General features: G+C 37.1%; 1 protein-coding gene and 2 pseudogenes across 4 annotated transcripts; all 3 read right to left on the bottom strand.

Annotated features, from left to right (window-relative positions):
* Positions 1-28,837: 28,837 nt before the first annotated feature.
* Positions 28,838-95,842, bottom strand: LOC141508661 (interferon-induced very large GTPase 1-like). 4 transcript variants are annotated; one of them, XM_074217482.1, is made up of 3 exons: positions 95,458-95,842; positions 94,969-95,035; positions 28,838-36,878 (listed from the first exon to the last, which is right to left on the bottom strand). In XM_074217482.1, exon 3 carries the CDS (start codon positions 36,874-36,876, stop codon positions 29,584-29,586), a length of 7,293 nt encoding a protein of 2,430 aa, XP_074073583.1. In that variant the 5' UTR covers positions 36,877-36,878; positions 94,969-95,035; positions 95,458-95,842; the 3' UTR covers positions 28,838-29,583. The 4 variants fall into 4 exon arrangements, 2 of the variants coding, with proteins under 2 accessions (XP_074073583.1, XP_074073582.1); XM_074217481.1 differs by lacking the exon at positions 95,458-95,842 and adding an exon at positions 95,262-95,433; XR_012474472.1 differs by lacking the exons at positions 28,838-36,878; positions 95,458-95,842 and adding exons at positions 94,521-94,583; positions 94,756-94,862 and having other exon boundaries at positions 94,969-95,253.
* Positions 95,843-114,988: 19,146 nt separating this feature from the next.
* LOC141508038 (interferon-induced very large GTPase 1-like) lies at positions 114,989-124,266 on the bottom strand (annotated as a pseudogene).
* A 304-nt stretch (positions 124,267-124,570) lies between these two features.
* Positions 124,571-125,354, bottom strand: LOC141508030 (transmembrane emp24 domain-containing protein 1 pseudogene; annotated as a pseudogene).
* Between the last annotated feature and the right edge of the window lie 18,825 nt (positions 125,355-144,179).

Below are 144,179 nucleotides of genomic sequence, written 5' to 3'. Positions count from 1 at the left end.
TCTATTTGTTGTTTGAACTACTCATTCTTTAATATTAGGTTTTTTAGTTTTAATTAATGTTTAGCTTATCTTTCCATGACCATTTACTTACATGTAATTTTTATTGCAGCATCCTCTGAAAAGTATGCATTTAACATTTATGCTATTGTACATTTGATTGTGAGGTTTGTATGCCCTAATACATAGTTAATTGTTGTGTAGGCTCCATGTACATCAGAGAAGAAAGCATTTTCCTTTTGAACTCCATTCAGTTTTCTGCAGAGCTCTATCATACCTCAGTAAATTTAAGTGAACTTGGTGGTACAGGTGTAAGTGTGCTCAGTGTCACCTATGAATCTCTCTCTAGAGATAGAAGAACTTTTGTAATTGGTGCACTGGCTCCCAAGTTAAATCCCCAACCTTCCACCCTTAGGCAAGAAACTGACTGAAGCCCAATTTCTCCATGTTTTGGGTAAACATGGATTCTTCATGAGAAACTCCTTTGTTTCCATCCTTGCTCCCTGTGCTGGACTGAGCAGATAGAAATCCTCTGGGAGACCGAACAGTTCTTTTTTTCTCCAAAAGATCCTCCAGGTTGGTGGTAAATCCCCTGCAGGGCAAAGCCACCTCACACCCTTCTTAGGAGCTCCCTGTCAGGAAGAATCTCCATGCTGGAGCATGTTCCCTCCATGAGACTCAGGTGTTTGTGCATGTTTTCTTTGACCTCTATTAGGGGGTTTCTCAGAAATGGACCAGTATTTGGATGGGATCTTCATGGCCTGCCTCAGTTCCTCTTCTTTGTTCCTCACAATCACCTCCTGGCAGCTTTTGTCTGCTGCCTACATTTCCCTGCTTCCTTCAAGGCTGACTGGACCTTCTTTTGTCTCTCACAGTTGTCCAGTGTATCTCGTGCATCTCCTCTGAGCTCAGGTTGATCATCAGCTGAAGAAGTTTCTCCAGTGCCCATTTCTCCCAAATATGTTTTGCCTGGGATTTCAGTGTCAGGAGATTCCTATTTTGCAGTTGCTGTAAAACTTGGATAAATGCACACCCAGGTGCTCCTGTGTCTTAGGCATCCAATAATGGGCATTCAGTTCCAGTTCTCCAAACTTCACTTCCAGGTCTCATTACCTGGATGTGCATGGGTCATCATCATTATGCCCTAATGTAGGCATGGCTCTAGGAGAGTAAAAAATATCAATTAGTCATAACCTTTAAAGAATGGGGTACACAAGGTATGTGTGGAGCAATAGTTGGAAATATATCTATTCTACTCACCTGTCCCAGAGACATCACTGAATGTGCATGATATATATGGGAGCAAAAAGTCCTGCTGATTTGTGTTTGTGGCATTTGGAATCCAGCAAAATGAAAGCAATTGTAGAGAATAGGACTGAGGACAAACATGTAAAATGATTTCAAAAAATCATGTAGTTCAATCCTCTCTCCATCAAGAATAGCAAACACCCCTCATTTTAATGAGGGGAAATTTCTACACAGACCTAAATATAAAACTATATAAACTGCTTTGCCTAAATTTGAAGTCCTTACATGATTTGTACTCAGCCTACTTTCCAATGTAATTTGATATTATAGCTCTTTCTTCCTTGTAAATTCCACCAAAATTATATATAGGCTACTCCTTGTGATTCATTGTACATAAATGGAATGATCTCTTTCCCTATCTCTAACTGTTGACATCCTTTAATTATTTTTTATTTTTCCCCATTTCATGCAAAAACATGTTTCAACATTCACTTCAAAAACCTTGAGTTCCAAAGTCTCTCCCTTCCTCCCACCTCTCTTCCCCCACCTCATTGAGAAAACAAGTTATTTGATTTAGGTTAAAAATTGATTAATCATGAAAAACATTACCACAGTAGTCATGTTATAAAAGTAAGCATGACCCCCTCCCAAAAAAAGAGAACCCTCATGAAAAATAAAGTGAAAAAAGCATGTTTCAATATATATTCAAAAACCATCTTGGTCTTGGGATGGAAAATATTCTTTATCATAAATCCTTCAGTTATTTTGGATCACAGCATTGTGGTGAAAAGGCAGATCTTCCACAGCTGATCATCCTGTGATGTTGCTGTCCCATAATATCTGCTCATGTAAGTTTTTTACTGAGGGTATCCACCATTTCCCATAGCAGAACAGTATTTCATCTCAATACATACCATAATTTGTTTAATCTTTCCAACAGATGGGCAGCCCCTCAGTCTCCAGCTCCCTGCTACTAGAAAAGAACTGCGATAAATATCCCTCTACATATAGGTTCTTTTCTTAACATATTTCAACTCTTCTGAAATATAGACCTAGCAGTAGCACCACTACGCCAAAGGATAGGCATTATTTTATAGCCCTTTGGGCATAGTTTCAAATTGCTCTACAGAATTGTTGAATCGGTTCACAAGTCTCCAATAGTGAATCAATATCTCAGTTTCCCCACATTCCTTCTGACATTTTGTTCTACAGGTCAACCCAATAGGTATAAGGTAGTACCCCAGAATTGTTCCAACCTGCAAGGCAGTGGGGTTAAGTGACTTGCCCATGGTCCCACAGCTTGGTAATAAGTGTCTGAGGTCAGATTTGAACTCAGGTCCTCCTGACTCCAGAGCTGACCCTCTATCCACTGTGCCACCTGGCTGCTCCCAGTTAGACACATTTTTTAAAATGACTTAGATTGCATTGATAACCTCTTCTGAGAACCTCATATCTCTTGATCACTTATCAATTGGGAATGTCTCTTGGTTTTACACATTTGATTGAGTTTTCTATGTTTGAGAAATTTATATTTATCAGAGAAACTTGTTTCAATATTTTCCCACAGTTACTATATAGTTACCTGTATTTTCTTCCATCCTCTTCCCCTCATCCCCATTTATTCTATTCTCTCCTTTCACTCATTAACTCCTCAAAAATGTTTTGCTTATGACTACCCTCCCCACAGTTTTGCTTCCTCTCCTACCCCTCTCCCTTTTTCTCCCATCCCTTTCCTCTCCTACTTCTAGAGAAGACAGATTTCTATACTCAATTGATTGTGTATATTATTCCCTCTCTAAGTCAATTCTGATAACAGTAAGTCTCCCTCCACCTCACTTTTCCCCTTCCAATCCACTGAAAAAAGCCTCTTTTATATGAAATAACTTAAATTTACTATATTAGTCCTTCAAATTCAACTCCCTTCTAACTGCTCTAATAAATGAAAGAGTTCACATGAGTTATAAGTATCTTCCCATGCAGGAATATAAGCAGTTCAACATTATTATGTCCTTTATAATTTGCCTTTCCTATTTACCCTTTTAATGCTTTGCTTGGATCTTTTATTTGAAGATCGTTTTTTTTTGTTCAGCTCAGATCATCAGGAGAGTTTGAATGTCTAACTTCCCCCCTGAAAGAGTTTCTTCAGTTTTCCTGGATAGTTGATTCTTGGTTATAATCCAAGCTCTTTTGCCTTCTGGAATATCATCTTCCAAGTCCTGTGATCCTTTAATGTAGAAGCTGCTAAATCTTGTGCTATCCTGACTATGACTATATGATATTTGAGTTGTTCTTTCTGCCTATTTGTAGTATTTTCTCCTTAACTTGGTAGTTCTGAAATTTGGCTATGATATTCCTGGGAGTTTTTCTTTTGGGATCTCTTTCAGGAGGTTATTGGTAGATTCTTTCAATTTCTATTTTACCTTCTGATTTCAGAATATCAGGGCAGTTTTCCTTAACAATTTCTTGAAAAATCACATCATGGCTTTCAGGTAGTTCAATAAGTTTTAAATTATCTTTTCTGGATCTGCTTTCCAGGTCAGTTGTTTTTCCATTGAGATATTTCATATTTTCTTCTAGTTTTTCATTCTTTCAGTTTTATTTTGTTTCTTGATTTTTCACTACTTCATCAGCTTCCCTTTGTTCCATTCTATATTTTAAGCAATTGTTTTCTTCAGTGAACTTTTGTATGTAGTTTCTATTCTATTTTTTAAAGACTTTCTTCTCCTCATTGGTCTTTGGAACCACTTTTTTAGGATGTTATTTTCTTCAGTATTTTTTGTATCTTCTTTATTAAGCTGTTGACTTGTTTTTCATGATTTTCCCATATCCCTGTTGTTTCTCTTCCCAATTTTTTCTATCTTCTTTATTTAATTTTCAAATTTTTTTAGTTCTTCTATAGCCTGAGACAAATTTATATTTTTCTTGAAGTCTTCAGATGCAGAAATTTTGACTTTGTTACTTTCTTCTGAGTGTATATTTTGATTTGATGTGACCAAAGTAATTGTCTGTGATTAGATTTTTTTCCTTCTGTTTGCTCATTTCCCCAGCCTATAACTTGATTTTAACTCTTTGCTAAGATGGGCTTCTGTTTCCAGGATGGAAGAAACACAATCCCAAGCTTTTGAATGTTTTTGAGGTTTTTTTCTGAGATACTCCAAGAGACCTGCAAGTTTTCAGTTCCTACAAGTATCTTATGAGATACTGTGACTACTCCCCTGGCCTGTGCTCTGGTATGTGGGAGACAACAATCACTCCTTTCTGCCCTGAAACTATGAGCAGAGTCCCAGCTCTGCTAAGGTAGTAAGCTCTGTTGTATTTCTAATCCTTTCCCCAAGACTAGGACCCCAGGCTGCAACCTGAATCTGAGTATGGGGAAAGCAACAGAGTCCTACCTCAGTGATAGCAAAGAGACTTCTATAATCTCCTTCTGTGACCCCCTTGCTGTCTATAGGCTAAGCATGCTGAAAGCAGCTGCCAAGTGGCTTCTGAGTCCTGCACTGGCTTGTGCTCTACTCTCACCCTGGTACAGCAGAGTTTTCTTGATGATCTTCCAAGTTGTCCTTAGCAATCCCTGGGCTAAGAAGTCTGGAAACACTACTGCTGCCATTGGCCCAGGTGCCCTTGGTCTGTTCCTGGATGACTGGGACCAGTTTGATCTGGTACAGTCTGGTTTTGCACTATGGATCCTTTCTAATTCCAGTGCAACAGACCCTTTTTGTGGCTTCCAAGTTGTGCTGGGATGGAACATTATTTCACTCAGTCTTTGTGTGAGTTCTACCACATTAGAATTTGGTTAGGGTCATTATTTAAAGATATTTGGAATGATTTGGGGGTGAATTCTGGTGAGTCCCTGCCTTTACTCTGTCATCTTGGCTCTGCCCCACTGTTGACATCCTTAGTTACTATGAACCCAAAGAAACCTTCCTAATATTTGTATTTGAAAGCTTTTTTAAATTTTTTAAAATTTCTTACTTTTTAAAATTTCTTACTTTTTACTAGACTTCTTTTCTCCAACACACCATGCCTCAAAATATTTGTGGCATTATCAATTAAATATAAGTTTATTTAATTGAGAGAGACTATATAGTTCTAATTTTTTTCTTCTCAGTGCTGACCATAGGGACTTATATATGTTGATATATATTCATATATGTATATATGCATATAAATATGCATATACATGTATATATTTATATCAGTTGCTTAATAAGTTTTTAGAATTAAATTTAATTTACTCTGAAGTCTATCTCATTGCTACCCACCCTTAGCCTATTTATAGAAAAGTATGTCTTCAAATCCAGTGCTCCACACTCTTCTTGCCTCTAATTTCTGTTCAATCAGCAATTTTCTTATACCACTGCCAGACGTCCAATCTCATATACTTCCTGTTATGCTTGTTTCTTAAAGTTAATCAGATTAGATGGTCTTAGTACCTCAAAATTAGCTCTAATAGCTTTCCAGATTAATTCCTCACCTCATCCCAATTCAGTGTACACCCCTCCATTCAACCTTGTCCACTGAAATCTAAACATCATTACTCATAAATTCCTTCCAATCCTTATTTAATCAAAACTCATTTCTCCTAAAAATATACCTCTTTTAGGGGCAGCTAGGTGATGCAGTGGATAAAGCATCAGCCCTGGAGTCAGAAGTACCTGGGTTCAAATCCGTTCTCAGACACTTACTAATTACCTAGCTGTGTGGCCTTGGGCAAGCCACTTAACCCCATTGCCTTGCAAAAAAAACAAACAAACAAACAACATAAAACAAAAAAACAGAAGATATACCTCTTTGGCATTATTAATAACTGACTGGCCAGAAACACAGGGTCTGCTGGGAGGAACTCAGATCCATGCAAGGAAATGGAAAGAATATGGGAGCAATGGGTCTTCTATGAGGGGAAGTTTGCTTGCAATAAAATATGGTTCTTGGGGCAGCTAGGTGGCATAGTGGATAAAGCACCAGTCTTGGAGTCAGGAGTACCTGGGTTCAAATCCAGTCTCAGACATTTAATAATTACCTAGCTGTTTGTCCTTGGGCAAGCCACTTAACCCCATTTGCCTTGCAAAAACCTAAAAAAAACAAAAAAACAAAAAATAAATAAAATATGGTTCTTGATGGTACATTGCAGCTGGCAAGCCAAGCAAGATATATACATGGAGGGATAAGGAGCATGTTAATGGGAAGAAATGAAGAAGAAATAATATCATTAGAAGGGAGGATTTGGGGGCAGGTAGGTGGTGCAGTGGATAGAGCACCAGCCCTGGAGTCAGGAGGACCTGAGTTCAAATCCGACCTCAGACACTTAATAATTAAAAAAAGAAAACAAAAATCAACAAAAAAGGGAGGATTTTACTTTGGCAGCTTTGAACTCTGAATCCATTTTTACAGCATGAATAAAAGGTTTGTCAATTACAGTAGAGTAGATTTTCTGATCATTCCCAGTAGCAAAAAGAGGTGTAATCAGGATCCTAACTAGAAAATCAATTTAATTTTCTCCCCTGGAGGGAGGAGCTTAAAATTAGGGACTGAAACTGAGGTCATCCTGTGTAGTGGAATAGTGATTGTTTTGTTTATGGTTCTTGTCTTTCATTATTGAAGAATCATTATCAAAAATGACATCATTATGTTAGAGGAAAGCTACAGTATGTCCAACTATGGTTGACCAGACCAATTTAAGCTTGAATTGCTCTACCACAGATCAGGCACAAATAGTCTCCATGAGCACCTTTTGTGGGTACTGTAAACTTAAGCATCCACCTTTCCTTGGTTGGTGGGGTGGAATGTCCAGCTCCCAAGGACTCCAGCACACCTTTATCTCTACGGGTGGCTTTCCAGCTCCTGAGATTGTCAAGGTGGCAGTTTACTTGGAAATGATTTGTGCCATGGCTGTTAGAATAGCCTGTGTACCACAAACACCTGAGCAGGCAGCCTTACAGGGAATTGAACAGATGATGAAAGAAATGTTGAGTACTACTGGCTGCCTGCCTATAACATAGGCATTAATAATACATAAGTCATGTATAAAATGATACATGGGTGTGGGTTTTTTTAAACAGAAGGGATAGGAGGGTTACCAGAAGATTTATAGGGAACAATAATACCTTGACTCCTCTGTGAAATGTTTTCCCAGGTTTCTCTGAAACTATCCCCTTCATCACTTCTTACAACATAATATACATTCATAACATTCATAAACTTGTTCAGGAATTCCTCAAATGATGAGTAATGCCTCAATTTCTAATCTTTGCCATATCAAAAAAATAGCTGTTACTGACATTTTCTATGTATGTTTCCTTTTCCTCTTAGATTTCTTTGAGAAGTAGATTTAGGAGACTTATGGCCAAGATGGCAGAGAGAAGATAAGGCCCTGTACTAAGGTCTCCTGATAGTTCCTCATTTATAATATGAAAGAAACCTCTTAACAGAAACCCAATCTACAAAACCCAGAAAGAGAAGCTAGGAGAAGAACACATACCTCAAGGTCTGTCTTTGGGGATCGTGGGTGAGCCAAGAGCAGAGACTCTGCTGGGAGGGCAGGACAGGGTGAGAGCCTGACAGTAGGACTAGCCTGAAATCAGCAGCAGAGAGTTTGACTGTGGGAGCCATGGTCTGAGAGCCAACTGGGGAGCAGAGGCATTGGCTGTGGGACTGACTGTCTGGGGCTTACCAGGCAAGGTTGGAGTATGAGATCCAGCCTCTAGCACCTCCTAATGCTGGCCCACTTGGAGTTACTAAACCCAGTAAGTAAAGTCTCTAGGGATCCCATCACCATACCTCTGTGAACCAGCCCCTCTCCCAACACAAAATCTTAGGAAAATGGAGAAAGGCTAGTGTAAAGGGGGGTTCATAGAAAAATTTCTAGAAGGAAAAGACCTTAACTCAAGGAGACCTAGAACCTCCGAGGAGAATATGGTTTGGTCTCCAGCACAGAAATTCTTCCTTCAAGAAATCAGGAAGGAGTTTAAAAATCAAATGGAAAATTTAGGGAAAAAAAAACAAGAGAAGAGTAACACATTGCAACAAGAAAACAAATCCTTGGAAAATACAATTGGACAAACACAAAAAGAAAATAGTTCTCTCAAAACCTCAATTGGTCAAATGGAAAACACTTTCAAAAATAGAATTGACTAATTGGAAAAGAAGTTGCAAAAGGTAAATGAAGAAAATTCTAAAAAAAATAGAATGGAGTCTGTTGAAACCAATGACTTCATAAGACAACAAGAATCTGTTAAACAAAACCAAAAATTCCAAAAAATCAAAGAAAATGTAAAATACTTCATCAGCAAAACCACTAACCTCAAGAATAGATCAAGAAGAGATAACCTAAGAATTATTGGTCTTCCTGAAAACATTGCAGAGAAAAAAAAAAACCTGGACTTTAATATTACAGAATTTAGTGATGGAAAACTGCCCTGATATCAGGGAACCATAGGGAAAAATGGTTTTTGAAAGAATACATCAATCCCCTCCAGAAAGGGATCCCAAAAATGAAAATGCCAAAGAATATTGTGGCCAAATTCCAGAAAGCAGCCAGAAAGAAACAATTCAGATAGCAATGAGCCACAGTAAGGATTACACAGAACCTGGCTGCATCAACATTAAGGGATTGAAGGGCCTGGAAATGTGATATTCTGAAAAAGCAAGGGAGCTTGGAATGCAGCCAAGAATTCACTATCTGGCAAAACTGAACCTTCTCTCCAGGGGAAAAGATGGACATTTAATGAAATAGGAGACTCCCAACATTTCCTGATGAAAAGAGCAGAACTTAATAGAAAATTTGGTCTTCAAACAGGAGACTCAAGAGACACATGAAAAGGGTTTTTTTTTAAAAGGGAGGTTAAAAAAGAAAATCTGCTATCCAATAAGATGAAACTGGCTATATCCCTACCTGGGAAAAAGACTTTAATAACTCTTGAGAATTGTATCTATATATATTATAGAGAATATATTTAGCCTGGAAGTAATGGACACTCATGACTTTTCTGTGACTCAGGTAGAATGATTTAAAAACAATACCTCCTTAAAAAGGGGGGCAATAAAGAGATGGGAGGATGAAGGGGACTGAATGGAGTAAATCTCATCACATTAAGAGGTGCAAAGGACCTATTGTAATAGAAGGGAGGAAGGGAAAAGGTGAAAACCATTTGGTTTAAAGTTAACATATATAAACTCTTAAGTTAAGAAGCTTAACTTACCTTTCAAGTATTAAGAGGCGGAAAGGGGAGGGGTAGGAAAGGGGGGACCAACAGAAGGTAAGTAAGGAAGAATGGGCAAAGGTAAAGGGATGGGGAGTTGGATATAGGAGGGCAAACACATTGAAGGTGTTGGTATTCAGAAAAATAATAATGGGAAACATGCATAAAGGGAAAAGGGGAGGAATACAAAAGAGGGAAAATACCATGGAAGGCAATAAAGAGTTAATAACTATTTGAATATGAATGGGATGAACTCTCCTTTAAAATGTAAGCAAATAGAAGAGTGGATTAAAACCAGAATTCTACAATATGCTGCTTCCAAGAAACTCATTTGAAGCAGAGAGGTACATAAAGAGTAAAGGTAAAAGGTTGGAGTAAAATATATTTTGCTTCAACTGAAGTGAAAAAAGCAGGGGTAGCAATCCTTATCTCAGACAAAGCAATTGCAAAAATAGATATATCATCCTAAAAGGTAACATAGACAATAAAGTAATTTCAATATTAAATATGTATGCACCAAATGGTATATCATCAAATTCTTAGAGGAGAAGTTGAAGGAGTTACAGGAAGACATAGACGGCAAAACTCTACTAGTGGGAAACCTCAACTTCCTGCTCTCAGATTTAGATAAATCTAACCATAAAGTAAAGAAGAAGGAAGTTAAGGAGATAAATAGATTGTTAGAAAACCTAGACATGATAGACTTATGAAGGAAATTGAATATGGATAGAAAGGAATATGCTTTCTTTTCTGCAGTACATGGCACTTACACAAAAATTGACCATGTACTAGGGCATAAAAATATAGTAATCAACTGCAGAAAGGCAGAAACAGTGAATATATCTTTCTCAGATTATAATGTAATAAAAATTATATGCAATATTGGGCCAGGGAGATATAGACCCAAAACTAATTGGAAACTTGTACAGTTCCTGTTAGACTACCTGCTCAGGAAGTGTCGGGTTCCTACTGACTAGCTTGTCCTTATCCAGCCAAAGGAGACAAGGATGACAAGTTCTCCAAGTTCTCCTAGAACTCCATTTATTAAACCAAATATGAGTACTTAAATATCCCCCCGGTCCCTGGTCCACTCCCACTCCCATGGCACTCTACAATCAACCAGTAAATAATGCTCTGGTGCTAGAGGAAACCAGGTGATGAAATTTACAGTACTCCCACACAACATTCCCTTACACAGGAACTAAATAACCTCATTTTAAAGAATGAGTGGATCAAACAATAAATTATAAAAAAGAATTAATTATTTCATCCTAGATAACAGCAATGATGAAACAACATAACAAAGCCTCTGGGATACACTCAAGGGCAAATTTATATATCATCTATATAAAGATATAAAAGCATTAATATTTGTAAATGTTTACATGAATAAATCAGTGAAAGAAGAAATCAATGAACTAAATATTCAACTAAAAAAATTAGAGAAAGAACAAATTAAAAACCCCCAATTAAATATCAAATTAGAAATTCTAAAAATTAAAAGAGAAATTAATAAAAATCAAAAGCAAGAAAACTATTGAACTAATAAATAAAACCAAGAGCTGGTTTGTGAAAAATGATTTAAAAAAGAAGAAAACCAAATTGCTAGTGTCATAAATGAAAAGGGTGAACTCAACACCAATGAGAAGGAATTTAAAGTAATAATTCAGAATTATTTTGCCCAAGTCTATGGCAATAAATTTGACAATCTATGTGAAATGGTGAATATTTACAAAAATATAAGTTGCCTAGATTAAATGAAGAGGAAATTAAAAACCTAAATAACCCTATCAGAAAAAAAATTCAACAAGCAATTATTGAACTCCCTAAGAAAAAATCTCCAGGGCCAGATGGATTCACAAGTGAATTCTATCAAACATGTAAGGAGCAATTGGTTCCAATTCTATATAAACTCTTTGGAAAGATGCTGAAGATAGAACTCTGCCTAACTCTTTCCATGACAGCAATATGGTGCTGGTATCTAAAACTAGGAAGAGTTAAAACAGAGAAAGAAAATTATAGACCTATCTCCCTGATGAATATAGATACAAAAATCTTAAATAAAATCTTAGCAAAATGATTACAACAAGTTATCACTAGGATAATACATTATGATCAAGTAGGATTTATCCCAGCAATGCAGGGTTGGTTCAATATTAGAAAAATTTTAGTATAATTAAGTATACCATTAACAAACCTATCAGAAAAGCTTTTGACAAAATATAGCATTTATTCCTACTAAAAACACTAGAGATCATAGGAATAAATGCATTGTCCTTAGACTATTGAGCAATATCTATCTGAAACCATCAACAAGCATTATACGCAATGTAGATAGGCTAGAGGCATTCCCAATAAGATCAGGGGTGAAACAAGGATACCCATTATCACCACTACTATTCAATACTGTATTAGAAATGCTAGCTTCAGCAATAAGAGAAGAAAAAGAAATTGAAGGAATTAGAATTGGGAAGGAAGAGACAGAACTCTCACTCTACATAAGACATGATGGTATATCTAGAGAATCCCAAAAGATCATCTAAAAAATTACTAGAAATAATTAGCAACTTTAACAAAGTAGCAGGATATAAAATAAACCCTCATAAATCCTCAACATTTATATATATATATATATATATATATATATATATATATATATATATATATATGTATGACTAGCAAGATACAGCAGAAAGAGCTAGAAAGAGAAATCCCATTCAAAGTAACCTGGGAGTCTACCTGCCAAGGCAGACTCAGAAACTTTTTGAAAACAATTACAAAAAACTTTTCACACAAATAACTGGGCAAACATCAACTGCTCAGGGATGAGCTAATATAATAGAAATAACAATTCTACCAAAACTAAACTACTTGTTTAGTGCTCTACCAATCAAAATTCCAAAAAATCAATGAGTTAGAAAAAATTGTAAGTAAATTCATATGGAGAAATAAAAAAGTTGAGAATTTCCAGGAATTCATTGAAAAAAAGTACAAAATGGAGGCTTAGCCTTAACAGATCTAAAATTATATTATAAAGCATCAGCCATCAAAACTGTATGGTATTGGCTAAGAACTAGAGTGATGGATCAGTGGAATAGACTAGGTGCAATAGTAGGAAATGATTATAGTAACCTGCTGTTTGATAAACCCAGAGTCCAGCTATTGGAATAGAAACTCTATCCAATAAAAACTGTTGGGAAAATTGGAAGTTAATATTGCAGAAACATGGATTAGACCAACATCTCACACCCTATACCAAGATAAGATCAAAATGGATACAGTATTTAGATATAAAAGACAATATTATAAGAAAACCAGGAGATCACAGATTAATTTATCACTAAAATCTATGGAAAGGAAAGCAGTTTATGACCAAGGAAGAGCTGGAGAACATCATTAAAAACAAACAAGATAATTTATATTATGTTAAATTTAAAAGCTTTCCATAGACAAAACCAGTGTAACCAAGATCAAAAGAAATGTAGTCAATTGGAAAACAATTTTTACAACTAGTATTTCTAACAAAGGACTTATTTCTAAAGTACACAGAGAACTGAGTCAAATTTTCAAGAAAACAATTCTCCAATTAATAAGTGGTCAAAGGATATGCAAATGCAATTTATAGATGAGGAAATCAAAAGGATCTATAGTCATGGGAAAAATTGCTCTAAATCACTTCTCATTAGAGAAATGCAAATTAAAACATCTCTGAGGTACCACCTCACACCTCTCAGACTGGCCAATATGACCATAAAGAACAATGATCAATGTTGGAAGGGATGTGGGAAATCTGGGACACTAATGAGTTGTTGGTGGAACTGTGAACTCATCCAATCTTTCTGAAGAGCAATTCAAAATTACACCTAAAGGGCAACAAAAATGTGCATACCCTTTGATCTAGCAATACCACTACTGGGTCTATACCCTGAAGAGATTATGAATAAGGGTGAAATCATCACCTATACAAAAATATTCATAGCAGCCCTGTTTATGGTGGCAAAGAATTGGAAATTAAATGAATGACTTTCAATTGGGGAATGGCTTAACAAACTGTAGTATATGTATGTGAAGGAACACTATTTTTCTATTAGAAACCAGGAGGGACAAGAATTCAGGGAGGCCTGGAAAGATCTGCATGAACTGATGCTAAGTGAGATAAGGAGAACAAGAAAAACATAATATTCCTTAATAGCAACATGGAGGTGATGATCAACCTTGATGGACTTGGTCATTCCATCAGTACAATATTTTAGGCTACCTGCAATGGAGAATACCATCTGTGTCCAGAGAAAGAATGTGGAGTTTGCAGAAAGACCAAAGACCTTCAATTTAGGGGAAAAAACATTTATCTTATTATGTAATTTTGTTCTCTTATATTTTATTTTTCTTCCTTAAGGATATGATTTCTTTCTCATCACATTCAACTTAGATCAATGTATAGCATGGAAACAATGTAAAGACTAACAGACTGCATTCTGTAGGGAGTGGGGGGGAGGGAAGCAAGAATAGGGGAAAATTTGTAAAACTTGAAATAAGTAAAATCTTCCTTTATAAAAAAAATGTAAATATCCATGAGGTAAAGCTGGTAGTCTCATGGGTAGTTGAGATGATGTGAGTGGAGTTGGCCACTACTTGCTGCCTGCATAAAGCATAAGCTTTTAATAAGTCTTACCTAAAATGATCCAGAAGTCATAAGTTTTTAACAGAAAGGACAGGAGGGTTACAGAAGATTTACAGAAACAGCACCACCTTGATCCCTCTGAGTCAATAATAAATGAAATACCTTCAGTCCCTTGACAGAGGATATTGAGGAATGGGGGGGGGGGCAGGGGTCTCCTTTATCCTTCACATTGACAGGGCTGCCAGAAATGAACAAGTTTCTATCTGAAGATGAAGTCACATGGTTGGGATGCAACACTGCCCTCCCATAAGCCTGGGGCTTACTCTTAGGAACATGCAGACAGATTCTGTGGACAGAAGAGCCCCATAAGAATATTACTTAAAGGAACTCAAAGGGAGAGGACACGTGGTTAGGACCCATGGTGAGAACTGCCTTGATGACCTTCGAGCCTCTGGTGAGGCAGGATCTGCAGTGTCTTCTGGGACTCCTGGGCACTACAGTAGATCTGGGGGAGGGTGCTCCATAACCATCTTCAGGGTCTATCACTTTAGTTTTCATGTCAGCTCCTTTCCAGTTGAAAGAAACTGTTTTACTCACATTTCTCCAGGCTGAGCATATAGTGCTGGGGAGAAAGGGAAGAGAAACTTCCCAGATATAAACACCAGCATTCTTGAATCCACGAACTGTACTCGGAATCACCCCACTCATCTGAGAGTTCTCAGACAAGGGCACTGACCTTCTTTAAATCGCATCTGCACCCTGACATTACCTGAACTACCTTTCCCAGAATGCACCGAGATATGAAGACTCCTGATGATTATTTCAACAAAGGCCCCAAGAGGGAACCTTGGGACCAAAGTGTATAGAGCATCGAGCCTGGAGTCAGGAAGACTCATCTTCCACTTCAAATCTGGTCTCAAATGTACTAACTTTGTTATCATGGGTAAGTTACTTAACCCTATTTCCCCCAGTTTCCTCATCTGTAAAATGAGCTTCATTTATCTTAAAGGAATAGTTAGAGAAAATAGAAAAATCTAAACCATGTCAACAAGGCTGTTAGAGAAAAATGTATATATGAGGGGGTAGGGAGGTTTAGGGGAAATGCAGTCTGGTCACAAGAACCCATTTTGACACAATGAATTCTAGGAAATATGTGGACTTTATCTCAAAAGTATTTTTGAATTTGAAGTGGAGTGGGGGATATTCACTGGAGGAAACTAAAGCAAATAAAGTTGAAGTGACTTACTCAGATCCTCCTGACTTTGTGACCTTGGGCAAATCACTTAACCCCATTGCCTCAAAAACAAACCCAACAGAATGGTAGGATCAGTCCACATTCCTTTAATAATGCCTTGGTGTCTCAACTTTCCCACATCCTCTCCAAGATTTAGAATTATTTTTTTTCACCAAAAAGTGTACTTGTCAATTATTTTCTCCTTGGGGATTGAATATACCACCTGTAATTCTATTTAACCAAAAGAATGAGACTATTTCAAATCCTTGCAACCTCCAAAAAAAGCTATTGATAATTTATACATTTGTTTCCTTTTTCTTTTTCTTGGATCTCTTTGAGAAACAAACAGTAGAAATCTTGCTGAGTCAATGAGTTGACACATTTTAATAACTTTTTGGGTTCAGTTCCAAAATGCTTTCTTTTGTAGCTGAAATTCACATTTACACCAGCATTGTATTAATGTAATTATTTTCCAAACCTGTCAAGCATTTATTATTTTTTTTTTAAATTTCCTATCTGATAAGTATGAGGTAGTGTGAGGGGGAAAAGTGCTGACTTTTCAGAAACATAGTGCTAAATAAGTCTAAGTCATAGGCCTCAGTTTCTATTTCTCAAGAATCAGGTGAGTGTGGGAACCCGGATCTCCAGCTAGAAAAATCATGTCACCCTAACCTTATAAGATGTAAACAAAGACTAACTTTACTGGGAATGCTCAGGTACAGTCTCCTTCTCTTCGGACCATCAAGTTTGACCAATTGTTGTAAGGGTTGGCAGAAAAGAGGAGGGGGAATGGGTTGTGGTTTTTGTGGATTTTTAACCCTGCTTCAGCTTCTGGAATTTGGCTTTTCCTGCTCTCTCTTTCTCACATAGAGAGTTAGGAACTACCCTACTTCTTGCAAGAACCAAATTAAATTTTAACTCTTTGCTGCTACTTTGAGAGGACTCTGAGTAGCCATTTTGGGTTAGGGTTTAAATTCCCCACACAGTAGTATCTGAGTAGTTTTAATTTGCATTTCTCTAATATTTATAGCATTTTATATGACAACTGAGAAATTGACTTTCTTTCTCTGAAAAATGTCTATTCTTGCAAATGTAAATATATTCACTCTATAGTATGTGAAGGGTTAAAGTTAAGAATGTTGGCCATGAAGTTCTCTTGAGAAAACATGAGACCCAGATGTTTGCACAAGGTCAGAATGCTCTGATAACAGCAAATATTTGAGTGTGCTCTGTACTCAGGAAGGAGCTCTGGTCCTTCTTTACTTAACTATTATCTTACTCCTTTGAACTCCATAGAAAAGAGAACATCTATTGTGAAAGAGGAACCCTGGGAATGATCTTTGAGTTATACTGTTTTGCATACCTAAAAGAGGCCAATAAAGTTCAAAGAGTGGTCTCACATGTATAAAAAAGGACTGCTTGCAAATGCAGAGATGTAGTGGCCTGTTAATAAAACTTGTTACTCATCTCTCCTGGTTTGGACTCTCATTATTGAACACGCTGGTTATGTCTGGAGGTGGCCTGAAGACCTCAGAGAGAAGGTAGGACCCGGCTGCAAGGACTTTTCAAGTGGCGACCAAACAGGGACAGGAATAGGGCAGGATAGGAACTGGGACCCTGTCGAAACAGAAAGACAGGAAGTAGTGAGAGTACCCCAAAAAAGGTCAGGAAGATGACAAATTCATTACCCATAATTAAACCAGAAGAACAGGAAGTTTGGGTTCAACAATTATATAAAACTGTAAAAAACAACAAGAAGTAACTATAAACCTTCCAGATTTAAAGAGTTTAAAGAGAAAGAATTCAGACTGCTTCACCATGTCTTCGAGATATTGAATTAACCCCTGAAAAAATGGAAAATAGTAGGAGAGCAGATGACTAGCTATGAACAAGAATGCCCTGATTATCTTAAAGAACTAGATTTCTTGATATTTAGTATAGTACAAAATGCTTTTGGGGCAATGAAGCAACCTAAAAGACATTTCTCTATAGAAAGCCAAACAGACAATAAAATTGTATAAAATAAAAAGGAAATAGAAAAAGAAATAAAGTTATACAAGAGGATAAAATTTGGCCTCCTCCTCCCCCATCAGATCCTTCTAATTCATTATATCCAGATCTTACTAGTTTAAGAGAGAATATCCCAGAAGTACCTATACCCACTCAAAAACTAAAATCAGAAAATGAAACAAAAACTTGGTCAAAGGGCTATCTGAACTAGAGAAGGCTATAACTCTAGCTATGGAACAAGGAGAAGATACTATAGGATGGGCTATATGTCCTGTCATTGAATCTCCAGATCCAAATAATCAGGGCAGGGTGATTAGAGAACATACTCCTATTCCATGGAAATGTATAAAAGATCTTAAAGCAGCCATGGCTCAATATGGGCCTACAGCTCCATTTGTGCTGGCACAATTAGAACAGTTAGCACAAACATGTATCTTATGTCTCAATGATTGGAAGTTAATTGCCCATGCCTGTTTGACTGCAGGACAGGCTGTTGTCTGGAGGGCTGAATTCGTGGAAAATGCAAAACAAGAAGCAGTTAGACATGGACAAGGATGGGGGGAGCTGCTCAAGCATTTGCAGCATTATCAGGAACTGGGTAGTATGAAATAACAGAGGCACAATTACAGTATGGCCCTGCTGAATATGTGTTGATATCTGATTGTGCAAAATGTGCATGGAGTAAATTGATAACTGAACAAGGGGAAAGAAAAACCATGGCACAGGTAAAGCAAGGACCTAGTGAACCTTTTCCAGACTTTGTAGCTTGTATGCAAGAAGCAGTGGCTATGCATGGGTGCTGTGGAAGGGGCAGATAAACTTTCAAAGATGATAAGAGAAAAATGCGAATTATGACTGAAAAAAAAATCTATGATAGGACTTCCCATTAATGCAGGACTAGAAGAAATGTTACAAAGACGTGAAAGGGTTGGATCTGATATAGAGCAGAATTATTAGCAGGAGCTATGTCGGCACAAAAAAAAACAGAAGAAAAAAAGGTGTTACGAGTATGGAGGAATGGGACATATTAAAAAGGAATGGCTAATAGCCCCACCTTGTGTCATGCATTAGTTAAGTCAGGGGATAAATGGCCTGAAGCATATATTTGTCATTATATGGATGATATATTGGTAGCTCACCCTGTTCAAGATATTTTACAACAGATAAGTGTTTGTATTGTACAGGAATCAAAAAATTTAGGATTAAATATAGCTGAGGATAAAGTTCAAACTCATACTCCTTACTCTTATTTAGGATATACTATTTCAGATTCTCAGATTACACAAAAAACTTTAGCTATAGATTATGAAAAGGTTAAAACGTTAAATGATTTTCAGAAATTAATAGGATGTATTCAGTGGATTAGAGCAAGAACACCTATACCATCCTCATTAATGAGACATTTGTATGATATACTAAAAGGAGAAGGAAAATCTGATATTACATTAACTAAATATTCTGATGGGGTGTTCAATTTAACCTGTACAAATTGTTTAGTAAGGACCTGCATAGGCCCTAAATTTGCTGTAGGTAGAAAAGTTTTCATAGTAACATGACCGCATTATGCATTTACTATTGTAAAAACAAAAAACTGGTATAGAACACGTAGTGATCATATTTTTGAGAAAATTAATGAGAAATATTATCCCTGATATTCTAGTAACTGTAAATAAATAGATTAAAATCATCAGAGAATAAAATAGAAATTGAAGGAATCTAGTGATTACTTCCTGAAAGATATCCCAAAATTAAATTCCCAGAAATATTGTAGCCAAATCCTATAACTCCAGATCAAGAGGAAAATGCTGCAAGAAGGCAAAAAGAAATTATTACAATGTCATGGAGTCACAGTCAGAATGGTTGGTTCTTGTCCATCATTATTGAAGACCACCAAAATGACATAACTATGGTTGAGACAAATAACAGTATTGACTCTGACTGATCAGCCCAGTGTGAGCTCAGAATGCTCTACCACAAGTTGGATGCAAATAATCCATGTGAATACCTGCAGTAGGTACTCAAAACTTATGTTTGTCATATTTCCTTTGAGTTGCTTCAATTCCACCTTCCTCATAGAATGCAGCACCCTCACTGATGAGGATACACCATGTCTCCCATGCTGTTTTGCATTCCTAAAAGAGGCCAATGAAGTTCAAGGAGTGGTCTCACATTCATAAAAAAGGACTGTCTGCTTGCAAATGCAGAGATGTAATGGCCTGTTAATAAAACTTGTTATTCAACTCTCCTAGTTTGGACTCTCATTACTGAACATGCTAGCTGTGTCCAGAGGCGCCCAGAAGACCTCAGAGAGAAGGTAGGATCTGGCTGCCCAAAAGGAAAAGTCAAAGGACTTTTTCAATACTATACAAATGATACTTTTTAAAGAGAAATTTGCTGTAAAGATTTTCCCCCTAATTTTATGCTTCTCATTTAGTTCCAGCTAAATGAGCATTACTTGTGCACAAACTTTTAAAATCCTATATAATTAAAATCATCTATTTTACTTTTAATGAACATTGCTATCCTTTGTCTGATTCTAAATTTTCCACCTAGTCAAAAACCTATAAAGAGTTTTTTTCCAGAGTCTTCTAAACTGTCCATGATGTCACTCACTATGCTTAAATCATGTCACCATTTGGAACTTTTCTTAGTTTATGGTCTAAGTATATGATCTATACTTATCTATGCCATACTATGCCAAACTACTTTTCAATTTTCCAAAAGTTTTTGATCAGTATTGAGCATTTTCCCCAATAGCTGGGATCTTTGAGTTGATAAAAAAATGAGATTACACTCTGTTCATTTGTTTCTCTAAATTGAGCATGTAATCTATTCCTCTGATCAACCACCTTATTTCTTATCCTCTAATAATGTTTGTCTTTTATTTCCAAAGAAGACCACAATATCAAAGAGGTGACGCCATGACAAGCACATGAATTGGATTTGAGTGAGAGGCTGCTGTGTTAAGTCACCTACCTCACTTTTTCCTCCAGAACCTCCAGTAGTCAGATATGAATCAGGATGACTGGAAACAGCCATGGATGCAAGGCAATCAAGGTTGAGTCACTTGTCCAAGGTCACACAGCTAGTAAGTGGCAAGCATCTCATTCAAACTCCTATTCTCCTGAATCCAAGGCCAGTGCTCTGTTCACTGCACCACCTACCTGCCCATCCTATACCAGACAGTTTTGATAACTATGAATTTCTATTATAGTTTTAGATCTGACACTCAAGTTGTTCCCACTTTTAAAAATTGATTCCCTTTAGTATTCCTGATCTTTGATTTCTCCAGATGAATCTCTTTTTTCCATCTCTATGAAGTAATCACTTGGTAACTTGATTGTATGACAGCTCCAAGTTTTATTTATAATAGGTTTTACTTTATTTTGGCTTTCAATGTTGTTCATCTGACCATTTTCAAATGCAATGTTACATTTCCACTTTAGGGCACTGATGGAAGAGCAGCTACATCTCCTCCTTAAGGTTTGAGTTTTTTCTAAAAATGCAGTTTACAAGTCCTCATTATGGTGTAACACTCCTCATTCCTACTGTTTGCATCCAGTATTAAGCATACCACTTACTTTTTTTAGAAAGATTTTGAGTTTTATAATTTTCCCCCCTTCTTGCTTCCCTCCCCCACCCCCCACAGAAGGCATTCTGTTAGTCTTTACATTGTTTCCATGGTATACATTGATCTAAGTTGAATGTGATGAGAGAGAAATCATATCATTAAGGAAGAAAAATAAAGTATAAGGGATAGCAAAATTACATAATAAGATAATGGGATTTTTTTTTCTAAATTGAAGGTAATAGTCTTTAGTCGTTGTTCAAAATCCACAATGCTTTCTCTGGATACAGATGGTATTCTCTATTGCAGACAGCCCCAAATTGTCCCTGGTTGTTGCACTGAAGGGATGAGCAAGTCCATCAAGATTGATCATCACCTCCATGTTGCTATTAGGGTATATTATGTTTTTCTTGTACTCCTTATCTCACTTAGCATCAGCTCATGCAGATCCTTCCAGGCCTCCCTGAATTCCCATCCTTCCTGGTTTCTAATAGAACAATCGTGTTCCATGACATACATATACCACAGTTTGTTAAGCCATTCCCCAAATGAAGGATATTCATTTAATTTCCAATTCTTTATGACCACAAAGAGGGCTGCTATGAATATTTTTCATACCAGTTACTTTTAATCCACATTCACTAACTTTTACTGAGGGACTTTACAAATATTGAAAGAAAAAAATGCCAATATTCAGCCACAACAGTTGAAGACACTCTACACTATACTACCTTGATACATGGTAAGAGTGGGTTAATATTAGACTCAGTTTATTCGTAACATTCAAGTTTATACCTCTAAAGAAAGAAATGAAAAATTCTGAATGTAAATTGAAGCACAATGTTTTTACTTTCTTGGTGTTTTTTTTGCTTTTTTTTCAACATGGAATGGAATATAGAAATGTGTTTTGCATTAAAAAAACAACAAAGCAGAGCTGAAATGACTGAATGAAAATTAGATTTCACCTGAACTCTCCATTGACCCTCTCCAATAACTTTAAATAATGACTCTAAACAAATTCTAGAGCGCCAGAACTCAAGATGGAGTGAAATAATTTTCCAGCCCAAGACAACTTAGAAAGTCAGCAGGAAAGGCCAGTTGGAGTAGGGCTAATAGAGAAACAGTCCAGCAAGGGTACACCAGCACATATCAGGCACCAGCAAATCAAGAGCAAATCTCAGGATGATTAAATTACTGGCAGCAGTAGCAATTTCCAGACCTCTCAACCCACAGACAGATATCAAACAGTAAGTCAGAAGGAGTTTTACATGGGTCCCTCTATAGACACCATGGTCAGGATTCTATTATTTTGCCTATACTTAGATCTGGGTCCCAGCCCTAGCTCTTTGTCCCAGGGCAGGAAGGAGCAATAGCATAGCAGAACTTGTGATCACAGAAGAACAGGAACCCTAGTCAAAGAGAAAATATTACAAGCAGCCATAAGAACAGAATTCAAATACTTTGGAGCTGCAGTCAGGATTACACAGGACTTTGCAGCAACTACATTAAGGGCTTGTAGGCTTGGAATATAATATTCTGAAAGGCAAAAGAGTTTGGAATATAACTGAAAATCAACTACCCCGCAAAACTGAATGTCCTCTTCCAGGGAAAAAGATGGACTTTCGGTGAACCAGGGGAATTTCAAATGTTCCTGTTGAAATGACCAGAGCTGAACAGAAAGTTTGACTTTCAAGTACAGGATCTTGGTGAAGCACAGAGAGTGGAGAAGGGGCTTAATGATGATGAACCTGGTGTATTCCTGCATAGAAAAATGATATTGATAATACTCATATGAACCTTCTCATTTAATAGAGCAGGTAGAAGGAGCTTTTATACATAAAGCTGAATTTGAAGATATAATATATTGTAAAAATGGAGTCAATTGCTAAACGGGAAATGCACTGGGAGTAAAAGAAAGGAGAGGTGGAATAGGCTAAGATATTTCATTTTTTTTCAAGAAAAGCAGAATTTGCTAAATTAGAAAGGGAAGCATAAAATCTCACTAAAGAAAATAATTCCTTCTAAGTTAGAATTGGGCATGTAGATGTTAATGACATGAGACATCAAGAAATAAACAAAAATTGAAAGGCATAATCAATTCTTGAAGTTCTTAAAATTCAGGGTATCCTGGTATCACTTCTGACACCCTTGTAAGTGCTGACCCTGTGTGAACTCTCCATAAAATAGACTTTTTGGCAAGCATGCATTTGGCATTCTAACAATGTGCCCAGCCCATTGTAATTGCTCTCTCTGCAGAAATGCTGGAGTGTTAGACAGTTTAGTTAGAGAAAGGATCTCAGTCTCTGGTATCTTCTACTGCTAGATTATCTTCAGAATCTTCTTAAGACAATTTAAAAGGAAGCAATTCATTTTCCAGGCATGATTCTGTTAGACTGTTCAGGTTTCACAGGCATAAAGCAATGAGATCAGTCCAACAACCTTCAATTTAGTAGTCAGTCTGATGCCTCTTCTCTCCCATACGTTCCTTAAGAGCCTTCCAAACACTTAACCAGCTTTGGCAATGTGTGTGTGTGTGTCAATGTCATTGTCAATATGTATCTCCCTGGAAAGACACTGCCAAGATAAGTAAATCTGTCTACAATACTCAGATTTTATTCATTTGCTGTAATCAATGATTCCACATATGGATGATGTAGGGCTGGCTGATGGAGCACTTGCGTTTTCTTGGTGTTGTTAGACCAAAATTAGCAAAAGCAGCAGAGAATCTATCCATACTTTTTCATTTCAGCTTCAGAGGCTGCATTGAGTGCACAATCATCTGCGATCATGCACCAAACACTCCCTCTACTTTGGTCTTGGCTTGTAGCTTTTCCAAGTTGACCCTGAGGCCATGTTCATCCTTATTGAAGGCATTTGAAAACATGACTGAAAACATCATGCTAAAAAGAACAGCAGCAAGGATACATCCTTATTTCACTCCATTGGTGACTGGGAAATCTCAAGAGCATTGTCCACTATCCAGAACCCAGGTAAGCATGCTGTCATGAAACTGACAAATTTTTCCATCTCTATAAACCCTCATGAATGACAGCATTAAAGTCCTTGGTCAGATCTACAAATATTGTATACAGACCTCTATTATGTTCCTGACATTTTTCATGTGGTTATTGGGCAGCAAACACCATATTGACTGTTCCTCAAATCTTTCTGAAGTCACACTGATTCTCAGGGAGATGACCCATCTTCCAGGTGAAGGATCAGCTTATTGAGAAGGACTCTGGCAAGAATTTTAACATCAGTGACTATAAGAAATATGCCTGTGATTGTCACAAGACAATCTATTCCCTTTATCTTTATAGAGATGGATGGTGAAAGCATCCTTGAATTCTTGGGTGATAACCTCTTCATGCCATATAATCTGGAAAATTTTAGTCAGTTTTTGGATGAGCAATATATATCTGAGCTAGAATAGAATCAGCAGCGAGTGCTTTGTCACTTGAAATGAGCCTAATGGCATTCAAAACTTCTTCAGTTGGAATTTCAGCTACTGACTGACTTCAACTTGAGGTAAGTGGTCAGTGGCTTCTGCATTGATTGCTGATGATATATTAAGAACACTATGTGGAAGTATTCAGCCCAACTCTCTAGCATCATGTCCCTATTGTTAATTAATGTGGATCCTTCTGCATTCAGTAGTTGAGATGTACCATAGGTTTTTGGTCTATAAATAGCCTTCAAGGCATCATAAAGGCATTTTGGTACTGTTTGCATAACACTGAATAGCACCTGCCTTCTTACTGAGCTGAGAGTCCTGCATCTCTGGCGAATTGGATAGAGCACTGACCCTGGAGTCAGGCAGACCCGAGATCAAATCCAACTTCTGACACTTAATACTTAAATTAGCCATATGACCTTGGACAAGTCCCTTAAACCCATTGCCTTGCAGAAACAAAAACAAAAAAAAAACATGATTTAATAGCTTCTTCATTAAAGGTTTGAGGGACTTTGAATATGATATCCTGGAGGGTGAAAAGAGCTGTAATTACAACCAAGACTCTCCTACCCAGCAAAACTACATATAATCCTTCAGGAAGAAAATGTATACTCAATGAAATAGAGTATTTTCAAGCATAGAGCTGAATAGAAAATTTGGCTTCCAAATTCAAAACTCAAGAAAAGTATAAAAATGTATACAGGAAAAAGAATTCATAAGTGATTTTATATGGTTAGGCTGTTTATATCCTGCCTAGGAAAATGATACTTATACCTCCTAAAAACTTTCTCATTACTATGGCAGTTAGAAGGAGTATTATGGAAAGCAGGGTTGTGAGTTGAATGCAATGGTAAAATTATCTAAAAATATATATAATTATAAAAAAAGAAGGCACTGGGTAAAGACTAAAGGGAGAAGTGGAATGGGATAGATACCTACTTTGAAATTTATACTTAGTGAGCTACCAGTGAACCCTTGAGAAATTAAATATTTTGCCCAAGGTTACAAGGTCAGCATATAGCAGAGTAGCAGAGGCAGGATCTTGTCCTCAGTTTTCCTGACTGTAAAGTCAGATCTCTTTCTCATGAAATGATTTTTACTATTAAAATCTAAGGAAGAAAACTTATTTCCATCTTTTCACATCCTTTAGTTTTACACACACACACACACACACACACACACACACACACACACACACACCCTTTAATTAGCTAGAGATCTGCCATTTAGATTTCCTGCTTCTTTCCCTTTTTCTCCTTTTATAAGTTTTGCTCATTTCTTGTAGCATCTTTTCTCAGCAAAAAATTCATTTTAATATTCTTTATGCCTGTTTAAATTAATCACAAATTGCATTTTTCCCAAATACTGTTTTGGTACTGGCTTTAAAATGTTGTGTACCCAAATCATATACTCACTATCATAAATACAAGGAACAACTACCTCGAAGCATATTGTTTTCAGTGCATCACTTCTCATTCAGTCACCTTGGGGTTCTCCCTTACCTGATAGAAGTTTTCTATTATAAATTGTTTACACATTTGTCTAGGCATCCAGAGTTTCTCTCCCTCCAGAAAAAAATGTGAAAAGTGGCAGTTTTCTGAGCCAAGATTGCTCCAGAGCTGTGAGGATAAATAAGGTGAGTTTGCTTACTTTTTGTTCCACGGTTTAACTGCTCAGTCAGTAAGTACAGGGCCTCAATAGCAAGTCAGTCAACTAGTATTTATTAAATCCCTATTATGTTCAAAACATAGATGCTAAAGCAGAAGAAGCAGCAGAAGCAGAATAGTACCAGGTCTGGAATGCAATCTTTTTAACATCTACACATCCAAGAATTGGTCTGCAAAAGCTGGATCTGGCAATGTAACAAACTGGAAAGATGATTCAGAGCTGTCACAACTCAAGTAGTGACTACAGCTAGGAAGTGGGAACAGATATTCTCCAATATGTAGATTTGTTGTTTTTCTCTCATTTTTATTTTGTGATGTTGTCTTTTGTTAAGAATTGAGGACTACAATCACTTTCCATACCAGCCTTTACCTGAAAATTAATCACCTCTATATTTATATTATCTTCTACACATAATAATCATCTTTCCTTAATTCTGAAAGAGGAACAATGACATCAAAGGTGAGGTCTTGACTTGAACACGAATTGAATTTAAGTGAGACAGAATTGAACAGCCTTACTTTCCCTTCAGAGTCAAAGAAGTCTAGTAGTAAGACAAAAATCAGGATGAATAGCAATGGTGAAAGATGCAATGGGTGATCTTGGTATCTTTGATTTCTGATCATGTTCTAAGCACCCAAGAGAATCTGGCTTATTCACCTTGATCACTCTAACAAATTGTTTTCATTTTTACCCATTTTGCTGAAGTATTCACATGCTCAGGGCAGACATACCCTTAACTCACCAATGAGTTGGAGATCTATAGCTTACCCTGAATCAGATTTAGCCTATCTTTTGAGAGTTTTACCAAGGTGTAGATACTGCACATGTTACAGCTTCTTATAGGCATAGGTGACAGTGGAGTGACCTTTTGGATACCAAAGGTGAATGAGCAGCTTTGAAAAGGACTCATCGGGGTGGCTAGGTGGTACAGTGGATAGAGCACCAGCCTTGGAATCAGGAGTACCTGGGTTCAAATCCGACCTCAGACACTTAGTAATTACCTAGCTGTATGGCCTTGGGCAAGCCACTTAACCCCATTGCCTTGAAAAATCTTAAAAAAAAAAGGACTCATCAATCCCTCACACCAAACATGCTAATCCTCCCTCTTCTGCCTCCCTTCTACCCTCATCATAACAAAGCAAGAAAAACAAAATATGTTTGCAACATCTATAGTCAAACAAAATAAATAACTTGCACTGGCTATTTCAAAAATAAAAATCTCTATCTCTCATCTCATGATTTTTGTCCTTCTTCCTTGAAGATGACCATGACATCAGAGAGGTGAAGCCATGACAAGCATATGAACTGGATTTGAGAGAGTTCTGTGCTAAGTCATCACCTCACTTTCTCCTTTGCCATCTGTATTCAGTAGCCAAATATGAATCAAGACAACTGGAGATGACCCCGGATGCAAGTATAGTTATAGTCAAGTGTCTGAGGCCTGATTCAAACTCCTGTCCTCCTGATGCCAAGACCAGTGTTCTATCCACTGTATCACCTAAATGCCATCTGAGTACATCACTGAATATTGTGAAATTGAATACTGATACCCTACTTTATTTATATTAATTAAGAAGTAGATTTAGTCACTGTATCAATACTTATAGATTAGATTTGGAATTGATATAGGTCTCAGTGATGAATGACATTGATCTGGAGACTTGTTACCATTTGAGAGTTCTCTCCCAGTCTACTTTCATGTATGAAAAGAGTTTATAGAAAATTTTTTATAGATGAGAAAGATCAGAATGGGAAACATAATAAATGAGAACATTAATTCCAAATTAAGGAATATGATTTTGATTCTCATATTAATTCTCTATTTTGGGACTTGCCATTGTCATTGGGGAAGCCTATTTCTTGTAACTTATTTTTTGTAACTTCTGTTTCTTAAAAATAATAGGAAATTTTCATGAGAATGAGGAACTTTGACTGGTGAGCAGTACCCAGGATGTTGTCTATCCTCAGGTGACTTTTATTTGATCACTGAATCACTATGACTATAATTTGCAGCAAGGCTCTTAATAGAAAAAAGAAACTTAACTGGACAATGAAGTAAGAATTTTGGTTATCAGGGGATCTAGTGGGAGCCAATGGTCTATAAAACTACATAAAATCTCATATATTTCTTGATCCACTGTGATTTATCATAGTAAAGTAATGTGATAAAAAATGACTGATCAATATTTAATATTTCACAATAATCCATTATTATATTCATGTATCATAATTAGTTTACCCATTACCCCATTGACATACTCTTTGTTTCTAGTTCCTTGATTCCATAAAAAAAGCTGGTATGATTTTTGTGTGTAAAAAAACAAACCTTCTATTTTTTTTCAAAGCAATGGGATTAAGTGACTTGCCCAAGGTCACACAGCTAGGTCATTATTAAGTGTCTGAGGCTGGATTTGAACTCGGTTCCTCTGACTACAGGGCCAGTGCTCTATCCATTGTACCACCTAATTGCCCCTTTTCTTTATTCTTTATGACTTCTCCAGGACTTAAGGCTCTCAATAGAATCACTGGATCAAAGGGTATGAACATTTTAGCCACTTCATTTGCATAACTTAAAATGGTTTTTCTGAATGGTTGTTTGTATATACAGTCACATCAACAAAGCTTTAGTGCAATGTGTCAAACTCAAGTAGAAAGGGAGACCAATAAACAATAAATATTGATCTGTATAAATGAATATTGACTTAGAGAACCACTTATTAACATTACCTCATTTTCATTTATTTTGTTAAATGTTTTCCAATTGTATCTTAATCTTTACTGATCTGCCTTTCCACAATCCCACCCACCAAAAATAAAATTTTTCTTATTCCTATTTTTTTGTCATCCTTCTAGCTAGCTAGCTGGATATTAATAAAATCATTTTGTTTTGATTCTTATTTCTCAAAGTAGTTGTTTTGAAGATTTTTTTATTATGTTAAGAGTTTACAATTTTTCTTTTGAACATTTTTGATATCCTTTCATCACAACCATTAGCACAAAATGGCCCTTTTTGTTTATATTTTTGTTAATTATCTATGCATTATATTCTTTTCAGAGATATTTGATGAAATTATTTTCCCATTTGACCCCTCTTATATTAGGCTAATTTTTCTTGTGTAAAATGTTTTTAATGTCATATAATCTGTTTTTAATATCTTTTTTAATATCTTTTCCAGTTCTTTTCTAATTTTCAAATAAAATATAACTTTTTATCATTGAGTTATATATCCATTTTTTACTTTCACTCATATTTCATCTTAAGTGGTACTTTAAACCTACTTTCTACGAAATTCATTTTGAGATTTTCCGAAACTTCTTGAAAATGAGAGTTCTTCCATAAAAAATTTATATTTCTGATTATTGAAAACTGTGAGATTAAGATCATGTTCTGTTTCTCTGTTGTTTAGTCTATCCCACTAAACCACATTTTATTTTTTAAACCAATGACAGCTTTAATGATTACTACATTATAATATATATCTGATACTGCTATGCCTTGAACATTCATGCTCTGAAAAATCATTTCTGAGAGAACAAATTATCAAAAGGCTCTACAGTCAGACTCCTTGGTATCACTGAGAAATATTATTTCTTTAGGTCATTCAGTACATCTTTCTTGGTGATTCTGAACCATGCATCAGGAATCTGACCTCTGCCCTTGAATCTGATATTGTAATGAGTTTCTATTTCCGACCTGAAGTGACAAACAAACCATTTCCAGTATGGCTGGGCAGATGTGTCTGGAGTGATGTTCCACGTGGCATATTCACCACCTGCGTGACGATAAGTCTTATATGGGATATGCCTATCATCATCAAGACGAAAATTAATATCACTTGCCACATAGCTAGTACAGAAATCAATTGCAAACTCATCAGTCTCGTGCCACTTGTGGCCACTGACAGCCTGAGAACGATGAAAAGGGACATTGTGGTCTTCACAATGATTTATGACTGTATTTGTACAAATTGCTTTGCAAAAAGGACATTGATTCCAGCAGCCACTGAGCTGATCAAAGAGCATGGCATTAATCTCAGGTACGATTTTCTCTATAAATGTACTATCACAAGCCTCTCCTTGGATTCTAGTATCCAGGTGTTCATTCATGGCTTCCTTGAGAAATTCAATGTCAGTTATCTCTTGGTGTTCAATGCTTCTTAAATCTCCTCTTGGAAGGGTCAAATGATACCCAAGGTGATTACACAATGTATCTAGCCACACAGACACAGAATTATGTTGGTCCTTAGCCACCAGGCTGGCTTCATGAATAGCAGAAAGGATGACTCTCTTAAAAAATTCCAAACTATTAATTAAAAATTTTGCTAATTTCTCATTTCCTTTATTTCTACAGTATGTTTTGATCTCTTTCTCAATATAATTGTTAAAAAACTGTTTTGGTGAGTGAATGTATTCCCAATAATTATCAAAGTTTTCTTCTGTAGCCAGAGAGATAAGAATGTGTTTCTCCAAATTGGATCGGTTTCCATTGAAGGCAGGGCAGTTAGCCCTGATCTCTCCAGCCAGATCAAGGGATATCTTTTTCAAGATGGCTATACGTAAGGAAGCAGTGAGCTTATTCCACAGGAAGTCAGCAAATGCTGTGATTGAAGTTGCACCTTGGCAGGAAATCCTAAAACTTGTAAAGAAATCCTCTCTCTTGTTTTCTAGATATGTGACAGGATCATGTGCTCTCTTGAATGCCATGTGCATTTCCTTAAAATTAGCTGCTGCTTTACGGCATAAATATAAGGACAAATCTATTTTATATTCATTTGTAAATGGGTGCCGTGCCTCACTGGAAGCAGAATCAATTTTCTTGTCTATCAATCGCAGTATTTCATGGAAGTAACTTATATCATAATCTGATCCCATTCTCAACTTCGATTCAATAGTTTCAGTGACCAATGAGATAATGTTTTGGGTGGTTTGCATTATGATCTTCTTATCACACTCTGCTATGGAGGGTGTGTAAACATTGAATTTCTTCTTCATTGTAACATGTTTCTTACAATCAATGGAAAATCCTTTACTTTTGGGATAAGCTCCAAGTTTGCTTGCTACATTATGCTCCTGTTTAAAATGTTCCAAAAAGATATCCTCCAAATCTGAATCAATGTTAGGGTCTTCAGCAGGAGGGGAATTTGAGGACACTTCATAGACCCACTTTGTCCAAAGTTGAAAGAATGTCTCTCTGAGCTCCTCCTCACTTAATTCATTACCCTTTAATGACAGAGCCACATCTCTGCTTCTTAACAACAGTTCTTTTTCATATTCTGATTTCTTTTTATGCAGTTTATCTTGACCTTTCCGGAAACTAAGTAAATCATTGGACTTTCTAATGCTTTCTGAAACAAGTGCCTCTCTAAGATTTTTCAGTTTGTTCTCAAAGTTTCCCTTCCACTGGATCAGGATTTCATTCTCTTGATCTTCCTCAAAATATCTTTGAAGCTCTTGCCTGATGGCTTCATATTTTTCTGCAATTTTAGCTTCAGTAGAACTTCTTTGGAGATCCTGAATTTCTCCATTTTGAATCTGGTTGGTCAGTTGGTTCTGCAAACCCAACATCAGACTTCGAAGGTTCCAGGTCCAGTTATTATACATTGTCTCAAGTTTGATCATAGCCATAACTTCCCTGGTATTCCTAAAGCTAAAGATGAAGTTTTCATTCACCAAGGCTTTCCACAGATCATGGATGCGAACTTTCACCTCAGACATCTTCAGAATGCTGCCTTTGGATTCTTTTTTGGCAGTCAAGAGAATTCTTCTTTTTAGTTCCTGGATGTCATGGCTATAAGTGGGATTGGGAGGAGCCATTGGAGGATCCCCTTCCCATAGATGAGCAAAGTAATAGACATGGGTACTTACATCAAACTGAATGACATCAGAGAAGCGACTAATATCCGAGTACTGTTCCTGTTTTGCAGCTGTGGCTGCCATTTCATCCAGTCTCTGCTGCAGTTGCCTTCTTCCTTCCATGTTTTGAACTTTGGCAGTGATTTCCCCCACATTCTGATGCACAAAAAGGCAACTTGGGGAAATGTTCACTTGTTTCATTCTCAGAAAGGCCTGCACAGCAATTTGCAAGATATCTTGTATTTCTGAAGGATTCTCTCCAAATATATTGATCAAGGTCAAGTTTCCAAGTCCAATAACAAAAGTTGCCAGCTCATTGTCCCAATTCTGTAATTTACTGGTGAGTTCTAATGCCCGGAGTCCTTCTGTATCAACCACAAGGACATAAGCAAAGCCCAGCTCTTCCCAGAGTGTCTCCTCCACCTTCAGCAACTGCATGTAAGCTCCTCTAGTGCATCGCCCTGCACTGACATTAAACTGCAGGCCAAACATAGCATTCAGCAGAGTTGATTTCCCTGTGCTTTGGAGGCCAAGAACAGAGAGAACAAAGAGCTTTTTGTCTCCAATTTTTACAATTAATCTGTCAAAAATAGCTGCCACCCACTTCAGGGGTACATAGCAAGCATCCCCATCCATCAGCTCAATGGGATACCCAGAAACCATTAGGTGAGCAGCAATTTGAGGAAGGGAAAAGAACACAGTGTCCACTTGAGACAAAGATTCTTCCAAAGCTTCATAGATCTGACCAAATTCTCTGAGGAGATGTTCAATACCCAATGAGGAATTTCTTATCTCCTTGGAGATCGCTTCTAATTCCATTTGGTGGATGTTGAAGGAGGCACTCTTTGAACCCTTTTGGTTTTCTGCCAGCAATAATGACCATAACTGGTTGTACCTCTTCTGGAGTTTTTCCAAATGATCTCTGGTTAAGTTGTTCATAAATGTACTCAGCCATTGGAGGAAGTACAGTTCAGTGCTGTTGTCTTTCTCTGAGTGAAACTGGAGGATTTCAAGCACAGATCGCATCAATTTGTTGAGAGGAAATGCCCTATTTAGCTGTGTTTGTCTTATTATTTGCTTCTCTTTCTCAATCTCACTCTTGTGCTGTTCAAGGCTGCGGTTCCCCTTCTCTTGCAGGTGATAAAGCTCCTTATCTTTCTTACACCATTTGTGCCAAAGTTCCCCTTGAAGAGGTAGTAAATTCTCCTTCATTTCAGACAATTTCATCTCTTTCATTAAGGCCATCAAAGCCTGTGCCTTTTCCTTAGCCTCCTGACACTCCTTCCTGTCCACATCTACAAGAAAGCCATGCTGACGAGCAACATTGGCACAGTCTTCCAGACTGAGAAAGGGACCTGAAGACTTCAACAAGCGTTTGATGACACTTGTGAGTTCATCCATTAATTCAGCCTCATTTCTATTCCTAATTCCAATCCTCACTTTCTGGCCAGAATCATTGCCCATAGTTTTGTCTTTGTCATCAAGTAAATAAACCAAAGGTTTTGCTGACTTCCACAGGTCCTGGATCATTTTGGTGGTCCTTTCACTTTTATCAGAAGCAGATACAAGAATCACTGTGACTGAAGCAATTTCTTGAAGAAATCTGAGCTGTTTCTCATAATCTTTGGCATCTCCGTGGAGATTAATGAAGGCAATACACCTTTCAAATCTATCCTCATCTCTCCCCCCAGGACAGAACCATGAGATTTCTACCATACCTCCCATTAAGAGGCAGGATTTGTTGCTGCCCCGGCAGTGACGGTGGAAAAAAGCATCATGTTTGTGCTTACTTAGAAGTGAGTTCAAGATTTGGGATTTGGAAGAAGAAGCAGAATTCACAACTCTTATAAAAGACACAATGGGAATGGGTACCTGGCACATGAGTTGGTTATTAAAATTAATGACTGTGTCTTCTCCTTCTGATTTCTCTACTTGTCTCCAGCTTCTCTTGATTTTGCTGAGAGACCAGAGGGGAAATTCTATTTGAGAAGAACAGGGATTTGGCACCACAAGGGGGAGAGCAAATTGACAAATGGAAAGTTTGTTTGAAATGTACTGTCTCATGAAATCATCTGCACAGTGAAATATCATCATCTGGGTGTCCATTGGATGAATGTGGGGCTGGCCTGTGGACAAGAGGAAAGAGAGTGAATTATTATCATCAAACAAATCAGTATAAAAGTCCGGAGTGTCATCCTCAAGACTTGTCGGAGTCATTGTCCCACTTGTCATTGTGTTTCCATCATCTTTACAGACCAAGTATCTCAGTCGGTAATCCAGCATCAATAGTTTCTGTAGGAAATAAAATGGCAACTGTTTCTCTGAGACTGGCTGACTGTCATGCACAGAGGCCTTGTAAATCAGATGGAAATCTGCCTGGCCCATCTTCCTTGGATAGTAATGCTGCAGACCAAGTCTCCTGGCTAAAGCCAGAACTTTGGAATTATTTATCACTTCAAGCTGTTTGTTGGTACTTGGTTCTGGTTCACATGGCTTTTTCTTTCTCAGAGAGAAATTTTCCAGTTCTTCTTTTACCTGGTCCATCTGTACACAGTTCACTGTAGCTTCATAATCTCCAATGATGAGAAAATTGAGGTCTTTTTCCAGAGTTTCCCAGTCATGATCAGGACTGGATTTTGAGAGAACATGAAGCACTTCTTTGGACCATGACTGCCCCATGTGAGATTGCATGAAATCCAAACGTTGTTTCTTTTCTTCTGCAGACACAGCAGTAGGTGCAAGAGTTACTGTGAGCCCTGTGAACAATAAGAATGCTTGAGCACTGTAGTCACATTCTTTTGTAAGGCACAGGTATTTTTTATGGGCTTCTTTCATTTCATGCAATAGGAAATTTAATTCTTCACATCCTAAGAGACAGTGGAAGGTTTGGTTTTCTTCTTTGTATCCTACAGCAGCTGCAATGGAAAGTAGCAAAAGGTGTGTGCCTAGCTTCTCTTTCTGATTCAGGACCTTTAAAAAGGAACTGAGAGATGAACTGATTTTATAAGTTACCTTTCTTTGAGCTTCTTCTATCATTTCTAAACACTCTGATTTGTGGTCTATTTCTATAAGCTCACCTTTTGCCTTTTCTAAGAGTTCAATGAAATCAGCAAACTCTGTGATACGGATATCTTGTTGCACCTTTGCTGAGTGGAAAATCCACTGCATAATTGAGTGACTCTGTGGGAAGTCTTTTACTTGATAAACATGAGGATACAGAAGGCTACGTAACTGGGCTTTAATGAATTTGGTTTCATGAACTGGTAGGTGCTTGCAAAAACTGACAGTATCCAACAAGAATTGCTGCAGAGCAGGATCTTTGAGACAGATATTAATCCAGGTGTTATTGTTCCTAGTTTTCTCACTGAGATTTTGCATGAAGTCCATCAGTTTCATCAATTTCTCTTCAGGCTCAGTGATTTCCCAGGATTTCACTTCTTCTATTAAAGACCTGGAATCCTCCACTGCACTCAGTATCTCCTCTCCATCCTCAGTCCTTGCACATCGGCCAGTCAGGTCTGTGTACATGTCTATGAGGCAATGAGTCACTTGAAGAGGATTCTGGAAATCTTGTCGATGATTAGACAGAATTATGTCCCAGACAGGCACTAGCTGATAACCTCGGTCAATGATAGACCAGGTCTGGTTACTGGACACAAGACCAGCTTTCCACTGTGGAAGAGAAACCACCTCTGGTGGTCCTCCTGTTTGGTACACAGACATTTTGAATCTTGCTTGCAAATTAGTGGAACTTCTAGTGTGAGAACTCTTTTGATACTGAGAGTGTAATGCATTTCCCATGCCTGGAGCTGTCACCCCAAAATCACTGTAACTACCTCCAATGTACGCATCGAGGGCCTCTGAGGCTTGTTGCTTCACTTCATGTATCTCCTCTGATCTGAAGCCCTCAGCTACAGCTTTCCACCAGAATATTCCTCCCAAGTGCAGTGGACCCTGGTTCACATGAGAGCCAAACCTTTGGAAAAATGCTTCACATCTGTACTTCATTAGTTGATGTGTTTCTTCATCATTGGAGTGACTCAGAATATCCTCCAGATGCTTTAACTCTTGCAAAGCTGACCTGGAAAGATGAAGCTGATCCCGTGCAAAGTAGCAGGAGGCCAGTGGGATATAGCTGAACTTGGTGGTACAACAATAAGTGTGCTCAGAGTGTGAGTTATGGAACTCTCTAGTGTCAGAAGATTTGGTATAACTGGTGCTGGCCTCTCCATTAAAATCCCAGCCTCCACCTTTAGCCAAGAAGCTAACACTGAAACCCAATTTCTCCATGCTTTGAATAAACACAGACTCCTCCTGAGAAGACAAAAACTCCTTTGTTTCCATCCTTGTTCCCTGTGCTGGGCTGAGCAGATAGAAGTCCTCTGGGAGACTGAGCAGTTCTTCTCTCTTCTCCAAAAGATCCTCAAGGTGGTTGGTTTGGTAAATCCCCTGCAAGGCGAGACCACCTGACACCCTTCTGAGGAGCTCCCTGTCAGGAAGAGTCTTCCTATAGGAAAGTGTGACCTTTATGAGACTGAGGTGACTTTTCATGTTTTCTATGACTTCTGTTAAGGGTTTCTCAGACACTGGCCAGTACTTGGGTGGGATCTCCATGGCTTGCCTCAGCTCCTCTTCTTTACTCCTCACAATCTCCTCCAAGCGGCTTTTGCCTGCTGCTTGCATCTCTCTCAGTTCCATCAAGGCTGATTGGGCCCTCTCTTGTCTCTCCTTCACTCTCACCCACTGTTTATCTTGCATCTCCTCTGAGCTCACGCTATTTGACAGCTGAAGGAGTTTCTCTAATGCCCTTTTCTCCCAAGAATATTTTGCCTGGGATTGCAGTGTCAGGATTTCCTTCTTTTGTAGGTGTTGTAAAGCTTGGGAAGAGGTCACACCCAGGTGTCCCTGCAGCTTAGACATCCAATATGGAACATCCAGTCCCAATTCTCTCAATTTCTCTTCCAGGTCTCTGGTTCCTGAGTCTTCATGGTGTAATTCATTACCATTATCCTCTGGTGTAAACATGGCTACAAGAGAGTACAAAATATCACTTAGTCAAAACCTGCTTTTACTTTGGGAACAATGAGGCATATGGCAATGTGGTGAGGGTATAAAATATAGAAGGCTCCACAGAAATATAGTCTCCCGCTCCAGAAGAATCACTGATTGTGCATGACATATGTGGAAGCCTGCTTATTTGAGTTTGTGGCATTTGGAGTCTGGCAAGACCACAAGCTATGTGGAGGATAAAGCTAAGGACAAGAATGTGAAATTCTTTCTATAAATCAAATGGCTCAATTCTCTCTCTCCCCATCAAGAATAGCAAACACCCCTCATTTCTGTGAAGGAAAAAAATCTCTGCTTCTAATTCTGATAGCCTTCTGTGTCTGCTCCTTACAATAAGTTCATCTTCATCTGATTTGGAAAATTGATATTCAGACAAAGTATTAAAAAAAATAAACTCCTTAGCCTGGATTTTAGACTTTACATGATCTGCACCCAGCATATCTTTCTAAAGTTATTTGACACTAGTACACTTTCGTTATTCTAGTTTCACTAAAATTTGTATACAGACTATTCCCTGATCTCATGTAATTCAAGGGACATAAATGAAATGATCTCCCTCTTTATTTCTGACTTTTTAAATCCTTTCTTCAGAGTGTTGTTTTAATTAATATCTCCTCAATGATGTCTTCCTCATAATCCCATTTAAAGTGTTTTTTACCTCTTTAAGATTTCTTACAATACTCGTAATAGACTCCTGTTTTCCTCCAACATACCAATATCTCATATTATTTGTTGAATTATTCACAATTAAAAATAAGCTTGTGAGACTACATAATATTTAATCAATACTTGTAGAATTTAATTTAATTTACTTTAAAGTCTACCTCATTGCTACCCACTTAGAACTACTTTTAGAAAAAGAGTCTTCTCATCCAGTGTTCCAAGCTCTTCTGATTTCTAATTTCTGTTCAGCAGAATAGCAAAATAGCATTCTCTTGTACTTTCTATAATACTGGTTCCTTAAAGTTAATCAAACTATAATATTCCTAATGCCTCATTATGAACTGTAATCCCTATTCAGATAAGATTACCTTTTGCCAGATTCATCCCAATTTGGTGTCCGCCTCTCCAAAGTCCTTCTCTTTTGCTCCTAATATCATTACTGATAAACTCCCTCCCAATCCTTGTTTTAACCAAAATTCTTTCTTACTAATCACTAGTGATTTATTTGGCAAGGCTAATTCCCACACACATCTCTTTGGCAAGTTATAATACCTTATTGGCCAGAAATACAGTGTCTTCTCGGAAAAGCTTAATTTCCATGTTTGCAAGAAATTGGAAAGAATGTGAGAGAATTAGATCTCAGATGAAGGGAAGCTTGCTAGCAATAGAATGTGGTTCTGGATGGTTAGACAGAAAAGAAAAGCCCAACAAGATAAATACATGGAGGGGTAGGGATCAAGTTAATGGAAATAAGTTATGAAGGAGGGATAGCATTATAAGGTAGATTTTATTTTAGCATCATTGAACTCTGAACCAATTTTTAAAGGATGAAGAGATTTATCAGCTATGGAAGAGTAGATTTTCTGATCATTACCAATAGACAAAAGAGTTGTATTCAGGACCCCACCTCTTAGGTAGAAGATCTGAAAATTAAAATCTGAAACTCTATATCTAAGATGATCCTGTTAATTGGTGGGAAAGGAAGAAATTTAAGTGATTGATTTGTGGCTTCTATTCTTTCCTGGAAGGCCAATTGACCTGGTAATCAAAGATCTGGTGTCTTGACCTTCATTTGTTATGGGGTGATTGGATTACATATACACCCACATCACCATGGACAGGTCTGCATGAAGGTCCCAAGTGGGATGTTTAAATCAATAATAATAATAATTATTATTATTATTATTATTAAAGAAGGCAAAAACAATAGGAAATAAAAAGGTTGAGTTTTTTGCTTGTTTTGAGAGAAGGGAAGAGGTAAAAAAGGAAGTGTTAAAAAGAAAGAAAAATAAAGGGAGATATGGTTGATAGATTGGATAGTATCAGGAGGTTAGACTAAAAGGGGCATATAACTCATATGAGAGTAAATGTTATAAAGAAGGGCAGAAAACAAAGTGAAGATGACAAGTGATTTTCATGCCTTTTCTTCAATACATCCAGTAACCATTGAGAGAAACATTTTAGATAACTCATTCCATTTTCAAACATCCACAATGGTTAGGAAGTTATTTCCTACAATGTGCTTTTCACTAATATTAGCACAGTGGAGTTAGGTAGTGCAGTAGATCAGGAAAACTTCTCTTCCTGAATTTATATATAACTTCATATATGTACTAGCTGGGTGATTCTGGGCAAGTCACTCAACCTTCTTTGCCTCATCTGTAAAAGGAAATGAAGAAGGGAATGGGAAACTACTGTAGTATCTTACCAGAAAAAAAAACAGAGTCATTAAGAGTCGGATGTAACTGAAAATGACTGAACAAAATATTTGCACTTTGATCTTTCTTCTTCACTCAGAGAGGAATAGTGAGAGAAAACTCCACAGAATCAATACTGCATAACACAAGAAAGAAGAGAATATGAAAAAGATGATCAATAATGTTATGTATGACAGAAGTTAGAGAGTGTAAAGATTAAGAAGAGATCTTTTAAATATATGAATTATGTGATCATTAAAGTAATTTCTACAGAGCGGAACCTGAACAGTTAGTAAAATGGTAATGAAATGAAGACAGCAAGTAAAGAGATGCTGCTGCTTATAAAAGCTGTAAAGAGAAAGGTAGAAGAATACACCAGTAGTTAAAGGAGGAATAAGGACCACTAAAAGTTGGCTCTAGAGAGATGGAGCCAAGATAAAGAAGTAGAGAGAGCTCCAGCTGAAGTTTCCCAACATTCATTTGCAAACAATTTTAAGATAGTGCATTAAATCAAATTCTGCAGTGATACAGCTGACAAAAGTTTGGGGTAAAATATTTTTCTAGTTCAAAATAACTTAAGAGATTAAATGGAAATGTCTGTAATACAGTTGGAGATTAGCACAAATCACAGTATGGAGTGTTAGACAACCTGTCAGAAAGAGATTATAAGGGATTCATAAACAGACCCTAGGATGTACTTGGTTGTCCTTGACAATTCCATTGATCATTATTCAGTTCCAGGTGACAGTATCAGGATATAGAGAAGTCCATGCAGTCATAACTGCAGAGGTCTTCCAGAGCACAGAGAGAGCAAAGGCACTAATTACCTAATATAGTTCAAGGACTAAGAAAGAACAGGGCAGCTAGGTGCTGCAGCAGAAAGTTCAATGGTCCTAAAGTCAGGAGAATCTGAGTTCAAATCCAGCCTCAAATATTTGAATCTTACTAGCTATGTGATCTTCGGGAAGGCAATTAACCCTGATTGCCTCATAAAAAAGGAGTACTAGCCAATGACAAGAAGGGAAGGATCTTCTCTGTATAAGGACCAAAACACAGACCTGAGACCAGGAATCACACTTCTCCCTAGGTCAAACATCTTGATTGTACTAAAAACTTAAAAGACCCCCAGAATTATCTGTGAATACAAGCCTGAACCTTGGAATGCTGACCACAACCTCCCACCAGGGATGATGAGAACTCAACCCCAATACAAACTTAAAAGTTTAGAAATAATGTGAAAAAATAAGCAATCAACAAACCTTTTGAACCTATTGAACAAAGTCACAAAGGTGACAGGGATGTTAAAGATACAAACTCAAAAGAAGACAATGACATGAAAAACATCTACAAGAAAAGCCTCAAAGGAAAAATACAGATCATAAGTCCAGCAACAATTCCTAGAAGAAATAGATATAAAGAGAAAAAGCAATACAAGAAAATTATAAAAAGCAAAATAACAGATTGGTAAAAAAAAAGCACAAAAATCTGAAAAAAAGTACCCTTAAAAAATTAAATTGCCCAGATGAAAGAAGTGGAATAAAAGTTCAATGAAGAAAAGAATTCCTTAAAAACTATAATTGGAAAGTGGAATCTAAATATTCTATGAGACTTCAAGAAACAAAAAACCAAAGTCCAAAGAATGTTTTAAAAAAAGAAAAAAACAATGTCATCAGACAAATTACCAACCTAGAAAAGATTGAGATGAGATAATTTAAGCATTACTGGGCTTTCCAAATACATTATCAAATAAAGAGTATAGACAACATATTTCAAGAAATTATAAAGGAAATCTACCAAAATACTCAAGAAAAAGAAGGTAAAATGAAATTGAAAGAATCCACTGATGACCACCTGAAAGAAATTCCAAAGCAAAAGATCCAAGTAATATTAAAACCAAATTTCAGAGCTCTCTGGCCAAGGGGAAAAAATACTTCAGGCATCCAGAAAGAAACCATTCAAGCATTGTGGAACCACAGTGCTTCACAAAAGATTTAGTAGTTACCAAAATAAAGGATCAGAAAATTTGAAATATGATATTCCAGAAGGCAAAGGAGCTGGAAATATAACCAAGAATATCCTATCCAACAAAATTGACCATAATCCTTCAATGGGGGAAAAATCAATATTAAATGACACAGAGTGACACAGAGGAATCTAAAGCATTCTAGATTAAAAGACCCAAATTAAAATGGAATATGTGATTTACAAACAAAAGACTCAAGAGAAACATTAAAAAGTAAACATGAGTGATGCAAAGTCAAGATGGCAGCATGAGGGCAGGAATTCCCAGAAACTCTTTCCCCCAAAGCTCCAAAGGTCTATAGTTCTAACCAAACTTTAGAGGGGGAAGAACCCACAGAAAGACTGAGTGAAACTATTTCCCAGTCCAAGACAACTTGGAAGATTCTCAGGAAAAGTCTACTCCACTGGGACCAGTGTTGGAAAAAGCCACAGCACAGCCAGACTGCAGTCACACTGCATCGGAGGAAACTAGCTCTAACCTTCCAGGAACAACCCACAGATGCTGCCTGGGTCCCAGGGGGCTCCTGGTTCTGTGATAGTTGGAGTGGTTCCCAGACCTCTTGGCCCAGGAATTGCAGGGGATTGTTTGGAGAACTGGCAGGAGAACTGCCACACTGGAGTGAGCACAGAGTCCAGACCAGGACTAGCCTCAAGGTAGCCCAGAACCTATGAAGCCACCCAACAACTGCTTCCAGATTGCTCAGCCAAGAACAGAAAGGGATGGGGAGAAACTGCAGAGGTCTCCTTGCTATCCCTGGAGCAGAATTCTGCTGCTTTGCACATACTCAGATCCAGGTCAAAGCCTGGGCCTCCATACTACTGCAGAAGAGAAGGGACCCTTCTCACAGCATCAGGGCAGAGAGGAGTAATTGTGGTCATCCAAAGACTAGAACACAGGCCAGGAGAGCAGTCAGACCCTCCATAAGACCTTGAAGGAATTAAGGTGGAAGGGTTGGTGTACCAAAAGCCCCCAACAGCTGAGGAAATGAGTTAACAAGAGGAAAAGAAGAATATGATCATATAAAATTACTTTGGTCCCATGGAGGATCAAAATATACACTCGGGGGCAGTTGGGTGACACAGTGGATAGAGCACTGGCCTTGGAGTCAGGAGGACCTGAGTTCAAATCTGACCTCAGACACATAATAATTACCTAGATGTGTGGACTTGGGCAAGTCACTTAACCCTATTGCCTTGCCAAAAAACCAAACAAATAAAAAAGAAAATATATACTCAGAAGATGAAGTCAAGCTTCTGTATTAAAAGCCTCCAAGAGAAATAGAAATTGGCCTCAGGATATGGAAGAGCTTTAAAAAGACTTTGAAAAGCAAGTAAGGGAAATAAAGGGAAAATGAGGAAGAGAAATGAGAGTACTGCAGGAAAATCAGGAAAATCAAGTTAGCAGCTTGATGAAGAAGATACAAAAAATACTCAGGAAAATAACATGTTAAAAACCAGTTTAGGTCAAATGGAAAAAGTAATTCAAAAGGCAAATTAGAAGAATAACTTAAAAAGCATAATTGGCTAGTTGGAGAAGGAGATGAAAAAAGTTCTCTGAATAAAATAACCCCTTCAAATGTAGAATGGAGCTAAAGGAAGCTAATGACTTTGCAAGAAATCAAGAAAAAGAAAACAAAACCAAAAGAATCAAAAACTAGAAGAAAATATGAAATATCTAATTGGAAAAACAACTGATCTGGAAAACAGATCCAGAAGAGATAATTTAAAAATTATTAGGTTACCTGAAAGTCATGACCAGGAAAGAGCCTAGACTTAATTTTTTTCAAAAAATAATCCAGCAAAATTGCCCTGAGATCCTAGAAGCAGAGGATATAATAGAAACTGAAGGCCTCAATCAATTACCTCCTAAAAGAGATACCTCCCCTGCCCCAAATATTCCCAGGAATACTGTAGCCAAAATTCCAAAACTCCCAAGTCAAAAAGAAAATATTACAAGCAGTCAGAAATGAACAATTCAAATATTATGGAGCTACAGTCAGGATTACACAGGATTTGGCATGTCTATTGATCCCTTAATATGATATCCCAGAAGGCACAAGAGCTTGGATTACAATGAGAATCAACTACCTAGCAAAACTGAACATCTTCTTTCAGGGGAAAATATGAAAATTCAATAAAATAACAGACTTTCAAACTTTTCTATTGAAATGACCAGAGCTGAACAGAAAGTTTGATCTCCAAGTACAGGACTCAGGTGAAGCACAGAGAAGGTGAACGGGAAGTACTAATTATGAAGGATTCAATGATGTTGAATTGCATGTACTCATGCATGGGAAGAAGATAACTCATATGAACCTTCTCAGTTATAGGAACAATTAGAAGGAACATATATAGACAAGTCACAGGAGGGAGCTGAATATAATGATATAAAAAGTATACAGGTGGAATCAATGAGTGATAAGTGAAAGTACTTGTAAAAAATGAAAGCAGAGGTAGAATGGGCTAAGATATTTCACATAAAAGAGTTAAGAAATAGTTTTTGCTATGGAGTGGAAGGGGGAAGGTGAGGGGGAATGAGTGAGCCTTCATTCTCATCAGAAATAACTCAGAGAGGAAACAGCATACAAACTCAATTGGGTATAGAAATTATCTTACCCTAGAGGAAAAATGAGAGGAAAGGGATGGAAGAGGGGGTAATGAGGGGAGTGGGAGGGGGGAAATGGGGATGAGTGGAAGGAGGAGTAGATAATAGAAGAGAGGGAAGATTGTGGGAGAGGGTAGTCAGATACAACACACTTCTGAAGAGGGATAGGGTGAAAGGAAAGCGAGAATAGAATAAATGGGAGTGGAGAAGAATAGAATGGAGGGTAATAAAGTTAACAATAGCAACAAAGGGAAAAAATAATTAAGAACCTTCTCTGATGGACATGATAAAGAATGCAGCCTATCTCAGAGATGAAGCCTATGGTATCTGAACACAGACTAAGGTAAACTTTTCTTTTCTCTCACTTTATTTTGCTTGAGGTTTCTCTATCTTTTGGGGGAGGAGGGGGGTTTACATTTACTTTCACAACAAGATTATTGTAATAATGTGAAATATTTATAATCATTATTTTTTAAAAAGTAAACATGAGTAGAAATAATAAGGAACTTAAAGCTAAAATGTCTACATTCCCAAATGAGGTGACTTTAGAATTTTATCATTACTGGGGCAACTAGAAGAAATCTACACAGACAGAGAACATGCGTATGAATTAATTATGTTGGGATGATCTCAAGAAAAGAATGGAATGGTGAGAACCAAGGTTACACTGGAAGAAAAACAAGAACAAAGAAGAATGATGAGACTTTTTCATGTTAAAGAGACATAATGGACTTCTGGCTAAGATGGCAGAGAGAAGATAGGCACTGTGCTACAGTCTCCTTATCTTCTCTCATATGTTACATGAAACAAACCTCTTAACAGAAATTTAATAAACAAAACACAGAAAAAGAAGCTAGGAGAAGAACAACTACCTCAAGGTCTGACTTTTGGGATTGTAGGTGGGCCGGGGCAGACAGTAGAGAACCTATGAGGGCAGTGTGAGAGCCAGACTAACCTAGGATCAGCCAGAGGCAGTGACTGTGGGAGCCACAGTCCAAGAGCCAACTGGGACACAGAGGGGCTGTGGGACTGACCACCTGGAGCACTCTGACAGGGCTGGATGGTAAGTTCCAGTGTGGAGAGCTGTGGGGTATGGCTGGATATTAATCCACTGGGCTCCTCTGGTCGGGAGGACCTCAGACTCCACACATTCATTTCAGCTGAACCCTCTTCCCTTGGAAAAGGACTTGAAAAGGTAAATGAAGGAAATTCTTCTCTTAAAAAAAAGAATGGAGTCTGTGAAAATTAATGACTTCATGGGACTACAAGAATCTGTTAAACAAAACTGAAAAACAAAAAAAAATAGAATAAAATGTAAAATAACTCATTGGCAAAACAACTGACCTAGAGAATAGAACTAGGAGAGACAACTTAAGAATCATTGGGCTCCCTGAAAATATGTAAGAGAAAAAAAAGCCTGGACTTAATATTACAGGATTTAGTGATGGAAAATTGCCCTGAAATTATGGAACCAGAGAGCAAAATAGTTGTTGAAAGAATACATCAATCTCCTCCAGAACAGAATCCCAAAATGAAAACACCAAAGAATATTGTGGCCAAATTCCAGAACTATCAGATAAAAGAGAAAATCCTGCAAGCAGCCAGAAAGAAACAATTTAGATACCAAGGAGCCACAATGAGGATTACACAGAACCTGGCTGCATCAACATTAAGGGATTGAAGGGCTTGGAATGCAATATTCTGAAAAGGGAGCTTGGAATGCAGCCAAGAATTCACTATCTGGCAAAACTGAACCTTCTCTTCCAAGAGAAAAGATGGACATTTAATGAAATAGGAAACTTCCAACTTTTCCTGATGAAAAGAGCAGAGCTTAATAGAAAATCTGAACTTCAAACAGGAGACTGAAGTGACACCTGAAAAGGTAAAAAGAAAGGGTAAAGAAAAAAAGAATTGCTATACAAAAAAGAGATGAAACTGACTATATCCCTACCTGGAGAAAGATTCTAATAACTCTCAAGAATTGTAACTCTATTAGAGAGAATATACTTAGCCAGAAATGATGGACACTCATAAATTTTCTGTGACTCAGATAGAATGATTTAAAAACAATAACTCCTTAAAAAGGGGCACAATAAAGAGGATGGAGGATATTTAATGGGGTAAATCACATTGTAACAGAGGGGAATAAGGGAGGAGATGAGAACTGTCTGAATCTTATTCTCATTAGATTTGGCTTAAAATTAACAAACATACATTCAGTTAAGAAACTTATCCTACTTTCAAGTATTAAAAGGGGGAAAGGGGAAGGAGTAGGAAAAAGGGGGGGAACTAATAGAAGGAAGTGAAGGAAGAAGGGGCAAAGGGAAAGGGGAAAGAGGGGAGAGGATTGGATATAAGGGGGAAAACACACTGAAGGTAGTGATATTCAGAAACAAAATACTAGGGAATACAGATAAAGAGAAAAAAATGGGGAAAATACAAACAGAGGAAGATAGCATGGAAATCAATAAACAGTTGGTAATTATAACTTTGAATGTGAATGGGATGAACTCTCCCTTAAAACATAAGCGAATAGCAGAGTGCATTAAAAACCAGAATCCTACAATATGCTACTTACAAGAAATTCTTTTGAAGCAGACAGATACATACAGATTAAAGGTAAAAGGTTGGAGCAAAATATATTTTTTCTTCAGCTGAAATGAAAAAAGCAGGGGTAGCAAACTTTATCTCAGACAAAACAGCTGCAAAAATTGATCTCATTAAAAGAGATAAGGAAGGAAAATATATCCTCCTAAAAGGTACCATAGACAATACAGTAATTTCATTACTAAATATGTATGCACCAAATGGTGTAGCACCCAAATTCTTAGAGGAGAAGTTGAAGAAGCTACAGGAAGACATAGTCAGCAAAACTCTACTGGTGGGAGAACTCAACCTCCTGCTCTCAGATTTAGATAAATCTAACCATAAAATAAATAAGAAGGAAGTTAAGGAGATAAATAGATTGTTAGAAAACCTAGACATGATAGAACTGTGGAGGAAATTGAATGGAGATAGAAAGGAATATACTTTCTTTTCTGCAGTACAAAAATTGACCATGTACTAGGGCATAAAAATATAATAATCAACTGCAGAAAGGCAGAAATAGTGAATACATCTTTCTCAGATGACAATGTAATAAAAATCACATGCAATATTGGGACAGGGAGATATAGACCCAAAACTAATTGGAAACTAAATAATCTCAGTTTAAAGAATGATTGAGTCAAACAAAAAATTATAGAAAGATTTAATTATTTAATCATAGATCATGACAATACTGAAACAACATACCAAAACTTATGGGATACAGCCAAGGCAGCTGTCAGTGGATATATTATATCTTTAAATGCTTACATGAATAAATTAGAGAAAGAGAAAATCAATGAATTAAACATGCAACTAAAAAAATTAGAGAAATAACAAAGCGAAAACCCCCAATTAAGTATCAAATTAGAAATTCTAAAAATTAAAGGAGAAATTAATAAAATCTAAAACAAGAAAACTATTGAATGAATAAAGAAAACCAAGAGTTGGTTTTCTGAAAAGACCAATAAAATTGATAAACCTCTGGTTAATTTGATTAAAAAAAAGGAAGAAAACCAAATTGATAGTATCATAAAAGAATTATTTTGCCCAACTCTATGTCAATAAATTTGACAATCTAAATGAAATGGATGAATATCTACAAAAACTAAGTTGCCCAAGTTAAATGAAGAGGGAATTAAATACATAAATAACCCTGACTCAGAAAAAGAAATTCAACAAGCCATTATTGAGCTCCCTAAGAAAAAATCTCCAAGGCCAGATGGATTCACAAGTGAATTCTATCAGACATTTAAGGAATAATTGGTTCTAATTATATATAAACTCTTTGGAAAAATAGGTGAAGATGAAACTCTGCCTAACTCTTTTTATGATACCAATATGATGCTAATACCTAAACCAGGAAGAGTTAAAACAGGGAAGGAAAATTATAGACCTATCTCCCTGATGAACATACATGCAAAAATCTTAAATAAAATCTTAGCAAAACGATTACAACAAGTTATCCCTAATATAATACATTATAACCAAGTAGCATTTATCCCAGGAATGCAGAGTTGGTTCAATATTAGGAAAACTGTTAGTATAATTAATTATATCAATAACAAATTTATCAGAAATCATATGATCATATCAATAGATGCTGAAAAAAACTTTTGACAAAATACAGCACCCATTCCTACTAAAAACACTACAGAGCATAGGAATAAATGGTTTGTTCCTTAGAATATTGAGCAGTATCTATCTGAAACCATCAACAAGCATTTTTATACAATTGGGATAGGCTAGAGGCATTCCCAATAAGATCAGGGGTGAAACAAGGATGCCCATTATCACCACTACTATTCAATATTGTATTAGAAATGCTAGCTTCTGGAGTGGCTGGGTAGCACAGTAAATAGAACACCGGCCCTGGAGTCAGGAGTAGCTGAGTTCAAATCCAGCCTCAGACACTTAGTAATTACCTAGCTGTTGGCCTTAGGCAAGCCACTTAACCCCATTTTCCTTGCAAAAAAGAGAAAGAAATGCAGCTACACCTGGAAGGATTTGCATGAATTGATGCTGAGCAAGATGAGCAAAACTAGAAAAATATTGTATATCCTAACAGCAACATGGGGGTGATGATCAACCCTGATGGACTTGCTCATCCCTTCAATGCAACAACCAGGGACAATTTCGGGCTATCTGCAAAGGAGAATACCATCTGTATCCAGAGAAAGAATTGTGGACTTTGAACAAAGACCAAAGAATATTACCATCAAATTAGAAAAAACACGTTATATTAATATATAATATTACTATCTCATACTTTATTTTTCTTCCTTAATGATATGATTTTTCTGTCATCACATTCAACTGAGATCAATGGATAACATGGAAACAATGTAAAGACTAACAGAATGTCTTCTGTTGGGGGAAGGGAGCAAGAATGGGGGAAAATTTATAAAATTCAAAATAAATAAAATCTTTCTTAAAAAAAGAAATGCTAGCTTCAGCAATGAGAGAAGAAAAAGAAATTGAAGGAATTAGAATTGGGAAGGAAGAGACAAAACTCTAACTCTTTGTAGATGACATGATGGTATACCTAGAGAATCCCAAAAAAATCATCTAAAAAAACTACTAGAAACAATTAGCAACTTTAACAAAGTCACAGAATATAAAATAAATCCTCATAAATCCTCAACTTTTCTATATATGACTAGCAAGATACAGCCGAAAGAGATAGAAAGAGAAATCCCATTCAAAGTAACTTCAGACAATCTAAAATCCTTGGGAGTCTACCTGCCAAGGCAGACTCAGAAACTTTTTGAAAATAATTACAAAACACTTCTTTTTTTTTGTTTGCTTGTTTTTAGGGTTTTGCAAGGCAAATGGGGTTAAGTAGCTTGCCCAAGGCCATACACCTAGGTAATTATTAAGTATCTGAGGTCAGATTTGAACTCAGATATTCCTCACTCCCAGGCCGGTGCTCTACCCACTGCACCACCTAGCCACCCCTTACAAAACACTTCTCACACAAATAAAATCAGACTTAAAATAACTGGGCAAATATCATCTGTTCATGGATAGGCCAAGGTAATATAATAAAAATGACAATTCTACCAAAACTAAACTATCTGTGTTTAGTGTCCTACCAATCAAAATTCCAAAAAAATTTCTTTAATGAGTTGGAAAAATTGTAACTAAATTCATATGGAGAAAAAAAAAGTTGAGAATATCCAGGGATTCAATGAAAAAACATGCAAAAGAAGGTGGCTTAGCCTTACCAGATCTAAAATTATATTTTGAAGCATCAGTCATCAAAACTGTCTGGTACTGGTTAAGAAATAGAATGGTGGATCAATGGAATAGACTTGGTCCAATAGCAAGAAACAATTATAATAATCTGCTGTTTGATAAACCCAAAGAGTCCAGCTATTGGGATAAATACTCTCTCTCTTCAATAAAAATTGTTGGGAAAATTGGAAGTTAGAATGGAAGAAACTTAGGTTAGACCAACACCTCACACCCTATACCAAGATAAAATCAAAATGGATAAAGGATTTAGACATAAAAGGTAATATTATAAGCAAACTAGGAGATCAAGGAATAGTTTGCCTGTCAGATCTATGGAAAGGGAAGCAGTTTTATGACCAAAGAAGAGATAGAGAACATCATTAAAAACAAACTAGAGGGGTGGCTAGGTGGCACAGTGGATAAAGCACAGGCCCTGGAGTCAGGAGTACCTGGGTTCAAATCTGGCCTCAAACACTTAATAATTACCTAGCTGTGTGGCCTTGGGCAAGCCACTTAACCCCATTTGCCTTGCAAAAACCAAAAAAAACCCCAAACTAGATAATTCTGAATACATTAAATTAAAAAGCTTTGCAAAGACAAAAACCACTGTAAACAAGATCAAAAGAAATGTAATAAATTGGGGAACAATTTTTACAACTAGTATTTCTGAAAAAAATACACATTTCTAAAATATACTGAGAACTGAGGCAAATTTTCTAAAAAAAAGGATATGGAAATGCAATTTACAGATGAGGAAGCAATCCATAATCATATGAAAAATTGCTCTAAGTCATTACTTATTAGAGAAATACAAATTAAAGCATTTCTGAGGTACCGTCTCACACCTCTCAGAGTGGCCAATATGATCAGAAAGGACAATGATCAATGTTGTAAGGGATGTGGGAAATCTGAGACACTAATACATTGTTGATAGAGCTGTGAACTCATCCAACTTTTCTGGGGAGCAATTTGGAATTACGTCCAAAGGGCAACAAAAATGTGCATACCCTTTGATCCAGCAATATCACTACTGGGTCTATACCCTGAAGAGATTATGAAAAAGAGTAAAAACATTACTTGTACAAAAATAATCATAGCAGCCCTGTTTGTGGTGACAAAGAATTGGAAATTAAGTGAATGTCCTTCATTTGGGGAATGGCTTAACAAACTGTGGTATATGTATGTGATGGAACACTATTGTTCTATTAGAAACCAGGAGGAATGGGAATTCAGTGAAGCCTGGAAGGATTTGCATGAACTGATGCTAAGTGAGATAAGGAGAACAAGAAAAAAACACTGTACACCTTTAACAGCAACATGGGGGTGATGATCAACCTTGATGGACTTGCCCATTCCATCACTGCAACAATCAGGGACAATTTTGGGCTATCTGTAATGGAGAATACCATATGTACCCACATAAAGAATTGTGAAGTTTGAAGAAAGACCAAAGACTATTACATTCAATTTGGAAAAAAAGCCATAATCATATTATGTAATTTTGCTATCTCTTATACTTTATTTTTTTCCTTAAGGATATGATTTTTCTCTCATCACATTCAACCTAGATTAATGTGTACCATGGAAACAATGTAAAGACTAATAGACTGCCTTCTGTGGGGGGTGGGGGGAGGGAAGCCAGAATAGGGGGAAAATTGTAAAACTCAAATAAAAAAATCTTTCTTCATAAAAAAGTAACCTCAGGCAATATAAAATCCTTGGGAGTCTTCCTGCCAAGGCAGACTCAGAAACTTTTTGAAAACAATTACAAAACACTTCTCACACAAATAAAATCAGATTTAAATAACTGGGCAAATATCAACTGCTCATGAATAGGCCAAGCTAATATAATAAAAATGACAATTCTACCTAAATTAAACTACTTATTTAGTGCCCTACCAATCAAAATTCCAAAAAATTACCTTAATGAGTTAGAAAAAATTATAACTAAATTCACATGGAGAAATAAGATGTCGAGAATTTCCATAGATTTAATGAAAATAAGTGCAAAAGAAAGTGGCTCAACCCTACCAGATTTAAAATTATATTATAAAGAATCAGCCATCAAAATTGTTTGGTATTGCCTAAGAAATAGAGATGTGGATCAGTGGAATAGACTAGGTGAAATAGCATGAAATGAGTCCAGTTTGGGGGATAAAAACAAATTATGGAGAATACCATCTGTATCCAGAGAAAGAATTGTGGAGTTTAAATAAAGATCAAAGATGATTGCATTTAATTTTTTAAAAAGTTGTTATCTTATTATGTAATTTTGCTATCTCATATACTTTATTTTTTCTTAAGGATATGATTTCTCCTTCATCACATTCAGCTTAGATCAATGTATACCATTGAAACAATGTAAAAACTAACAGACTACCTTCTGTGGGGTATGAGGGGAGAGAAGTGAGATTAGGGGGAAAATTATAAAATTCAAAATAAAGTAAAAAAATAAAGAAACATAAGGATGAGTACTTACAGTTGAGAGAAAAATAGGGGCAAGCAGGCAATGTTTGAACTTCACTCTCATCTGAACTTGTTCAAAAAGAGAATATGTATAGATATACATATACACACATACTTAGTTACAAATGTACGCATATAGAAATCTGTACAGAAATCTATATGACTGAACAGGGAAGTAAGAGAGAATGGGTCTAAGGTTTACGATAAGGTAGAGGAGGATCAAATTAAGGGAAGTAGTGGGAGGTTTGAAAGAGGAGGTTCAAAATAAATGTGTTTGTGTATTTGTGTGTGTGTGTGTGTGTGTGTGTGTGTGTGTGTGAGAGAGAGAGAGAGAGAGAGAGAGAGAGAGAGAGAGAGAGAGAGGATACCTAAATTCTTAAAGGAAAAGTTAAATTAGTTATAATGATGATGATTATTGTCTCTCATAACCAAGGAAGACCATGACATCAAGTGAATGATCACATGACTTGCACAATATGTTGATTAAAGTGAGGGAAATATTGTACAAATACATCCTTCTTACTGTATCTCCAGAACTATCTTACCTAATGGCCAATTCTACTAAGAAATAGGACGTCTGGTGATGGTTTGAATATAATGGGAGACCTCAGTCTTTGGGATATAGATCTTGTCATTGAGGCATCATAGCATTGCAGTAATACTGCTACAGTGTGGTAATTTTATTCTGACAAATTTGTAACAATATGGTAAAGCTACCCTGTCACTAGATAGTCTAATTACCTCCAGTGATTTTAAGGGGATTATCTTTTGACAGTAGATATAACTAACCAACAAAGTTGGGAAAATACGGTAAAACTAACAAAATAGAAAGTAAAACTTATACTAGTGAGGGGCCTTAATTTAATCCTCTCAAAACTAAATAAATCTAACCATAAAATGAAGAAAGAAATCAAGGAGATTAATAGAATCTGAAGATAACTAAATGGGGTCAAAAAGGATTACATCTTTTTCTTAGCTGGACATATTAGGGAAAGAAAACCTCAAAAACAAATACAGAAAAGCAGAAGTAAGAAATGCATTCTTTTGGGATCATAATACAATGCAAGTTACATTCAATAAAGCACCTTGAAAGAATACATTAAAAATTCAATCATTCATGATAATTCTAATTTACCTCCAGACTCAGAATGAACTCATTCATTTATTCTAATAGAAATAATAAAGTCATTAAAGATGAAAACAATCAGACAAAACAGCAAAATTTGTGAGATGCAATCAAGAATACATATATACATATATATAAAGATTCATATATAAATATACACATATATATGCACATAAACTCAATGCTTATAAATGATAAAAAAGAAAAGAAAAAATCCATAGTTGGGCATTCAATTAAAAAACTAGAGAGAATGAAATAAAAATCCACAATTAAACAACCAAAAAATTAGAAAGATGAATAAAAATTAAAGTAAAAAATACCATTGAACTAATGAATATAACCAGAAGATGATATTATTAAGAAAATTGAGAAATTTTTGGTTAATTTGAATTTTTTAAAAAGAGGGGAAAAAGTTATCAGTATCAAAAAGGAAAAAGGAAAATGCCACAAGGGAGATTAAATTACAACAATAATTTTTAACTGTTTTGTATAGTTGTGTGCCAATAACACTAGCAATCTAAATGAAATAAGTTATTAGTTAGAAAAATATAAATTGCCCAGATTAACAGAATAGTATACTTAAATAACCCCATATAAGAAAAAGGCATAGAATAAACTAGAAATGGGTTCCATAAGAAATCTTGAGGGGGCAGCTAGGTGGCATAGTGAATAAAGTACCGGCCTTGGAGTCAGGAGTACCTGGGTTCAAATCCGGTCTCAGACACTTAAAAATTACCTAGCTGTGTGGCCTTGGACAAGCCACTTAACTCCATTTGCCTTGCAAAAAAAATAAGAAATCTTGAGCAGGAAAATTTCAGAAAAACCTGGACTTAGAAGAACTGATGTTGAATGAAATGAGTCGAACCAGGAAAACATTGTACATAGCAAAAGCAATATTGTGTGATCAGTTATGATAGACTTAGCTCTTCTCAACTAAAAGACTTGTGATAGAAAATGTCATCAACATCCAGAGAAGGAACTATAAAATCTCAAAGAAGACCAAAGCATACTATTTTTACTTTTTAAAATTTGTAGTATTTTTTTTTTCTTTCTTGCATTTTCCCCTTTGTTCCAATTCTTCTCTTACAACATGACTAATATGGAAAAATGTTTTAACATTCTTATACATGGATAACCTTTATCAGATAGTAATCTACTGATGATGATAATAATAATAATAATAATAATAATAATAATAATAATAATAATAATAATCTACTCATTGTCAAGTCGAGAGAAGAGGGAAGGGAGGGAGAGAGAAAAATGTTGAACCCAAAATGTTAAAAGAATTAAATATTGAAAATAATCTTTACATATAAATGAAAAAACTAAAAGAAAAAACTTTTTAAAGAATATGAGCCATTCATTCTTTAGCTGATAAATGATCAAGGGAGATGAACAAACACTTTTTCAGAAAAATAAATCAAAAGTATCAATATTCATATTAAATGCTGTACATCATTAATAATTAAAGAAATTAAAACTAAAGCAACTCTGAGGTACTACCTACCTCACACCTATAAGAGGGTCTTAAGATGACAGAAAAGGAAAATGACTAAAGCTGGAAGTGATGCAAAAAAAAATTGGCACAATATTGCATTGTTGTTGGAACTGTTGGTCTAAACATAATGAAGAACAATTTGGAACTAGGTCCAAAGGGTTATAAAACTGGGTATATCCTTTGAACTAGTAATAACAGGACTTAGTATCAATTGCCAAAAAGATCAAAGAAGGATTATATGAACAAAAATATTTAGAGCAGCCCCTCAAAAAGGGCTGATATCAAAGAACTGGAAATTGAGAGAATGTTCATCTACTGGTACATAACTAAACAAGTTGTGGTATATGATTATGAAGGATTACTACTTTGCTATAAAAATGACAAATAGGAAAAAAGCTTGGGAAGACTTATATGATTTGATGCAGAAGAAAGTGAGAAAACCCCTAGAATTTTGTACACAGTGACAACACCATTTTGGTGGTCAACTTGTGAAAGAGCAACCATGATCCATGACAACTCTAAAAAAAGGTAATAAGGAATGCAGTCCACCTCCAGATTCAAGCATATTGGTTTTTCACTTTATTTTTCTTATTGTAGGATACACCATTTGTCCTGGGTTGAAATATGAATTTTTCTTAATCAGAATGGTCCAGAATGGTCCAGCTTGCCCAGAATAAGGCCCATATTTATTCATGTAATAGTGGTTGTATAATTAAGACCAAACATATAGTTCATATTTGGGCCTGGAAGAAGTTACCATTATACAAGTTGTTTATATTTGATGATACTTAAATAAGTCTCAGATTTGATATGATGACAGCTTTGTTCTGGACCTGTAATAACTCTCCAAGTTAGGGGAAAGATCAGGCAGACAGGAGCTTGCAGGATAAGTGGACAGTGGCCAATAGTAGACATGGAGCAGACTGGACAATGGGAAGAAGTGGATTAGGAACACGGGAAACTGATAAGCAAACTTGGGTCATGCAAATAGATTTGACCCATATGATAAAAGGTATAAATTTCTCTAAGCCTCCTCAAAATTCCTTTGGTCTCTCTGAATAAAAAACCTGCAGAGCAATGTATATGGGATTTGTTTGAAACATTCAGCTCTCCTTGATTAGAGAAGGACTTACATTTGGTGATAGGATTGGTATTTGACTTACACTGGCAAAGTTGTAGAATTTTTGACAGGATTGGATTTGCTATACAATAAGATTTGCTTTACATTTGCTTTTTCCCTGTTTTTGAAATATGCCTGATATTGATATGCTTTGACATGATTTATTTATTTAATGAGTATGACATTGCTTGCTTTCTCAATGGGTAAAGGAGGGGGCAGAGGAAGGGAGAGAATTTAGAATTCAATATAAAACAACGTGTTAAAAAACCAAAAAATTTATTACATGATAGAGGAAATATGGGCTTATTTATAATCAGAGAAGAAAGGACCTAAAAAGAAGAAAAAAGTAAAGGTACATGACAGAAAGTTGATTGTTGCAGCAAGGTTCCAGAGGGGAAAAAAGAGGAATTGGGATCAAAGGAACAGATGAAGAGCTTTGTCTTGAATTGGCTCTGAATACAGAAGAAAGAAGTAGAGGGACTAGTTATTGGACCAGTTCTGGATCTGCTTAACTGTTTTATTTTACATAAAACATCTCACCATCTTGACTGAAAGGAGATTATGATAGCTTTATAAAATAATTTGATAAGGATTTCCTAGGCAGAGCCAAGATGGTGGAGAGAAACTAAGAAACTCTGGGAGTTTTTCCTAGTTTCCCTCTGAAACAACTTTAAATGAAGCCTCTAAACAGTCCCTAAAGTAACAGAACCCATAAAAAGACAGAGTGAACAGTTCATGAACTAAAGGGATTTCAGAAAAAGTCTATCTCACAAGTGTAAAAAGGGAGTGAAACTGGGAAGCTAGCCATAGCACAGTTCAGTAACAAAGGAACCTAGGGTTTATCTCAGCAGGCCAGTAGTATAGTAATCCAGCAGTGAGGGCTCCAGTCCCAGTGCAGAAGGCATACTATGATCTTCAGAATCCTTGTGCAATAGGCAGGACTGAATCAGACTACCCTAATGCAGGGAGCAAACTGCAAGCATCTGGGAACCCAGTGCAGAAAACCAGAGAAAAGGTCCCTTTCCCCTGGCACAAAATGCTTGGGGCTGTACTCCATTTGCCCCAGAAGCAGAGCTCAACTTTTAAAATGAGCAAAACCCAAAACGAGTCCTGATTATAGAATACTACTATGGTAACAGGGAAGATCAAAAACACTATCTCAGAAAAGCAATGATAAAATGCTTACATGTGAAGCCTCAGAGAAGATAATGATCTCATATCCAAAAAAGTCCTCTTGGAGGTGCTCAAAAATGATTTTAAAAAATCAAATAAGAGAGGTAGAAGAAAAATTAGGAAAATAGAGTTATGAAGGAGAATTGTGAAAAAATGGAAAATTAGACTGAATAAAACAAAACCTTTAGAAGTAGATTTGGTCAAATAGAAAAAAAATAACTCCTTTAAAAGTAGAACTGGCCAAATGGAAATGGAGATACAAAAACTAACTAAAGAAAAGAAATCCCTACAAATTAGAATTGGGCAAGAAGAAAGAAATGACTTTGAGACATCAAGAATCCATCAAACAAAACCAAAAGACTAGAATAGAAGAAAATGTATAACACCTCTTATGGAAGGTAATAATAACACCTTATGGAAGGTAATAAAGTGTTAGGAAGTATAACTGTGAATGTGAATAAGATGAAGCAGATAGAGTTGATTAAAAACCAGAAATCTACAATATATTGTTTAAAAGAAACACATTTGAAGCACAGAGATACAGAGTAAAGGTAAAAGGCTGGAACAGAATATATTATGGTTCAACTGAAGTGAAAATTAGGGTTAGCAATCCTTATTCTCAAAGTAAGAGCAAACATAGATCTCATCAAAAGGGATAAGGAAACCACATCTTCCTAAAAGGTAACTTAGATAATTGAGTAATTTCAGTATTAACATGAATACACCAAGTTGTATAGCATACAAATACTTAGGGAAGAAGATAAATGAGTTACAGGAAGACATAGAAAGTAAAACTGCCCCGTGGGGGAGGGGGAAATCTCAATCTCCCTCTCTCAGAATTAGATAAATCTAATCATAAAATAAACAAGAAGTTAAGGAGGGGAATAGAATGTTAGAAAAGTTAAGATATGCTAGATACCTCAAGAGAAAACTGAATAGGGTTAGAAAGGAATATATCTTATGTAGGCACAGTACATGGTACCTACATAAAAATTGACCATGTATTAACCATGAATTTAGGGGCAACATTTCTCACAATCAAATATAGAAAGGCAGAAATATTAAATGTACTGTTTTCAAATGATGCAATAAAAATCATGCGTGATAAAGGGTCATGGAAAGATAGACTAAAATTAACTGAAATCTAAATAACATAATTTTAAAGAAAGAGAGGATCAAACAACAAATCATAGAAATGATAAATAATTTCAACTAAGACAATGACAACAAGGGAGCAACATACCAAAATTTGTTGGATATAACAAAAGCAGTTATTAGGGGAAATTTTATATCTCTAAAAGGTTACATGAACAAAGTAAAGAAAGAAGAGGCCAATGAATTGGGCATGCAACCAAAAAATGAGAAAAAAACAAATTAAAAATCACCAATTAAATACTAAATTAGGGGTGGCTAGGTAGCACTGTGGCTAGAGCACTGGCCCTGGAGTCAGGAGTACCTAAGTTCAAATCCAGCCTCAGACACTTAATAATTATCTAGCTGTGTGGCCTTGGGCAAAGCCACTTAACCCCATTTGCCTTGCAAAAAGCCTAAAAAAATACTAAATTAGAAATTCTGAAATTAAAAGGAGAAATTAATAAAATCATAAGTAAGAAAATTATTGAACTAATAAATAAAACTAAGAGTTGGTTTTATAAGAAAAAATTAAAATAGACAAAACTTGGTTACTCTGACAAAAATTCAAGAAGGAAATCAAATTACCTGTTTGAAAAATGAAAAAGGTGAATTTCACACCAATGAGTAGGGGATTAAAGTAATATTTTGGAGCTATTTTGCTCAAATTATGCCAATCAATTTGATAATCTAAGTTAAATGGATGAATATTTACAAAAATTTAATTGCCCAAATTAAAAAATGAGGAAATTAAATACCAAAATAACCCATTTCAGAAAAAAAATGAGCAAGCCATCAATAAACTCCCCAATAGAAAATCTCTGTTGCTAGATAGATTCACAGGTGAATGCTACCAAACATTTAAACAATTAATTCCAATTCTATATAATATAATTGAAAAAAATAGGTGAAGGAGCTCTGCCAAATTTCTTCCATGACACCAATATGGTCCTGAAATCTAAACCAGGAAGGGTCAAAACAAAGAAAATTATAAACCAATTTCCCTAATGAGTATTGAAGCAAAAATTTTAAATAAAAAATTAGCAAAGAGATTACAGCAACTTATATCTAGGATAAGATACTGTGATCAGGTAGGATTTATCCCAGGAATGTAGGGTTGATTCAGTATTAGGAAAACTATCAGTATAACTGACCATATCAATAACAAAACTAACAAAAACCACATGATTATTCAATAATTGCTGGAAAAGCTTTTGACAAAATACTGTATCCATTCCTATTAAAAATACTAGAGAGCATAGGAATAAATAAGTTTTCCCTAAAATGATAAGCAGTATTCTATCAATAAATATTATATGTAATGAGGATAAGCTAGAAGCATTCCCAATAAGATGAGGGGTGAAACAAGGAGGCCCATTATCACTATTCTTCAATATTAGAAATGTTAACTTTAGCAATAGGAGAAGAAAAACAAACTGAAGGAATTAGAATAGTTAATGAAGAAACAAAACTCTTACTCTTTGCAGATGAAAGGATGCTATACTTAGGGAATCCTAGCAAATCAACTTGAAAAACAACTTAAAAACAATCAACAACTAACTTTAAGTATCAAGATATAAAATAAACCCATAGAAACCATCAGCATTTCTATATATTATCAACAAGACAGAGCAGCAAGAGATATAAAGAGAAATTCCATTTAAAGTAACCATAGACAGCATAAAATACTTGGGAATCTACCTGCCAAGACAAACTCAGATAAAAACAATTACAAAACACTTCACTCAAATAAAATCAGATCTAAATAAATAGGCAACTGTTCATTGTTCATGAGTAGGGTGAAAATTACAAGTCTACCTAAATTAAATTACTTATTCAGTGCCATACCAAACAAACTACCAAAAATTATTTTATGAACTAGATAAAATCATAATGAAATTCATATGGAGGAACAAAAAAGTCAAGAATATCAAGGAAATTAATGAAAAAATGCAAAGGAAGGTGGCCTAACTGTACCAGATCTAAAATTCTATTATAAAATCAGTCATCAAAACTATTTGGTACAGCCAGGAAATAGAGTGGTGGATCAGTAGAATATTTTAGGTACAAAAGAAAGAGTAGTAAATGACTATAGTAATCTACGGTTTGATAAACCCAAAGACTCCATCCAGACTCTGGGATCTCATATCAACATTAGGTTGAAAGGGGTACAGGATTTAGACATAAAAGGTGATACCATAAGGCAATTAGAAGAACAAGGAATAATTTATCAATCACATCTATGGAAAGGGAAGCAGTTTGTAACTAAAGAAGATACAGGAAAACATTACAAAATACAAAAATGAATAATTTTAATTTCATTAAATTAAAAAAATTTGCACAAATAAAACCAATGCAAACAAGATTAAAAGGAATTCAGTGAGTTGGGAAACAATTCTTACAGCTAGTGTTTCTGATAAAGAATTCATTTTTAAAATTTATAGAGAACTGAGTCAAATTTACAAGAATACTACTCATTCCCCAATTAATAAATGGTCAAAGGATATGAAGAGGCAGTTCTTAGTTGAAGAAATTAAAGCTATCTCTAGTCACATGAAAAAATGTCCTAAATCACTATTGATTAGAGAAATGTTAATTAAAACAACTCTAAAGTACTACCTCATACCCAATTACTTTGGCCAATATGACAAAATAAAAAGGAAAATGATCTATGCTGGAGAGGATGTAGGAAAACTGGGACATGAATACATTGTTGGTAAAGTTATGAACGAATCCAACATTTCTGGAGAGCAATATGAAACTATTCTCAAAGGGTAATAAAACTGTGTATAACCTTTGTTCAGAAATACCACTACTAACTCTATATTCTGAAGAGATTACAAAAACAATAAAAAACTTAAACATACAAAAATATTTATAGCAGCTTCTTTATGGTGACAAAGAAATGGAAATTAAGGGAATTTCCATCAACTTGGGAATACCTCTCATGTTTTTCCCTTTATTTTATTTTTCTTTTACAACATGATTAACATGGATATATATTTAATATGATGTACATGCATAACCTATACTAGGTTTCTTTTTGTCTGGGGGGGAGGGAAGGTAGGGAGAGAAAAATGTGAAACTCAAAATCTTATAAAAAATTATTGCTGAAAACTTTTTGCATGCAATTGAAAAGATTAAAAAAGAACTTGAAAAAGAAAAAAAATTATCCTATCCTACAAGAATGTAGACAGGGAAAGGGATTGGAAAAGGGAAGGAAAGGCTTATAGAAGGGAAGGTAGACATAGAAGGGAAAAGGAGAAATAAAAAGGGGAGACTGATAGGAAGAAGTACAGATTGAGGGAGCTGGTGATCAAAAACAAAATCCTAGTAAGGAGAAATAGTTGAAAGAAGAGGAAAAGGTACAAATGGGGGAAAATAGGATGTAGAAAAATAGGGAGTTAGTGATTGTTAATTGAGAATGTGAATGGGATAAACAGTCTCATAAAATGGAAATGGAAAGGAGAGTGATTTAAAAATCAGAATCCTACAATATGTTGCTTACAGGAAACACAGAGTAAAGGTAAAAGGCTGGAGAAGAATATAGTATGCTTCAGTTGAATTTTAAAAAGTACGGTTAGTAATCTTTATCTCAGATAAGTAAAAGAAAACTTCATCTTGCTAAAAAGATACCAAAGAAATTAAGTAATATCATCACTAACGTATAAACATATATATATAAAGTGGTACTAAAACTTTTTACAAGTCAAGTGAGTTATTGGGATAAATAGACAATAAGACTGTATTTGTAGAGGATCTCAATCTCCTCTCAGAATTAAATAAATTTAGCCACAAAATGAATAAGAAAAAATTGAAGGGGGTGAACAACACTAAGTTGAATGGAGATACACTTCAGTTCTGAGGTACATGGCACCTACACAAAAAATTGGCTATGAATCTGAGGTAGAAAGCCCCTCACAATCAAATGCAGAAATAAAGAAATATTAAAAGCATCTTTCTCATATCATGATTCAGTAAAAATTACATGGGCCAAGGAAAGAGAGACTAAAAATTAATTTTAAACTAATAACCTAATCCTAAAGTATGAGTGAGTCAAATAACAAAAACAAACAATCAGTAATTAAATTCAAGACAATGACAATAATGAGACAACATACAAAAACATATAGGATGTGGTCAAAGCAGTTCTTGAGGAAGTTTTATATTTCTACATGCAAACATGAATAAATTAGAAAAAGAGGAGATCAATGAATTGGGCATGAAACAAATAAAGCTAGAAAAAGAATTTTTAAAAATCCCAATTAAATACCAAATTGGGAAAAGATTAATACAATTTAAAGTAAGAAAACAATTGAATTAGTAAATAAAATTAAAAGTTGGTTTTATGAACTAACTAAAAAAAAAGATAAACCTTTGGTTAATCTGACTATAAAAAGAAAGAAGAAAACCAAATTACCAACATCAAAAATGAAAAAGGAGAACTCGCCACCAATGAGGAGAAAATTAAGGCAATTTTTCTGAGTTATTTTGCTCAACTATATGCCATTACACAGGACAGTAAGTGAAATGGAAAAATATTTTCAAAAATACAATAAATTAGCACAAGATGAAATAAAATGCTTAATCTCAGTTCATAAAAAGAAATTGAAAAAACCCATCGATGAACTCCTAAGAAAAAATTTCCAGGACCAGATGAATTCACAAGTAAATTCTACCAAACATTTAAAGAACAAATAATTTCAAAGTAAAAAACTGACTAAAAGATGATCAAAAGCAATAAACAATAAGTTAACCACACAAAACTAGTACAGGGGTAGGGAAGAACAAGACCCAAACTCAGAAAACACAAATGTGAAAAACTATAAGCAAAACCATAAAGAAATATGCTAATTAGAAAAAGGCCAATGAGAATTCCTCATAGAACTAAAGCTAGAAAATACTAGTAGAGGAATAATTTGAAAAGAAGGTATAATGTAATTAGAATAATGTAAGAAAATTATGAAAAAAGAGAATTAACAGTTTGGCAAAAGAGGCACAAAAAAATACTGAAGAAAACAATACCTTAAAAAATAGGATTGGTCTAAAGATAAAAGAAGCACAAAAATTCAGGGAATTGTTCCTTTAAAAATTCCTTTAAAAGTGAAAATAGACCAAATGCAAAAGAAGGTACCAAAATTCACTTAAGAAAAGAAATCCTTAAACATATAATTGGAAACATATAAATGGAAAAAGAGATACAAAAGATCACTGAAGAAAATAATTCCTAAAACAAATTAGAATTAGTCAAGGAAAAGCTAATGACTCTATGAGACATCAAAAAACAAAAACAAAGAAAACAAATGAAAAGGTAGAACACTTGAAATACATATCTCATTTTAAAAACAATTGATCTGGAAAATTGATTGAGGAGATATAATTTAAGAAGTATTAGATTAGAAGATGACAGAATAAAGGCAGGGACTCACCAAAGCTTCCCCTCAAAATATTTTCAAATACCACTAAATAATGGTTCTGAACAAATTCTAGAATGGCAAAAACCTCAAAAAGACAGAGTAAAGCAATTTTACAGCCAAAGACAAATTAGAAGGTTGGCAGGAAAGGTCTGTAGCATCAGCACCAGCTGGTCTGTGACTCCAGGTCTTGGAAGAGAGTAAAATCACAATAGCAATAGTTCTGAACTCCTCAGCCCAAAGATGTTAATGGGGTCAGAAGGGGAATCTGCTAGTACTGAGCCAGGATTCTGTTTTTTGACCATACTCAGATCTTGGTCATAGTCATGGGTGGCAGTACCCAGTCTAGAAAAACATACCACAGCTAGTTGTTGCAGTAGAGCAAAATCCCTTGTCACAGTTCCAAGGAAGAAAAGAGTAGTTGTAGACATTCACAGACCAGAGCACAGGACAGGAAAATGGTAAACACTTCTCCTTAGATCAGACCATTTGGAAGAACTGAAAACTTCAGGTCCCTAGAAGGAACTCTAAATAGCTGCAAAAATCCCTAAAATTTGGGATAGTGTGCCCTCCATCCTAGAAGCAGAGCACTATTTTAACAAAGAATTAAAATCAAGTGTGCAAACAGAAAAACAAAAGCAAAAAAACCTGACTATAGAAAGCTACTGTAGGAATAAATTAGATCAAGACACAATCAGAAAAAAATAACAGTCAAAGCTCATATATCAAAGCCTCCAAAAAATATATGAATTGGTCTAAGGCCATGGAAGAACTCAAAAAGGATTTTGAAAAGGATTTTCATTGGGAAGAGAAATGAGAAATAAAAGTAATCATGAAAAATGAAATCAGCAGCTTGGTAAAGGAAACAAACAAATACTGAAGAAAATAAGCCCTTACAAATCAGATTTTCAAAATGGTAAAAGAGTTTTTAAAAAAACCAATAAGGAAAAAATTCCTTTAAATGATAGAATTGGGGGCAGAGCCAAGATGGCTACAGGAGAAGATCCTCTCTTAGGTGCTCTCTCTCTGATATTTCCAAACTTATAAAATAAGGACTCTAACTAAATTTTCGAGAGACAGAACCCACAGAGGGATCCAGTGAGGCAGTTCTCCAACCCAAGGTAACCTGGAAAATAGTGGAAAGGCTCCATTCCATGGGGTTAGAGGGGCAGCTGCATGAAGTGAAGGAATTTGAGTCTCCCGGAGGCAGCACCAGGGGGTGCTGGGAGCCACGGCTCACAGCAGGGGGGGGCAGTTTCCTGACCTAGACCCCAAGGAGCACTGGGTACAACTTGGAAGATCAGCTGGGTACCTCTGCTGGAGAAAGCATGTGAAGCCAGCCCTCAGGGCACTCAGCAAACAGTGTGGCCACAGCAGCCCAGATCCAGGAAACGGAAGCAGGTAAGCAGGAGGCCCCAGGCTTGAGGGCTCAGCCTAGGTAGGGGAGAGGAGAGAGACTGCCAAGGTCTGTCCCCTATACCTGGAAAAGGACTCTGGGCCTCTGACCACAATCAGATCCTGATCACAGTCTAGGCCCCCAATAGAACAGCAGCCCCCTCCACCTCAGCCCCGTGGCAGAAGGGTGTGCTTCTGGTCATTCACAGACCAGGAGGGAAGACAGAGCTTCAAACACTGAGATCATTTGGGGGGGGGGGGTCCCAATAATACTCAAAAGATCAGGAAGCACCCCAAAACCAGGCAGGCTGGAGAAATGAGTAAGCAGAGAAAAAAGAGGAGAACCATTAAGAAAGACTTTGTCTATGGATCCCAAGAAGGATCATAATACTCAATATGAAGATGAGGAAGTACAAGCCCCTGCATCTAAAGACTCCAAGAAAAACAAAAATTGGGCTCAGGCTATGACAAAGCTCAAAAAAGATTTTGAAAATAAAGTGAGAGAGATAGAAGAAAAATTGGGAAAAGAAATGAGAGAGATGCAGGAAAAAACATGAAAAAGAAGTCAGCAGCTTATTCAAGGAGATCCCAAAAAATGCTAAAGAAAATAACATGTTAAAAACTAGCATAGGTCAAATGGATAAAACAGTTCAAAAAGTTATTGAGGAGAAGAATGCTTTAAAAAGCAGAAATAGTCAGATGGAAAAAGAGATAAGAAAGCTCTCTGAGGAAAACAGATGTAGAATGGAACTGAGGGAAGCTGCTGATTTTATAAGAAATCAAGACATAATACTTCAAAACCAAAAGAATGAAAAATTAGAAGAAAATGTGAAACATCTCATTGAAAAAACAACTGATCTGGAAACAGATTCAGGAAAGATAGTTTAAAAATTATTGGAATACCTGAAAGTCATGATCAGGAAAAAAAGCCTTGGCAACATTTTCAATGAATTCCTACAGGAAAATTGCCCAGATATCCTAGAAGCAGAGGGAAAAATAGAAATTGAGAGAATCCACCAATCTCCCTGAGAAAGAGATCCAAAACAAACAACCTCCAGGAATATTATAGCCAAGTTCGAGAATTTCCAAGTCAAAGAGAAAATGTTACAAGCAGCCAGAAGGACACAATTCAAATATCATGGAGCTGCAGTCAGGATCACACAGGACTTAGTAGCAACTACATTAAAAGCTTGTAGGGCTTGGAATATAACATTCTGGAAGGCAAAAAAGCTCAGAATGGAACCAAAAATCAACTACCCAGCAAAACTAAATGTTCTCTTCCAAGGAAAAAGATGGACTTTCAATGAACCAGGAGAATTTCAAATGTTCCTTTTGAAATGGCCAGAGTTTAACAGAAAGTTTTACCTTCAAATAAAGAACTCAGGTGAAACATAGAGAGTGGAGGAGAAAGGTAAAATATGAAGGCCTTAATGACGATGAACTACATGTATTCCTGAATAGAAAAATGATACTGATAATACTCATATGAACCTTCTCATTTAATAGAGCAGGTAGAAGGAGCTCTTATAGATGAAGCACAGGAGAGAGGTGAACTTGAAAATATAATATATTGTAAAAATGGAGTCAATGGCTAAAAGGGAAATGTAATAGGAGTAAGAGGGATAGAATAGGCTAAGACATTCCATATAATAAGATTTTTTATTACAATGAGCTATTGCAATGATATGGAAGGGGAGGAAGGCAAGGGGGAATGAGAGAACCTTTGCTCTCATCAGAGGTGGCTAGGAGAGGAAACAGCACATATACTCAATGGGGTATAGAATTCTAGAGTAAGAAGGAGATAACAGGGACAAGAGGAAGGGTGGGATGTCAGTGATGGAGGAGAGTGTAGACTGTGGGGGAGAGTGGTCAGATATAACGCATTTTATTTTTTACTTCTTGCAAGGGGCTGGAATTGGATGACCTGTCCCGGATCATTGGGCCAGGTGGATTCTGGGCCTAAAGGGTATTATGTGGGCTCAGGACCTCTGCACCACTCAGCCACCCTACAACACATTTAAGAAGAGGGACAGAGTGAATGAAGAGAGAAAATATAGTGTATGGTAGTGGGTAAGTACGAATGGAGGGAGTTGCATTAAGCAATGGCAACAGTGGAAAAATATGGAAGTAGCTTTTGTGATGGACTTATCATAAAGAATGTGATCCACCTGTTACAGAGCTGGTGGTTTTAGAACATAGACTGAAGTACATTTAGTAGTAGTAGTAGTAGTAGTAGTAGTAGTAGTAGTAGTAGTAGTAGTAGTAGTATTTGGGGGTTGCAGTGCAAACTGGACTGAGTGGCTTGCCTGGAGCCACAAACTTTGCAGGGCAATGAGGTTGGGGTAGTTTGCCCAGGGTCGCATAGCTGGGTGATTGTTGGGTGTCTGGGGCCAAATTTGGACTCAGGTGCTCCGTCTACTGTGCCACCTGGCTGCACTTTATTATTATTATTATTATTATTATTATTATTATTATTATTATTATTATTATTATTTTTATTATTTCCTCTTTACTTTATTGCTCATGTGGGTCTATATTTTGGGGGGGAGGGGGTATTATGTTTACTCTTAAACAAGAATATTTTAGTAATGTATAAAAAACATCATTTGTACAAAAATAAAAAAAATTTTTAAAAAGACAGAATTGGTCGAATGGAAAAGGAGGTACAAAAGCTAAATTAAAAAATTACTCTTTAAAAATCAGAATTGAACAATGACTTTATGAGAAATCAAGAATAAAAAAAAAACACCAAAAGAATGGGAGAAAAATAAAAGACAATGAGAAATATCTCATTGGTAAAACAATTAACCTGGAAAGTAGAACCATGAGAAATAATTTAAAAAGTATTAGACTTAAAAGCCATGACCAAAAATGATCTTGATATCACCTTTCAAGAAATTATTAAGGAAAACTGTCCCAATATTATAGAACCAGAGGGTAAAATAAGAATCAAAACATCCACTGAACAGTAGCTCATAGAGATCTCAAAATGAAAACTCCCAGGAATACTGTAGACAAATTCCAGAGCTATAGATCAAGGAGAAAATATTGCAAGCAATCAGAAAGAAATAATTCAATTATATGTAGCCATCTCAGGATAACAAAAGATTTAGGAGCTTCTACATTAAAGGATATAAGATTTGGAATATGATATTCCAGAGAGTAAAAAAATTGGAATTATAATCTAGAATCAACTATTCAGCAAAACTGAATTTATTCTTTCAAAGGAAAAGATGGACATTCAATGAAAAGGGGGACTTGCAGACTTTTCTGATGAAAAGACCAGAGCTGAAGAGAAAATTCGATCTTCAAATATAAGAATGTGAAACATAAAAAAGGAAAAAGGAAATCATAAAAGTCAATTTTGTTGAACTGTTTATATTCCTACATGAGAATATGAATAACAAATTGATAACTCATATGATCTTTCTCATCAGTGCAGTAAGAAGAACACATAGGCAGAGGCCACAAGTGTGAGTTGAATATGAAAGGATGATAGCTAAAAAATAAAAAAAAATTAATGAATGCTAAAGGATACTGGGAAAAAGGGGAAAGGGAGAGTAAGAACGGTAGTAAATTATCTCACATAAAATAGGCAAGAAAAAACTTTTGCATTGGGAAGTAAGGGGGAGGTGAGAGGGATTGAGTTAATTTGAGTTTCATCACAAGTGGTTCATAAAGGAAATAATATACTTAATTAGGTATAGAAATCTATCTTATTCTACGGAAAGTAGGAGGGGAAGGGGATTAGAGACGGGGCAGATTGAAGGAGGGGTTAATTTTGAAGTAAAATACTTTTGATGAGGGACAATGTGAAAAGAAAGAAATAGAATAAATGAGGTGGGGAATGGTATGGAAGGAAATATATTTCAGAAGTGTGAGTAAAAGAAAATTTTGAAGGAAATTTCTCAGATAAAGGCCTCATTTCTCAAACATAGAGAACTGAGTCAAATTTATAAAAATAAGAGCCATTCTCCAATTGATAAATAATCAAAAGATATGAATAATTTTCAGTTAAGGATATCAATGCTATCTATAGCCATGTTAAAAAATGTTCTAATTCATTCTAGATTAGAGAAATATAAATTAAAACAATTTCTGAGATACTAACATAATTAATTAGATTGGCTATTGGGGCAGGAAAAAAAATGACAAATGTTGGAGGGGATTTAGGGGAAATAATCCATGAATGTATTGTTGGTGGAGTTGCAGGCTGATTCAACCATTCTGTAGAGCAATTTGGAACTAAGGCCAAAAGGCTAAAAAAAAAAACCATACCTGCCTTCTGACATAGCAATACCACTACTATATTCCAAAAAAGATGAAAAAGAAGATGGACAAAAAAAAAAGGAACACATAAAAGAATATTTATAGTAGCTCTTTTCTGGTGGCAAGGAACTGGAAATTGAGGGGATGCCCATCAGTTGGGAATGGCTGGACAAATTGTTTTATGTGATTATGATGAAATGTTATTCTTCTATTAGAAATGGTGAGCAGGATGTTCTCAGAAAAACATGGAAAGGCTTATATGAGCTGATGCAAAGTGAAATATGCTGTGTACAACGTTATAGCAATATTGAGAATGACCAGTTTTGAATGACTTAGCTGTGACCCAGGGCAACTCTGAAGGACTTATGGTATAGAATGCTATAAATTCCCAGAAAAGAATTGATGGTGTCTGAATGCAGACTAAAGCATACTGTTTTATCTTATTTTTCTTGAGGTTTCTTTTTTGAGGGGGTCTATATTTTCTTTCATAACATGACTATTATGGAAATGTTTTGCATGATTACACATTCATAACCTATATCAAATTGCTTGTTATCTCAATGTGGGGGGAAGGGAGAGAATCTGGAATTCAAGTTTTAAAAACAAATGTTAAAAATTATTTTTTCATGTAACTGGGGAAAAGCAAAATACTAAATAAATAATTTTTTTTAAAAAAAGAATTATTGGACTACCTGAAAGCCATGATCAAAAAAAAACCCTAGATATCATAATACAATTTTTTTTTAAAAAAACTATCAATATTAGATTCAGAAGGTAAAATACAAATTGAAAGAATACACAGAAGAACATTTGAAAGAGTTCCTAAAATGAAAACTCCCAGGAATATTATTAGCCTAATTCCAGAACTTCTAGGCCAAGGAGAAAATATTGCAAGCAACTAGAAAAAAATTCAAATATTGTGAAGCCACAGTCAAGATCACAAAAGATTTAGCAACTACTAGAGTCAAGGACCAAACCTTAGAATAGGATATGCCAGAATGCAAAGGAATTAGGATTACAATAAAAAATAATATACTCAACCAAAAAATGAGTTTAGCCTTTCAGCAGGAAAAAAATTATTCAAATAGCAGACTTTAAAGGATTCCTGATGAAAAGTCCAGAAATGAATTAAAAATTTATTATTCAAACAGAAGACTCAAGAGAAACAAAAAAAATAGGTAAATATGGAAAAGTAAACATAAAGGGTTGAAAAAAGTTAAACAGTTTATATTCTTTTATGGGACAAAGATGCTTGTAACTTGAAAGAACTTAATCATTTTTCAGGTAGTTTGAAGGAGTTACATAAATAGAGAATATGAATATCAGGATCTCCTAATAGAGATATTAGGATCTCCCACAATTTCCCATGAATGAAAAAAATTAAGGGGGGGGAGAAAGAGGAAATCACTGGGAGAAGTGGAAAGGTAAAATGGGGAAATTTTTCTCACAATTAAGAGGTGTGTGAAAAAAAGCTTTTACTGTAGAGGGGGAAATTAGGGGCAATTGCAGGTAATTCTTGAATCTCCCTCTTATTATAATTGGTTCAGACATGGACCAATATATGTAAACAATCAGTTGGATATAGAAATCTTTCTTATCCAAGAAGGAAATAGGAGGGGAAGGGGATAAAAAATCATGGGAGAAAGGAAGTAATATAAGGGATGGCAAAATACAGAAGCAAATAAATATAGTAAACCTTGTTTTTGACAAGTATAAAGACAAGATTTTGTGATAAGAATTCATTGGCAAAATTTGTTGGGAAAACTGGATAATACTACAGCAGAAATTAGAGATAAACCAATATCTTACACCATTTACCAATAAAGTAAAAATGGATCCATGACCTGAATATAGCAAGAGATATATTACAAGAAAAATTGAAGAACATATTACTCATCAGACATATATAGGCAACTAATGTAAAAATAAAGGAGAGATAATAGTGAAGTATAAAATGGATAATGTAAGTTACATTGAATTAAAAAGGAATTTGTACAAATAGAACAAATGTAGCTAAGATCAGAAGAAAAGTAGGAAATCAAGTTTGGGGAAATTTAAAACCCTACATGAATTGAGGCAAAGTGAAGTAAGCAGAACTAGGAGAATAATGATAATGTAAGAATTATCAACTATCTTATCAATGGTCCTCCACAATTCCAAAGAAATCATGTTGTAAAATATTATTTCTCTCCAGTGGAGAATTGATGGATTCATGTGCAGATAGAAATATATCTTTTACTTTGTTTCAAAATACAGCTAATGAGAAGATGCATTTTGTATAACTATATTTACATTACTGAGTATATTTGAAGCATCTCTTACTTTCTCAAAGAGAGAGGGATAAGCAAAGGGAAAGAGTACTTGAAACCAAAAATAAAAATACATTTTTAAACCAATGTGCGGAAAAGATGACAGAAATTTGCTGATTCTTCCAAATTCTCCTACAAATAATTTAAAATAACACCTCAAAGTGAACTTCAGAATAGTATAAATCATTAAAACTCAAGGGAAAGTAGTATCTAACCTAAGACAATTTAGGAATACTGGCCTCCCACTGTAGTGGTCTGGCCTGACTGTAGTACAGATATCTCTGGACAGATGATGATGATGATGATGATGATGATGATGATGATGATGATGATGATGATGATGATGATGTTTGTCCTTCATTCCTTTTTAAAGCACTTTTATTTTTTTTAACATTACTACAATCATCATACTGTAAAAGTAAACATAATCTCCCCACACACAAAGAGATACCTCAAGAAAAATAAACCTCAAGAAACCTCAAAAAAATATGTCTGATGAGAGGAAAAAAAGTGGTCTTCAGTCTGTATTCAGATACTATCAGCTCTGTCTTTGGGATGGATCGCATTCTTTATCATAAGTCCATCAGAGAAATTGCTTCAACATTTCCCACACAGTTGCTTTAACTAGCTGTATTTCCCTCCATGCTATTTATCCCCACCCCCATTTATTCTATTCTCTCTCCTCTTTCTCCCTGTTCCTTCTCAAAAGTGACAACCCTCTCCCACAATCTTCCCTCTTTTCTATCACCAACACTTCCCCTACTGTCCCCATCCTCTTTCTGCCTTTCTTTTCCTTTCCTATTTTCCTTTAGGGTAAGATAGATTTCTATACCTAATTGTTATTTCCTCTCTGAGGCACTTCCAGTGAGAGTGAAAGTTCATTCATTCCCCTCATCTTCTCCCCTTCCATTCCCTTGCAAAAGCTTTTTCTTGCCTCTTTTATATGAAATAATTTGCCCATTAACTCCATATTTATAAAATATTCTACTTTCAAATTCAACTCCCTCCTGTGCCTTGTCTATACCATCTTTCCCCTGAAAAATATGTTCAGTTTTGCTGGGTAATTAATTCTTGGTTGTAATCCAAGCTCTTTTTTTCTTCCAAAATATCATATTTCAAGTCCTATGAGCCCTTTATGTAGAAGCCGCTAAATCTTGTCTTATCCTCACTACAGTCAGAATATTTGAATTATATTTTTCTGTTTGTAATATTTTCTCCTTGACTTGGAATTTGTCTATAATATTTCTGGGATGTTTTGCTTTTGGGATCTCTTTCAGGAGATTGGTGGATTCCCTCAATTTCTATTTTACTTTCTGCTTCTAGGATATCAGGGCAATTTTTCTAGAGAATTTCTTGAAAAAGGAAGTCTAGAGTCTTTTCCTGATCATAACTTTCAGGAAGCCCAATAATTTTTAAATTATCTTTTCTGGATCTGTTTTCCAGATCAGTTGTTTTTAGTGAGATATTTCACATTTTCTTCTAGTTTTTCATTCTTGTGGATTTGTTTTGTTTCTTGATTTCTCACAAATCAAGTTCCATTATACATTAGAAGGAATTATTTTATCCAGAGGTCTTTTGTATCTCCTTTTCCATCTTGCCAGTTTCACTTTTAAAAGCAGTCTTCTTCACATTGACCTTTTGGACTGCTTTTTCCATTTGACACTAACTGGTTTTTAAGATGTTATTTTCTTGAGTATTTTTTTTTTTTTGCTATCTCCTTCACCAAGCTGCTGACTTGGTTTTCATTATTTTCCTGCATCGCTCTCATTTCTCTTCCCCATTTTTCCTCTACCTCCCTTATTTGCTTTTCAAATTTTTTTTTTGAGCTTTTCCAAAATCTGAGATCAATTCATCTTTTTCTTGCAGGCTTTGGATACAGAAGTTTTGACTTTTTTATATTGAGTGTTTATGTTGATTCTCCATGGGAGATCTATGATCAGATTATTTTCTTCTGGTGTTTGTTCATTTTCCCAGGCTATGACTTGATTTTAATTATTTGTTAAGGTGGGATTCTGTTTCTGGTTGGAGAAGACACTATCCCAAGCTTTTGGGGGATTTTGCAGCTGTTTCCTGGGATACCCGCCCCAGGGAACCTCAGTTCCTTCAAGGTCTCTTTAAAGTCTCTGACTATTCTCCTGGCCTGTGAATGACCTCAAGCACTCTCCTCTACCCTAGTGGTTTCCTGCTTTGCTATGGCAGCAAAACTTTCCCCTGAGACTGAGGCCCAGACTGCAACCTGGATCTGAGTATGGACAAAGCAACAGAGTCCTGTCTCAGAGTTAACAGAGAAACCTCTGCAGTCTCCCCAATACCCTTCTATCCATAGGCTGAGAGTTCAGGAAGCAGTTGCTGGATGGCTCCCAGGTCTGCTCCTGGTCCCTGGTTGGGGGGAGGGGAGGGGGGAACCTGGGTCTGCACTAGACTGGGCTCCATGCTCACTTTGGTGAGGCAGTTTTCCCACTGACCCAAGTTTTCCTTGGCAATTCCTGGACTGAAAGATCAGGAAACTACTCCCCTTACCACAATCCAGGTGCCCCCAGGGACCCAGGTGCCCCGTGGGCTGTTCATGGATAGCTGGAGCTATTTTGTTCCAGTGCAGCCCAGGCTGCCCTGAGGCCCTTTATTACCCCAGTGTAATATACCTTTTCTGTGGATCTTCCAAGTTTTCTTAGACTGGAAAATTGTTTCACTCAGTCTTTCTGTGGGTTCCACCATTCTAGAATTTGGTTAGAATTTTTTAGAGGTATTTGGAGTGGTCTGGGAGAGAGTTGCCAGTATTTCCTGTCTTTACTCCACCATCTTGGCTCCAAGCCCTGTCCTTAATTTTTTTTTTAGGATTTTGAAAGGCAAATGGGGTTAAGTGGCTTGCCCAAGGCCACACAGCTAGGTAATTATTAAGTGTCTGAGGTCGGATTTGAACTCAGGTACTCCTGACTCCAGGGCCAGTGCTTTATCCACTTTGCCACCTAGCCGCCCCAACCCTGTCCTTAATTCTTGAAGAAAACCATGATATCAGGGAAGTGATGCCATGACAAGCACATGAATTGGATTTGAGTGAGGGGTGCTATGTTAAATCACCAGCCTCAGTTTCTCCTCCAGAGCCAGGACAACTAGAGATAGTCCTGGATTTGAGGCAATCAGGGTTAAGTGACTTGCCCAAGGTAAGATAACTATTAAGTGGCAAGTGTCTGATGCTGGATTTGAACTCCCATCCTCCCGACTCCAAGGCCAGTGCTCTATCCACAGCACCATCTAACTGCCCATTCTATAAAGATACCACCAAATCAAAAAACAATAAGCCCTAAGAACAACTGTATAAGAGGTAACCTCAACTTCAAGAATTTTCACACCACCAACAGTGTCGGGGTCACAGAAAGACTACAGGGTCCTCCACTAACTGGTGCTGGACCCTAGAACTATGTACACTGACAAGATGGAATAGCAGGCTATGGCTGTGGAGAAATACACACTGGTCAATACAATTGCAATGGACTGGAGGCCTTGATGGCTCTAGACCTTCACAGGAGAGTAGAGCCTCTGGCTCTGGTTCCAGGGCAAAGGGGTGAGGTGAAAGTTGCAGTTACTGGAGGGACCACAGGAAGTAAGAATATTTGTGGTGACAGCATTTTGGGGGTCCCTGGTTGCAGCTCAGAAGCTGAGATGAGTGTATGAGGTATTTATAGACCAAAGCATGACCTGGAAGAGCAGTGACAATACCTGGCCTTGGATTACAAAACCCTGGAGAACCAAGAAAACAAAGACCCCAGATAGAACTTGGAAAACCATAGTATAAAAAATCTGAGGCCTGAAACAAAGTCCCCCATATCCCAGGACCAGAACTTGACTGTAATATAAAGTTAATACGCAAGAAATAGGCTACTAAAAAATGGGTAAGCAAGGAGAAAGAACTGAACCATAGATAGCTATTATGGTAATTAATAGAGAGGATCAGAAGATAGTGAAGTCAAAATAGTGAAGTGTATTTCTAAAACTTCACAGAAAAATGTAAAGTTGTCATAAGAACAAAAAGAGTTCTTGAAAGAGCTTTACAATTAGTTTAAAAAATCAGAGACATTGAGGAAAATTGGGAGAATGGAAAGAATAATGCAAGAAAATCAAGAAAAAGACCTCATTGGAAAAGGAGATCAAAAAACTTAAAAATAACTTTTTTAAAATTAAAATTGAGCAAGGGGAGGTTAAAGATGTTTTAAGTTAATGACACCAAGAAATAATAAAAAAAATTTTAAAAAGAGAAATAAAACACATAATGTCTCATCACAAAAACAACTAATCTGGAAGATAGATTGAGAAGAGACAATATGAGAATTGGTGATTCCCTGAAAGTTATGATGAAAAGGAATTTAGAGATGATACTTCAAGAAGTTATTAAGGAAAATTGTCCTGACATTTCAGAACTACAGGGCAAAATAGAAATTAGGAAATAAAACAGAGAAAATACTATTAAAAATAATAATTTTAATACTGTGAATCTAAATCAGAATCCTACAAGATTTAGCAGTTTCTATTTTAAAAAATCAAAGGGCACTGAACATGATATTCTGAAGAGCAAAGGAACTGGGTTTTCAATGGAGAATAACTTACCCAACAAAGTGAATATAATAATCATGCTTTGGTAAAATGAATATTTAATGTCTTTTTTAAGAAAGCTGATCTAAAAAGAAAGTTTGAACTATAGGAAGCAAGAGAAATATGAAAGGGTAAAAATTAAAGTCTAATTATAGGAGATTTAGTAATGTCAATCTGTTTACTGCTTATATGGAAAAAAGTCATTTGTAGCTCTTAATAATGTTATTGTTACCAGAATAGTTTGAAAGAGCCTAACAAGATTGAGTTGATTAGATGGGATGATCCTAAAAAATAAATTTGGGCAGGAAGAGGAAAAATGGAGCAATTATCTCCTTTAAATAAGGCATGAATGGAAAAAACTGTTACAATGAACAGTGATGATAAACGGTAGAACCTTATTCTCATCAGAACTTTGCTAGAAAGGGAATAACATATACATCTATAAGGGTATAAAATTCTTCTTAAGTTAAAGAAAAATAGGAAGGCAAGGGAATAGAATAAGAGAGAAAATTTTAGAAGGGTATGCAGATGAAGAAATAGGAAGGCAAAGGAAAGGATGAGAGAGGGTCTCTTAAAAGGAATACAGATGAGGAAAGCAGTGATCAGAAGTTAGGAAACTACATCTGCTAAAGATCCCACAGACAATGAAGCAATATCAAGGTTAATATATATGCATCAAGGAATATGGCATCCAAATTCTTTTTTTTAGAGTTTTTTTGGGGGAAGAGCAAGGCAATGGGGTTGAGTGACTTGCCCAAGGTCATACAGCTAGGTAAGCTAGGTAATTATTAAGTGTCTGAGGCTGCATTTGAACTCAGGTGCTCCTGACTACAGGGCTTGTGCTCTATCAACTGCACCACCTAGCTACCACTAGCATTCAAATTCTTAAAGGAGAAAAGTGAGTTAAAGGAAGAAATAGACAGCAAAACTATACTAACAGGACACCGCAGTAGTCTCCTCTTGTAACTCAATAAATTCAACCTAAAAATAAACAAGAAAGAAACTAAGGAGGTAAACAGAATATTAGAATAGTTAGATATGACAGACCTTTGGAGAAAACTCAATGTTAATAGAAAGGAATATACCTTTTACTCAGTAACACATGGCAACTACAGAAAAATTGACAATGTATTAGGGCATAAAAACCTCAAAATCAAATGTAAAAAGAAGAAATATTGAATATATTCTTTTTTGGATCATTATGTAACAAAAATTACATTCAAAAAGGAACAGTGGAAAAATTACTTAAAATAAACTGGGGGGCAGCCAGGTGGCACAGTGTAGCTAGAGCACCAGCCTGGGAGTCAGGAGGATCTGTGTTCAGATCCACTCAGACATTTAATAATTGCTTAATTGTGTGACCTTGGGCAAGTCACTTAATCCCATTGCCTTAAATAAATGAATAAAATAAAAAATAAATGAATGGATTGGAAATTAAATAACTAATCCTCAAGAAAAATAGGTCAAAGAACATTCTCTCCTTGATCTGGAAGTTCTGGAATTTGACTATGATATTAATAGTTTTCATTTTGGAGGTCTCTTTTAGGAGGTGATTGATGCATTCATTCAATTTCTATTTTATCTTTTAGTTCTAGAATGTCAGGGAAATTTTCCTTGATAATTTCTTGAAAATGATTTATAGGCTCTTTTTTAAATCATGATGTTTAGGTATTTCAATAATTTTTAAAATTATCTCTTTTTATCTATTTTCCATGTCAATTGTTTTTCCAGTAAACTATTTCACATTGTCTCCTCTTTTTTATTATTTTGGTTTTATTTTATTGCTGATTTCTTATGAAGTTATTAATTTTCATTTGCTCAATCCTCATTTTTAAGGCATTATTTTTTTCCCTGAGATTTTGTACCTCCTTTTGTATGGAAAATGCTGCTTTTTAAAGAATTTTTTTTCCCTTCAGCAAATTTTGTGCCTCTTTTGTCATTTGGCCAATTCTGCTTTTCCAGGCATTTATATCCTCATTGACTTTTTGCACCTCTTTTATCATTCGGCCTGGTCTGGTTTGTACGATGTCTCATTATCAGCAGCAAGGGTGATGATCAACCATGATGCACTTCTTCATTCCATCAGTGATTGCAGGGACAATTTTAAGGGACAGTGATAGAGATTACCATCCTTATCTAAAAAAGTAACTGTGGAGTTTAAATGAAGATCAAAGCTTATTATCTTCAGTTTTTAAATTGTCTTTTGCATTATGTAAATTTTTTATCTCATTAATGTTTTCTTTCTTCTGAAAATGATTTTTCTCCCGGCAGCTAGGTGGCGCAACAGATTGAGCACTGGCCCTGGAGTCAGAGGACCTGAATTCAAATCTACACTCAGACACTTAATAATCACCTGTATGGTCTTGGGCAAGCCACTTAACTCCATTGCCTTACAAAAACATAATAAGAAAGAAAGAAAGAAAGAAAGAAAGAAAGAAAGAAAGAAAGAAAGAAAGAAAGAAAGAAAGAAAGAAAGAAAGAAAGAAAGGAAGGAAGGAAGGAAGGAAGGAAGGAAGGAAGGAAGGAAGGAAGGAAGGAAGGAAGGAAGGAAGGAAGGAAGGAAGGAAGAAAGAAAGAAAGAAAGAAAGAAAGAAAGAAAGAAAGAAAGAAAGAAAGAAAGAAAGAAAGGATTCTTCTCTCAACATGCTCAATTTTGATCCATGTTTATAATGGTTGCAAATATAAAGCCAACAACAAATTGCCTTCTATTGGGGAGAAAGGGGAGGGGAAAAGAATTGTAAACTTGAAAGAAAAGATTGATAGGGGCGGCTGGGTGGCATAGTGGATAAAACACCAGCCCTGGAGTCAGGAGTACCTGGGTTCAAATCCGGTCTCAGACATTTAATAATTACCCAGCTGTGTGGCCTTGGGCAAGCCACTTAACCCCATTTGCCTTGCAAAAAAAAAAAAAAAAACCCTAAAAAAAAAGATTGATAGAAACTACCATTGTATGTAATTGTAAAAAATATAAAATATTTACATAATTTTAAAAAAAGAATTTTTTGTGTCTCCTTTACCAAACTGCTGGCTGTTTTTTCATGACTTTGTTTGGTATCACATTTCTCTTTAAATTTTTCCTTCTACCTCCCTTAATTTTCAAAATCTTTTTTGAGCTCTTTAATAGTCTGAGACCAATTCATATTTTTCTTTGAGACTTTGTATGTTTGAACTTTGACTTTGTCTTTTCTTTGAGTGTGTGTTTTGATCTTCTTTGTCACCTTAGTAACTTTCTATGGTCAGAATTTTTTCTGTTTCTTGCTCATTTTCCATTACTTTGACTTTTTTTTTTTGCAAGGCAGATGGGGTTAAGTGGCTTGCCCAAGGCCACACAGCTGGGTAATTATTAAGTGTCTGAGACCAGATTTGAACCCAGGTACTCCTGACTCCAGGACTGGTGCTTTATCCACTGCACCACCTAGCTGCCCCCATTACATTGACTTTTAACTCTATGTTAAGAAGAAACTCTGCTTCCAGGGTGGAGGGCATATTGTACCAACTGTCAAAAGTATTGTGCAGCTGTTTTCAAAGATATTTCTAGGAACTAAGTTTTCTGTTCTTTCAAAGTAGTAGATTCTAAGGGGATGTGAGTTTCCTGCTCTCCTGGCTTGCATTCTGGTCTGTGAGTGACAAAAAAGCACTCTCTTTTGCACTGAAGCTGTGACAAAGGACCCCCTTCCATCTGGGACAAACTCTAGTAATGTTAGTGTTTTACCTTGCCTTACCATTGCCACCTAGGACTATGACTGAAAACTGAGTTTGGCCAAACTATCAGAATCCTGCCCCCAATGTCAGCTAAGAGACCCCTATATCTCCTTCTAATCAATTGATCAGTTACTACCTAAAAATAGCTGTTGTCACTACTGATTCAGTATCCACCAAGGGATGTTCCTGGTTTTCTGGGGGGCCTGATCTGTGCTGGTGTGACCTGCACTGGACTGTGCAACAGACCCTTCCTGCTGACCTTCTAAGTTGTCTGGTTGGAAAATTATTTCATCCCAACTTTTGTGGGTTCTGTCACCCTTGGAATTGTTTTATGGAATTATTTTAAGTTGTTTAGAGGAACTGGGGAGGGGAGCTCAATTGAGTTGTTGCCTTTTTTCTGCCAAGTTGCCTCTGCCCCCTAAGGTTATCCACATATTTCCTTAATCAATTGATATTGAAAGCACAACTACTATTGTGGGACTTGTTTTTTTTTAACCAAATGTGAGTTCTCATTCTTGAAAAGGCTGGAAAACAAACAAAATAGAAGAAAGGGAGATAATGGGGATATGTTATGATCTGTCCTCTTCCCTCCTGAAATAAGCTCTACATGCAAGACAACAAATATAAGTCCTGATTGGGAGATACGAATTACATGCCTAAATTAGGCAAACATCAAAAACGTAGAGATTTTATTACTCTTTTCTTTTCAGATTCCTTCTCTTTCCTAGAAGGGACAGAAGAAAACATGGCATCAGAGAAACTAAATGAATCTATTCTGACAAGCCCAACCAATCAAAGAAGGACCTAAGATAACTTTCCTGGATAAAGGTGAACAAAATAAAGCCCCAAAGAGTCATCTAAGTGTTTCTCCCATAGAAAGATTTTAAAGGAGTTGGTTCCAGTGTGGGGAGAGAGGAAGATAGAAGGCAGAATGCACTGATATTCTACCTGGGGATCAACTAGGTGCCCCAGTGCCCTCCAGAAGAATATGCCTGACTGAAAGTCTTGAAACTTCTGCTCTCCCTCATTCTCTGATTAGTCTTGATTACTGTAGAAATACTAGGCAAGGGGCAGCTAGGTGGCATAGTGGATAAAGCACCAGCCTTGGAGTCAGGAGTACCTGGGTTCAAATCCTGTCTCAGGCACTTAATAATTACCTAGCTGTGTGGCCTTGGGCAAGCCACTTAACCCCATTTGCCTTGCAAAAAAAAAAAAAACCAAAAAAAAAGAAAAGAAATACTAGGCAGAAAGCAAATAGTTAACTTGTACTTGTTTCTCTGCTGACTTTTCACCTATTACAAATGCTATGTTGTTTTCCCAACATCACTAGGAAAATGCTACTTTGTACCTCTCTGTACCAACTTTGTCCCATATATATGTGACATAGATTGTCTCGTCAGAAATCTTCCCCATATTCATGTATTCTATATCCTATGAAGATTTCCCCATGCCTTACATCAGAGTTGTCATGCCCTGGATATGAACCAGAACCATCTGGGCCCCTGAGGCACACAAGAATGTTGAGATAACAATGTTATCCAAATAATGAGCAAAACTATCCTTGATAATTTCTGATGTGATTCCCTAAACCACACGTAAACAAAAGGCAGACTTTCCCAAGTCCTTTCCAATTCCTCACAGCTCACCACTACCTTCCCACCTTCTTGCCCTATCTTCACTACCATGCTAGTTCTTTCCTAGAATTCAGCTTGATTGGAGAAGTTTCATTTTTGCTCTAATGTAAATAAATTTACAGTCTTCCCTAACTCTGGATAACTGAGGCTGTGAATTCTTCACTCTGCTCAAGCTGAAAATAAACTCCAACAATGTGACTCCCTAAAAACTCTTGACTCTCTCTCTGCCTTTAATTACCTTCTCATCTTCCTCTTTGTTTTCTTTCTGTCTGCGCTAATCAGTTCGTTCTCTCTCTCTCTCTCCTCTCTCTCTCTCTCTCTCTCTGTCTCTGTCTCTCTCTCTCTCTCTCTCTCTCTCTCTCTCTCTCTCTCTCTCTCTCCCTCCCTCCCTCTGTTCTCCATTCCTCCTCTACCAACCCTATTTTTGTCTCAATCTCTAACTGTCTATATATCTGTCATATCAGATCAGGGCCAATATGTCTCTCCCCTTGATTCTATCTTTTCCTCACTTTCACCCTCAAGCATAGACTTTGTTATTGTGTCTGTCTCCCCAGTATATAAAAGGTACTTCATAAATGCTTACTGATTGATAAAACTGTGTTTCCTTTTGTCTCTTTCCCCTTCTCTCTCTCTCTCTCTCTCTCTCTCTCTCTCTCTCTCTCTCTCTCTCTCTCTTCCTCTGAATTCTGGCTCTACTATTTTCTTCTCTAAGACTTAGGTTCCCCATTTTCATACTAAATAGACTGGCTTTGATGGTCTCTAAAGTCCTCCTAATAATCTATTTCTCCTGGGGCTCTCTTAGCCTGTAGTCCTTCACTCCCCAACAACCTTGTTCTCCAGGCCACATGGTATCAGCTCTCCCTCTCAGATACATGGTTTTTCAAAGCCCCTCTATCTTCACAGATGCTGCTGTAGCTAAGCCTTCCTGAAGGTTTATTTACCTGGGGGCTGATAACCCCACAACACCTGGGAGAGCCTTGGGTGAGGTAAAGTAGTCTGAAAGACAGAAAGTGAAACGATTGTCAAACAACAGAAGTGAATATTAAGAGGACTGATCACTTTTTAAAATATCCCACAGGGTGCAGCCAAGATGGCAGCATGAGAACATCCTTTCCTAGGAGATCTCTCAAAAATATTCCCTAACTAACCACAGAAAGATACAATGAGGCAATTCTCCAGCCCAAAGTAGACTCGAAAATCATGGGAAAACTCTTTTCCATGGGGGGGGGGGGGGGGGGAAGGGGGTGGCAGCACAACCAGGATCATCACATTGGAGTGAAGGAGCTCCAGTCTTCCCTCCAGCCTTCCTGGAACAGCCCACTGAGTACCTAAGCACCTGGATCCTGGGGAGCCCAGCAGAAGAAGCAGTTTTCTGACCTGGCAACACAGGGAACAGCAAGCACAGTGTGGAAGATCATCAGGGAAACCTCTGCCAGAGTGAGTGGAAGCTAGTGTGGCCCTCATTGTAGCCCAGATCCCAGGAAACTGAAGCAGGCGCACAGAGCTGTCCAGCAGCTGCAACCAGAGTGCTCAGCCCACAGAAGGTAAGGGGGTTGGGTTTCTCCTTTGGCCCTGGGACAGGATTCTTGTGCTTTGTCCATATCCAGACCCTGGTTGCAGTCTGGGAGTCCTCTTTTGCTATCCACAGACCAGAGCACAGGCAGAAGAGCAGTCAGAGCCTCACATACTGAAGTCCTTGCAGGGGTGTCCCAATAAGACTAAAAATCTCAGGAAGCACCCCAAACTAGGCAGAGGATGGGGAAATGAGCAAAAAAGGGAAAAAAAGAAACCTGACCATAGACAATTTCTTTGGTCCCATGGAGGACCAAAACATACAATCAAAAGACAAGAAAGTTCCAGCTTCTGCATCTAAATCCTCCAAGAAATATAGAAGTTGGTCTCAGGCTATTTCAGAGCTCAAAAAAGATTTTGAAAATCAAGTGAGCAGAACCAGAAGAACATTGTACACCCTAACAGCAATATGGAGGTGATGATCAACCTTAATGAACTTGTTCATTCCATCAGTGCAAGAAACAGTCACAATTTGGGGGTATCTGTTATGGAGAATACCATCTGTATCCAGGGAAAGAATTGTAGAGTTTGAACAAAGACCAAAAGCTATCACCTTTAATTTAAAGAAAACAAATGTTATCTTATTATTCAATTTTGCTATCTCTTAAACTTTATTCCTTAAGGATAAAATTTCTCTCACATCATGTTCAACTTAGATCAATGTATATGATGAAAACAATGTAAAGACTAACAGACTGCCTTCTGTGGGAGTGAGGGAAGGAAGCAAGATTAGGGGGGAAATTGTAAAAATTCAAAATAAATAAAGAAAAAAAGAAAACATGGGAGGTAGAGGAAAAAATGGAAAGAGAAATGAGGGAATGCAGGAAAAACATGAAAACCAAGTCAACAGCTTAGTCAAGGAGATCCAAAAAATGCTTTAGAATACAACATAATAAAACTAGTTTAGGTCAAATGGAAAAAACAGTTCAAAAAGTAAACGAGGAGAAAAATACCTTAAATAGCAGAATTGGCCAGATGAAAAAAGGAGATAAGAAAGCTCTCTGAAGAAAACAAATCCTTCAAATGTAGAATGGAGCTAAAGGAAGCTGATGACTTTGTGAGGAATCAAGACACAATAAAACAATATCAAAAGAATGAAAAACTAGAAGAAAACTTGAAATATCTTACTGAAAAAACAATGGACCTGGAAAACAAATTGAGAAGAGGCAATCTAAAATTGGGCTACCTGAAAGTCATGATCAGGGAAAGAGCCTTGACTTCATTTTTAAAGAATTTCTACAGGAAAATTGTACTGATATCCTAGAAGCAGAGGGCAAAATAGAAATTGAGAGAATCCACCAATCTCCTACTGAAAGAGATCCAAAAATAAATAAATAACTCCCAGGAATATTATAGCCAAGTTCCAGAAGTCAAAGAGAACATACTACAAGTAGTCAGAACAAAACAATTCAAATATTATGGTGCTGTATTCAGGATCACAGAGGACTTAGCAACATCTATATTAAGGACTTATAGAGTTTGGAATATGATATTCTGGAAGGCAAAAGAGCTTGGAATGCAACCAAGAATCAACTACTCAGCAAAACCAAACATCCTCTTCCAGGGGAAAAGATGGATTTTCAATGAAACCGGGTAATTTCAAAGTTTCTTGTTGAAGCAGCCAGAACTGAACAGAAATTTTGGTCTTCAAGTATAGGACTCAAGTGAAGCATAGAGAGGGTGGACAAGCAGGGTACATTATGAGTGATTTAATGACAATGAACTGTGTGTATTTCTGGATGGAAAGATGATACAGATAATACTTATATGAACCTTCTCATTTATTAGAGCAATTAGAAGGAGCTTTTATAGTTGAGGCACAGGATAGAATTGAATTTGAAGGTATAATTTTTTTAAATAGAGTCAGTGGGTGAAAAGGGAATGGGAAAAGAGAGGTAGAATAGACTAAGATATTTCATACAAAAGAGTCTAGAAATAGCTTTTTCAATGGTATGGAAGGGGGAAGGTGAGGGGGGGGGAATGAGGCAGCTTCATTCTCACTGGAAATGGCTCAGAAAGGAAACAATATGCATACTTAATAGAGCATAGAAATCTAAAAGAAAAAGGAAAAGAGATGAGGGGAAGGGAGAGGGAGGTAGAGGATAGAGGAGAGGGTGCATGGGAGAGGATAGTCAGATATAAAATATTTTCTTTTGCACTTTTTGCAAAGTGATGGGATTGGATGGCCTGTCCAGAATCTTGGGGATGGATGGGTGCTGGATTTCTGGGGTGGGATGCAGGCCTCTCAGCCCCAGGGTTGGTGCTCTGTCCACTGTGCCACTCAGCTTTACCCACAGCACACTTTTGACAAGGGACAGAGTGAAAAGAGAGAGAAGGGGTGACTAGGTGGCACAGTGGATAGAGCGCTGGCCCTGGAATCAGGAGTACCTGAGTTCAAATCCGGCCTCAGACACTTAATAATTACCTAGCTGTGTGGCCTTGGGCAAGCTACTTAGCCCCATTTGCCTTGCAAAAACTAAAAATAAATAAATAAATACAAAAATACAAAAAGAGAGAAAATATAATAACTTGTAGTGGGAATAAATGGATGGAGGGAGTTACAATCAGCAATATCAACTGTAGAAGTAACTTCTCTGATGAATTTATGATAAATAATGTGATCCACCATGAGACAGAGCTGATGGTATTGAAACACATACTGAAGCACATTTTTTTTCACTTTGTTCTCATGAGATTTTTTATTTTTGTGGGGAGAAAAGGGGATTATATTTGCTCTTACAATAAGACTATCTTAGAAATATATCAATAAATAAATAAGTAAAAAAATAGAAAGATTAACAGTTTCCCTTGAAAAATAAAATAAAATAAAATATTCCATTGTACTGAGGGTCACTAGGTGTGCCAACATCCTGAAAGGTAAAGATTAATTTTGCTTCGGGAAGGTCTTTAGCATAACTGATAAGATACTTCTTTTAATGGAATTTCTGATACTGAGCTCCCCTAGAATTTCCTTACCCTCTACAAGCATAAATAAAGGACAAACCAGAAATAGCTTTTCAACTCTCACCTTCTTTTAGTCAAATGGTATTTAAAAAACCCAGTTCCAAGATTTCATGTTGGGTTTTGGTTCTCTAGCCAAACACATAATCCCTAAAAGTCTGTATAATCAGCAAGTTTAGAGAAATATTAGTAAATATGTATTTAATCTAATTCTGTTCTGTGGTTTCTTAAATCCAAACTCTGAAAGTTAATATATATATATATATATATTTAATATAGTTATCATTTTTAAGGTCAAACTGAGAGACATCTTCAAGAGAAATTTTTAAGAAAGGAAAAATGAGGAAAGTGGGACTTGTCCTATCACCACATTCTCCCTGTCTTGTGTCTCTGTCTTCTATCACACCCTTCACCCTGAATTCCAATGGGTATCCCCACCCTATTGTATTTTCTTTTATGTGGTATCCTAGCACATTAGAATGTAAACTTCATGAAGGTAGGGACTATCTGGGTATGTATTTATAATTACTTCAATTTCTAAACTACTCTCCTAGCCTGTGCTCTAGTCTGAGGATGACCACAAGCACTCCTTTCTGCCCTGTTCTACTATGACAAAAAAGCTCCTTCCTAGGACTGGAGGCCCCAGACTGCAACTTGGATCTGAGTATGGGCAAAGCAAAGGAGTCCTGCCTCAAGGTTAGCAAAGAGACCTCTGCAATCTCCCCTGACCCCCTTACCACGTGAGGGCATAACAATGTCAAAGCAGCAGCTGCCAAGTGGCTCACTGCCAGGTGACTCCCAGCCGGATGGCTCCCCAAACCTGCTCATGGTTCCCAGGGCCAGGTCTACATTGAGACCTTCACTGGTCTGGGCTCCCCTCTCACTCTGGTGTGGCAGAGGTTTCCTGTTGAGCTTCCTAACTGTCCTTGGAAATCCCTGGGCTGAGAGGTTTAAAAAGCACCACTGCTTCCATGGACTCAGGTGCCCCCAAGCCTCAGGTGCCCCAAGGTCTGTTCCTGGATAGCTAGGGCTAGTTCGCTCTGCTGCAACTGGGTTGTGATTTTTTTTCTAACCCCTGTGTAACAGATCTTTCCTTCAGATCTTCCAAGTTGTCTTGGCATTGAAAATTGTTTCATTCAGTCTTTTTTGAGGTTCTGCCACTGTAGAATTTGATTAGTCATTATTTAAAGGCATTTGGAGGGGTTTGGGGGAAGAGCTTTCAGGAATTCCTGTCTCCCTTCTACCATCTTGTCTCTGCTCAATTTGTATTTCTTCCCTTGAGTTGATATCCTTTGATTACTATAATATCCTTCAGATTTGGGATCCATTCTTTTCCATTCCAATCTATCCTCTCACAACAACCAAGATGACTTCCTCAATATCTTGGTCAAGCCATGTCACTCTCTACTCAAAAAATTCTGGTCTCTTTATGCTGAACTTAGGATCAAATGGAGTCCTTTCTGATATTTAAAGTTCTTTACAATATAATTCTTTCATATTAGTTTTAGAAGAAATATTTTTAGGGTTTTTTGGCAAAGCAATGGGGTTAAGTGGCTGGTGCTCTATCCACTGTGCTACCTAGCTGCCCCAGAAGAAATAGTTTTAAAAATATTTTTTTTTCCTGAAGCCTTTTCCTCATTTCTAGAAAAGTAGGGGATCGGTGACGTACAAAAAAAAAAGGCCTTTCTTTAGAAAAGGGCAATTAAATCATTTAATTAATTAAATTTAATTAAAGTCAATAAATAAAATTAAAATAAATTAATTAAGTAAAGGACAATTTCCGGGGCGGCTAGATGGCATAATGGATAAAGCACCTGCCTTGGAGTCAGGAGTACCTGGGTTCAAATCCAGTCTCAGACACAATAATTTCCTAGCTGTGTGCCCTTGGGCAAGCCACTTAACCCCATTTGCCTTGCAAAACCCTAAAGAAAAAAAGGACAATTTCCTTGTTTTATCCCCTAAAGTGATCGGATTAGAATTCACCATAATGGTGTCCTCTGCCACTCAACTGGAAGCACTCTCACTGCCTCCTACTGAATTTAGATTCTAGATATATATCTTCTGAACTGACTCCACTGATTTCTCAAGATTATTAGAAGAATGAGTTAGACATATCTTCAACTATTCATAATCCAGAACTGTTTTGCTATACATCTTGATTATTTTTATCATATTCCTATACACCTAAAATTTAAGGCAAAGTCATCTTGGAAAACTGTACCTAACTATATCCACTTCTCCCTACTCATAAAACAGCCACTCTTAATAAAGGCCTTTTTACCTCTCACCAAGAATATTGCAATAGACTCTTAAAAATTATTTCCAATGAACAAGCACTTCTTTTAATGTCTTACTACCTTTCTTCCTCCCACTAAAAGAAATTTTAAAAATTCTTGTAATAACTATATATCTTCAAATAAAATATATTTTCACATGACCCCAAATTATATAGCACAGTTATTATACCAAAAGTTCTTCTCCCAGTTCTGTTTACTTCTCTGAATCAGAGATCATGCAGTTCTTCAGAAATCTTCACAAATTCCTATGAAATCATTCCCTTAAGTAGTCTTAAAACAACACAACAGCTGCTAGGTAAGTTGCACAATAGAGCACCTGAGTTCAAATCTCTCCTCAGATACTCAACACTATGTGATTTATATGTATTATATATTACATAATATATATATACTATATAAATTATATTTTATTTATTATTAAATATTTTATTTATATATAAAATATTTGCCCTTTTCATTCTTCTTCCTAGGGTATAGGCCTAATAGTAGCATTGCTGGGTCAAAGAATATACACCATTATTTAGTTCCTTTAGGAGAATAGCTTCAAATTGTTTTCCAGAATGACTATAACAATTTATAGGTCACTAACAATGAATTAATGTGTTTCCCCCAAAATTCCAGCAGCATTTGTCTTTTCTCCTTTTTTGCCAACTATGTCAATCATGAAGTGAAAAAATAGAATTATTTTAATTTATATTTCTCTATTATGGCTTTTTTTGTTAGTTTTTGCAAGGTAATGGAGTTACCCTATTTCCCCATGTATGACACACCCTTTTTCAAAAAATTTGGGGTCTAAAATCTGGAAATGTCTTATACAGTGGCTGTAGATTTTTTTACTTGCATTTCCCACTTTTTGTGTTTGTTGTCTTTCTGTTTCACCTTTGTTGCTGATATATTGGGTTATGTTCTGTCTCACATTCTGCCCAGAAATGACTCAAAAAAGATTTTCATATAGTGCTGAATTCAAGTTCAAAATGATCCAGTTTGCAAAAGTAAATGGAAATTGTGTTGCTGAATGTAAGTTTGGTCCTCTTCTAACTGAGAAAACAATCCAGGACTGGTTACAGCAACAAGAAACCCTATTGAAAATGTCAAGGCAGAAGAAGGCCATGAGAGGCAAGTCAGCAAAATGGTCTAATTTAGAGAGGGAATTGAAGAGGTGAATTGAAGAGTAAAGGGCAAGTGGAATTCCCGTGTCCACAAAGATGATTCATTCAGCAAGAGACAAGAAGACTTGCTGGTGAAAAAAAAAGTGACTGATTTCAAAGGAGGACCCAATTGATGCTTCAGGTTCACAAAATGGAATGGACTAAGCATGCATCCACACACCAGATTTGCCCAGGGAGTGCTTGTGGTCAACCACAAACCAGAGCACAGGCAGGAGAGCAGTCAGAGCTTCTTCTAAGACAATTATTTGTCAACAAACACAGATGAGGACAACTTAATGGATGGGACTTTTGACAATGATGAAGAATTGTATGAATTTTATGATGAATAAAACCTGAGTTCAATAACTTTATGTAATACATTTTTATTCAAATCTCAGGCCCCCAAATTAAGGTGTGTCTTATACATGGGGAAATATAGTAAGTGACTTGCCCAGGGTCACACAATTAATTATTAAGTGTCTGATGCTGGATTTGAACTCAGGTCCTCCTGACTCCAGGGCCAGTGCTCTATCCATTGTGGCAATTAGTTGCCCCTCTATTAGTGTTAAGAAACATTTTTCTCACAATTGTTAGCTTGGAAGTCTTTCAAAGAGTGTTAACTGTTCATATCTTTTGATTATGGACAATAATGACCTTGCAATTGTCCCCCTTCCCTCCTCCTATCTATTTTCCCCACTTAAGGCAGTTAAGCGGAACAAGAGATAGGGTGTTGGGCCTGGAGTCAGGAATACATTGGTTCAAATCTGACCTCAGACAATTGCTGTGTGACCTTAAGCAAATTACTTAACCTTTTTTGCCTCAGTTACCTCATCTACAAAATTATTTGGAAGAGAAAACAACAAATCATTTCAGTATCTTTGCCAAGAAAACACAAAATGAGGTCACAAAGACTAAAACACAATAGAACAAGAAGAAGAAAATTTAAATGACAGGACTTTATAAACCTTTATAAAAGATACTTCACAGAAGTGCTGACCAATCTTTGCTGAATTCTCATTAGCCTCGCAGAATCAGACCATTTGAGAGGAAGGCCAAGTCTCTCAGACACAGTGAAAAGTGCTTGTTCATATCTGTGTTGTTGGACGCTTGATTATCCTGTGTGTTGAATGTGTAAATACAAATACTCTCTTAATCATCTACTGATCTGGGATGAAGTAAATTTCAACAGGCACTAGGATACTGGTTTTTCTCCTCAAGAGATATCCAACAGCAAAGGAGATTATGTCTAACCCAACGAACCTGGATGAAATACAAGCTTTCTTAACCCTTTTCTTAGAGATGGGCAATGGGATGTGTACAAGTAAACCTATGAAGAGAAGAAAGCTTAATTGCTCCTAGTCCATATGGGAAAATTCAGGAACACTCTCAACTGGGTAAAAGTGATAAATTTGGTATTTTTTAAAGTTTTAAAGTTGACTTTAGGTTAATATTCTATGATCTGTGTTTAGAAGTATAGTGGTCTAAAGTGGTGGATGACTTAGATTAAAGTCAATATATCCACCTTAAGGTAATGATAAAGAGCTCACAAAGAATTCCCCCAAAGTGCTTGACCTCTTACTCTGGTCATTTTGGAATGCTTGATGAAAACTGATTAATGGGATGCTCCTGTCTGAATGATGGATATCAAAAAAAGTAGATCTTTAAGGATGGGAATCAAATTTCAAGATGTATCAAAATGACTATATTCCCTTTTATAGGTAGTGAAACTTGAATTGGGCTACTGTTGATCAGTGAGATTTAAGAAAACATTATGAGATCAGTCTTGAGCACTAAATTTGTGAAAAGTCAGGGTCCTGAGTAATACAAAATGGAAAAGGTGGTAGAAGTGTACTGACAGCTACCATGGCAATTCAAGTCTTGGCATAATATTCTCTCCAGGAATTATTGATCTTAAATGAAGTATAGTCACTCTTTAGGGGGTGAAGGCTACTTATGTAGGGCAATTTCAATTTAGTGACCTTCTTCTTGGGGCCTCTAGATACACTGAGCTAAAGCTAGAATAGAAAAGTTCCCTACCAAGATGAGGCAAACCTGACCTTCATTGGCACCATTCTTGTGACAGGGACAAATTTCCAGGGGTCGAGGTGTCCTTAATGTATGTGAAAACATATCCAATGATCTTGAAGTCCAGTAACTTTAAGGAGATACAAAGCCTACCTTACCTCATCATGTCATTTACTAATTGTAGTAACCTTTTTCCAATCCCCCTGAAAGTAATGGCCTGGGAAGGAAAGGGAAGAAGCAGAATAACAGAAAGATAATAAAGGAAAACACTAATAAAGAATACTAAGGGCATGGTTCACATGGGAGTGTTGTATTTAGGCATCCTTCTTTCCCCAATACTGATTGCATTCAGGGTATTTGAAAGTACTTGGAAAGTACTGTTAGTCCCCTGGAAATTCTTGATGGAGACCTTATCTCCAGAAAGCCCAAAGGACCCCTCTGTCCTGCAACTTACATGTCATCAAGTTCCTTTGTAGTCTCTCCTCCTAGTAGTGAAGAATATAGCAGGGAGCAAGATCTCAGCCTTATATGAGAGAAACAAAATTCATTTGGACCTCCACTCTATTCAAATAAATATTAGTCAGTTTCATATGATTCCAGAGGGGCTAGATCCAAGAACCAAGAACTGCACATTGTAAGACCACTTGCATAATCATAGGAAATTTGCTAAAGTCCACCACCCTCTTTTTCCTTGTCTCGGTGACAAAGTCCAGTGTGGCAAAGGTGACTCAACTACGTGGAAAATCCTCCAATTTATGTTTATATCTGGACATTCTCTCTTGTCCAGTATGAACAAGAGACCATCTTATGAGTGCTTAGACAGTATGTATAGCTTGTACCACACCTCCTAGGAAGAAGTCCATCAATCTTATGATCACTTAGTCAGCAGATCTTTATTTCTTGACCAAACATGTGATCCTGGTTGCACGGTTTGCTTATCCTAGCTTATTCTAGCCGCTGCCTCATATATATCAACCAATGAAATTATTCTGTCTTTCAGAAAGCCATTCATGAATGTCTAGATACCAACCCTTTTAACAGATAAGTAGGGTCTTAGAAGAGGAGGGAATCTCAGGTCATGAGTTAGATCTGAAGTCCACTTCATTAGATCAAATGTGGACCTTTAAATAAAGTGTCACTGGTTAAGAGCTCTGACTCAGTCTCTATTAATATAGGTGGGATAATTGTAATCATTACATAATAGGAGAGTAGTCAAAGCATTTGGAAAGAAAAGAGGTACCATGGTCTGTAACAAAGTTAAAACAAATCAAAAGAAAGTACATCAGGCCATTTTAAGTTTATTTAAGTAAATAACTTACCAATCAGGGTCTTAACTTCTCTATTCATAAGTTAAACCAGACCTGAATTCTAGGAGTGGTAAGAATTATGAAACCCAGAACTCGTTCTGAGACAAGAATAAATTTTGGAAAGGATTGTATCAATGAAATGAATCCCTATGTCTGAATCAATGTTAGTAGTAGGGGCAAAGCAGGAGAATTTTAGAAACCCACAGCAAAGGCCTCACAGCAAAGACCTCAACCTAATGAAGGGAGCTGATAAAAGATAATGCAGCAGATCCTATAACAGCCAAATTTAGACCAATCTGCAAGTGCTCAGGAGGAATATAATCTAGAGGATGACTATTGAAAGTGATGGCAGAAAATGCATGTTGGTTAAATGCCTATCAAGGCAAGAAGCATGAATACATATAGTAATAAGGATAATGCCAAGGGCAACCCACACTCTTCTAACCATTTCAACAATCCCTTGTGAACTAAAAAGTCCCCCCTCCCCATGATAAATGTAGGAGGAAGGAGGGGTTTGCCTTTTGCAGTTACCCAGACCTGAGATATCTACTTGTTTTGAGAATTTATTTTGCAATCTGAATCAAGTAAGATAGAGAAAGACCCTGCAGTGTCTTCGAGGATTCTTGTAGGGGAGAGAGAGAGAGAGAGAGAGAGAGACAGAGACAGAGACAGAGACAGAGACAGAGACAGAGACAGAGACAGAGACAGAGACAGACAGAGAGAGAGAGAGAGAGAGAGAGAGAGAGAGAGAGGAAACATGTGTGGTGTCTGTCTTTAAGGACAGCAATTTTTTTCAACAACAGTGGCTAAACTGTTACCCTTCAAAACAAAAGTGTGGACAGCACAGTGGAAAATAACTATAACACAAGGAAGTCCTAGGAAAGATAGGAGTTCACCAATGTATATATAATGGAAATAACTTAATCAGAAGAAATTAGAAAATTCCTCTGTAGCCATAACATCCCAAAAGTATGACAAATTCCAAAGTTATAACAGGAATAGGCAGAGATTCTTGATTATATTCTGTCCCTCAGCAAGATGGCAAGTTTGTGTAAGTACCATGAATTCAGCAACTAGAGTGCTGAGACTGAATGGCAAAGAGACTGGGCAAACAGCATCATAGCCAAAAACCTCAGCAGTGTTTGTGTACCAGGGGCCTTCCCTCATAAAAGAGGAACCAGTAGTATAGAAAATGTGGCCAGGATTTTGTAAGGAGAAGGGAGTGTCAAAGAGGTTACTGTGGGGCTGTTTAGTCATGTCTAAGAAGAGGTGCAATCATGGAGGTAGTTATGTCTGGGAATAGGGTTAATAAGTTAAAAATGGAACAATGTTTGACAGTAACCTAGTCTTTATGTTGCAGGGAATCTCATATCTGGTAAATCTCTGATCAGAAAAAGCTTGATTCTGATGGCATAGCAAAAGAGCTTTGACCTTATGAGGACACCGAAATATCAGAGGGGTTCCCAAAATTAGATCACTAGCAGAGCAGTGACAGCCACACGCCTAGGCAGAGGGGTGTCCCCATAGCAGTAGTGTCAAGCGGGGGCAGGGGAGCAAAGAGAGGATCTAAATATTTAGGTAACATAAGAAATCTCCCCTTTATTTCATGACTAAAAGGAGAAAAAGGTTTATTGTAATTCAGGCATCCTTTTGCTGGAGCTGACAACAGGGCTTTCTAAGATGTTCTGGCTCAAGCAGCAAGGGCTCAGAAACAGAATCTGTGGAAGAAACTAGACACAATAGTCTCACCAAAATATAGCATTCATTGTCAGCAACAGCTGACTACTCCCCAAATAGCAGACAATCATCTTTTCTAGTTGCTGAAAAGCTGATACATGCTTTGGGGAAACAAAGAGTGCCAGCAGACAGAACCAAACTGAAATAATTCACCTGGGGCAGGTACAACTGCATCCCTGCTTTGTAAATTCTGTGACTCTTTAGAGGAAGCTAAAGATGATGATGGCTATCTTCCCAGCAGACTCCAAGACTGGGTACCACTAGTAAAATTAACAGTGGACTGAGTCAAAGAGGAGTATTTAAAAATGAAGGGAGCCAAGCCCTTGGGGTAAGATTTGAGACTACAGAGTCGGGGTTTCTACGTACCCTTGAGGCAGATGAATCCTAGTCAATTGTGTGTTCTTCCTGGTGAAGTCAAACAGGTACTGAGGATCTGGTGAAGGGGAATGATTAAGAAAAGAAAATGACAACTAAATAAAGATCTATGAAAGTAAAGCAGGCAGCTTCATAGGGAATTAAGGAGATGATGGAAGTGGAGCTGGGTGCTACAGGCTGTGTGGGGTATACTAGAAGCCTTAATAAGCCTTGTATGCAGTGATCAATAGGTGTGAACTGAAAGGGCGGGAAGGTTACCTGAGGATTTACAAGAATAACAATACCTTGATTCATCAGAAAGTCAATAATCAGTGAAATCCCTTCAGCCCTTTGACAGAGGGCATTGTGGCTGAAATGATGGCTATCTGATGACGTCACATGGTCAGACACGTTGGGATGCAACACTGCCCTCCCATGGACTCTCACGCGCATGCCCATAGCCTTCGCGGACAGAAGGGCCCAAGATTATTACATACATACGGGACTCAAAGAGAGGGAACACGTGGTGAGGACACGTGGTGAGGGCCGCTGTGTAGAGGACTCCTCCATGCCGGACCGCAGGGTCTTCTGGGATTCTTGGGCACCGCCCTAGATAGATGGGACGGAGTCTGGGGGGACCAGGGATGGGGCGGAGGAGGAGCTATCCCCCCGAGACCCACTTTAGGGCCCATCTCTTTACTTGCCAGTTGAGAGAAATTATCACTTTGCACGTTCACGGTTCCCTGGCCCCAGCAGGGGGTGGCGGCCAGAAGTGGGGAGACAAACCTCCCTGATGTAAGCCTTAGCGCCGATTCAGGACGTGCGCAGTGACACCTCCACGCATCCCAGAGTTCTCACACAAGGGAACAGACGCTCTTGAAATCGCGCCTGCGCATCGACAGCACCGGAACTACACTTCCCAGAATGCACCGAGACAGGAAGCCTCCTGAGGACAATGGGACCAAGGCCTACGAGGGGAAACTGAGGACCAAAGTGTACGGTGCATCGGGTCCGGAGTGCCTGGATGTGACCCTGGTGGGACTTTTTCTCAGTTTTTATCACACCGCTTTCAACTTTTCCCAACAGTTTTTTGTTCACTGATGAGTATTCCTCTCAAGAGCTGAGATCTTTGGCTTTATCACAAGCTAGGCCACACTAGGCTCATTTGTTTCTGATTATTGCTTACGTAATCTATGCCATTGATCAGGCACTTTTTTTCTTATCCTGTTTAATGATTATAACTTTTTAGAGTGGTTTGAGATCTGGTGCTCGCTTTTAAAAATTAATTCCCCTCATAATCCAGACCTTTTACTCCTCCAGATGAATTATTTTTTTCTAGCTCTATGCAGAAATTCCCCTGGTAGCTTGATTGATAGGATATTTCCTAATGTTATTTATTAATCCAACTGGTTTTATTTTTTTTTCCTTTCAATGTTGTTCATTGGGCCTTACTTTCCCAAATATCAGTTACATTTACACCTGAGGGCCCTGAAAGGAAACAGATAACATCTTCTCTCTAGGGAGTGGGATATTGTCCCATAATGCTGCTCTCAAGGTCTCCTTGTGGTTCTCTCCCCTCAACGCCTAACATCCTGTGCTAAGGATGCCAGTTTTTTTTTAAAAAAATATATCAATTATTTTCCATTTACATGCAAAGATTTTTTCAACATTCATCCTTTTACAAACTTTGGAGTTTCATATTTTTGATTTCCACATTCCCTTTCCTTCCCCCGAATGGAATATTTCTGCTTAAGAGTTAATATTCCAGCCCCTCTCTCCCACCATGACAGAGGTGTGCCATTTTGTTAAGATATCTTACTAAAAACCATTTTAATCACTCTGGACTAAGTATTCTTGAGCCATTTATAACAATTTTGGGGCTCATCTCAAGATACTAATGTAAATCTCTCTTCCTGGTATTTTTCAGGAAGAACACAAGAAAATCATGCATGCAAATGGTCTGATTTCAAGTCCACTTTCTTGGTGTTCATTGCTGGGGAAATATCTCAGAGATTCGTGGGAAGATTGGCCCAGGTTTGGAACGAAGAGTTATTAAAATGTTCTGGAAGGGGGCAGCTAGGTGGCGTAGTGGATAAAGCACCGGCCTTGGAGTCAGGAGTACCTGGGTTCAAATCCGGTCGCAGACACTTAATAATTACCTGGCTGTGTGGCCTTGGGCAAGCCACTTAACCCCATTTGCCTTGCAAAAAAAAAAAAAAAAAACCAAAAAAATGTTCTGGAAGTAGAAACGTGGTAAAGGGGTGATTTCCACAGCAGCATAGATGGCCAGAACCACCCTGGACTGCCTGCGAAGTCCTCCATGTGGGAGAGCTATCCCAAAGGAGAGGCCAGAGGATGTGAGGGTACCCCAAGGAGGGAGATTTGGGTTCCCGCTCCAGCAATTTCCCCCAAATCTTTTTTCTTTTTTTAATTTTTATTTTTGTACAAATGATGTTTTTATATATTACTAAAATATTCTTTTAAAGAATAAACATAATACACCCTACCCCCCCAAAATATAAACCCTCATGAGCAATAAAGTAAAGAGAAAAAAATAAAAATGAAAATAATGATAATAATAATAATAATAATAGGGGCAGCCAGGTGGTGCAGTGGACAGAGCACTGAACCTGGAGCCAGGAGTACCTGAGCGCAAATCCAGCATCAGACACCCAGCAATCACCCAGTTGTGTGACCCTGGGCAAGCCACCCCAACCCCATTGCCCCACAAAAACCAAAAAAAAGTAAAATAAAATAAAATTATAGTAATAATAGTAGGGGCAGCCAGCACCAGCCCTGGAGCCCGGAGTACCCAGGTCAAAATCCAGCCTCAGACACCCAGCAATCACCCAGCTGTGGGGCCAAGGGCAAGCCACCCAACCACATTTGCCCTGCAAATCACTTTCTTTATGATAACTGCATCACAAAAGCTACTTCCACATTTTTCCACCATTGCCATTACTGATTGCAATTCCCTCCATTCGTACTTCCCCACTACCATATACTATATTTTCTCTCTCCTTTCATTCTGTTCCTCTTCTTAAATGTGCTGTAGGGTGGCTGAGTGATAAGCAGACAGATCACCAGCCCTGAGGCCAAGAGGCCCCAATCCCACATACCAACCCTTAGGCCCAGCAACAACCTTGCCCTGTGGTCCCAGACAGGCCATCCAATCCCAGCCCCTTGTAAGAAGTAAAAAAAAATGCGTTATATCTGACCACTCTCACCCCCACAGTCCACCCTTTCCTCTATCACTCACATCCCCTCCTTCCCCCTGTCCCCCTTCTCTTCTTCTTACTCTAGATGTCTATACCCCATTGAATATGTGTGTGTGTGTGTGTGTGTGTATGCTATTTCCTCTCCTAGTCACCTATGATGAGAGCAAAGGTTCCCTCATTCCCCCTTGCCTTCCCCCCTTCCATATCATTGCAATAGCTCATTGTAATAAAAAAAAAGATCTTATTATTTGAAATATCTTAGTCTATTCCACCTCTCCTTTATCTTACTCCCATTACATTTCCCTTTTAGCCATTTACTCCATTTTTACAATATATCTTCAAATTCAGCTCTCTCCTGTGCTTCATCTATAAGAGCTCCTTCTACCTGCTCCATTAAATGAGAAGTTTCTCATGAGTATTGTCAGTATCATTTTTCTCTGCAGGAATACATGTAGCTCATCATCATTAAGTCCCTCATATTTTACCCTTCTCCTCCACCCTCTATGCTTCACCTGAGTCCTGTATTTGACGATCAAACTTTCTGTTCAGCTATGGCCATTTCAACAAAAACATTTGAAATTTCCCTGGTTCATTGAAAGTCCATCTTTTTCCCTGGAAGAGGACGTTCAGTTTTGCTGGGTATTTGATTCTCTGTTGCATTCTGAGCTATTTTGCTTTCCAGAATATTATATTCCAAGCCCTACAAGCCTTTAATGTAGTTGCTGCTAAGTCCTGTGTGACCCTGACTGCAGCTCCATGATATTTGAACTGTGTCCCTCTGGCTGCTTGTAATATTTTCTCTTTGACTTAAGAGTTCTGGAACTTGGCTATAATATTCCTGGGGGCTGTTTTTTTTATCTCTTTCTTAGGGAGATAGGTGGATTCTCTCAATTTCTATTTTTCCCTCTGCTTCTAGGATATCTGAACAATTTTCCTGTAGGAATTCTTTGAAAATGAGGTGAAAACTCTTTTATTGATCATGACTTTCAAGTAGCCAATAATTTTTAAATTATCTTTCCTGAATCTGTTTTCCAGATCAATTGTTTTTTCATGAGATGTTTCACATTTTCTTCTAATTTTTCATACTTCTGGTTTTGAAGTATTGTATCTTGATTTCTCGTAAAGTCAGCAGTTTCCCTCAGATCCATTCTACATCTGAAGGATTTGTTTTCCTCGGAGAACTTTCTTATTTCTTTTTCCATCTGGCCAATTCTGCTTTTATTTTCAATTTTTGCAAGGCAATGGTGTTAAGTGGCTTGCCAAAGGCCACACAGCTAGGTAATTATTAAGTGTCTGAGGCTGGATTTGAACTCAGGTACTCCTGACTCCAGGGCCTGTGCTCTATCCACTGCGCCAACTAGCTTCCCCCCAATTCTGCTTTTTAAAGCATTCTTCTATTCAATAACTTTTTGAACTGTTTTGTCCATTTAACCTATGCTGGTTTTTAACATGTTACTTTCTTCAGCATTTTTTTGGATCTCCTGACTAAGCTGCTGACTTCTTTTTCATATTTTTCCTGCATCTCTCTCATTTCTTTTCCCATTTTTTCTTCTATCTCCCTCACTTGATTTTTCAAAATCTTTTTTGAGCTCTGTTAGCCTGAGCCCAATTTCCTTTAGATGCAGGAGCTTGAACTTCCACATCTCCAGATTGAGTATTTTGATCCTTCTTGGGATCATAGGCAATGTATTTCTCAATGATGTTCCTCTCTTTCTCTATTTACTCATTTCCCCAGGCTTTACCTGGTTTTGGGGTGCTTCCTGAGCTTTTGAGTATTATTGGAACACCCCCCCACCCACAAGGATTTCAGTGTGTGAAGCTCTGTCTTCCCTCCTGGTCTGTGAATGACCACAAGCACACCCCTCTGCCACAGGGCTGAGGTGGGGTGGGAAGGGCCTACTGTTATATGGGGTTCTAGACTATGATCAAGATCTTAATGTGGTCAGAGCCCCAGAGTCCTGTTCCACGTACACAGGACAGACCTCGGAATTCTCCCTCCACTCCCCTGCCTAGGCTGAATACTCAAAGCTTAGTTGCCTGGGGGCTCCTACTTACCAGCTCTGCCTGCCTGGAGCCACACTGTTTGCTGAGTGCCCTTAGGGCTGGGCTTCACAGGCTGGCTCTGGCAGAAGCCCCGCACTGATCTTCCAAGTTGTGTCCTCCCTGGGGTGTAGGTTAGGTATTGCTTGCTGCTGTGAGCCAGAAGCCCCCCACTGATCTTCCAAGTTGTGTCCTCCCTGGGGTGTAGGTTAGGTATTGCTTGCTGCTGTGAGCCACAGTTCCCCAGCTCCCTCAGGCTACCTCCAGGAGGCTGAAGTTTCTGGCGACCTCCCCTCTAACTCCATGGAGCGAAGCGTTTCTGTTATTTTCCAGGTTACCTTGGGCTGGAGAATTGCCTCACTGGATCCCTCTGTGGGTTCTGTCTCTCGAAAATTTAGAGTCCTTATTTTATAAGTTTTGAGAGAGAGAGCAGGTAAGAGAGGTTCTTTTCCTGTAGCCATTTTGGCTCCACCCCCAATTTCCCCCAAATCTTAAATGGGGAAGGTTGCCTCCTGCTTTGGGGGGCAAGGGAGCCATGTGGCTCCCAGCTGGAAACCAAGGAAGCCAGCCGATTGGATCCAGTTACGGGGGTTAAGTGGCTTGCCCAAGGCCACACAGCTAGGTAATTATTAAGTGTCTGAGACCGGGTTTGAACCCAGGTACTCCTGACTCCAGGGCCGGTGCTTTATCCACTACGCCACCTAGCTACCCCGCCGGGGATTCTTAAAGAGAAAAAGCTGTGATTTGGGGAGAGTTTAGAAGAGTTTAAAAGAAGAAAGAACCTTTAAGGGAAATATTGAGAAGTTATAGGAGGGAAGATTTTTTTTTATCCTTATGGGTGTCTGGGAAAGATTCCATGCTTTCTCTATGGGTTGGGGGAAGGGGGTGGTGAGTTGGACATGTGGTGGTCTCAATCCCATCCACCTTCTTGTTAAGACTTGAACCCTAGACCTAAGAACCCCACTGCCTGTGGAGGGAGAGGGGATAGACAGGAGAGCTCAAGTGCTTAAGCCTTAAAGGGAAAGAGCCCCTCCACAGGTGGGATATGCAATTGGGAAAGAAGAAAAAAAATAGATAGATAGATAGATAGATAGATAGATAGATAGATAGATAGATAGATATAAAAGATCCATGGGTTAAGAGGCTCGTTTATTGAAGGGAAATTGTGTTTAATGAATATCTGCTGGCCATGTGGCCTGAGTGATGACTCTCATTGTTTTTAAAGTTTCTGAGCTAGAGTTTTGGAAAGCACGCTGAGGGTTTTAAAAGAGGGATATTAGTGTTGTAACATTCTGACAAAACTTGTACAGAATGGGAGGAATTAATTAACCTAGACTGTTAAATTAGTTTGAGATTAAACTATTTTGACACTATTGTAACTTTTGCAAGGAGTTAAATGGTTTGGAATTTTAAAACTTTACTGCAACACTTTTGGGTTAAAGAAAAGTGGTATTGTGTTAATAAGAAGAGAAATACCTAGGTTATACAGGGATGTTTATTGATTTCTTTTGGGAAAAGCTCTAATTGGTTTTAATGTTAAACCTAATAATGCTAACAATTGTATTTTTATTTTGGATAGAGCTTTTGGAATGTGAGTGCTGGATTCTCTGTATAAGGTACTCTAAAGGTTTTTTTTTAATCAAACTAAACTGTTGGGAGGTTTAGTTGTAATTACAATAGTTTTAAATGTATCATATGTATGAAATTGGATTCTAAGAATCTGAGTAAAGAGACAAAAGTGTAAAGATGATGGGATATTCATTTTGCTCTTGTTCTCAGGGAAATGAGATTTTTAAATAAGAATCTTAATGTTTAATGTATATTAAGAATGTATATTTAATTTTAAAGAAGTCAAGAATGTGGACTTCTCTCTTGGTAACTGCAGACAGGTGATGGGAGGGGGCTCTGAACAAATTGCAATCGTGGGTCCTATTGTGAGGTAACATTGATGAATAAGATGTTTTTATCAGTTATGTGATTTCTTTTGTAGCTACAAAGACATTATATTTGCAATATTTAGTTATCTATTGTGGATATGTTATTGAAAATACTGTATTGTTAAAGCCTGGGATTAATGTGATTGCTTTGAAGAGCAATATGAAAAATATGAAAAGGTATGACCCTTTCTGGGATAGGTCTGTGGGTTTGTGAATAATGTATTAATGGAAGGATTGCTTTGGACCATCTAGTAATTTGTGTGTTGCTCTTATTGCTGTTCTGCTATAATGAAATCAATAATGCATGTTGGAAATTTAAAGCTACCTAAGATGCTTTAATGGTTTTAAAGAATTTTAATGGTTTTCAAGAATTCTGAAAAGTAATTTGTATGTTAGGGGGCAGCTAGGTGGTGCAGAGGATAGAGCACTAGGCCCCAGAGTCAGGAGACCTGAGTTCAAATCAGGCCTCAGGTATTTAGTGATTGCTTAGCTGTGTGACCTTAGACAAGTCACTTAACCCCAATTGCCTTGCCAAAAATAACCATTGTATTTTGAGGATGGCTAGTAGGTAAATAAGCTTGTGTATAGAAGTTTCTAGCTATGTATGTGAATTGGGGATATTTTGAATATATATATATATAATATATATATATATATATATGTATGTATGTATATATGTATATTCCAAAGCAGTGGTTGTTTGCTTTGAAGTAAAAGCACTATGTAATATGAGAATGATAAACACAAGATAATTTGAGATTTTTCTGTGCAATCTCCTGGACAAAGGAGGCATTTATTTGTTGTAAAATACAACAGGCTAGAAGGAAGTTTTTCTAGCCAAAGAGAATCTGATATACCATCTCTATATAGAGATAGAATAGATATGATTCCAGACAAAGGGATGTCTCTAGTAAGAGGTAGGAGACAGGCCTTCAGGGCCAGTCCCAGTCCTAGTTAGAATACTAGGTTTTAGACAAAGACCCCAGAAGGATAATCCAAGCTTTAGGTAAGGGTTTCATTAATTGGGACTCCCTTAAGATTATCATTGGAATTTAGTGAATTGTATTCACTGGAAGTTCTAACTAGGTGAAGTTCTAACTAGGTAAAAAAAACTATTTTAGATCATGGGACTTTTTAAAATCAATTTACCCTTTTAAAATCAGATACCAGGAGTTTTAGTAAAAGGAAATGCTACTGGGTAAATGTCATGTTTTTGGAGCCAAGGAAGCCAATGGGCCAAAGATGTCAGGTGACAGGGATGGGCAGTCAGAGGGGTGGCTTCTCAATATGACTGAGGTTGACATTTGGATAATGATATTTGGATAATGTCTCACCTGGAAGAATAAATCTGGCCTAAGACATTTGAATTACCCATGTGACCTGCCTGGATACTGACATTCAAAACTTATATCTATAAAGAAATTTTCCTTTAATGTCCTTGATCTTTATAGTTAGTTACTAAGCAAACCAGAAAAAGAAATTTTAGGTGAGTTAGATCTAATAGCCAGAGATGGGTTAGGTGTCTGACTCTGATACTTGCTATCAGCTACACGCTAAGATAGGAATTAAGTTTCCTTAGTTTTTGTGTTAGAGGGGATATTTAGGTAGGAAGAATGGGAAATTCTTAGAATAATTACAGTTTCAATTTATAGTTTAAGGAAAGGAGTGTGAGTTAGCTAAATACACAAGGAAAAGAAAAATATGGGAATATTTGGGGAAAAAATTCACTTTGGTTAATAAGGATGTTTGAGTCATTGTTGTAATGAGAACAAAGGTTAAAGTTGTTTTATTTTTAAACCAGATGCTGGGTACTCAGAACAAAGATGACCATTGAATGTATGTTACAAGCTTGGGTCAATGTGATAATTCTCATTGGCAGTTTGCTCATGTAGTAAAATACTAATGGAAGTTTGTATTAAAAGTGAAGTATGTGTGTCAATTGGCAATGAGGCAAAATGTAAATTTTAATAAGCTCCAGAATCTCATTGTTTTGTGATAGAAACATGTATTTTAATCTGAATAAGATATTAAGCAGGTTCTCTACCAGAAGACAAGGCCTCTACTAGTCACCAGAGCTGGAGAGGACGTTTTGGAACAGATTCAGAAGATGCTGAAGGACATTGGATGCCTCCAAGGGAGAAGAGAAGAGAAGGACAAGAGAGGAGAGACACTGAACCAGTTCATCTCCACCATTTCTCACCTATGTGTACATTGTTTATCTGTAACTTCCCCTTGACTCTGTAAGTGTGACACCCCTACTTATGCCCTTCTTCTTATGGAAAGGAGGAAGGGAGGCAGGGTGAAAATGTTCTCCATTGAGAGAAAAAGAGAGAGCTTATTGGGTGGCATTATTATATCTAAATGAGTCTGTATATTCTATCTAGGGAGTGAGTCCTATCTCTGATTTAGACAGCAGGGTATTAATAAAGGTGAGAGGAGAATCTAGATGACAGAAGTCAATGCCCAGTCTTTTGGTGTGGCTAACTACTGGACTTGAAGTAGTTCACAGCAATTTGAAAATTGGCCTTGGGTGGCAGTACCCCTGGGTCTGGCCTAGATCCTTCTCAGTCCCTGTTCAGAGGTACACTGTGGTACAAGATTCTGATCCAGAGGAGAGAAACACCAGTGGCATATGACTGAGTCAGTACAGGGTGACTATTGTTTATAACTAACTTGTCAGGATATTTTCCTGGGTAGTAGCAAATGTCTGGACACGTCCAGAAACAGACTACATATATTCAGGACTGTACAACTTGATAGGTGGCCTCAGACTCATGTGAGATTAATGATGGTACCTGGATCCCTTGTAAAGATGGGCAAACTGGGACATTTGTTCAAGGAAACAGTGATTATGAGTTAGTATGGACTTGCAAGGAAAGTGCTGAAATGGCCATTTGAAAGAAAAATAATTTAAGGAACATCACTAAGTATATTAACTATTCTTGGGTTGGTCCAATGGCACAAAATTAGGAATCTATTTTGATCAATTTTGGAGCCAGGAAGATGTTTCTAAAGACAGGTAGAAGGAGGTACAGCAACTTTGGAAATGTACTATTATCATGACAATGATTATATGGCCTATTTAAGAGGGCCCCTTGGAAGTAAAGAGGAACAGTATTAGCCCATTTGTTGGAAACTATATTCCTGGAAGACCAAGCAGCACTAGAGGGACATTATTGGATTTGTAGGACTACTGCCTACACCCAGTTGCCAAAGAGTTGGTCAGGGAGTTGGGGCTATGTAACCCCAGTTTATATCCTGAAAAGACTAATAAGACTCCAAGCTGTAGTGGAAAAATTACCAATTACACAACTGATCAAGCCTTGCTAACAAAAGACATAGATTGGTATTAGACTACCCTTTGGCTGGAGAAGGAGTCTGTGGTAAACTGAACTTATCAAATTGTTGTCTAAAGATAGATGCCAATGGGAAGGTGGTAAAGGAGATAACCAGGGATATCAGAAAGTTGGCACTGTGCCAGTCCAAACCTGGACAAGCCCCTTTAGTACCTCTTTGGATGAATGAGTTTAATGGTTCATGGTGGAAACAGTTACTGGTTAACTTACTATTGGCCCAAAATGGGATAATCCTATTATCCATGTGTGTCTCCCATGTATGATCCAGTTAATTACTCAAACAATACAAAATTCTATCAGCAAATTAGGAGTGGTATATGGTTCTAATAATGAAGAAGTAAAAATATTGATAGAAAAAGTCAGTAGTGCTGTTGAAGATGAGGATTATGAATTAATTTGAGGGAAACACTGCTGGTGAAGTGTGAAGACCAAGGTGTTATTAAAAAGAAAAGGGGAAGAATAAAGGGCATTGTTGGTCTTTACAGGGTGTGGAGGGGGGCCCTTTGAAATTTATTACAAAGGGGGAATGGCCCCAGTCAATCACAAAACTGGGAGAGTTCTCCTAATCCCATTCCAAAAATGAGAAACTAGATTAGAAGAAACTAGTCCTTAACTGGTCAAGAATAACCTAGTCTTGACCTTCTCCTTTGCACATGCTCAAAGAGATCTATCTGTTATTGCTCAGAGCAAGGTGGGGAAATATATAAGAAAATATATAAGAACCAATGTATCAATTAGATTTGTGACCCCAGCCTATGGTTGGCATGTAGGGCAGGAACAAAGTTTTCTTTCAAAGTGCATAAAAGAGCTTGTATGTTGGGATTTCCTCACCCCCTCTCTCCTACCATGAGAGAGGTGTGCCATTTTGTTAAGATATCTTAATAAAAACCATTTTAATCACTGGGGAAAAAAGATTTAATATTCCTAGTAAAGTCCTCTCAGGGTTAAAAATCATTAAAATAAAGACAGACTTACTCTTAGACTAGTCTTAGAAGAAAGAGGGAGAGACCTTGCATTCCAAGCCAGACACCCTCCCAATTTTGTTGGGGGGGGGGGGGGAACTAGACTATTTCCAGAGAGACCTTGCATTTTTAGTTAGTCACCTATTTGATTATAAAACTCTCTTAACTAGGAGAACAGTAAACTGTTCCCATGAGAAAAACCCAGCTTTCCAGTGAAGCTCATAAGACTCCTTTTCTTTGATAATAAGTAGACTGTTCCTAGACCTTGCGTTCCAAGACAAGTTACATTACTTCAATAAGATAGTTATAATCCTGAAGGTTATTCTCACCATCTAGATGATGAGGTACTATTTTATGAAAACCTTTCATTCTTTTCTTTGTTTCTGGGGTAGATTTTCACAGGTAGAATGTAACTCTGAAGACTAACGAATAAGTCAACAGAGAGGAATGATAGGAAGGAGGAGGGGATCACATTAGGCCATATAATCTTGCTTGACTGTCAATTTGGAGCAGCTCCTTGATCTTCACTACATTTGTGAGACTTGGGTGTGCCCTTTTCTGAAGAAAAGTCAAAATAAACTTTATTTTTTGCTCAGAGAAGTCTATATTTTAAGTGTATTTTTATCCCACACACCCCTCTCCTCGTTTGATATAGTTTATACATGTACAATTGTGTTCAGTATATTTCCATATTAGGCATGTGAAAAAAGAATGAAGGGGAGAAAAAAAAACATGAGAAAGAAAAAAACAGTATTAAAAAAGTGAACATAGTGCACTTTACCATGCATTCAGAATCCATGGTTTCTTCTGTGGATGTGGACAGCAATTTCCTTAATAGATTTCTTAGAATTGTTATTGATCATTGAACTGCTGAGAGAAGTTGCTTCCATCATAGTTGATCATCTCACAATGTTGCTGTTAATGTGTCCAATATTCTCCTGGTTCTGTTCACTTTACTCAGCATCAGTTCAGGCAAGTCTTTCCAAACTCTTCTGAAGTCAAGCTTCTCAAGATTTCTTAGTGAACAAAAGCTCAGATACATTATAGCTTATTCAACCATTCTTCAATTGATGGGCATTATAAGGAGAATTTCATAAAATTTCATGAATCTCTTAGATATCCTTGGCCTTAAAATGTCTTTCTCTTTCCTTATCCTTTTTAATTAGATCTAGTTTTGCTTTTATTTTGTCTGAGATCAGTATTACTACCCCATTGGGTTTTTTTTTCACTTCAGCTGAAATGTAATATATTCTACTCCAGTCTTTTACCTTTACCCTATGTGTATCTCTCTGCTTCAGATGTGTTTCCTATAAACAACATATTGTAAGATTCTGGATTTTTAATGTTGGATTTTTCTGGATTTTTAATACACTGTTATCCACTTCTGTTTTATGGGAGAGTTTATCCCATTCATATTCATAGTTAAGATTACTAATTCTATACTTCTCTTCATCCTGTCTTCCCATTCTTTATACTTTTTTCTCCTTTCCCCTTACTACTCCTCATGAATGTTTTTGCTTCTAATTCTCAATCTGCTCTCCTTTCTAACACCCCTCCTCCTTTTTCTTCTCTCTTTCCCCCTTTACTTTACTTGTTTTTAACTTTTATTTTTACTTTATCTTTAGTTTTATATTCCCTTTCCCTTTTATCAAGCTAACCTTCCCCTTTTTCCTCTCCCCTGCCACTTCCCTCTAGGGTAGGATAAATTTCTTATCTCAAATGGGAATAAAATTATTCCTTCTTTGAATCACATCTTTTGATAGTAATATTCACTTATTGCTCACATCTTCCCTTCTTTCCCTTTACTGTAACAAATCCTTTGTGTCTCATCCTGTGATGCTATTTATCCTCCGATGACTTCTTCCTGTATAACGTTTTTTTAATGTCTTAATTGGTTTAAACCCATCTTGTATCCACACCTTCTTGTCAAAATATGCTCTTTTTTCTGTACTAATAGGAATACAATTTTCAAGGGTTGATTGATTTTTAAGCTTCATCAAATCATAATCACTTCATACCAACACCCTGTGTCCAAGTACCCTCCCCTCAACTATTCCATTAGAAATATAATTCTCAAGACCCATAAGCATCATCAATATACCCTCTTGCCAAGTACCCTTCCTTCTTTAACTGTCCCAACAGGAATATAACCCTAAAGAGTTAAAAGTTTGATCACATCACAGTCAATTTCTATTCACATCCGCTGTCTTTCAACTATCTTAAGAGAAATACAATTCTGAAGAGTTAAAAGTATTGTCTTCCCATGTAGGGATGTAGATAATTTAGTCTTATTGACTAACATTTTTTCCCTTTCCATATGCCTTTTTACACATCTCATGAATCTTGTATTTGAAGATCAAATTTTCTGTTTGGTTCTAGTCTTTTTATCAACTAGGTTTGAAAGTCCTCTGTTTCATTAAAAATCCATCTTTTTTCCAGAAAGAATATGATGAATTTTTCAGGGCAGGTGATTCTTGGTTGTAATCCAAGTTTCTTTACCCTCTAGAATATCATATTCCAGGCCTTCTGATCCAATAGTGTTGAAGCTGATAAATCCTAAATTATCCTTACTGTGGCAGTAATTCTTACTGGTATTTAAATTGTTTCTTTTTGGACATTTGAAGTATTTTCTCCTTTAGTTGAGAATTTTTAAATTTGGACACAATATTCCTTGGAGTTTTTATTTTGGGATCTCTTTCTGGAAGTGATTGATGGGATTCTTTCAAGGACTATTTTTCTTCTTGTTATAGTTATTAGGGAAGTTTTCCATGATAATTTCCTCCAAGATAACGTCCAGGCTCCTTTTTTTTGATCATGGTTTTCAGGAAGAGTGGCAATTCATGAATAATCTTTCCTGAATCTATTTTCCAGGTCAATCATTTCTCCTAAGAGGTACCTGTACATTTTATTCTATTTTTTCACCTTCTAATTTTGTTTAATGAAGTCTTGGTGTCTCATAGTCATTATTTTCCATTTATTCAATTCTAGTTTTAGGGCTTTATTTTCTTCAGTTAGCTTTTGCGTTTCTTTTTTCTGGTTGATTAATTTTCCTTTTAGATGTTTCTTTATCCAACCGGTTAATTTTACTTTTTCATTAGTTATTTCCTTTTTGAATTGATCAATTTTAGTTTTAATAAGTTATATCCCTTCTCCAATTGGCAGTTTTTACTTTTAAAGAAGTTGGATTTCCTTTTTCTATTTAGTCAATTTTACTTTTAAAGTTACTTTTCTTCAATCAATTTTTCATAATTCTTCATGATTCTTATTTCTTTCCCCTATTTTTTCCTCTCTTCTTTGGTTTTTAAAATCCTTTTTGAGCTCTTTCATTATGGTTAGTGCTTTTGTTTTTGTTTTTTGTTTTTGCTCATTTTGATAACTGAACTCTGCTCCTGGGGAAAAGGGGCCATAGTCTCAATCTTTTGCCATAGTCTCAATCTTTTTGTGCTGGAGTAGGTGGTCTTGTTCCAGTTTACCACTTTCCTCTGGTGTTTCAAGTGCTATAGGCATATTGTTTGAGGATAGCCAAACTCAGTGTGGCCTGTTGCACCAGAATTCTTGGGGCTTGAACTTTGCCTTCCAAACTAAGGTTGGGACCTTCACTGCACCTCTGCCTTGCTGAGCCTGGACCTATCAACTTTCTGACCTATGCTGGGCTGTACTACTGTCATGCCTTCATGAGATTGACCTTTTCTGAAGTTCCTCCAAAATATCTTGAGTTGAGAACTTTTCACTGGTTTTTTTTGTGGGTTCTGTCACTTTAGGATCTTTTTAGAGGCTTCATTGAAAGTTGTTTTAGGAAAAGCTCTGGGAATTTTCTAGCTTTGCCACTACCTCACAATAGTGTTGTAAAAAGTTGCAACTATTTGATAAAATAAAAATCTGACATTTGAGCCAGGAAGACCCAAGATTTAATCTTGCTTCTGCTATATACTGGAAATATGACCTTGGATAAACCACTCAATCTCTCATTCCTCCCTAGCAACTCCCTAAAAATAAATTGTAAAGCAGTTCCCAATCATCATTGACAGGGGGTGGGGGGGTTACCTATACCAATAAAGTCTTATGTCTCCTTTTGTAAAAATGGAAATATCTGTAAAAGATTAAAATATATTTCACTGTCTTTGGGCACCAAAAAGAGTAATAAGGGGGCAGCTAGGTGGTGCAGTGGATAGAGCTCCAAACTATGGAGTCAGGGGGACCTGAATTCAAATGTGGCCTCAGACACTTAATAATTACTTATTGTATGATCTTGGGCAAGTCACTTAATCTCATCCCCTTGCAAAAAAAAAAACCTTAAATTTATTAACTAGGACAGTAGATTAAGTGGTGCGAATTCTCCCATTAAATGAAAAAATAAAATGAATTAATTATAAGAAACAAAACCCAGCAATATGTTGCTTATCAGAAATGCCACGTAAAAAAAAAAGTGCTGATTTAAAATTAAAGGGCTAGTATAAAAATGCCATGTAATTACAAAAAAGCAGGAGGGGCCATAAAAATAGTAAAATTCAATTTAGAAAAAAATTGAAAGAGACAGCCCAGGGCTCTATATAAAAGTGAAAGTAAAAAATGAATGAAAGTAACAATACTCAATTTATACTCACCAAACATTTCAGCAGTTAGAATCATAAAAGATTGCCTATTATGTGAAAAGAATAAAAAAAATCAAAATGATGGTTTATTTTAACAGTATTCTATAAGCATGATAAATTAAAGAAAAAATTTATAAAGGAATAAAAAAATACATCTTCTACTTGCTTCTAGAAATGGCTGGTGATCAGTGATGGAAGTGCCTTGCTTTCCACTTTGAAACATGCACATACTAATAGTTGGCTCTAATCTCTCACACTTTGAAAAGGACAGAGATCACTGATTGATTGTGTCAGCAGATCTGGGGTATACTCCAAAAGTACTTGTCACCCTTGATCTGGCTCTTTATCCATTTTTCCCTACTTGGCTGCATGATATTGAGAGAGACAAAACTGTATGAGTAGAACTCTCAGTCCCCCCACCAAATCTCTGATCAATATTTGTCCTATGAATATAGGACTTGGTGCTTTGTCTCTTTGCATTTGTCCTTTCCTATTTTAGGTGGAGATTGGAAATGGCTTTGACTTTGTGACTGAAAAAGGTCAGGCACATTAAACATCAAGTCAGGAAGTTGGATTCCATACCAGAAGATAAAGGGGTGATACGAGGTCCTAAGCGACTTAACTGACCTTGACCAGCAGGAGCAGAGTACTGTATCTTATCCCTTAGTCATACCACATCTGGTAACTTGCTACTATGATTAATATGTAAAAGTCTAGTTAAGTCTTATCCCTTTCTCCCCACATTCCAAGGTGTTTTAGGTGGTATGTGTCCCCAGTTTGGGGGCTAGGTGGAGAGGGGAGAAGAGGAATGTTTGTACTTATGTTTGTTGTTGTTTTTTTTCTATTATCTATAAAGTGAATATCCCTTTGTAAAAGTAATTCTACACTAACTGGAGCACATTAATATGAGGACTTGAGACAACAGATTACAAAAACTCATCTCTGAGCTGGCCATCCAGTAAAATCATGAAAGGTAAATATAATTCATCTAATTCTGGGACAGTAAGTCCAAAATATCATAATTTTATTTTTCATAGCCATTAGTTTTGGGGGTTTATTCCTACAATTTGTTGTCATTCCCTAATTAATGTGCATTTTCTTTTTTGAAGTTCTGTGCTACTACAAAAAATTATTATAATTTGATAATATGTAGAATGCAGTATAATTTTTTGTCCTTGCTTATTTTGTGGTATATGCCTGGCAATAAGATCTCTAGAACAAAAGATATGGTGGAAAATGTTAGATTATTTCTCTCATCATAATTTCAAATTGTTTTCCCAGAATGACTAGAACATTTCAAAACTTTTCCCGCACTATAGTAGTTTTCCTCTTTCCTACAGCACATCTAGCATTGATTTTTCCCATCTTCTATAAACTTTTTCATAAACTTTGTTATAAATTTTGATTTGAGCTTAAATGTAAGGGTTGTTCTGATTAACATTTTAATTATTTTAAGTATAGAATTTTTGTATATTTTTTCAAAATCACCTAGATTTCTATCTTGTACATTACCTGATCCCCCCCCCTCAGAGAATCATCTCTTATAACACAATCACAATTATTTAAAGGAAAAAGCAGAGGAACATTTCAAAATAACCAATGAATACATTGAAAATATCTCAAACCATATATATACCTGTGAACCCCTGCCCACCTCTCCTCAGGATGAGGTAGAGGTATATCATACATACCTTTACTTTGTAGACTTACTATTTTTCAGTATTCATTTGATTGTTTTATGGGCTTTTTCCCATTTACATCATCATAATATAAATCTGTATATAGGTATAAAAGTTTTCAGCATTCAACTGCCCATTAAATCAAGTCTGTATTCATCATGATTATAATTTTATAGCACCTTAATACCATGATTCAATCTGTGAATAAAGGAAACCAAGACAAAAAAAAATTTCAAGCACAATCAGTTCATTAGCCATAGAAAACAATTTGTCAATACAATGGGTCTAAAAACCCCTCAATTGGTACAAATTTACTGAAATGAGTTTACTAGATCTTTTATCATAGAAAGATCAGAATAGAAAACATAATAAATGAGAAATATTAATTCCAAAATGAGGGTCATGATATTGATTCTCATAGAAGCTTACATTTTCTGATTGGATGGAGTATTTTGGCACTTTACATTGTCATCATAGAAACCTATCTTTGATAATAGGGAATTTTTATGAGAAGGGCGGGGAACTTTGACAGATGAGTATTATTCAGGCTGTTTTACATCCTCATGTAATTTATATTTGATTATGGAGTTAATATGATTATAATCTACAGCAAGGCTCTTAAAAGAAATAAACTTAATAGACAAATGCTTTTAATAGAAGTGACAATTTTGATTTACGAAGGACTCAGTAGCTTTCAACCTACACAGAACCTCAAATAACTTCTTTATCTACCATTATTTCTAAAACTAAATTATATGTATAAAGAATGTGATTAAAAATAAATGATTGGGGTGGCTAGGTGGCGCAGTGGATAGAGCACTGGCCCTGGAGTCAGGAGGACCTGAGTTCAAATTTGGCCTCAGACACTTAATAATTAACCTAGCTGTGTAGCCTTGGGCAAGCCACTTAACCCCATTGCCTTGCAAAAAAAAAAAAAAACTAAACAACAAAAAACGAATGATTGATCAATAATAATTAATATTTCACAATAATTCATCATTATATCTATGCATCGTAATTTGTTTACTATTGATTAACTTTTTGTTTCCAGTTCCTTGCTTCCATTAAAAAGTGACATTCCAACTTTTTTTTTAGGTAAGAAATCTTTCTACTTTCTGATTTTCTCTTGGTTTATGCCTCTCAATATAGTCACTGGATCAAGGGTATGCCCATTTTAGTCACTTCATTTGAATATTCTAAAATTGCTTTCCAGAATGATTGTGTGCATATGTAGTCCCACCACCAATACTTTAGTACAATATGCCACACTCAAATACAAAGGAAGACCAGTAAACCATAAATATCAGTCTGTGTAGATGCATATTGACTTATAAAACCATGTTAACATTATCTGTGTTTTGATGTATTTTCATTTACTTTGTAAAACATTTCCCAATTACAATTTAATCCCAGTATCAGACCCCCCTCCAATAAAATGTGATTATTTTTTATCTTCTGTCATCTTTGCCAGGTGGCTGGATATGATATAAGACATCTGGATTAGTTGGATTGTGATTTCTCTTAGTAGTGATTTCAAGAATTTTGTCTTATAGTTGCTGAGTTTACAAGTTTTCTTTTGAATACTGTCCATTTTTAAACTTTCCACACTTAACCATTAGAAAATGGCCCTGTTTCAGTTATGTATTTAATTCTACATGTATTTCATTTTTGTTGGAGATATTTGGTGGCAATTTTCCCCCCATTTGACCCTTCCTCTTCTTATTTTAGTTAGGCTAATTTTTCTTACATAAAATATTTTCAATTTTATAAAATCTGTTTTTCAACATTCCATTTCATTCCTGTGTTTAAAAATTGTACTTCTCATGGATAAGAAAGGTAACTTTTCTAATGTTATATTACTGTAACCATTTATCATTAAGGTTACATATCCATTTTTACTTTCACTCATATTTGGTACTCTAAAACTAATTTTTATGAATCTCCTTTTGATATTTTTCCAAAAATTCTTCAAAACAGGAATTCTTCCATAAATATTTTATACTCCTGCTTATTGAAAATTGTGAGATTAAAGCCAAGTGTTTCTGGTTCTCCATTATCTTGTCTATTCACTAAGTCTAATTTTAATTTTTTTGTAATCAGTGACATAGAATTTTGATGATTACTATAATTATATTAAAAATAAGTCTGGTAGCCCTCTACCTCCAACATTCCTATTTTGAAAATCACCTCTGAGAGAATATGTTTTCAAATGCTCTACATTCAGGCATCTTAATGTCACTGAGAATTATTATTTATTCAGGTCATTCAATACATCTTGATTGTTGATACTGAACCATGCATCAGGTATCTGACCTCTGCCCTCAGATCTGATATTGTAATGAGCTTCTATTTCTGACCTGAAGTGACACACAAACCATTTCCAGTATGACTGGGCAGATGTGTCTGGAGAGATGTTCCATGTGGCATATTCATCACCCTCCTGTCGAAAATTCTTAAATGGGATAAACCTTTCGAAATCAAGAACAAAGTAAGTGTCACTTGCCACAGAGCTGGTAAAGAAATCAATTGCAAATTCATCAGTCTTGTGCCACCTAAAGCCTCTGATAAGCTTAGAACTATGAAAAGGAACACTGTGATCCTCTTGGTGATCTATGACTGTATTTGTACAAATTGTTTTGCAAAAGGGACATTGATTCCAGCACCCACTAAGCTTATCAGACAGCATGGCATGAATCTTAGGTACAACTTCCCCTATAATTGTAAGTTCACAGGCTTCTCCTACCTTTTGGATTCTGGTTTCCAAGTTTTCATTCATGGCTTCCTTGAGGAATTCAGTGTCAGTTATCTCCTGGTGTTCAATGCTTTGACCCTCTTGGGAGGGTCAAATGACACACAAGGTGATTACACAATGTGTCTAGCCACACAGATGCAGAATTGTTTTGTTCCTTAGCCACCAGACTTGACTTCTGAATAGCAGAGAGGATAACATTCTTAAAAAATTCTAAACTGTTATATAAAAATTTCTTCAATTTCTCATTTCCTGTACTTAGACAGTAAGCTTGGATTTCTTTCTCAATATAATTCTTAAAAAATTGTTCTGGTCTATAAATGTATTCCCAATAATTGAAAAGTCTTCCTTAACCAGAGAGATGAGAACATGTTTCTCTAGGATAGATCAGTTTCCATTGAAAGCAGGACAGTTAGCCCTAATCTCCCCAGCAAGATCAAGGCCTATCTTTGTCCAGATAGCTATTGGTAGGGAATCAGTGAGCTTACACCACAGGAAGTCAGCAAATGCTGTGACAGAGGTTGCACCTTGGCAAGAAATCTTAAAACTCGTGAAAAAATCCTCTCTTGTTTTCTAGATATGTGGCAGGATCCTGTGCTCTCTTGAATGCTGTGTGAATGTACTTAAAATTATCTGCTGCTCTATAGCATAAATATAAGGACAAATCCATTTTATATTCATTTGTAAATGTGTACCTTGCCTCTTCAAATGCGGACTCGGTGGTGGTCTCTATCAATTGAAGTATTTCATGGTAATAATTCATATTATAATCCATTCCCATTTTCAACTTAGATTTAATAGTTTTGGAGACCAACAAGATAAAGTTTTGAGAAGTTACCTTTATGGTGGTCCTGTTACTCTCTGCTATGGAGGGTCTGTAAATATGTAATTTCTTCTTCATTGTAACATGTTTGTCATAATCAATGATAAATTCTTTACATCTGGAATAATTCCAAAGTTTGTCTGCTATATTACACTCCTGTTTAAAATGTTCCAGAAAGACATTCTCCAAGTCCACATCAATATTGGGTTCTTCAGCAGGACGGAAATTTGAAGGTACTTCATAGACCCACTTTGTCCAAATTTGACTGAATTTCTCTCTCAACTCCACCTCACTTATTTCTCTACCCATTGACAGAGCCATATTTTTGCTTATTAGCAACAGTTTTGTTCATATTCAAATTTCTTGATCTCCAGTTTATGTTGCCTTTTTCTAGTACTTAGGAAATCATTGGACTTTCTAATGCTTTCTGAAACAAGTGTCTCTTTAAGATCTCTTAATTTGTTCTCAAACTTGCCCTTCCACTGGGTCAGAATTTCATTCTCTTGATCTTCCTCAAAATATCTTTGGAGTTCTTGCTTGATGCCTTCATATTTTTCTACAACCTTAGCCTCAATAGAACTTCTTTGGAGATCCTGAATTTCCCCATTCTGAATCTGATTGGTCAGTTGGTTCTGCAAACTCAACACATGACTTCTTAGATTCCAAGTCCAGTTGCTATATATTGTATCAAGCTTGATCACAGCCATAACTTCCCTGGTATTCCTAAAGCTGAAGATAAAGTTTTCATTTACCAAGGCTTTCCACAAATCATTAATCCAGACTTTCAGTTCAGACATCCTCAGGATGCTGCCTTTGGATTCTTTTTTGGAAGTTAAGAGAATTCTTCTTTTTAGTTCCTGGATATTGTGGCTATAACTGGGATTGGGAGGGGCCATTGGGGGATTCCCCTTCCCATAGATAAACAAAGTAATGTACATGAGTGTTTACATCGAACCGAATGACATCATTGAAGCAACTAATATTTGAGTACTGTTCCTGACCTGCAGCTGTGACTGCCATTTCATCCAATCTCTGCTGCAATCTTCTTCTTCCATGTTTTGATCTTTGGCAGTGATTTCCCCCACATTCTGATGCACAAAGAGCTTAGGGAAATGTTCACTTGTTTCACTCTCAGAAAGGACTGCACAGCAATTTGCAAAATATCTTGCATTTCTGAAAGATTCTCTCCAAATATATTGATTAAGGTCAGATTTGCAAGTCCAATAACAAAAGTTCCCAGCTCATTATCTCAATTCTGTGATTTGTTGGTAAGTTCTGGAGCCCAGAGTCCTTCCATGTCAACCAAAAGGACAAAGGCAAACCCCAACTCTTCCTAAAGTGTCTCCTCCACCTTTAGCAACTGCATGTAAGCTCCTCAAGTGCATTGCCCTGCACTGACATTAAACTGAAGGTCAAACATAGCATTCAGCAGGTTCGATTTCCCTGTGCTTTGGAGGCCAAGAACACAGAATGAAGAGCTTTTGTCTCCAATTTTTACAATTAATCTGTCAAAAACAACTGCTATCCACTTCAGGGCTACATAGGAAGCAACCCCATCCATCAACTCAAGAGGGTATCCAGAAACTATCAGGTCAGCAGTAATTTGAGGAAGGGAGAGGAACACAGTGTCCCTTTGTAATGAAAATTCCTCCAAAGCTTCATAGACCTGGCTGACCTCTCTCAGCAGATGTTCAATACCCAATGAGCAATCCCTGATCTCCTTGGACACAGCTTCCAGTTCCATTTGTTGGCCACTCTTTGATCCTTTTTGGTCTTCTTCCATTACCACAGAGCACAACTGTTTGTACCTCTTAGAGAATTTTTCCAGGTGATCTCTAGTTAGGTTGTCCATAAATGTACTCAGCCACCATAGGAAGTACAGTTCAGTGCTATTGTCTTTCTCTGAGTGGAACTGGAGAATTTCAAGCACAGATCGCATCAAGTCATTGAAAGGAAATGCCCTTTTTAGCTGAGTTTCCCTTATAAATTGCTTCTCTTTCTCAATCTCACTTTTATGCTGTTCAAAACTGCAGTTCCCCTTCTCTTGCAAGTGATAAAGCTCCTTATCTTTCTTACACCATTTGTGCCAAAGTTCTCCTTGAAGGAGTAGTAAATTCTCTTTCATTTCAGACAATTTCATCTCTTTCACAAGAGCAATCAAAGCCTGTGCCTTTCCCTTAGCTTCCTGACATTCCTTCCTATCCACATCTACAAGAAAGCCATGCTGATGAGCAATTTCAGCACAGTCTTCCAGACTGAGATAGGGACCTGAAAACTTCAGCAAGCGATTTATGACACTTGTGAGTTTATCCATTAATTCAGCCTCATTTCTATTCCTAATCCCAATCTTCACTTTCTGACCAAATTCTTTTTCTATAGTCATGTCTCTGTCAACAATTAAACAAATCAAAGGTTTGGTTGACTTCCACAGGTCCCGGAACATTTTGGTGGTCCACTCATTTGTATCAGAAGCAGACACAAGGACAACTATGATTGAAGCAATAGCCTGCAGAAATATGAGCTGTGTCTCATAATCTTTGGCATCTCTATGGAGATTGGTAAAGGCAACACCCCTTTCTAATCTGTCCTCATCTCTCCCCACCAGGATAGAGCCAGGAGATTTCTATCATACCTCCCATTAGGAGGCAGGATTTACTACCTTGGCAGTGATAGTGGAAAAAAGCATCATGTTTGTGCTTACTCAGCAGAGAGTTCAAGATCTAAGATTTGGAAAAAGAAACAGAATTCACAGTTCTTATAAAGGACACAATGGGAATGGGTACCTGGGAGATGAGTTGGTTATTAAAATTAATGACTGAATCTTCTCCCTCTGATTTCTCCACTTGTCTCCAGCTTCTCTTGATTTGGCTGAGAGACCAGCAGGCGAATTCTATGATTGAAGTACAAGGATTTGGTACCACAAAGAGGAGAGAAAATTGACAAATGGAAAGTTTGTTTGAAATGTACTGTGTAATGAAATCATCTGCACAATGAAAAATCATCATCTGGGTGTCCATTGAGTGAATGTGACGCTGGCCTGTGGACAAGAGGAGAGAGGGTGTATCATTACCATGAAACAACCCATCATAAGGATCTGAAGTATCATCCTCAAGATCTGTCAAAGTCAGTGTGTCTCCATCATCTTTACAGACCAAGTATCTCAGTCGATAATCCAGCATCAACAGTTTCTGGAGGAAATAAAATGGCAATTGTTTCTCTTAATCTGGCTGACTGTCATGAACAGAGGCCTCGTAAATTAGATAGAAATCTGCTCGACCCATCTTTCTTGGATAGAAATGATCTAGATCAAGCCTCTTGGCTAAATCTAGAAAGTTGGAATTATTTATTACTTCATGCTCTTTAATGGTGCATGTTTCTGGTTCACATGGCATTTTCTTTCTCAGAGAGAATTTTTCCAGTTCTTTTTTCACTTGATCCATCTGTATAGGGTTCACTGTAGCCTTGTAATCTCCAATGATGAGGAAATTCGGGTCTTTCTCCAGAGTTTTCCAATCATGAGCAGCACTGGGTTTCAAGAGGACATGAAGCACTTCTTTGGACAATGACTGCCCCATGTGAGATTGCATAGGGTTCAAACATTGCTTCTTTTCTTCCACAGATACAGCAGTAGTTCCAGAAGTTACTGTGAGCCCTCTGAAGAGTAGGAATGCTTGAGCACTGTAGCCACATTCTTTATTGAGGTCCTGGCATTTTTCATGGGCTTATTTCATTTCACATAACAGGAAATTTAATTCTTCACATCCTAGGAGACAGTGAAAGTTTTGATTTTCCTCCTTGTATCCTACAGCAGCTGCAATGGAAAGTATCAAGAGATGTGTGCCTGTGTTTTCTGCTTGTTTCAAGGCCTTCAAATAGAAACTGAGAGATGAACTGATCTTATAAGTAGTCTTCCTTTGAATTTCTTCCAGCTTTGTGAAGAACTCTTACTGCTTTATTTCAAGAAACTCATTCTTTGCCTTTTCTAAGAGCTGAATGAAATCAGCAAACTCTGTGACACAGATATCTTCTTGCTCCTTCACCAAATGGAAAACCCACTGCATAATTAAGTGACTCTTCGGGAAGTCTTTCACTTGATAGACATGAGGATACAGAAGGCTAGACAACTGGGATTTAATAAATTTGGTGTCATGAACTGGGAAGTCCTTATAAAAATCCAAAATATCAACCAAGAACTGCTACAGAGAAGAGTCTTTGAGACAGATATTAATCCAGTTATTATAGTTCCTGGTTTTCTCACTCAGGGTTTTGCATAAAGGCAATCAGTTTCTGCAGTTTCTCCTCAGGTTCAGTGATTTTCCAGAATTTCACTTCTCCTACAAAATACTTAGCTTCCTCCACTGTACTCAGTATCTCCTCTCCATCCTGGGTCCTTGCACATCAGTCAGTCAGGACTGTATACATGTCTATGAGACAGTGAATCACTCGAAGAGGATCCTGAAAATCTTGTCTATGGTTAGAATTATGTCCCAGACAGGCACTATCTGATAACCTCTGTCAATGACACACCAGATGTGGTTATTGAGCACAAGACCAGCTTTCCACTGTGGGAGAGAATTCACTTCTGGAGGGCCTCCTGTTTGGGATACAGACATTTGGAATCTTGCCTGCAAATTAGTAGAACTTATATTATGAGGAGCCTTTTGAGACTGGGAGTGTGACACATTTCTTGTGGCTGCAGTTGTCACCCCAAAACCACTGTAGCTGTCTCCAATGTTCACATCGAGGGCCTCTGAGGCTTGTTGCTTCACATCCTGCAGCAACTATGACTTGAAGCCCTCAGCTACAGCTTTCCACCAGAATATGCCTCCCAAGTGCAGTGGACCCTGATTCACATGAGGTCCAAACTTTTGGAAAAATGCCTCACATCTGCTTCAGAAGTTTCTGAATTTCTTCATGATTGGAGTTGCTCAAAAGTTCTTCTAGCTGCTTTAACTCCTGCAAAGCTGACCTGGAAAGATGGAGCTGATACCATGCAAAGTGGCAGGAGGCCAGTGGGATATAGCTAAACTTGGTGGTACAGCTGTAAGTGTGCTCAGAGTGTGACTTATGGATCTTCCAAAAGTCAGAAGAACTCATATAATTTGGTGCTAGCTTCCAGGTTAAATCCCCAGCCTCCACCCTTGGCCAAGAAGCTAACACTGAAACCCAATTTTTCCATACTTTGGGTAAACATGAACTCTTCATGAGATGACAAAAACTCCTTTGTTTCCATCCTTGTTACCTGTGCTGGGCTCAATAGATAGAAGTCCTCTGGGAGACCGAGAAGTTCTCTCTTCTCCAAAAGATCCCCAGGGTGATTGGTTTGGAAAATCCCCTGTAGGGCTAGGTCACTTGACACTTTTCTGAGGTGCTCCCTGTCAGGAAGATCTCCCCTATGGGAGGGTGTGCCTTCCATGAGACTGAGGTGTCTCGTCATATTTTCTATGACCTCTGTTAAGGGTTTCTTAGAGATTGGTCAATACTTGGGTGATATCTCCATGGCCTGCCTCAGCTCCTCTTCTTTATTCCTCACAATCTCCTCTTGGTGGCTTTTACCTGCTGCCTGCATCTCCTTCAGTTCCTTCAAGAATGATTGTGCCTTGTCTTTTCTCTCCTATGCCTCATCTATAAAAGTTCCTTCTACCTGCTCTATTAAATGAGAAGGTACAGATGACTATTATCATCTTTCCATACAGGAATACATGCAGTTCATCATCATTAAGTCCTTCATAACCTACCCTTCTCCTCCACTCTTTATGCTTCACCTGAGTCCTGTACTTGAAGGTCAAACTTTCTGTTCAGCTCTGGTCATTTCAACAGGAACATTTGAAATTCTCCTATTTCATTGAAAGTTCATCTTTTCCCCTGGAAAAGGATGTTCAGTTTTGCTGAGTAGTTGATACTTAGTTGCATTACAAGCTCTTTAGCCTTCTGGAATATTATATTAAAAGCCCTTAATGTAGTTGCTGCTAAGTCCTGTGTGAACCTGACTGCAGTTCCACAATATTTGAATTGTGTCCTTCTGGCTGCTTGTAATATTTTCTCTTTGACTTGGAAATTCTGGAACTTGGCTATAATATTCCTGGGGGTTGGTGTTTGGGGATCTCTTTCTGGGGAAGATCTGTGGATTCTTTCAATTTCTATTTTGCCCTCTGCTTCTAGTATATCAGGACAATTTTCCCATAGAAATTCTCTAAAAATGAAGTCAAGGCTCTTTTCCTGATCATGACTTTCAGGTAATCCAATAATTTTTAAATTATCTTTCCTAAATCTGTTTTCCAGATCAGTTGTTTTTTCAATGAGATATTTCACATTTTCTTCTAATTTTTTATTCTTTTGGTGTTGAATTATAGTGTCTTGATTTCTCATAAAATCACCAGCTTCCTTTAGCTTCATTCCACATCTGAAGGATTTGTTTTCCTCAAAGAGCTTTCTTATCTTCTTTTCCATCTGGACAATTCTGCTTTTTAAAGCATTCTTCTCCTCAATAACTTTTTTTAATTGTTTTATCCATTTGACCTAAGCTAGTTTTTAACATATTATTTTCTTCAGCATTTTTTGGATCTTTTTGACTAAACTACTGACTTCATTTTCATGTTTTTTTTCTGCTTCTCTCTCATTTCTTTTCCCAATTTTTCTTCTATCTCCCTTACTTGATTTTCAAAATCTTTTTTGAGCTCTATCATAGCCTGAGCCCAACTTCTCTAATTCTTGGAGTCTTTAGATGCAGAAACTTGGACTTTCTCATCTGATTGTGTGGTTTTGTCTTCCATGGGACCAAAGTAATTGTCTATAGTCAGGTTCCTTTTTTTTCTGTTTACTCATTTCCCCAGCCTGTGCCTGGTTTGGGGGTGCTTCCTGAGCTTTTGAGTATTATTGGGACATTCCCCGACAAGGACCTCAGTGTGTGAGGCTCTGACTGCTCTCCTGGTCTGTGAATGACCATAGCTCACCCCTCTGCCCCAGAGACTGTTGGGGGGGGGGCACCTAGACTGTGACCAGGGTCTGAATATAGTCAAAGCCCCAGAGTCCTGTTCCAAGGACAGAGGACAGACCTCAGCAGTCTCCCTCCACTCCCTTACCTTCCCTGAGCTGAGCACTCAGGGTGTGTAGCTGCCTGGAGGCTCTTTCTGGGTGGCTTCACCAGCCTGCTTCTGTTTCCTGGGATCTGGGCTGCACTGAGTTCCTGGACTGCACTGAGTGCTGTGGCTGTGCTGAGGCCTGGACTTCACACTCGCCCTGGCAGAGGTCTTCCTGCTGATCTTCCAAGTTGTGCTTGGTGCTCCCTGAGGTGCAGGTCAGGAAACTGCTTCTGCTGGTGGGAGCCATCACTGTTCCTGGGAGACTGAAGTTCCTTCCTCCAAGGGTCTTTTGGTTTGAAGATAACTTCCATGAACACAGATCTCTCTGTATGTGGATCAGTCCTCTGGTTGGGGGTGCAGCCAGACTGGTGATGTTGGCCTTTTTAACAGGCCATGAGCCAGAGCTTCCCCCACCCCATCCTGCAGCCCCTACTGCAAACAGGACCAGAATCCATCCTGTTTCCAATAACTTGATATTCCTGGGCAAACAATGTCAGAATCCGAGTTTCATCAAAAGCTCTTGGTGGGGCTGGTGCCCCACTAATTGTGTCTGAGCAGCTGTTATTTGAAGGAATGAAATAAAAGAGAAAGGTCATATGACCATTCTGGGAGGGGACTCAGCCTGGAGTCTAGAGAATGAGACCTGAAAACACCTAGGCTAGCAAGAACACATGGATGGGGTAAGATGGGGAGGGGAGGTTGTCCCCCAATGGATAAGACTTACCTGGAGGGAGGGGATAAACTTTATTCTATTGGCAGTTTTGGAACAATAGATTTCACCCCAACTCTCTTGCTTTCTTCAGGAGTGGAGCCAAAAGTCTGCACCTCTGATATGACTCATCCCCTCTAGGACCATACGTCTCAAACTGCATCCCCACACCATCCCAATGCTTCTATGCTCTGGCTTCTGATTCTGTTCCAACTTAGGTTTGAAATATCCTAAACTCCAGAGGATAGAAGGGACTCCTAAGAAGCCTTGGATTTAAGTACCTGATCCCATCTTTCTACACAGAAAAAATAATTCCTTTGTCCTCAACAAAGGGAGGGGCCAGCACTCCAGGCTTCTCCTAACTCCTTGATCAGTTTTAAACTGCTTCTCCAAGGAAATTCCTTTATTTTTAAACTCAGAGCTATGAATAACCCTAAGCAGGAGAGTCTCCCTCAATCTCCCTGCCCTCATTCCCTCCCAAAGCGACCCCTCTTCAGGGCTGGCTGGTCCAGGAAAAGGCCTTTGGGCATGCACACTTAGGGCAGAGCCACTAATAGGCAGGCCCACATCATAGCAGACCAGAAGTTGCCCCTCTCCAAGTTGCTCTCCTGCCTCAGAAGCCCTTCACAGAGTCAGTACCTGGATACTTCACTTCAGCCTGTCCTAAATCTTAATGTCAAACAGTTCTTCAGGTTCCACCATAGCAGTCCAGTCATCATCACCATCACTATCTTCCTCATCTAGTATACTGTCTAATATGAGCTCAAAGAGCACTAGATTCTCCAAATTGTGCTGAAGGAATTGTCAAAACACAGCTTGTAGTCTTCCAAGTCTGTGGGCTCCCCCGTGTGTACCCCATCACATTTGTGGTACTCACTAACCATCAGCCCACCCTGAGGGCTCCTCGGAGAGAAGTCCATATCTAGCCCCACACCTCCAATGACCTAATACTCAACCTCCAGGATGGCATTGGCTGATGTGGGCTGGTAGAAGCATTGCCCATGCCTAGCAGGCAGCAAAAATGTGAACTTACCATCCTGAGGTAGGGAGAGCCCAGGAGCCAGGCCTAGCTGCAGTCCCTGCTACCAGTGGCAACAGCCATCCAGTCATGACCGGGGCCAGAACCACCCTTGCCACCATCATCTGGGTCATCTGGCCCAAACTCAGTCTTTTTAAAACTGCCCTCATTATTCTAGACCCATCTGTCTTCTGATCTCACATTGTTTTCTGTTGAAGATACCACCACTCTGCCAGTGACCCAAGTTCACAAGCTCAGTGTCATCCTCACCTCTTCACAGTCACTCACTCCTTGTACCCACTCAACTTGCATAATATAGTGGATTCTTCCTCCTAGATGTGAGGAATATGGAGGTGTTTGGGTCCCATGAGAAAGTGAAGGGAAATTGTTAGTTTACATTACAAAGACTGGGGTCTGCCTGTATTGGTGCCTATGGGCAGATATGTGAGTTCAGACAAAAGACTTAGCTTCAACTTGATCCAAAACTGAGATTAGGCCAGGCCTGCCCCACCTAGTTCTGAGTTAAATTAGGGTCTACATCCTTCTCCTTTGAACATGCTGAAGGAGGTAACTGTTCTTGATCTTTAGTATAATAAGCTGGGAGGGGAAAATCCATGGGGACAAATGTATCAATTATATTTGGGACACCAGCCAATGATTGGCATGAAGGGGCAGGAACAAAGCCCTTCATAGTGCATATAAGATCTAACATTTCAGGATTTCGGGGCTCTTCCCCATTGAGAGAGGTGGCCTGTCCTTGCAAAGATGTCTTAATAAAAGATCATTTTAATCACTCTAGACTAAACATTCATGAGCCATTTATAACACCAGTTTCTCTCAGATAAGTCCCCTTCTCCCCCTTGTACATCTACTGTCCTAGTTCATCACCCATTGTCTGGTCTATTTGAGTAGCATCCAAATTGTTCTCATGGATTCATCTCTTCCCCTTCCTATCAAAGTGATTATTTTGAGGGCTAAGGCCTTCCAGGTCACCTAATTTTGTCATCTTTTCATTTAAAGTCTCCAGACTGACTGGTAAATGGGAACTGAAAGGTCTGTTGAAAGCACAATAAAGGCTAGAATAAGATATTGTTCAGAATCTCCTTACTATTCTTGACTCCTCTCTGTCACTTAGCAGATATATATATATATAGATAGATAGATAGATAGATAGATAGATAGATAGATAGATAGATACACACACACACACACAATGACTAGATCTAGTGGATTTTTTTCTTTTTATGCTGGATTATAATTTTATATTGAAACATGATTGGTTCCAACACACAGCATGGAACTTTGAACCACAAAAAATATATATTCATAACAAGGAGATTTTTTAAAAATCATTTTTCACCCTAATCCCAATTTGTCGTAATGCAAAATAAGTTATGCAAGATCCAAGAGGAAGTTCTGTTTTCTTTTTTTTAACAGGCAAATCTAAATTGGTAACTCTTTACAACCAGAAGTAATTCCATTGATCTAATTCTTATAAATCTTTTAAGCATATCATTTAGTAATCCTCTGGAATATAGACATATATACAACACAACTAGAAGGACCATTTTTACTCTAGCCCACTTTGCAAGGAAACCGGATTTGGTAGTGTGCTTCTCCCTAGGGCCTCATAGGTACAAATCCAGTGTCTCTGCAAAAGGCATAGTAGGAAATGGGAATAAGCCATTGCCCAGCATATTGGGGATGGGAGTGGGGGTGTCAGGGAAGGAAGTAGCCAGGATCACTAACAACAGCACAAACCAACATGTCAGAGAAGCTTCAACAAGAGAATGTATTGGGGCAGTTAGGTGGCACAGTGAATAGAGCACCAGCCCTGGAATCAGGACTTGAATTCACATCTGGCCTTAATAATTATGTAGCAAGTGACTTAACCCCATTGCCTTGCAGAGAGAGAGAGAGAGAGAGAGAGAGAGAGAGAGAGAGAGAGAGAGAGAGAGAGAGAGAGATTGAGCTCTTAGTTGGAAATTGCAAAAAAAGAGCAGGAAAAAAGGAGAGAGCTGGTCAGGACCTGCCTTGAGATTCCAGGAGATGGAGGCAGAAGACAGTGATTACAGCAGAATGTGGGGCTCATTCTCAGCAATGGCATCCATGATTATAGAACCCTGAAAGCAGCATCTGGACTACAGAGGGAAAGGGAACAAATGGCCTGTTCACCCTATGGAGGATACAAGCAAGAACAGAGCTTGATGCTGGTAGAAAATCACAAACCAGAAACTGAGGTTGTAGATATAAGAAAACAGAAGAGAGATCTGAATACTATGGAGAAATACTATGAGGTAAGAGAATCCCAAGAGTTGAGCCCAAAAGAAGAGAAGAGCACCATAAAAAGTGGTGAAGAAAAAAAAAGAGCTCTGGGTCTCAAAGCAGGAAGTCTTGAGTTCAAATATGATATCAGACACTATCTATGTGACCCTGGGCAAGTCATACCCTTTCAGTCTTTTCCAACTCTTTATGACCTCCTCTGAAGTTTTCTTGGCAAAGACACTGGAGTGGTTTGCCATTTCCTTCTCTAGCTCATTTTGCATGGGAAGAACTAATACAAACATGGTTAAGAGATTTGCCTAGATAAAGTTTTGTTCTATTTTGTCATGTTTATGAGATAAAAGAAACGAGAATGAAAACATGGGGTAAGCAGTGTGCAGGAACTTTTTCTACCTAACGGTCAATCAAATACATACACAAAGTTTGTTTTACAAATTATACAAAAGTTCAATAGGAACATAATCAAGGAAAGGGATAAGGAGGAAGAGGGGAAATGGGTAAGGGGTCTCAAGTGCATGGAATTTAGAGGACTATATACTCAGACAGTTTTTTTTTTTTGCAAGGCAATGGGGTTAAGTGATTTGCTCAAGGCCACACAACTAGGTAATTATTAAGTGTCTGGGATCTGAATTGAACTCAGGTACTCCTGACTCCAGGGCAAGTGCTCTATCCACTGCACCACCTAACTGCCCCATCTTGACTATTACTGGTATAAATTCTCTAAACCACACAAATCTTTCCCTAAGCATCCTTCCCTAAGCCCTCCCCAATCCCTCACAGTTCACCCTTCCTTGTTTATCTTTTCCTTTAAAAAGCTTTACCCTATTCCATTTCCTGGCTAGTTCTTTCCTAGAACTCAAGACCTCTTAGAAAAGCTACCTTCACTCAAGTGTAAATAAACTTATCTGTCCCCCATAACTGGGTCAATGAGTCTGTGAATTCTTCACTTTGTTCAAATGGAAACTAAGCTTCATCAGAAGACCCACTTTGACTGGAGAAGATAACAAAACCTTCCTGGGAGTGACTGAACAACAGTCTAGCTTCATGAATGATGTCTAATCCTCAAATTTGAATTTCATTCTAACCCTTTTGCCCAAAGGGGAAGAAGAATAAGGAATACAGCAGAGAAAATCTCCAAGAAACAGAGTTGAAGATTCCTTTCTTCTCCCTCTTTTTCACTGATAGGGAGAAATAAGGAAAATGTGGATTTCTCATTCTTCTACACATAGTTTTATATTATTCCCCTTTTAAATTCTGTGCAGCTAAATATTACTTAGAATAATGGAACAAGTGATAGATAGATAGAAAGCAAAGGCAATCCTCTGACTTCAAAATCTAATTTTCTTTCCACTATTCTTGGCTGCTTCAAAGAATAGATCTGCTCACAAGGCTTACAATACTGAAGAAGATCAAAGTTTCTAGAAAGTTCTGAAGACACTGGAGTCAGACATTTTAGAGGACTAGAAAACTCGGAGGCTGTGGATTTATCATTCAAATTAATAAGGAGTTTCAGCAGGTTCAGGAATCCTAGGGCACTCAGGTTATTTGAAGGCAAAGTTCAGCTCATGAGAGGGATTCTTGTTCAGGTATGCATTGAACAAGGTAATCTCAATGGTTCCTGAGAGATCTGAGATTTTATGGGGATTCAAGAGGCTCAAAAGATAAGAGATCTAAGGATGCTCAAAATATTAAGAGATCCACTGAGTCTCAGAGGAATTTCTCTAATTCTTAGTAATTAGGATTGTCCTTCATTGCTAGTCTATACTCCAGATCTTCTTTGTCAAGCCTCAACTCTTCATTAGGAATTCTTACTTCAGTCCTGGAATTTATATATTTTGGGATACTGTCTCTGTCTCTATCTCCCCCTCTTCTCTCTCTCTTTCTCCATCTCTCTCTCTGTCTCTCTCTCTCTCTCTCTCTCTCTCTCTCTCTCTCTCTCTCTCTCTCTCTCTCTCTCTTCCTCTACTCTCTTCTCTCACAACCTGCACTGAACGAGGACACTCAGGACAATCAAGTCTCATTCCTTTTCAGGTTGTGCTTTGACTTTCTTCTCCCATATCCCTCATGCTGAGGACCTTTGACTATCCCCACCCTATTCAGCTTCCCTCTATCCTTAGCATGTTAGAATGTAAACCTCAGGCAGGCCGGGACTCTCTTTCTTTGTTTTTGTAATTACCTGGCACTTCATTCATGTTTGCTAACAAACAACCTGTTTTGGAGGTTTTTTGTTGTTTTTGATTTGACTATTTGACAGCTTGTACTTCTTCCCTTGGGTTGCTATCATTTGACTGTTTTAATAGCCTTCAAATTTGGTCCCCATAGCTTCCCATTCCTAGCTATCCTTTCATAACAGCCAAAATGATTTTTTCAATGTCTAAATCAAGGCATGTCACATCCTATTCAATAAATTCCAGTATCTTTTTGCTACACTCATAGTGTAGCAAATAGTGTCCTTTCTCACATTTAAAACTCTTTACAATGGGGGCAGCTAGGTGGCATAGTGGATAAAGCACCGGCCTTGGAGCCAGGAGTACCTGGGTTCAAATCTAGTTTCAGACACTTAATAATTACCTAGCTGTGTGGCCTTGGGCAAGCCACTTAACCCCATTTGCCTTGCAAAAAAACCTAAACAAAAAAAAAAACTCTTTACAACATAACTCTTTCCTATTTGTTTTAGAAGAAATATTTTAAAATATTTTCCCTGAAATCTTTTCCTTATTCCTAGAAAAAGTAGGTGATAGGTGAAGGGGGGAAAAAACCCTTTCTTTAAAAGAATGATAAAAGGACAGTCTTCTTGGTTTATCCCCTGAAGTGATCAGTCCACCCTAATGGTGGACTGGAAGCACTCTCACTGCCTCCTATTGAATTTGGATTCTAGATATAGAGCTTTTGAAGGAACTCCATCGATTCTGTGTTAGAAGAAGAAATGACAAACTTCTTCAATATCTTTGCCAAGAAAACTCCAAATGAGATCATTAAAACTCACCACAACAGAACAACAAGAAGAACATTAAGGTGAAGGAACTTTTTAAACCTTTATAGAAAACAGTTCAGAGGAGAAGTACTGGCCTGTTCTTGCTAACCTCCTATTGGCCTCATGTAATCCGACCATTTGAGAGAAAAGCCAGATCTCTCAAGTATTTTGAGGAGATTTGTGCATATATGGTCATGTCTGTGTTTGTTGGACACTTCAACACCTTGTGTATTGTATATGGTAACCCTCCTATTACATCAATAATAGCATTCTCTTAACCATCCACTCACTGATCTGGGACTAAGTAAATTTCAATCAGCACTAGAATCCAAGTGTTCCTCAAGGGATATCTAATATCAAGAGAGAATGTGCCTATCCCAATGAGCCTGGAAGATAGAAAGCTTCTTTTATCCTTTTCTTAAGTTTGGGTAGCTAAACCTGTGAGAAGAAATTTAATTGATCCTAGCCAATATGAGAAAATGCACAAACACTCTCAACTGGTAAAAATGATAAATTTAATATTTTTAAAAAATGTTTTATAGTTGGTTTTAGGGTTTAGATGTGTGTTTAAATGAACAATAGTCTTATCTTAAAATCTTCTCCACAATAAAGGAAACCAAGAGATCACAAAGAATTCTCCTAAAAGTGTTTGGCCTCTTATTCAAAAGGGCCAATCTTTCTGTTTATTTTGTAGTGTTTGACCCAATGGATGCTCCCATCTGAATAATGGATATCAAAAGAAATGGATCCTCAGATGGGACTCAAGGTTAGAGATCTATCTAAATGGCTAGGTTCTCTATTATATGTAGTGGGAAAAGAATTCAGTTCCTATTGTCAGCGAGATTTGAGAAAAACATTATGAGGTCAGTCCTGAGCATTGAACTTGGGAAAAGTCAGGTCCTGAGGAATACAAATGGGAAAAGGTGGTAGAGGTGTACCAACAGCTACCAAAGCTGTTCAGGTTTTGGCATATTGTTCTTTGACAATAGTTCCAGGAACAATGATCTTAAATGAAATGTAGTTATTCTTTAGGGAGCTAGAAGTTATTTATCTAGGGCAGGGCATTTATCAGCCTTCTACTTGGGACTTCCAAGCTAAAGCTACAACTGCAAAGTTCCCTGTCAAGGATGAGGGAAATTCAGACCTTGCATGTGGAATTGGATCATTCTCTGTGACAAGGACAATTCCCAGAGATCAGGGTCCCCATGGTGTATGTGATGACACATCCAATGACCATGAAGTCCAATAGCTTTAAGGTGATGCAAAGCTTGCCCTACCTCACTATGTAGTTTGTTATGGCATTAACCATTTTCCAATCCCCCTGAGAAGAATGGACTGTGAAGGAAAGAGTAACAAGAAGAATTATGGAAAGATAACAAAGAAAAGATCAGGAAATAATATTAGGAGCAGGTCTTACATGGGAGGAATGTATCCAGGAATCCTCCTTCCCCAACCTTGATTGTAATCAGGGTAATAAGTAGTATTTGGAATGGGCCTTCCCAAGCTGGCTAACGTCTGTTGCTCCACTGCGAATTCTTGATATAGGCCTTATTTAAGGATGAATATCATGTATCAAAAGGTCCAAAGACCCAGTCTGCACTTCAACTCCCATTTCATGAAGTTTTCTCAGTCTCTTTTGTAATTCTGAATATAAGAAGTATTGATGTAATAGGAGAGTTACCTCCTCCTTATAATTAAACACATAGCAGGCAGCAAGAGCTCACTTTTATATGAGAGAAAAGAAATTTGGACCTCCACTCTATTCTAATAAGTATCAATAAACCTGATATTGTAAGATCATCTGCATATTCATAGGAAGCTACCTAGAGATCCTTCACCCTTGTTTTTTCTTGTCTTTGTGACAAAGTCTAAGGTGGCAGAAGTGACTCAACCTCATGGAAAGTCCTCCAATTTATTTTTGTACCTCCAGACCATTCTCTCTTGTCCAACATATGATCATCTTATGACCACTTAGCCAGTCTGTATTGTTTGTACCATCTTCTCTTGCCTAATCAAAGAAGCAGCCCATCTATCTTATGATCATTTAGTCAGCAAAGACCTTTCCTGTCTCACCCAACTCATGAACCTGCTGACAATATTATTTGCTTATTCAAGCCTGTGCATCATATGGCAACCAGTGGAATTATTCTGGATTTGAGAAAACCATTCTTGAATGTCTAGATACCAACCCCTTTAAATGAAGGGCCCAAGAAAGAGAGGGCATCTCAGATTGTGAAGAAGGTCTGAAGTCCACATCATTAGATGGTACCATGGACCCTTTAATAGAGTGACACTGGATCCAAGCTCTGCCTCAGTCTCTTAGTCAGTAGGTGGGACAATTTTAAACCCCACATATGGGGGGGGGTGGCCAAAAAGCATTTCAAAAGAAGAGATAGCCTATTAAAAAAGATAGAACAAAAGAGAAGTACATGAGGTCATTTAAGATCCATTTCAGGAAATAATTTACCAATCAGAGTCCTAAAGTTTTTGGTTCATAAGTTCAACCAGATGTGGAAGTGATAAGAATTATGAAACCCAGGAGTCACCCTGAGATGAGAATAAATTTGGGAGAGGACCATATCAATGAAATTAGACTGTTTATCTGAGTCAAAACAAGAAGGAAGCTAAAGCAGAACACAGATTTGTTAAGAATAATTTTACCAACAAAACTCACAGTGCCTTAGAAGCAGCACAGTCTTCAACCCAGCAAGGAAGCTGATCAGAGATAATACAGAGACCCTATAGTGGCCAGACTTTGAGATTGGATGGCAAAGAGGCTGTTTATGTGGACATAAACCTCAACAGCACTCATGTATCCAAGGCCATGCCTCATAAAAGAGGAACTATCAGTATATAAAATATAGCCAGTGTTTATAGGGCTGAGGGGGTGTCAGAAAGGTCCCTGTGGGGCCTCTTAGACCCATCTACCACAGAGGTACAATCTTGGAGAGATTCCCCTGAGGTAGATATGTCTGGGAGTAGGATTGCTGGGTTAAGAATGGAACAACCTTTGAGAGTGACTTTTTCCTTACATTCTCAAGGGAATCTCATAGCTGGAAAATCTCTGATCAGAAAAAGCTTGATTTTGATGGCATAGCAGCTTTGGACTGATGGGGACACTGAAATGTCAGAAGGAATCCCAAAACTAAATTACATGCCTTGTCAACTCACAAGCCCAGTGGCAGCCACACTTCTAGGTAAGGGACTGCCCCCACAGCAATAGTGTCAGGCTGGGGGGGGGGGGGGGAATAATATTAATATGCCACAACAAGGGGGCGGCTAGGTGGTGTAGTGGATAAAGCACTGGCCCTGGAGTCAGGAGTACCTGCGTTCAAATCTGGTCTCAGACACTTAATAATTACCTAGCTGTGTGGCCTTGGGCAAGCCACTTAACCCCATTTGCCTTGCAAAAAAAAAAGTATAGGAACAGAGTCTTTCACTTCGAGAGGCTGGAAAGACTAAAATGCAACCCCTTCCAAAGCTTGATCTAGGAAGTATAGTATTGGTCCTTCCTGGTCTATTGGCACCCTTCACACACCTGAAAATCCCACCACACATAATACATAATAACCTAGATAGCCCCATTGTTACAGTTATACACTGAAAAAAGTCTATTTTTCACTTTGCGTGATACATTATTGCAGGCATTAGTAATTAAGCCAAATGCTAACCACATTCCTCCATAGATACTTTTTGGGTACAGCAAGTCACTGAGGATAATAGACTTGTATTAATTTTAAATGTAAATGAAAGAATTATAAGAAACATCATTGATATGGGGGCAGACAAATCAGTAATCAATCAGGGTCAATGGCCTCCTCAGTGGCCAACACAAGTCAGTAACACTGATATGTGGGGTGTGGGGTCAGTCCAACCACCTTCGATTAGTTCCCATTGGTTAACTTAGAAAGTAGAGGGAAAACCTTATGCGTTATATACTCACCCTACTGCACTTTAGGGACAAGATATTTTACAGGATATGAGAGTGTCTATAAAGTCCCATTTTTAGCAAGGGCCACATTGCACATCAGTTGCTCCCCCAATTAAAACATGCTGACTCCATAACATGGAAAAATCTATCCCCTACATGGGTGGAGCAATGGCCCCTTTCTACTGAAAAACTGGTGGCCTTACAAGATATCATAAAGAAACAATTAGATCTTGGGCATATAGAAACATCTAATAGCCCATATAAATTCACCAGTATTTGTCATTAAAAAGAAATCAGGAAAATGGAGAATGCCTCCAGATCTTAGAAAGGTAAATGAAGGTATGGAAACTATGGGTTCTTTGCAACTGGATCTTCTGTCACCTAACCTGATACATAAGGACTGGCCATTGTGGGTTATAGTTTTGAAAGATTGTTTTGACACTATAAGAATGCAACCTAGGAACTGTATTTTGCATTTTCGGTACCCAATATAAATTTTTTTTAAAAACCATATGATAAATATCAGTGGAAAGTTTTACCAAAGGGCATGAAAAATAGCCCAACTTCATGTCAAAAACATGTGAGTATGGCTTTGGAACCAATTAGGCAAAAATATTCTGAAGCATATATCATCCACTATGTGGATGACATTCTCTGTACCCATAAAGACATACAGAGACTACAGAGAATTCTAGATGAAGTCAGACAAGAATTGGAGTTATGGAATTTAGTAATTGCTCCTGAAAAAATACAAATACATATTTTTATCTCAAATATAAAGTGGGGCCAGATATGGTAAAGACACAAAAACTGCAATTAAGACGAGATAAACTGCAGGCTCTTAATGACTCAAAAATTAATGGGAGGTATTAATTGGCTAAGAACTATAATAGGAATCCCAAATCATGATTTTTCTGATTTATATGATACTTTAAAAGTAGATTCTGATTTAAATTCTCCTAGGAGTCTTACTATAAAAACTGAAAAGCAGCTTCAGCTGGTTCAAGAAAAAATACAGAAGGCACAATTACAGAGATGGGATCCTCATAGAGCATATGAAATTATAGTTATGAATACACCAGAAACTCCTATGGGATGCCTTCATCAACAAGATGATGTTATTGAATGAATATTTTTACCTTATCAACCTAGGAAATGGGTACATACTTATCTAGATATGGTAGCTATATTAATTAGAAAAGCTGTTAAAAGAGATATACAATTAACAGGCACATATCTTATTTATACACACATAGGATACTCTACAAATCAAATAGATGATTTAATCAGGGAAAATATTGAGTGGCAAATTCTTTTAGCAATGTCTCCAGGAATTATAGATTGTAATCAGACTTTGAAATTGGCAACATTCATGCTCAGACACTCCTGGATTATCACAAAAAAAATAAATAGTTTACCTACACAAGGCACAATCACAGTCTTTACAGATGCTACAAAAAATTATTTAGCTTCTTATTATGTCCCTCAGGATAACAGAAAGAGGATTATTCACACACACCTTTTGATTCTACACAAAAGAATGAATTGTATGTGATATTATATGTATGTCATGAGGTTAAAAACCCTGTCAATATTGTATCAGATAGTCAATATGCAGTAGAGTAGTAAAAAATATTGAAACAGTTCTGATAAGGGATCAACAGAAGAGATAGCTCAATTATTCCAGGCTTTACAAAATGCCTTAAGATCAAAACATGAGAAAAATTTTATAATGCATATTCCCTCACATCCTAATTTACCTGGACCAATTACTGAAGGGAATTCAGTTGCTGATAGTTTGTTAACCTTAACTTTTTTTTTTATTTTAGGCAATGGGGTTAAGTAACTTAGGTAATTATTAAGTGTCTGAGGCTGGATTTGAGCTCAGGTCCTCCTGACTCCTGGTCCAGTGCTCTACCCACTGCCCTTAAACCTTAACATTTTGTGAAACTCAGAAGTCACATGGAAACTTTCATCAATCTACACATATGCTGAGGAAACAATTTCATATTACTAGGGAGTAGGCCAGACAAATAATTAAAGCATGTCCAACTGCCTCCTGTTTCTTCCAGGTTCAGTAAGTAGTATTAATCCATGAGGACTATATCCTATAGAAATTTGGCAGATGGATGTTACACACATTCCACAATTTGGAAAACTTAAATATGTTCATGTTGTTATAGATACTTTTTCTTCTTTTACTATAACCATTTCTATGACTGGTGAATCATCTAGACATGTTATAGAGCTTTTACTTTCTTACCTTGCTCTCTTAGGAATTCCAAAATCTATAAAACCTGATAATGGACCAGCTTATACTGACACAAAATTTAAACAACTTTGCCTTGAATATAGAATACTTCGTGTTCTTGGTATTCCTTATATTTTCACAGGACAAGCTATTGTTGAAAGAAGGAATAGAAATATTAAAACTTCTCTTGCAAAACAAAAAAACAAGAGGAGAGAAGTTGTCACCAAGACCCCTGCTGAATCAGGTGATATTTACTATAAACCATTTGATGATGAATCAGGAAGGAAAAATGCCATCAGAAAGACACTTTAAAAGTCACAAGACTGTAGAAATTATTAGACACACAGACTCCACAAATACTATGGTGATGTGGAGGGATCCCAAGGACAAGGTATGGAAAGGACCCGAAAGATTAATAATAATAAAGGGGGTGAGGGTATGCTTGTGTACCCACAAGTCATGACCTGTTCTGGGTCCCAGAAAGAACCATCTGACTTATCCAGAAAAGTAAAGGAGATGCACATCCAGGAGCCTCTGAGGAAGAAGCAAAAACGGAGACCTAGCAGACCACAGAGAAGAAAAAATACACTTATACTGCAATTTATTTTACTCATGGAAGCAGGAAACAGGCATAACAACTTCACTGCCTGGGATTGGGACAATGGGACTTTATGTTTGGGAATGAACTAATTAATAGAACTTTTGAAGGATGGAATGTCTTAACTGTCTTAACTGTACTGTGATTGAATGTATAAATCCTGACATTAAGAATAACTTAACTGTATTTATTACACTAGGCCATGCTTCACACTTATGTGAAGACAAAGGGTTGGCATTCATTTCGAGCTAATGAAGTGTTGAAATATCTTATAGGTAAAGGAATAATGCACTACAATTTCATCGAGGTAAAAAGATGTGTTAGTTGTATAGTTATGGGTGTAGTAATGTTGATAAGTGATATAATGTCCTCTGTTGATATGGCCATGTCTGTGTCTACAAAGCAAAATCAGAAGGTGGAAGCAGAGTTTATAGAAGAGTTAATTAAAAATATAACTAAAGAACTTCAAATTAAAAGCAAAATTACTGAGGAATTTTATCACATGTTAACAGGATTGGGGAATACCATTGTGGCTGTTGGGGAAGAACTGGATGTATTAGAAATCAGAATGAATATGAAATGTGATTATAGATATACTCACTTTTGTGTGACACCTGTATTGTATAATGATACTCATTATGTTTGGAAAAGAATTAGAGATCATCTGAATGGTTTATGGGGAAACTCCTCTGTTGCACTTGATATAGAAGATTTAAGAAAGTTAGCTAAGGACATGGAGGATTCCAGTACTACAGACCTGATACCTGAATTTATGGCCAAACAATTGGATAACTGGTTCAAGAATAGTAATGCCTTCTCTTCTAATCCTCAATGGCTTATGACAGGTGTTCCCATTATACTAGCCATCTTCTTCTGTTATGTAGTATCTCACTTATTATGAAACTAATTGTCAACTTTCACAAAGCTGTCTCTGTCCAGGTACATTATCTGCATTTGCAAAATAAGTAGGAGGGAAATGTGAGGACTGGGGCAAGAATGAGAATTCACAATCTGGGCCATATCTTAGCTGACACCTGTATTTGTGGTGCATGCTCTAAGATTGCTCTGTTATAGTTCTCCATGAAACCTGAAGATTTATGCAATGTTAGATAAGGACCCTGAGAATGAAGGGAGTATCCAACTTGGGAAGAAAATCTGCCTGAAAATATTATATACAGTTATGCAGATGCAGAGACCAGTACTGAGACAAAACAAATCCTGCACTCAGGACATGGGAAAATAGTGCACAGAGGTCTGTGATCAGATCAAAAGGCACTATTCTCCAGGCCTGCATTTTTTTATTACATACCTTTTGCAGTTTTTATCTTTAAATATTCTGATTCTCTGGACAATAAACAGATTGCTCTCTTGCATTGCCCGCCTGCCTGTGTCTTTTCTATATTCAGCTTCTCACCGAAGCAGTGGGGGCACAGGTCTCTCCCTACAGAATGCTTGGCAGTTTAGTTCAAGAAAGGAACTCGGTGTCTTATATCTTCTCCTGCCATGTGATCTTCAGAATCTTCCTAAGACAATTTAATAGGGAAGCAATTCAGTTTCCTGACATGGCACTGGTAGACTGTCCAAGTTTCACAAGCATATGGCAATGAGATCAGCACAAGGGCCTTGTAGACTTTCATTTGGTGGGCAATCAAATTATTGCCTTTTCTCTCCTACACTTTCCTTTGGAGCCTCCCAAACACTGAGATAGCTCTGGCAATGCATTTGTAATTATTAATGTATGCATCCCTGGAAAGGACACTGCCAAGGGAAGTAAACTTCTCCACTGTATGGTAACTGATGGTTCCACATATAGATGGTGTGGTGCTGCCTAATGGAGCACCTGTATTTTCTTGGTGTTAATTGTTAGGTCAAAATTAGCACAAGCAGCAGAGACTCATTCCACACTTTGTTGCATCTCAACTTCAGAGGCTTTATTGAGGGCACATCACCTGCAAACAGAAGATCCATGCACCAACACTCCCTCCACTGTAGTCTTGACTTGTAGCCTTTTCATGTTGAAGAATTTACCATTGGTGTGGTAGCTGACCTTGATGCTCATCATCGAAGGCATTTGACAACATAGTTGTCATGCTAAAAAGTATGGGAGCAAGTATACAGTCTAGTTTAACTCCACTGGTGACTGGAAAAGCATCATCCATTATCCAGAGCCCAAGCAAGCATGTCATCATGAAACTAAAGTGTAATACTGATGAATTTCTCCAAGCAACCAAATTTTGACATAATTTTCAGTAAACCCTCATGACTTGACAATATCAAAAGTCTTGATCAGTTCTATAAATTTTAAATAGAGAACTGTTTCTGTTCTTGGAATTTCTCCTGGGATTGTCAGGCAACAAACATCATCTGTTCCTTGTCCCTTTCTGAAACCACACTGGTTCTCCGGTAGAAAATCATCTTCTATATATATGAAGGATAAGCATATTAAGGAGGACTCTGGCAAGAATTTTGCCAGCAAAGACTAAGAGAAAAACACCCCTTTGATTGTGAAATATATCTATATATCCAAACATATCTATGTATTTATAATGTTCTATACCTATTTTAAGTATTTTCTTTGTGCAGCTTCCAATTTTCATTCTCACATAGAGGGATGGGGTTGGAGGTTGCATCAATTCTCTTAAAAGAGGTTTCCTGAAGTAATCTTGAGAAATAAACTGAAAGACAATTTGTAAATACAAATTATAGGGGGCCAGATAGGGAATTCGAAGTATTGGGGGCTTCTACCTATGAACTGTAAATAATGTTAGTGTGTCCCAGATTTTTAACAGGAATTAGGATTTCAAAAAGGAAATCTGGGCCATTGAGTTATAAGAAAATAAACTCTAAAATTACAGATCATCACTTATCAGGTCTCTGGGGAGATAAATAGTAGATCTCTGTCATATTTAACTTTGTGTAAAAGATTTCTTTAGCAGAGGAAATAATTAGATATTTTATTCTGAATGAAAATGAAATTACCTTGAGCAGAGTAAGAATTGAGAAAAAAATTTAACTCTAACAACTTTCATTTCTTGTGAGAAAGTTTAATGGGTACTTCAAAGCTGTATTCCTGATAAAAAGTCAGATTTCTTTCTGTTGTAAGAAAAGGAATGTTGGGGCGGCTAGGTGGCGCAGTGGATAGAGCACCAGCCTTGGAGTCAGGAGTACCTAGGTTCAAATCCAACCTCAGACACCTAATAATTACCTAGCCGTGTGGCACTGGGCAAGCCACTTAATCCCATTGCCTTGAAAAATATTTTAAAAAAAAGAAAGAAAAAAAGAAATGGAATGTTATCCCCCATATGCTAATTACAAACTCAGAAATGATTAGAAAAGTTCTATAATACTTAAGTTCTCATAATACTTAAATCCAATAAGACTTAACAATGGATCCTCCTTTAGAAGATAGCAAAGACTATCTAAGATATGATTGATGAGCAATTGTACAACCTGATATTGTGCACCTAATAGACAGACTTTCAAGGAAGTTTAATGTTTTTCCTTATTTTTGTATGTTTAAATACTCCTTCCTCTCTCTTCAGGGTGGTCATCTTGGATAGATGGTTTCCACCTATAAGTTTTATAAAAAAAATTTTAGGAAATATACTTCATGTCTAACATTTTTCTGTAATTTTATTTTAACCTTAAATTTTAAGTTTTATACTAGTCAGTAAGACTGTGTTCTTATTTGTATTGTGTATCTTTTGAGGTCTCCATGTTTTATAGTTTGCTTTGCAACATGAGCCTGTATTTGTTTCAGTAAGATTTCAATTGAACTAAAGCAGAGAGCTAGGAGAAGAGAGAGATCTTAACTAGTAAGAACTCTAAAATTGTAAAAATCTTAAAAATATAGAGTTAAAACAAAATTGATAAAAGGAATAGATTAGACATGAAGTTTTATACCCTGGGTTTACTATCTAAACCTTAAGGAGGAGGCCTTTAAGAAAATGACCACATTCAAATTGGCAAAGAGTAAATCTTTAATGTAATAATAGGAAAATTATTAACCTCTTTTGTAGCCTGACAGTGAAGGGTGCACAACACTTAACTGTTCCTCAAAGACTAGCATCCTTATTCAATGCTATCTAATCTCAATGTGTTCTACTGGCAGGACAAGTCTCCCAGTATCCTGATCCTTGTCCCCTTGAGTTTATAATTGTCTTGGGGGAGAAACCTAGGAGTCTTAATTTCTTACTAAGTAGATAAGGTGACTGATATATGAAAACTAAGTATTCCCTAAAGAAATCAATTTTACCAAAAAAAAAAAAAAAAAAAAAAAAAAGGAGCTGCTAGGTGGCGCAGTGGATAGAGCACTGGCCCTGGAGTCAGGAAGACCTAAATTCAAATCCAGCCTCAGACACCTAATAATTGCCTAGCTTTGTGACCTTAGGCAAGTCACTTAAACCCACTGCCTTGCAAAAATAAAAAAAAAATTGGTTAGTGTGATCTGTGACTATTATAAAGAACCTTAAATGAAATGTTCCTTAAATTACTCAAATTGAGAATTATTTAATTAATTCCCTCTATGAAAACTCTTAAAAGTATCTACTTGCGGAAAACTGACCACATCCTGTCAATATTGGATCAAACTCTTTTGCCTAGGCCAAAATCCAATCCTTCAACTATAATCTTAGAGGGAGAAAATTTTAATAGTATTCTTAGTGTAAAATTAAGTACATAGGCACTCCTCCTAGAGCTATAACTCATGTTATGGAGGCTGTGCCCTCTGGAAGTGTAAATAAACTCCTTTTTATTCTCTGAAAAAAAATTAAGTGCATGATGTTAACTAAAATTTTCCTTAGGCTAAAATGAAACAAAGTTAGTTTTTTTAAATTTATTTATGTTCATTCACATGAACATGAATATTTCCAAGTTACAAAATTCCCCTCCCATCTTCCCTTCCCAACCCCTCCCCTCAGCAGGGAACAATCAGGTTAGCATTTTACATATGGATTTTTTTTTAAACATTATTTCAAATTAGTAATTTTTGGCATGAGGAATTAGGATTAAGGGAAAGAAATACATAAGAGATAATTTTTGCAAAGTGTTCATCGGATTGGAAGAGGGTTTTTTTCCCTGTGTGTTTTGTTTTGTTTTGTTTTTCTTCCTCTGATTGGGGATAATATAATCCATAACCAGTCAAATATAGTTGTCTTAGCTCTCTGGACTGCCAAGACGAGCTGCTTCCATCAAGGTTGTTCATCTCATAATGTTGCTGTTGATATGTATACATTGTTCTCCTGGTTCGATTCCCTTCCCTCAGCATTAGATCCCTTAAGTCATTCCATGCTTCTCTAGAGTCTGACCATTTATGGTTTCTTATAAAACAATAGTATTATAAAGTATTCATGTACCATAACTTGTTTAGCCATTCCCCAATTGATGAGCATCTACTCAATTTCCAATTCTTTGCCACTACAAAAAGAGCTGCTATGAATATTTTGGAACATATAGGGACTTTTCTCATTTTTCATAATTTCTTCTGTAAATAGACCTAGAATTGGAATTGCTGGATCAAAGGATAGGAACATTTTTATTGCTCTTTGGGCATAGTTCTATATTGCTTTCCAGAAAGGTTGGATCCATTCACAACTCCACCAGCAATGCATCAATGTCCCGATCCTCCCATAACCTCTCCAACATTTGATCATCTTCCCTTTTTTTTTTCTCATCTGGGCTAATCTAATAGGTGTAAGATGATATCTCATTGTTGTTTTAATTTGCATTTCTCTAATCAATAGAGATTTGGAGCATTTTTTCATATGATTATATATATATATATAATATATATATAATATATAATAAAACTATATATAGTTTTAATTTCTTCATTTGAAAACTGTTCATATTCTTCAACCATTTATCAATTGGGAAATGACTTGTGATATTATAAATTTGATGCAATTCTATATATATTTTAGAAATGAGGGGCAGCTTGGTGGCACAGTGGATAGAGCACTGACCCTGGAGTCAGGAGGACCTGAGTTCAAATTTGACCTCAGACACTTAATAATTATCTAGCTGTGTGGTCTTGGGCAAGCCACTTAACCCCATTGATTTTATTAATGAAAAAGCATTGATTTTATTAATGCAAAAGACTTTTAATTTAATATAGTCAAAATCATTCATTTTGCAGTGTTCCATAGATGTGATAGAGTATTTTTTTGGCTATTAATTTATCTATGGCATCACTCTTTATGTCTAAATCCTATACCCATTTTGACCTTATTCAGTACAGGGTGTGAGATGTGGATCCATGTCCAGTTTTTGCTATACTATTTTCCAGTTTTCCCAACAATTTTTGTCAAATAGTGAGTTTTTATCCCAAAGGTTGATGCCTTTGGATTTGTCAAATAATAGATTGTTGTAATCATTTACAGAAGTTTCTTTTAAACCTATCCTAATCCACTGATCCAATACTCTATTTCTTAACCAGTACCAGGGAGTTTTGATGACTGCTGCTTTATAGTATAGTTTTAGGTCTAGTAGAGTCAAGCAACCTTCCATTGCATATTTTTTCATCAGTTGCCTTGTTATTCTTGCCCTTTTGTTGCTCCAGATGAATTTTGTTACTATTCTTTCCAGCTCAATAAAATAGTTATTTGGTGATTTGATTGGTATGGCACTGAACAAGTATTTCACTTTGAGTAGAATTGTCATTTTTATTATATTAGCTCAACCTAACCATTAGCATTTGACATTTTTTCAATTATTTAGATCTGACTTTATTTGCGTGAGGAGTGCTTTATAAAGTGTTCATCCAGTTTCTGGGTTTTTCTTGGGAGGTAGATTCTGAGGTATTTAATGTTGTCTACAGTTATTTTAAATGGAATTTCTCTTTCTACCTCTTGCTCTTGAACTTTGTTGTTCATATATAGAAATGCTGATGATTTATGTGGGTTTATTTTATACCCTGCTACTTTGCTAAATTTGTTAAATTGCTTCAAGGAGTTTTTTAAATGATTTTCTTAGGTTCTTTAAGTATACCATCATATCATCTGCAAAGAGTGAAAGTTTTGCT

Source organism: Macrotis lagotis, chromosome 1 (assembly GCF_037893015.1).
Source record: "Macrotis lagotis isolate mMagLag1 chromosome 1, bilby.v1.9.chrom.fasta, whole genome shotgun sequence".
In the NCBI taxonomy this organism is placed as follows: domain Eukaryota; kingdom Metazoa; phylum Chordata; class Mammalia; order Peramelemorphia; family Peramelidae; genus Macrotis; species Macrotis lagotis.
Note: the sequence above shows the minus strand (reverse complement) of the source record. Positions and strands in the feature narration are given on the sequence as shown.

Excerpts from the sequence above, each read along its gene's own strand:
- LOC141508661 (XM_074217482.1), bottom strand. The coding sequence starts at position 36,876 with ATGTTTACACCAGAGGATAATGGTAATGAATTACACCATGAAGACTCA.